This window comes from Macrotis lagotis, chromosome X (assembly GCF_037893015.1).
Source record: "Macrotis lagotis isolate mMagLag1 chromosome X, bilby.v1.9.chrom.fasta, whole genome shotgun sequence".
Lineage (NCBI taxonomy): Eukaryota > Metazoa > Chordata > Mammalia > Peramelemorphia > Peramelidae > Macrotis > Macrotis lagotis.
In genome coordinates, this window is record NC_133666.1 from 658,244,931 (window position 1) to 658,389,109 (window position 144,179).

At 42.3% G+C, this 144,179-nt stretch overlaps 2 protein-coding genes across 5 annotated transcripts; both read right to left on the reverse strand.

Moving 5' to 3' along the window:
* Nucleotides 1-3,514: 3,514 nt before the first annotated feature.
* PUS1 (pseudouridine synthase 1) lies at nt 3,515-29,484 on the reverse strand. Its single transcript, XM_074205229.1, has 7 exons — nt 29,432-29,484; nt 25,558-25,707; nt 25,195-25,465; nt 23,526-23,663; nt 15,159-15,261; nt 11,272-11,969; nt 3,515-4,093 (listed from the first exon to the last, which is right to left on the reverse strand). Exons 2-7 carry the CDS (start codon nt 25,656-25,658, stop codon nt 4,043-4,045), a joined length of 1,362 nt encoding a protein of 453 aa, XP_074061330.1. The 5' UTR covers nt 25,659-25,707; nt 29,432-29,484; the 3' UTR covers nt 3,515-4,042.
* A 27,190-nt stretch (nt 29,485-56,674) lies between these two features.
* ULK1 (unc-51 like autophagy activating kinase 1) lies at nt 56,675-111,758 on the reverse strand. Of its 4 annotated transcripts, XM_074205230.1 has the most exons (29): nt 111,631-111,758; nt 111,290-111,382; nt 110,888-110,929; nt 94,575-94,607; nt 94,110-94,146; nt 89,983-90,156; nt 87,036-87,109; nt 82,235-82,336; nt 80,893-80,951; nt 79,684-79,766; nt 76,593-76,643; nt 76,417-76,499; nt 75,775-75,931; nt 74,182-74,242; nt 73,588-73,677; nt 72,722-72,853; nt 71,543-71,688; nt 70,781-70,888; nt 68,741-69,003; nt 68,299-68,489; nt 66,886-66,995; nt 65,982-66,125; nt 64,224-64,268; nt 63,105-63,295; nt 61,536-61,714; nt 61,301-61,419; nt 59,982-60,139; nt 58,834-58,969; nt 56,675-58,080 (listed from the first exon to the last, which is right to left on the reverse strand). In XM_074205230.1, the coding sequence occupies exons 1-29, from the start codon at nt 111,718-111,720 to the stop codon at nt 58,025-58,027; spliced, it is 3,207 nt and encodes a 1,068-aa protein (XP_074061331.1). In that variant the 5' UTR covers nt 111,721-111,758; the 3' UTR covers nt 56,675-58,024. The 4 variants fall into 4 exon arrangements, with proteins under 4 accessions (XP_074061331.1, XP_074061333.1, XP_074061334.1 ...); XM_074205232.1 differs by lacking the exon at nt 73,588-73,677; XM_074205233.1 differs by lacking the exon at nt 70,781-70,888.
* Between the last annotated feature and the right edge of the window lie 32,421 nt (nt 111,759-144,179).

Here is a 144,179-nt window from a genome sequence, read left to right on the forward strand (position 1 = left end):
GAACTTAACCTAAGATTGCACAAGAAGTCAGGATTCAAGTTCAGGTCTCTTAATTCAACCCAATATTCTTTACTCCAGTAAAGATCTTCCCTTATGATTCAGGAATCAGGATAGATAGATGAACTGACAGATGGATGAGTGAGTGAATGAATTAATGAATGAATGAAGATATTTGGGACTATGAGGAGAGTTAGATAAAAGTTGATACCAGAATTCGTTCTATACAGAACTAATCTGAATAGCTTCATGCTGTACACACAGGCTTCAGGTTAAGGAAAGCCATTTCCAGAAACAAGACAGGACTTTGTTTCTAAGCATATGATAATAATGTCAGATGAACTTAACAGTTCTTATTTGCTGAACTGGCCCAACTTTATTTGGAGAAATTGTGATTTTTGTCTGTCACGTAGGACTGTTTAAGCTTTGTTTTTGTTTTGTAGTTTTTATACAGGTATATTCAGACAGGTTTTGTCCTGAAGCAGCTTACATTCGGCTAAATATTAATAATAATGAAGATTTATGTAGTGCGTATATACTTTTATCTCTTCTCATGTGACCCTCACAACAACCCTGCTAGGTATTATTACTGTTATTTATTATTATTACTAATTATTATTATTGTTATTATTACCCCCAGTTTACGCATGAGGAAATCTAGACAAATAGAGATGTAATGATTTTGCCAGGGTCACCCTCCTAATAAGTGTTTGAAGTCAAATTTGAATTCAGATCCTCCTGATTCCAGGCCCATCACTCTATCCACTACCCACCCAGCAGCCTTAATACACACACCACACATATAAGTAGGAAAGAGGGAAGTGGGGAAGTGGTCTTGGTAGAGAAAGATGTCTGAAGAGTCAGAGGTTTTGCTGGCTAAGGAGGGAAGGTGGGTTTAGGCACTTTCTTGGAATGGAGATTCTGGGAAGAATTCACACACCAAGTCTACATTTGAATATGGCACAGGGGTTGGGCCTTTCACTCCCTACTTGACTTCTAAAGATTCCAGCTCCTGGAATGTAGATAATACCCCCTTTTTTTTAGGGTTTTTTTTTGCAAGGCAAATGGAGTTAAGTGGCTTGCCCAAGACCACACAGATAGGTAACTGATAATACCCTTTAAAACTCACCAGGTCAGTCATTCAAATTTTGATCACTTTAAGAATGAGCAATCTGAAGGAAACAAGGAACAGATACCCCTATAAATGACTTACATGTCCCACCTTACCTGGGGAGTCCTTTAGTAACAAAAAACAATAATACATATACTATGTGTCTCTTTCAGAAACAATCTTATCTAACATGAATATAGGTCCAATATAACTAGATGTATGAACTGAGATTTTCCCATAATCTTATGTGACATGATTGACCCCAAATTATTTGAGATAACATTAATAGGAATCTTGAGGAAGGGAAGGATCACAATATGAAAACACAGAGCTTTGAGTTAACATTCCAGAATGAATCAGTAACCAAATTCCATTTCTTTTCTTCTTGGATTACCCCAGGAAAGAAATCCCTTCCTTTTCATTGAATATTTTAGTCCATTCTCAAAGGAAAAGGGATGTGTCCTAAGGACAATCTCTATCCTAAAGTACCATATCTCTGGATCTATTACCTCATCTGCAAATAAAAGGTGGTTAGAATAGACTTAGACTTCTTCCAGTTCTAAAGCTAAGATCTCTAAGGTTCTAAGTTTTAAACTCTAAACATCTTACTACCAAGAGAAACCAGGGAAAGCCCTAGAAGACATACCTAAAAGTAGCTCCACCTAAGCATGTCCACTGAGCTTTTTTTAAGATTTTTCAAGGCAATGGGGTTAAGTGGCTTGCTCAAGGCCACAGGGCTAGGTAATTATTAAGTGTCTGAGGCCGGATTTAAACTCAGATACTCCTGACTCCAAGGCCAGTGCTCTATCCACTGAGTCACCTAGCCCCCCCCCCCCCAGAGCTTTAAGAAAGGGAGCTTCCATCTGAATAGATTATATGATTGTTAAATAAGTCCTTTCCTCTTACATATTGCCAGAACTGATTTTTTTTAAAAAAAATCTTTCTACAGTCCCCAGTACATGAGAAAGGGATGTGCTCAACCAGAAGCAAAAGTGAGATAGGAAGGAAAAAAAGGAAGGTGAGGAAGGGGAAAGGTAGAAGTGGTGAGAAAAATGTCTGAAGAGTCAGAAAAAAAATGTCTGAAGAATCAGAAATAAAATCAGATGATGAATATTGGATTTAGGTACTTCCTTGAAATGGGAGTTTCACCCAAGTTCACATCTGGTGGGACAGGGGCTGGACTGTCAGACCATCCACCCTCTTCTTGGCTGGTAAAGATTCTAGCTTTTAGAATATGATTACCTCCAACTGCCAGAAAAGTGAATAGACTCCACACTAAGTGGTCAGGAATACTACTCTGACACTGACCCTGGACAAGTTCCTTAATATCTGAAGCACTGGAGCAGAAAACAGCTGAGACAGGAAATGAATCATAGTCACCCACACATTAAATCCCATCTTTTCTATAAGCCATTGTACTATTTCTACTATTTAGGGGCAAGGACCATGGACATAGTCCTGGTGCTTTAGACATAAGAGTATAAGATCATAGCAAGAGTCCAACCAGTAGTTTGAGTAGGGGCCACAGGGAAGACAGCTGTGGTAGGGTGGATAGACTAAAGAACTTGGGAGTCCAAAAGACAGATTTGGGTTCAAATGCTGCGGTAAAAACCTGCAGCACAGGCAGCTAGGCAGACTACTGGTCTGGAGTCAGGAAGACCTGAGTTCTAATGTGACCTCACACTTACTAGCCCTTTGACCCTGAGCAAGTCACTTAATCTTGTTTGCCTCAGTTTCCTCATCCTTAAAATGAGCTGGAGAAGGAAATGGAAAACCACTTTAATATTCTTGACAAGACAATCCCAAGTGGAGTCAAAATTGTTGGACACTGAAAAACGACTTAAGTAGGAAGTTACTTTACTTCAGCATCAATTTTCTCATCTGCAAAATGGGGATAATAATACCCACAACACTTAGCTCATAGGGTTGCTGGACCCAGCACACTTAATAAATTCTTGTTATTGGGAGGTTCAGATAAGCTAATACAAAGTGCTTTGTAAATAAAGATTTACCTAATTCTTTTCCCACTAAGGGGAAGGGAACAAGAATTTGTCGAACCTGAGAGGTGGTGTTATACTGTAGGATAAAAGATAAAAATAACATGAAATACTAAGGGTCACAAAGTACTTCAAATACATCCTCCATCATTTGATAACCCTATTAGATAAGTGTTAAGGGCCTTGTTTGCCCCATTTTACTGACGAGAAAATGGAGCCTAAACTCCAATTTGACATTTGAATCCCCAGGGTCTAACCCTCCATCTGACTCATAAGCAGTTAATAAATGTTTGTTGAATTATATTGAATCCTTGAGGACACAAAATCTCTTTTATTTGTCTTTGCCTTTCCTTTAGCACCCAAGAAAAGGTCTTTTCAAGGAGGAGATGCTCAGGAAAAGTGTTAGTCAAAAAGATGAACATTTCATACAATCTACAAATCATAGAGTGACCCAGTGAGGAAGAAATGGACCAAAAAGCGATAATTAGAGAAGCACAATTTAATAAAATCACTTCTTTAAAAACACACACACACACCCACACCCACACACACACACACACACACACACATTTTCCCTTTTCCATTGTTTTAGAACATTAAAAAAATGGACTAACAGCAGACTAGAGGCAATTTATTTTGTAATCCAAACATAGAAGGCTATCGTGCTTTGGGTTCCTGAAGTCAATGAAAGAACAAAATCAGTTCTTTATTTTAAGCATAAAATTTTCAAGTATTTCTGGCCCTGACATCTTTCAAGTCAAGAATCATGATCCAATGATTTCTATCTTCCCATCATCAGCAACTGGTCACACTAAGCAAGCCAATAAGCTGGGGATGTGTGTCTGTGTCTAGAGATGTGTGCAGAGCCATTTGCAAAGGCCCCCTTGGTGAGATACAGAAATGGCACAGCTCTGCTCCCCGGGTGACTTGGGTCCCCTCAGTCAGAGTCATCCCCACCTCCATCGCTGCCTTTATGGCTCCCAGTAGCCTAGGAGAGAAGAAAAAAGTTTTTGATTAGTCAATGAGAGAAAGAAGAACTTGAGTGATGAGAGTTCCTGACCATTCCCTGGTAAACAGAAACTCTGTATTCTGATTTCCAAATTTGAGATAAAACCCCAAATGAGCATCACGTGGGTAAGACAGGTTCAGAAAAGTATGTTATTTCAAATCTGAATGAGACCTAAGAGGTCATCCAGCGTGATCCATCTATACACAAGTAAGAATCTCTTCTACATTTGTCCACAAGTAATCAGCCAGCCTCTGCAAAAAGACATCTAATTAGGGTGAAGTCACCCCCACCCCACCCTAATCCAGGCAGCTCCACTCCACTTCTAACTAGTGCTGCTAACTCTAAGGAAGTCCTGCTCTCTCAAGTCTCTGAAATCTGTCTCTATGGCTCCTATTCTTGCCTTCTGGAGTCATGCAAAGCAATTGTTTTGGTTAAGTTTTTTAAAAAAATTCCAAATTTTACAAACACCAAATAAAATAGAACAGAAAAGAGGTTTGTACATAAAACCATGAGTCTCTATTGCTTTCCTTTCTAAATAGATGAATTCATTTATGTTACTTTCAAAGTTCCCTTCCCTTAAAAAAAAAAGTTGCACCAGCCCTAAAGTCAAGAAGACCTGAGTTCAAATCCTGTCTCAGACACTTAATTTCCTAGCTATGTGACCTTGGGCAAGTCACTTAAGCTCATTACTTTAAATAAATAAATAAAAATTTTAAAGTATACTTCAGTCTATTCAGTTCTGTCTTGGTCTGTATTTTTTATCATAAATCTATCAGAGAAATTGCTTCATATTTTTTCCCACAGTTTCTATTGTTAGCTGTATTTCTCTCTATCTTATACCTCTCCACTCCCATTTTTTCCTATATTCTCTCTCCTTTCGCCCTGTCCCTACTCAAAAGTGTGTTGTATCTGACCATCCTCTCCCACGATTTTCCCTCTCTTCTATCACCTAACCGTCCTTCCCTCCCCCTCTATTTTCCCTTCAACATTTCTTACAGCACAATAATATTCCATTATATTCATATACCACAACTTGTTCAGTCATGCCCCAAATGATGGGCATCCCTCCGATTTCCAATTCTACCACAAAAACAGCAGCTTTAAATATTTTTGTACATATAAGTCTTTTTTCTTTTTTTTTTATTTCTTTGGGATATAGAGCCAGTAGAGGTGTTGTTGGGTCAAAGGGACACAGTTCCAAATTTTCTCCAGGATGGTTGGAGTGGTTCACAACTTCACCAACAATGCATTAGTGTCCTGGTTTTCTTCAGCATTAGTCATTTTTCTTTTCTGTTGTGTTTGACAATCTCATGTTATTTTTCTTTCCCAGAATTTCTTAAGAGAGAATCATCTGATTCCATTGATATTCATATGCCCAGAGGCAAGGTATCTCTTGCAGTCTGCCAGGACAACTCTCTTGTTTTATGAGTCTATCTCTTGCATTTGAATCAGAGAATAGGCATAGATCAAGTGGTAAAATTACTAATCTTGTGTTAGCCAATTGGAAAGAAATGAGGTGGTACCTCAGAGTTGTTTTAATTAACATTTTTCTAATTATTAGAGATTTACAGCATTTTTTTAGGTGATTATTGATAATTTGGATTTTTTTTTCCTCAGAAAAGTCCCCATTTGATGCAGGAGACAGTAAATATTTATGTTGGACTTAAAGGTTAAGAGGTGCATAGATTGTCACCCATGTGCATAGTGTCTTGGCCTCTCCTTGGAGAGTCACCCCTGCAGTGTGTGTATTGAAGAGTACCTGGAGTCAGGTACAAAACCACTCCCCAAGCGCCACCCTTGTCCAGCACACTATGGAGTTGCATTTAAGTAAGCCTAGGCCTCTATGGCCTCTATTTCTCTTATGGCTGTTTTTCCATTCTTCCTTATCCTCAGACAGTCTTGCCTAAAATTTTGTTATCCACCCTGTCCTCAAGTCTGCTGTCTCTGGGGGTGAAGGAGAGAAGTTTTAATCTGTGAAGTTTGCAGGCTTGTAAAATTAAAAAAAATCCTGAGCTATTTCAACTCCAGGGCTAGTGAAACTCTTTCACTTTCACAAGAACTCTCAATCTTTATTGGTGACACCAATTCCTCCTGCAACACATTTATATCATTTGTTATTTCTGCTCAATCTTTTTCAGTCATGTCCAACTCCATGTGATCCCATCTGGAGTATTTTTGGCAGAGATACTAAAGTGGTTTCCCATTTCCTTCTCCAGTTCATTTTACAGACAAGGAAACTGAGACAAAAAGGGAGAAAATGACTTGTCCAGGATCATACAGTAAGTTAAATATCAGAGGTCAGATTTTAATTTAGGAATAGAAATCTTCCAGGCACCCAATACAATGTACTACCTAGCTGCCCCAACATATATTTTGACCATTTATCAACTGGAGAATGGCTCCTACTTTAATAAATTTGGCTCAATTCTCTAGATATTTGAGAAATGAGATCATTACCAGAGAAACCTAATACAAAAATTTTATTATTGATTTCCTATTTTTGTTTTAATTTTGGCTGCATTAGTTTAGCTTCTATAAAACCTTCTTAAATTTAATATAATCAAAATTGTTCATTTTACCTTTTATGAACTTTTCTATCTCTTTCTTGATTAGGAACTCATTCCCTATTCATTGATTTGAGAGGTAATTTCTTCCATGCTCTACTATCTTCACCTTTTTAATGCTGTTTTTTGCTTTTCCCTTCTCATGGTTTTTTCCCCTTCCTCTTCTGATTACTCTTTCACAGTGTGACCAATATGGAAATTTCCCAATAGGGAAGTAGATTCCCTTCCTCTTCTGATTACTCTTTCATGACCAATATCAATGTGGTAACACAATTGTGTGTGTGTGTGTGTGTGTGTGTGTGTGTGTGTAAAAATAAAACCTTTTCTTCAGAAGAGAGGAGGTGAGAGGAAGAAAACTTTACAAAAATAAATGTTAAAATTAACTCTGGGTGGCTAGGTGGTGCAGTGGATAGAGCACCCTGGAGTCAGGAGTACCTGGATTCGAATCCGACCTCAGACACTTAATAACTACCTGGCCATGTGGCCTTGGGCAAGCCACTTAACCCCACTGCCTTGAAAAAAAAAATCTAAAAAATAAAATTAACTCTACATATAATTGGGAAAATAAATAAATGATTTAAAAGAGAATTCTTCCATGCTTTGCTTATATTACCCTTTACATCTAAATCATGTACCCAACTTTAGCCTGTGTTGGCATACAGCGTAAGATGTTGGTCTATCCTTTGTTTCTGCCAGACTACTTTCCAGTGTTCCCACTTTTTTTTTTATCAAACACTAGATTCATTTGTTTCTCTACAGTGCATACCCAATCTCCTTCCTTGGTCTAACACTCCAATTTTTATCCAGTACCAAATTGGTTAGTTGTAATAATGTAATTAGTTTGAGATCTGATCGTACTAGCCTCCCTTCCCATTTTTTCTTTGATATTCTTGATCTTGTGTTCTTCCAGATGAATTGTTTTTATTTTTCCTAGCTTTATAAAGTTTGACTGAAATGGCATTGAATAAAGTTATTTAGGTTGTCTTGTCATTTTTATTATACTGACTCAGCTTTTAGTGTTGTTTCTTGGTGAAGCACACCTTTCCCATGGAACTGCTAAATTATCTTGGACTGGGAAAATATATCACTCAGTCTTTCTGTGGGTTCTGCCCCTCTAAATTTTGGCTAGAGCCATCCTTTGTTTTTTGGGGATTTGGGGGTTCAGAGTTCTCAGGGAATGCTCTGCCCCTCTTAGTGTTGTTTCTTGTCCTTCAATTATCGAAGAAGACCAAAATGGCATCAGTATGTTTGAGACAAATGATAGTGTATCCAACTGTTGCTCATCAGACCAATATGAGCTTGGAATGCTCTACCACCATTTGGACACAAATAGTCCATGTAAATACCTAGGGTAGGTTCTCTAAATTTCTGGATATCACGTTTCCTTTGAGCTGCTTTAATTCTTTCTTCCTCATAGAGTGCAGCACCCTCACTAATGAGGGCAGGCCATAATGGTGATCCTGTGCCAGTGTCTCGCATTCTACATAATCAATTCTAAAGTTTTTCAATGAGAACTTCAGGGTGTCTTGGTATTACTTCTTCTAACCCCCTTGTGAGAGTTCTCCATATAATAGTTTTTTTGACAAGCGTACATCTGGCATGCTAACAACATATTCAATCCATCATAGTTGCATCTCTGTACTAAGGTTGGAATGCTAGGCAGTTTAGCTTGAAAAAGGACTTCAGGATCTGGTATCTTCTGCTAGGTGATCTTCAGAATCTTCCTAAGACAATTTAAATACAAGTGACTCGGTTTCCTGACATGACACTGATAAACTGTATGGGCATATAGCAATGAGGTCAGCAAAAGGCTCCGTAGACCTTCAGTTTGTTGTCAGTCTAATACCTCTTCTGTTTCATACTTTCTTTCAGAGCCCCTCAAATACTGAGCTAGCTCTGGCAATGTGTGTGTCAACCTCATTGTCAATGTGTACCTCCTTGGGAAGGAAATTGCCAAGGTAAGTGAACTTGTTCACAGTCCTCAAAACTTCTCCATTTGCTGTAATCGATGGTTCCACCTATGGATGGTGTGGTGCTGTCTGATGGAGCACCTGGGTTTTATTTGTTTGACCAAAATTAGCACAAATAGCAGCTAATTGATCTATACTTTGTTGCATCTCAGCTTTAGAGGCTGCACTGAGGGCACAATGATCTGTAAACAAATTTAGGGATTTGGAATTAGGAGTTTTGAGTGTGAATCCTGGCTCTCATCCAATCGATTAACCAAAAATGCCAAGAATAGAACAGAGGTCTGTATACAACATTTGTAGATCTGACCAAGGCCTTTGATATTGTCAATCGTGATGGTTTATGGAAAATTATGTCAAAATTTGATTGTCCAAAGAAGTGCATCAGTATTGAACATCACTTCCATGATGGCATGCATGCCCAGGTTCTGGATGGTGGATGACGCTCTCGAGATTTCCCAATCACCAATGGAGTGAAGCAAGGCTACATTCTTGCTCCCTTGCTTTTAAGTATGATGTTTTCAGCCATGTTATGAAACACCCTCACTGAAGATGAGCATGGTCTCAAGGTCAGCTACGGCATTACTAGTAAATTCTTCAACTTGAAAAGGCCACAGGCCAAGACAAGTCTTCTGTTTGCAGATGATTGTGCATTCAAGCAGCCAAGAATCCACTATCCCGCAAAGCTGAGCCTTCTCTTCCAGGGAAAAAGATGGACATTTAACAAGATGGAGGAATTCCAAAAATTTCTGATGAAAAGACCAAAGCTAAACAGAAAATCTGGACATCAAACAGGAGGTTCAAGAGTTCAAGAGATACATGAAAAGATTGTGCATTCAACAAGCAAAATTGAGCCCCCTACTAGAAAGCTGAAGTAAGGCAGAGCAGTGGGTGGAGGGCTGAATCTAGAGTCAGGGAGACCCAAGTTCAACCTAACTTCATACTGTGACCACGGCTGCTGACCATGACAAGTTACTTAACCATTGTCTAATTGAGGTCCCCCCAACTGAAAAATAGGGATAACAGTAGCACCTACCTCAGAGGGTCACTGGAAGGGTCAGAGGAGAGAATATTCGAAAAGTCTAGTGCCTAGTATACAGTAAGTGTTCAATAAATGCTTATTTCATTCCACATGTCAACCATGAGGGCTACAAAGACAAAAGCCCTGGAGGAGTTTACATGGATGGGGTAAAAAGACAATACTATCTATATTTAAGGGGTCATAAGAAAGGACTTCTTAACGTTTCAAGTCATAGAGATAAAAAGGGACAGCGCCCCAGGCATGGGGCACAACCCAGGCAAAGACATGGAGATAAAAGCTAGAAAGTCGTGACTGGAGATAGCAAGTGGGTCACTGCCAGGTCCAGGCCTGAGTTTCATTGTTGCCCAGCATAGCCCCACTGAATATCACTTCCTAAGGACATGAACACTAACAATACACCATCTCACCTTGGTAACCCCCAAACAAAGCACAACTTGGAGACCCCAGTAGGTCCCCATAGAAATCATACCACCCTGCCTCCTATATCCTATCTATACCCTACAAAAAGACTTGCTCTCCCACAACCCACTACAGGAGTCTCCTCAGACCCAGTCCACCAGCCCTTCTTCCAATAAAAGGCTTTGCATTCACTTCCATTTATAGCACCATCTTCCTTTTTATCTTTTGATCTTTCAATCATGTGGTGAAGGGTGTGAGAAATGAAGTTTGTCTTTAATACTTAATTATTTGTTGTTTAATTTTAACATTAATAATTCTAATAAGGGTGGCTAGGTGGAGTAGTGGATAAAAAACCGGCCTTGGAGTTAGGAGTACCTGGGTTCATATCCGGTCTCAGACACTTAATAATTACCTAGCTGTGTGGCCTTGGGCAAGCCACTTAACCCCATTTGCCTTGCAAAAAAAAAAAACCCTAAAAAAAATAATTCTACTAAAACATTTTAAATAATTTATATTTAATAATTAATTACTGTATTAGGATCAAGGTTTTTCCCCTTTTCTATTTCCTCATCCAGGAATTAACTAGTTTGGGAAATCTGATTTGCCTAGGTCAAGATCTTAACAGATGGTAAAAGAAATTCTAAGTTTGGGCTCCTGGCTGTATTCCTGCTTATTGTGTCTGGGGAAATGGTGATTTTCTCTTTTGGATTTAACAAGTGATACGGGGATTATTAACCAAGATGGGGGTAACCCAGGTCACACTCTCCTAGACCATCTCCCATTATCATATTCATTTTCTTACTGACCAATCCAAGTTGATTTTCATCCTCCCCCAGGTGAGCCCCTTTTTAAAAGACTATAAATATGGAAGGTTCAAAGGTTTACTCTCTTTTGGCCACAAAGAGGACCAGGAGCCTGTTTTTGGTGCCTGCTTTCTAGACACAGTCATTAAAACTGATCTTAAGTTACCCAGAAGTTCAGTCTCTCAGAACTTTTTAATTGTCCCAAAAGACTATCACTTGGAAGGACAGGTTGGAGCCAGTAGGTCCAGAGGCCTGCATGCCCAGTGAAGGAATCTATAGGTAACAGAAGCTTCCAGGACAATGAGGGGAAGCTTCAGAGAGTTTTGGGCCAAACTGAGGGGTCACAAACCCTCCAGGCTCCTCTACCTTCAAACCTCCTTACCTGGGCGCCCCCCTCCTCAGGCTGGGCCTCCAGAGAGCCTGCGTCAAAGTCGTGGTTGGGCAGCGTGTTGAGCCAGGTCGTCATGGAGTGCTCCTCCATCTCTGTCTTGATGATGGTGGGGTAAATGTACTGCTCTTTGAACACAGTCATCTTCTCTTCCTCTTCCACCCAGTCCAAGGGCTCATGCAGCCCATCATTCCCAAAACGGCGGTTGTACTGTTCAAAATGGACCCTCTCTAGGACCAGCCCAAGCCCTGGTGCCTTGGGGATGTCCACCTTCTCCTCCCCCCAGCTGCGCTCCATCACAGACTCGGGCACATAGCCTTTCATGACAGCGATCACTAGGCCAATCATCTTCCGGATCTGGTGCATCATAAAACTCTGGCCCTTGACCTTGATGACAGCGAACTCCATGGCTTCCCGTACAAAGGGCGCCTCACAGTGCATTTCCATGATGTAGCGCCTGGCACTTGGCTCCTTGGGGCCCTTCTGAGAGGTGAAGTTGTGGAAGTTATGGGTCCCCTTGTAGCCGGCCAGGAGTCGGTTGACCTTCTCCAGAGTCTCCGGGCTCAGGCGGTATGTCTCATCCTGGACGTCATGGTCTTTGTGGGCGAAGGCAAATGTTGGCAGCATATAGAAATAGGTCCTGGCGTCACATCTGTTCTTTGAATTAAAGCTCCCGGTGACCCTCTTCAGACCTGGAGGAATAACAGGAACAGGGGAAAGAAATGCTGAAATGTTATAAACTGTGAAGAGACCAGGAGTGCAGCCTCAGAGCTGCGCAGGCCTTCACACCAGCCTTGCCTGAGGCTGAGAAGACAAACTGAAAATCTTTCTTTTGGGAGGTGCTTCAGACCAGCCTCTGTGGGAAGCCTCTCCTGGTCCCTCCAACTGTTTGTGCTCCCCAAACTATCCACCTCCCTCCCAGGAGCTCCCTCTGGAGGGACTTCCCCAAACTGCCTTGTATTTAACTACTTTGGTTGTATGGATTTTTTTAAAATTAACTTTGTGCTAACATTATCTGTAGTTTTATAGGTGCTTGTTCTCTCTCCTAATTGGAACATAAGCTCACTGTGAGTAGGGATTGTTTGGAGTTGTTTGTCCAGTTGTCTATCTTGGTAGTATGTCCAGTGCCTGCCACATGGCATATGGCGTAATAAATGCTTATTGACTGACTGTCCTTAGAAATCATCTACTCATAAAGGCAACTGGTAGCGCAGTGGGCAGAGCACTGGGTTTAGGTTCAAATCTAGTCTTGTTGCTGTTGTTATTGTTTTTAGTTCTTCATTCTTTTGCCAATGGGGTTAAGTGATTTGCCCAAGGTCACACAGCTAGTAAGTATCAAGAGTCTTAGGCTGGATTTGAACTCCTGACTTCAGGGCCAGTGCTCTACCCATTGTGCCATCTAGCTGCCTGTGTCCTTCATTCTCAAAGAGGACCACGACATTAGGGAGGTAATGCCATGACAAGCAAGTGAACTTGATTTCAGTGAGTGGGGTGTGCTAAGTCACTCAGAGCCATCTGGGTCTAGTGGCCAGATGCAGATCAGGACTGGAGATGACTTTAGATGCAGTGAAGACCTTGGCCTTTTTAAGCAAGGGGCTTTTCCAGGTCTTAGTTTGGAGGCAGCACCCATTCAAGAGTTAAGACTGGTAAGAAAGAAGGGAGGCAGAGAATGGCCTCTCTGACCATTATTCTATTTGTAATTTTATAGGTGCTTGTGTCTCCCAATTAGGGGGCACAGGATTCAAGCTTGGGTCTCCTGAATTAAAATCAAATGTACTGGACTGACACCCTGCTGCTCTCAACCTAAAGTTTAATGAGAAAATGTATTAAGTGTGCAGCAAAAAGACACTCTTGTGAAAGTGTACACAGGGACTCCTATGAGTTCCCAACATCTTTTCAGAGGCTCCTTGAGATCCAAACTATTTTTATAATAACTATGCTATTTGTCCATGAATAATATGAAAATATATTTGAGATAGTTACACACGTATAACCTAGATTAGATTACTCTCCATAAAGGGAAGGAGAAATTATGTGGAAGTCAAAACCTCACCAAAAAATGATTGCTGAAAACTATCTTTACATGAAGCTGGAAAAAAATCTTTTACTTGTCTATAAAAGACTCCTCCTTTTACCAACTACACACCTGTGTGAGCAGAAACAGACAGGGACATCCAGTTGTCTTCTATAAGGCCAGACATCAGAGATTTGCAAGACAATTGGAATTTGTAAAGTCAAATGTAAATTGTAAAATAATGCTATTCTTTTCACTAAATTTTTTTGTTTTGGAAAATAAAGCTGTTTTTTATTTTAAAAAATTATGTAATGGGATTGTTATTATTATTATTATAATTAAATTGGGCAGCTAGGTGGTGTACTGGATAGAGCACTGGGTCTTGGAGTCAGGACGACAAGAGTTCAAATCCAGCATCAGATAGTTGACTCTTACTAGCTGGATGACCTTGGACAAGTCATTTCATCCTAATTGCCTTGCATCTAGAGCCATCTCCAGTCATCCTGATTCACATCTGGCTACTGGAGAAGAAAGTGAGGCTGGTTGACTTAGCACAGCACCCCCTCACTCAAATCCAACTCATATGCTTGTCTTGGCATCACCTCCTTGATGTTGTGATCTCTTTTGAAAATGGAGAACAAACATTGTTATTATTAAATAAACATATAATTATATTGAACATATATTTTATTTTTTTAAATCAGTTTTAAATGTTTAATTCAGTTATCATTAATAATCCACATAGACAAAAGCTCTTTGAATCCTCAGTAATGTTTAAGAATATAAAGGGATCCTGAGATCAAAATATTTTAAAAACTGCTAGTTGAGAGGAAAGAGGACTGAGCATTCTCACTAGCTGTGTGGCTCAGCTCTCCCCACAGACATCCCTCTCTGAGCCGAAGTTTCCTTGTTTGTAAAAACAAGGTTGGACTGTAAGTTCCCTTCTAAATCCATAATCCCATCAACCTTTGAGCCTCTAAGGGGAAGGGCTCCCCTAAATGGAGAGAGATCCAATGCTGGGAGATTCCCATGGTGATAAAAATCAGTAAGTGATCCATACCTGCAAAATACTGGGAATGGTGGTTGTTGTTTTTATGACATCATATTCCCTGCCTCTACTTAGGGGCAGACACACAGATGATCATTATACAAGAGAAGGCAGAGTCCTCGAGGGAAGAGGGGAAGAGGAAAGGGAATAAACATTTCCAGTGCTGCTTCTCTGAGCAGCTCTCTCCAATTATCAACTTATTGGAGCTTCACAATAACCTCAGGAGGAAGGGCGTCCTCTTATTACACTCATTTTACAGTTGAGGAAACTTAAGGTGAAGTGACTTGTCCAGTGTCACAGATCTGAGATGTGTCTGAGGTTGGATTTGAATTCAGAGCTTCATGACTCCAAGGGCAGCTGGGTGGCTTCATTGAGCAGAGCATGCTGGTCCCTGGACTCACCTTGCTGAGTTCAAATCCAGCCTCAGATGAGAGAGAAAAGACACTAAGAAGTTTAGCAGGCCCACAATTCACTTTTGATCATGATTTAGCTATAATTCAATAATAGTGATGCTAGAAATGTATGATGCTTTATTTACTTCAATCTGTCTGAAAAACACTCTTCTTTTTTACAGGTAAGAACCAGATGCAGACAGCAGGTCTACAATTCTATCAGTCTTTTCAGGGGATCTGAGTAAGGACAATTCACTAATTTCATTTTTAAAATGATGATAGGTCCACTAATCCATCCTCTTCACATATTCAACTCTTTTAGTAAAATAATCCAGTAATTAATGAACACAGTGTATTTAACACTCTAACCCCATAGACCTCTACCTCCAAGAGGTTTGTAAAGACAAATTCTCCCTTTTCATCTTACCTAAGATTCTAATATGAGATGGAAGGTGATTATTAATCTTCTCCAAAATGTTATCAATGAGCCACACCTTCAGTGATACAATCTGGCCAGCAGCAGATACACCCTGGAAAGAAAACACCTATTAGAACTGGGGGTGGAGGGGGGGCCCAGACAAGAACAATGTTGGAATTCCCATGTAAAATTTGGCTTATGTTAAGAAACTCAAGTTCTATGTATTTGGGGGCAAGGATGGGGGAGATAAATAGAAATCTCCAGGAAGGGCACTGACAGGGTAGTTGAGGCAATGCAGCCACAGTCTCAAGCCAAGGGGTTCTTTCCCTCCAAAGTAGAGAAAGAAACAAACAAACAAAAAAAAAAGAATGAAACCTACAGCTCTCTCTTTCTCTCCAGTTTTCCAGACTGCTGAAGTGCCCCTATGTCAGCTACAAGAGCAACACATGTCCACACATAGTTTAGAAATGTGTGATAACTTAATTCAACCTGTCTGAATAACACTCTTCTTTTTTACAGGTAAGAACCAGATGTAGAGGGTGGCTAGGTGGCACAGTGGATAGAGCACTGGCTCTGGAGTCAGGAGTACCTGAGTTCAAATCTGGCCTCAGACACTTAATGATTACCTAGCTGTGTGGCCTTGGGCAAGCCACTTAATCCCATTGCCTTGCAAAAAAAAAAAACCTTTAAAAAAAAAAGAACCAGATGTAGACAGCAGGTCTTTCAGTCTTTTCAGGGGATCTGAGTATGGATAATTCATTAATTTTATCTAATCATCATCCTGACAGTTAAGAAAGGGGATGGATGGGGGCGGCTAGGTTGCATAGTGGATAAAGCACCAGTCAGGAGTACCTGGGTTCAAATCCAATCTCAGACACTTAATAATTACCTAGCTGTGTGGCCTTGGGCAAGCCACTTAACCCCATTTGCCTTACAAAAAAAAAAACTAAAAAAAAAAGGGGGGGTGGTTGAAGGCAATACTCTCTTGGGCATAGTTTGGAAATTAAGTAAACTTCACTGAATTTATGTCCCAGGGTCACTGGCCTAAAGTTTAAGCTTTGGTCATGAGATTACCTCCACCTTTGTAATCCCATTTTCCAGAACCATAATCAACATAAAAGGTCAACTCTCATCAATTTAAACTATTGCAGCAATTCCAGCCTTCAAGTGACTGAAGGCTATTCCCTGTGCCTGGGAACCTTTGTCTTTGGAAATCACAAGTCTTAGCTGTGATTATAGGGGTTTCAGAAGGGGAAATGCAAATGATGTAATTTTAAGTCATGATAGTTCAGAAGAAGACACACTTATGTTGCTCCTGAAAAAAAAAAAAGTCAAGTGAGCAGCTTGGTCTCTGGTGTCCCTCTAGTGTGAGAATTTATTTAGTGCATGCTCTATTTGTGTGACTTCAGTCCTCTCGTATGAGAGCAAAGTGAGGACCCTGTGTGTTGCCTGTGGCTTTTTTAGTGTAATTATTTGCTTAATTAATAGTCTTTTGGTAAGGCAATGGGTTAAGTGACTTGCCCAAGGTCATACAACTAGGTAATTATCAAGTGCCTGAGGTCAGTTTTGAACTCAGGTCCTCCTGACTCTAGGACCAGTATTCTAACCACTACACCACTTAGTTGCCCTATTTGCTTACTTAATAATGGATAAATTACAATTTAGGGTTGAAGACCCAGTAACAGAACAGCAACTTTTCATTGAGCCCTTAGAGACCTCCCTTCAAAATCCTCTGAACCCCCCCCCCAGTTAATTCTCTCTGACATGTAAATTCCTCCATGGGTTGTGATGAGGCCATGTCTCAATTTTTACAATCATTTTAGTGGGGGGTGTTGATGCTAAAACCTGGGATCAAGAAGGAGGTCAGATTAGCAGCCTTCAACCTTCTCTATCGCATTTGTGATAAGAGCTTCCAGCACATCCAAGTTGTAGCAGCCGGAGTAGATGGAGAAGTAAAGGGAATTGAGAGATAAGAAAAACTAGGTCTATACAGTCTATAAGCTAGCTGCTCTGTCCCTGATTCATTGGCCCCCTCATGGAAAAACGCCCAATACTTGCCAGGACAGAGGAAAAGGGAATGCCAGACCCAACTCAGGTGATGCAAAAACAGAACAAAAAGGGACTGAAAAGCTTCCGCCTGTGATGGTCTATGGCTTTGTTTTTGATTGATTTTTTATTAGTCTCCATCTCTTCATTCTCTCTGCCTTGACTAGTCTGGTCAGCTGTCTATAGAGTTTTCTCTCTCCTGTCTGTTCTGTGTTTTAGTTTCCCTTGCCTGCCAGGGAAGTAGCTTCTAGTCACTTGGAATTTTTCTACCTTTTTTTTTTCCAGTTAGAACATGGGAGAAGATTGTAATTCTTTCAAAATTTGCAATTCAGGCCATGGATCAGTTTAATCCAGAAACTGCAATTTAAATGAGGAAAGTCTGTTATTCCTGTTTCTAGTTTCAATTTGAGCATTATTTCAATGGTCAAGTTGTTTCTTAAACTTTGCTCTGATAATGTTCCTGTGCAGTTTCTCTTATCTTCTGTCATGTTGGAGGCAGTTCTCCTCACCCCCTCACCCTCTATCTCTCTAAATCTAAAAGAAGATAGAATTGCAGAGCAGACTAACTGCTGTTTTGAAACTCAAAGTTTGTTTTAAGAAAATGGGCATCAAAATCTAAAAAAACAAAAACAAAAACAAAGAAAGGGGCGGCTAGGTGGTGTAGTGGATAAAGCACAGGCCTTGGAGTCAGGAGTACCTGGGTTCAAATCTGGTCTCAGACACTTAATAATTACCTAGCTGTGTGGCCTTGGGCAAGCCACTTAACCCCATTTGCCTTACAAAAATCTAAAAAAACAAAAAACAAACAAAACAAAAACAAGAAAATGGGCATCAAAATAATAGAGATATAGGGGCAGCTAGGTGGCGTAGTGGATAAAGCACCAGCCTTGGAGTTAGGAGTACTTGGGTTCAAATCCTATCTCAGAATTTGCCTTGTAAAAAAAAAAAAAACCTAAAAAAAATAATAGAGATATATTTGGGTTTTTTGATTTAGTATTTTAAAGGTTATACAAGTTGAATAAATATAAAATGTCCTGCTGAATTGAAAGGTAATATTGTGGAAATTTGGAATTTTTGCTGCAAATTATATATGAGACTTCTATCCATTTTAAATCTTGAAAATGTCTTATTCCTCACCACACAAGACAGGAAATAATTTGTGAGTAATTTATCAGAATCTGATTAATTTAAATAGATTACAAAAGCTTTTGTAATCTGACTTTTAAGGCACATATATGTATATAGGTGAATATGTATATACACACACACCTATAAGAACTGTGTATCAAAAGATAAGTTATAGAATCCTTCTGGGAGTGTAGAACCCATATTTGAAATAATTTAAGTGTATTCATATTTGGGATGAATTAAAATTCTAATATCATAAAAATAAGCATAGCACTAATTTGAGGAAGCTTCAAGGAGTAATCAAACCTCTGATTTCAAGATAAAAGATGGAAATTATCAATTTTACTCTGATATTAACTATTTGAAGTATATTTATGAAAACAAAAAAAAGAAAAAACTGATATCTTGTTGTTTGATCTTGCTATCTCTTATACTTTATGTTTCTTCCTTAAGGATATGATTTCTCTCTCATCACATTCAATTTGGATCAATATATACCATGAAACAATGTAAAGACTGACAAACTGCCTTCTGTGGGGGATGGGGGAGGGAAGATTAGGGGAAAAATTGTAAAACTCAAAATAAATAAAATCTTTAAAAAAATATATGTGTGAATATTATATATATTATATACATACTTTATAATGCTAAATTATTAATCTAAGGCTCTATTTGATAACAATTTAGAAAAAATAAGATCCATAGGTAAATGAGTTCATTTCTAGCCCTAGTCTAAATGAAATGAACATTCTAAAATGTGAATTACTTCTTTTATTTGTTTGGGTTGGAGATTTGTTTAAAAAGATGAATTTAAAAATAAGCAATAACAGATTATCATCTAATTTAGGATTTCATATTTTTAAGATTTCAGGGACTAGCTCCATGCTAAAACATTTTAATAGTATTGTGACTTGGCTTCAATCAGAAACTGCAAAGACAGGCTTTCCCTTTAGAAATTAGCTAGTAAATTGAGTTTAAATTAGGAGAAAGGGTTCAACATAAAATCTAGAGGAAGCTTTTTGAACCTAGCCATATCTTGCTAGCAGCAAAGCAGTTTCCTAGTTCACTACATGCTATCAGACCAGACTTGGTTTGATTTAAACCAAAATTTAACCCTGAAGAGAATAAGGAACAGAGCAATTTGCTAGCTAACATTAATAAATTTATTAAGCTATATGATCTCTTTTCATTAGATAACCAATATATATAGGCAGATCTGCTGTGCAAGGTAGTCTAAAAAGTCTTAATTTAAAAGTTTTAAAAAACACAATTGTGATCATGGTACTTTAAATATCCTAAATGTCCTAATATTAAGAAACATTGGTAAATAATTATATGAGCTCTGAATATTAGTAAAGACAAATTTCTCTTATAAACTAAATACTGGGAGATAGTTCTCATAGAAAAAATTCTAGTTTTCAAGGTGGTAAATGGGGAAATTTCCTATTTACAGTATCGAAACATTTTGCCTTTAGATAAATGCAAATTACTGTCATTAGAAAGAATTTGGCTGTTTTTGATCTGAATTTATTACCAATTCATAGCCTGGGTAAGAACTGTTAATGAGTTGAATTTTTCATAAGTATATAATAATTCAATTTCTGAAGAATCTCATTTTCTATAAAATCTTTATAATTCAAAAAAAAATCTCATTTTCTTTTTTGAGAATGATGTGAGTATATTTGGGTAGAAGTAAATAAACATAAAAATAAAAGATGTAAACAAATCCATTATGTTTATAAGGTTAAGGAAACTTATATTTGTTTTGCTTTTGTTCTAAGAAATAAGATTTCAGTAACTAAATAGAATGTTTAGTGAAATGCAATGATTCAAACGTAACCCTACTTGGGGAAAACTGATTTTTCTAATAAATATTTTATTTCGTTTGGAATTAAAAAACATCTGTTAGACTATATGAAAATTATTTTAAAGTCACCTCAGATGTCTCAATTGTTTAAAAGGATTCTAAAAGCAATGTTTTGTGTTTATGTCAATTTGCATATGGATAAATAACTGAATATATTTACTATAAACACTTTTTAATAAAATCTGGTACTAAATGCAATCTGGATTATGGCACCTTTGCATTCCAAATTTTTGTTTATTACATTTCATTTCTCAACATAGTCTTGATGTGTAACAATTGACGGAATGAGTTATGAGGTTTTTTGGTGATTCTTGGCACTGAAGCTCATAAGCACCAAATGGCATATTCTGATCCTTTAGAGTTGAATTCTCTCTTGATTATGGGAGTATGCTATTAAAGACCTCATGAGATTAAAAACTGGCCTTCTATCAAGGAAATTTATGATGAACTAATGACCCATAAGGCAACCCTATGGGAATGAGATAGTCGGGGTGACAGGCTCATTTGGGAAAGGCTGGGAAAACAGCTTTTTTTTTTTTTTAGCAAAGCTCTAAGGCTGGATTTTCCTAACTCAGTTTCCTAAACAGGACATTTGGAAATGTCTTAAAATTTTTCCTTTCTTATGTCCTTGGTCTTTATAGCAAATGTCTGTAATATTGTTAGGCGATCAGTACAAAAAATAATGTTAATTTATGCAATTTTTGCTAACAATTATCTAAATGCTAATAGTTAGGGCAGTGTATCTGTCGTCAGCTACATGTTGCTGTGGGAATTAAGACCCTTCAGCTTTTTGAAATGCTAAGGGGATATTTAAGCAAATATGATAAATATTTTATGAAATCAGAATATGATTCTCTATCATAGTTATGAAAAAAAAAATATATATATATATTTTAGATTTTTCAAGGCAATGGCTTGCTTAAGGCCACATGGCTAGGTAATTATTAAGTGCCTGAGGTCGGATTTGAACCCAGGTACTCCTGACTCCAAGGCCAGTGCTCTATCCATTGTGCCACCTAGCTGCCCTATAAAAAAAAATATCAATTTATGCAATTTTTGCTAACAACTATCTAAATGCTAATAGCCAATTAGGCTAGTATGTCTGTTGTCAGCTACATGTTTCTGTGAGATTAAGATCCTTTAGCTTTTCAAAATGCTAAGGAGATATTTAAGCAAATATGATAAGTATTTTGTGACATCAGGATATGATTCTCTATCATAACTATCCTAAATTCTTTTTTTAAGGAAAGGAATATTAGTCAGCTAAATATATCCTGTGGACTATTTAAAAAAATTTTTTTCGGCTAAGATTTTTTTTTATTCTTTTTAACCATGGACAAAAATGTTAAAACTTTTGTATTTATAAATCATCTACTAAATACATTCTCTTCTAAAATGATTATCAGAGGTGTATGTTACAAACTTAAGTTGATTAGAAAAAATTTTAATGAATTAACTTTTGCAATAGGATCCTGATTATTTTGGAAATTATATTGCAGGTGGAACAGTATCCTTCAAATGGGAGAAACAAATGAACAATGACAATAAAACTGGTTTGATTTTCAAATTTTCTATTTGTAATTAAGTTCCCTGTGTGACAACTGGCAAATCAAATTGGAATTTCCATGATCTAAGAAATTCCAAATTTCAGGCTTTTAATAATGAAAACATAAGTTTTGATAAAATTTGGATTGGTATATACATATGTTTTTTACCAGAAAGGAAGATATCTACAAGAAACCTGAATGGACTTGGAAAAATTTGGCCCTTGGGGCTACGTGGCCCCAGTGGATAGTGGATAGAGCACAAGCTCTGAAGTCAGGAGTACCTGAGTTCAAATTTGGCCTCAGACACTTAATAATTACCTAGTTGTGTGACCTTGGGCAAGCCACTTATCCCCATTGCCTTGCAAAAAATAAAATAAAATAATTATTGAGCTATGTGACCTTGGGCAAATAACAACCCCATAGCCTTGTAAAGCAAAAAAAAAAATAAAAAAAAAATGTGGCCCTTGATAGAACCTGGAGATATAGAAGTATATCATGTATCTCCAAGAAAAAAAAGAATGGACCTGAATTTTATCCTGCTATTTTCCTTCTCCCTCTTGCACTAATTTGTACGGGTTATTTGATCAAAGGGTACTGCCCCCTTTTGATCTCTGCAACTTGCCCTTTTGACTCTGTAAATGCATCAGCCTTTTTATGCCCCCCTCATAGACTTTACATGGTCTGTCCATTCTTTAAGAACCTATGTCTCCAAGAGATGCTATTTCTCCTTCCATTTTTTTCTACACTTCTCTAGTTGATTTACACTTGATATATGAGATGTCCTCTTTGGTCAAAATGGAGGAAATAAGAAAATTTAATAAGTATTTCAAACCTATATTCCTGATTAAAAAAAAATCTGATTTTCCTTTATGTTAATTATAAACTCAGGAAGACAAATGAGTAGGAAGCTAGAAACCTTGAATTGGTCTCATTATACTTTAATACAGGAAAAGATAATAATGGATCCTCATTTAGACTAGATAGCACTGTATAAAGAAGATACTCTTTGACAAGCAATTGTGACAGTCCTCTGAAGTTGCTTAATGTTTTCCTTATCCTTGTTTATATATAAATATTCCCTTCTCTCTTTGTTCAGCTAGTCATTATTATAATGGCCTCCACCTACAGGTTTTATGACAAATGCTAGAGAATAAATTTCATGTCAAACATATATTTTCTGTCAGTTTATTCTAACCCTAAATTTATTAGAGGTTTACATGGGCCAAGAGCTTAGAAGATCTGAGTTCAAATTTGGCCTCAGATACTTACTAGCTTCAGACACTTACCTGTCTAAATAATACCCTTGTTTTGCAAAGTTAAGAATCAGATGTGAGCTGAAAGTCTGCGATTTCTTTCAATCTTCCCAAGGGACTTGCAGATGGGGCATTTAACCTGTATGCCTCAGTTTCCTCATCTGTAAAATGGGGATAACAACAGCTCTCACCTCCCAAGGGTTGTAATGAGAATCAAATGCCATTAGAATAGTGATTGGGGGCAGCTAAGTGGCATAGTAGATAGAGTACCAGCTAAGGGGTCAGAAGGACCTGAGTTCAAATCTGACCTCAGCCACTTAATAATTGCCTAGCTGTGTGACTTGGCCAAGTCATTTAAACCCATTGCCTAAAGTAAAATAAAAAAAATAGAATAGTGACTAACACACAGTAGTTGCTAGGTAAATGTTAGCTGTTATTATCCATTAAACTTGTTTCAAAGAAATGCTTTGGCTGGCAGGCAGGGAAGTGACATGGATTCTTAAGAACAACAGTTGTTTAAAGGAAAGAAGGATACCTTGTCTGTCCGTGCACACCTTTGAAAGGACATTTTCTTCATATCTTCACCATGGTTCTCCGGAATGCAGCCAGACTGAACCAGAGCAGACACCAAGTCATCCTCAATAGTCTTGAATTGGGAGGACCCCAGGTTTCTCTAAGAAAGGGAGAAATGTGCTTTATTTTTTTTATTGCAGATAAAAATCAATAGAGAGTAATGGTTCTGAGCTAAAAGATGAAATGATCGAAGATTAAATATCAAGTCAAATATGTCGAGGGATCACCCGCATTTTCCTTAAGGCTGGAGCATGAAAAAGTCTGATAGTATTTATTTCCAAAAGGAACACCAAACTCTGATGCCAATTGATATTCCAAATATCCAAAGACAACTCAATCACTTCTGGCAAACCCTGACTGGGACTGGAGCCCGTGAGACCATCCTCAAAGGGAAGGACCTCCCCCCACCCCATTGCTACAGTTCCAGCATCTTTCTCAAATACTCAAAGATCTGTGATTGATTTCATCCATTTGGGGAATCTTCTTAAGGACCAACTCTATTATGACTCTGTAGGTAGGTAGCAGGGAATTGGATGAGGTGCATACAGGTAAAGTGGTGTGTCAAAGGTCACCAGCTATTACGTGTCAAGAGTCAGGATCTGAACCTAGACTTCCCAACTCTAAAGCCCTGCACTTAGAATCATAGAATTTGTGAAATGGAGAGAAAAGGAACAGAAATTATTCACACATACACACAACATTTTATTACAATAATATAACATGCTATATTATGTGTATATTTCTATATATGGACTGATATAGGAGATATCCATATAGATCTAGAGGCGGACAGGTAGCACAGCGAATAGAACACCAGTCCTGGAGTCAGGAAGACCTGAGCTCAAATCTAGTTTCATATACTGACTAGCTCTGTGACCTTGGGAAAGTCACTTAAATGAGCAATTTCCTCATCTGTAAAATGAGTTGGAGAAGGAAATGGCAACTAATTCTAGTATATTTACCAAGAAAACCACAAGTGAGGTCACACAGAGTTGGACAGGACTAAAATAACTCAGCCACAATATGCCTATATAGTTTAAAATTTGTTATTGAATATTTTGAATATTTAATATAATAGAATTGATACTTTTAATATTTATGCTAGGTTAATATATATGTATATATATGGCCTAGTATATGAAATTATCTATCTAGATGTGGCATATATTACATAATAAAATATAAGTATTTCATATATGTTATTGTGATAGAAATGAATAAAGGTAGACTGAAGTTCAAAATTTCTGAACTTTCAGTTTATTCAGTTTATTATCAGTTTATTTCCTGAGGTCAATAGAAATGACTACCTCAACTAGACCAAATGACCAGGAGTGAGGGCAGATCAGATCTTTTAATTCTAGGTGTGTCTTCCTTCAGATTGGCATGCCAGTCCATCATTTGGACCTCTCCTGGCAAAGGAAAACCAATCCTGGTCAGCAGATGTTTTAAAGAGAGTCACCTCAGTTCTTCCCCATTTAGAAAATCTTCCAATAATACAAGTTTACAGTAACTTTGGTTGAAATCACTAGAATTTGGGTTGAGTGGGTGAGGTTTCAAAGACAGGCATTACCAGGGTATTACCAAAAGAACTAAGTCTCAAGTTCCAGGGCAGAGGCAGATTGTTCACATACCTGCATCCCATGGTAACCTTTCCCAGAATAGGCCATCAGCAGCACAATCTTCCTTTTGGGGAGCTTTTTACTGTGTTCCTCCTCTTCCTCACTGTTCTTTAGCCTCTTAGCTTGGGGTTCAGTTTCTTCCCATTTCTTCAGTCCCCGATCCTTGCTTCCCCTCACCTTGTTCCCTGGGTCATCCTTGGCCACAGCCCCAGGCTCGGCCTTCATGGGCACAGCCTCGGCCTTCATGGGCACAGCCTCCAGGTGCTCAGCCATGAGGGTCTGTCTGAAAAGAAACAAGAAAAGGGAGTTAGAAGTGATTGGAGAGAGGTGTCCATGGAAATGGTCAAAGGAGCAAGGGTAACCATCTCAGGCTACCTGAAAAACCTTAGTTCAGACCGCAGCAGAGGCAGCACAGGGTGAGCTCCGCAGGCAGTCTGCCGGGTTACAGCCTCAAACTTCAGGAGGGAAGCTCCCATGGAGAGCAGAGGGCATCACGGTCCCAGCTCTGATGGCCTCTGGCATCAGCTACAAGGGAAGAGGGAGAGGGAAAGGAATCATTACCAAGCACCTACTATATATTAGGTGCTCAGGTACAAAGAAAAACTAAGTCCAGAAGGCAAAGGCAGCCCTGGCTCTTGAGGAGTCTCCAGGCTGTGGTGGGAGACTCAAGGACAACAAGCTCTGTGGGAAGGCTTCTGACAGGAGGGATGTTAGCTGAGATTAAAAGGAAACCAATCAATTAATTAATCAGTCAATATCTGTGAAGCACCTTAAACACTGTGCTCACCACTGGAAGCTAAGAGGCAGATATGAGAGGGGAGAGCATCTAGGTACTGAGGACAGCTAGGGATGGTGGAGCATTGGTGGAACAGTTGGGGTTAGTCATCCAGAGGGAGGACCTGGGAGGGGGTGGACAGAGCATTAGTGATCTAGTGGGCAAGAAGAAGCTAGAAGCAAAGTGTTAAGGAGAGGCTGAGAGGAAAGGAAGCAGGGGCACAGGGACCAGGGACAGCTTCGTCAAGGTCAGCGAGCTGATGACCCTACTCCCAGGTCCTTCATCTCTATAAGCCATCCTCCACCAAACAGCTCAGAGACAGAGAGAAACAGAGAGGGGAAGAGAGAGACCTATATATGTGTGTATGAACAAATTATACACATGAACACATGTTTGTATGCATGTCTATAACACAAATGTATGTACACACATATGTTCAATGTAAATGCTTATTAATAAGATGCATAGAATTGCTTATTATGTATATAAAATTTTATAACCACATTGTGTGTGTATGTGTGTGTATGTGTGCATGTACTCAGGCCTGTGCTTCAAGAGTATACATATGTGTACACACACACACACACACACACAGAGTATCTTTCAAGCACAGACCTGAGTCTATTAGATAGAGAGAACTAGAAAGATGGATGGATGGATAAATAGACAAATAGGTAGGTAGATATCCTTAAAGCAAGGGTCTGAATATATTAGATAAATAGCCAGATTTTAGATGGATGGATGCATAATTGGATAGATGGATGGACAGACAGATAAAAGAGATAGGTGAGTGCATAGATGATAGGTAGATAGATTGATTGAGATGGATGGATGGATGGATGATGGATAGACGTGTAGATAGGTAGACAGAGATATCCTTAAAACACAAGTCTGAGTATATCTCTTCCTCAAATTGTAGGATAAAATACAAGCTCTTCTGGCACTTAAAATTCTTTACTCTCTGGCCCTAACATGTCTTTTCAGACATATTACACATGCTCCCCCAACTGGTCTGCTACTGCTCTAGGCACCACATTCCATTTCCAGTCTCTTGGACTCCCTGGGTCTCCCGATGGAGCAGCTGAAGTGATCATTCTGAACAGGAACTTGTCAGTTTAGCACACTCTCTAGCTCTTGGGCCCGTTCACCAAACTGTTTTGTATGAAGTGTTTAATTATCCTTGTCTAAGTGGTCTCCCACACTAGAAATTAAGCTTCTTCATTTCTGTCCTGATATCCCTGGCACCTATCATGATGACTTATTCTTGAGCAGGTTAACTTCCCTAGGGCCTCAGCTTCCTCATCTCTAAAATGATGAGGTTGAACCAGTCAGTGTAGTTTAATAAATGCTTGCAGAATGTATCTAGTCACATCTTCAACGCCATCCTCTAATGACTTCAGTCTCTGACGTGAATATTGCCATCCCTTACACCTAAGTAAACTGTCCTTTCCTCCAACCCCCTCAACCTTCCCTATCCCTATGAGAAGGAATGTGGTGGAGAGAAAACTGGACTTAAAGACAGGATGATCCAGGTTCAGATCTCAATTCAAAACACCTACTGGTTGTGTGATCCTCAGCAAATTATTTAACCTCCACCAGCCTCAGTTTCCCCATCTGTAAAATGGGAGCAACAGCTCCTACTTCCCCAAATTGTTTCATCAAATTTGTCAGCCTTGAAGCACTTTATAAATGCTAGCTACTGTTACCATTACAATTATTTTTAGACTCTTTTAGGATATCCTGTACCTTTCTGGAAATGGTTAAAAAAAAAAAAAACAAGGGACTACCCAAGGCAACTAATGAGGCCAAGATGCAATCATATGTATATGTGTCAATAAACCTCAGATCAAAAAGAAATATTTCCTCCTGAAGGAAGTAGTTATAATTAGCTTAATATTAATTAAAACTAAAATAAACATTATTAATACTTTAATATCAATTAAACTAAAATATTATTAATATTCTAATATTATTTAAGCTAAATATGATTAATGTTTTAATACCAATTAAACTAAAATAAATATTATTAGCATTCTAATGTTATTTAAACTAAAGTATGTTTAATACTTTAATATTAAATAAACAAAGATGATTAATACTTTAATATTAATTAAAATAAAATTAAGATATCATTACTTTGATATTAATTAATCTAAAATAAATATTAATATCTTGATATCAATTAAACTAAATTAAATATTATCAATGCTTTAATATTAATTAAATTAAAATAAATATTATTAATATCAATGAAACTAAAACACATATTAATGCTTTGATATTAACTAAACTAAAATAAATCTGACAAATACTTTAATATTAACTAAACTAAATATTATTAATGCTTTCATAGTAACTAAACTAAAGTAAATATTACTTTAATGTCAATTAAACTAAAATATTAATGCTTTGATATTAACTAAACTAAAATAAATCTGATGAATACTTTAGCATTGACTAAAATATTTTTAATATTAACTAAATATTATTAGTGCTTTCATATTACCTAAACTAAAATATTATTAGTTTAATATCAATTAAAGTAAAATAAATATTAATGCTTTGATATTAACTAAACTAAACTAAATGTGATGAATACTTTAATATTAACTAAACTAAAATAAATATTTTTAATATTAGGTAAACTAAATATTATTAATGCTTTCATATTAACTAAACTAAATATCATTAGTGCTTTAATAGTAATTAAACTAAGATGAATATTAATGCTTTCATAGTAATTAAACTAAGATAAATATTAATGCTTTCATAGTAATTAAACTAAGATAAATATGAATGCTTTGATAGTAATTAAACTAAGATAAATATGAATGCTTTAATAGTAACAAAACTAAGATAAATGCTATTACTCCTTTAATATTAAATATTAAGACTTCAGTATCCATCAGACTAAAACAGACAAGACGAATACTTTAGTAAGTAAGTAACTAAAGTAAGCCTGAGGCGCGCCTTCACAGCAGCCCAACTGGGCTCGGCCTGCGCGGTGCTGGAGCACCGGCCCGCGGGGCGCTCGGGCCCGGCAGCGGAGGCGGACACGCCGGCCGGTAGCCCTGGAGCCGCGGCCGGCTCTCCGCAGCGCCGCCTAGCGGCGCCTGCCGGGCACGGGCGGGGCGCGTGCGCGCGGGCCGGCCGGGGGGCGCCTGCCGGGGCCCGGGGCCCGGGGCCCGGGGGTCACGAGGGGGCCGCCCCGCGCTCGCCCCCAGCTCGGCAGAGCCGCCCCCGACCGGCTCATTTTCATGCGGCAGCCCGGCCGGCGGCGGGACTCGAACCCGGGTCCTCGGCCCCGGGCGGCGGCGGGGGGCAGCCCCCCCCCCCCCGCCCGCTCTCCCGCCCTCGCGCCTCCGGCTCCGCGCGCGGCCTCCCCCCCCCCCCCCCCCCGCCCCGGCCGGCGCGGCCACGTGCGCCCCTCCGCGGCCCCCACCGCCCCGGGCCCCCCGCCCCCGCCCCACTTACGGAGCTGCGCGCGCGCCGAGCGGCTCGGAACCACGTGGGCGCCGGGCGTCCCGGGAGGGCGCCTGCGGGGGGCGGGGCCTCGCACGGAGGGACGGCGGCCGGCTCGGGACCAGACCGGCCAAACGCGCAGCCGCCCGGAGGAGACCCCCCACGGCGCGAGGGCGCGCGCAGTCCCGGAGCGGGAAGCCGGTTCTCCCATAGTCACCACGGCGGTGGCGCCAGACAATAGCCGCGCCCGCTTCCGTGGCGTCTCCCCTGGCTGAGAGCCGGCCATTACCGTGAGATGGGGAAACTGAGTCCCAGAGCGGCGGGAAGCCATCTGCAGGTTAAAGGCCGGCGGCAAGCTAAAGGCAGGCGAGGCCCCGGCTTCAGGCCCGCGGGCTGACCGAAGTTGGGCGCCGGGCCGCCAGGGGGCGCCGTGGCGAGCCCCGCGCCCACAGGGGAGCGCACCGACACCTTGGACAGCTCCCGGGCCTGCAAGGCTCCGGACTACGCAGCCCGGCCCCGGCCCCGGCCCCGGCCCCGGCCCTCACGGAGCTCGCGGCCATCTCGTCCTCCGTGCTCCCCTTCTTCTGCCTTCAGTCTTCCTCATCATCAAGCTGCCATCTTCTCATCTTGTGGCCAAAGTACAAAGAGCCCCGGCCCTGGAGGCAGGAGGACCTGGGCTCAAATGCGACCTCAGACGTTTAATAATGACCTAGCTGTGTGGCCTTGGGCAAGCCACTTAACCCCACTGCCTTGCAAAAAAAAAAAGCAAGTGTCTATCTGGTTGCTACAGAATAGATGACTCGGAATAATGCAATGATCCTTTGTTCAAGGGATAAGTGATGAAAGATAGTAACTGTATAGCAAGATGAATACAACAGAAGAAGCTTCTATTGCCAAATGGAAACAATATATTAGAAATCGTGCTTTCCCCGATTCTTTCTGGATAGTGTATCACAAACAGAGAGTGACTATATCAGACCCTGGAAGCCTTACTTCTCCACTGGCTCCAAGGTGCCATTTTATTATGGTTCTATCAACTATGATTCCATCCACTACAAGAGAGGCACATGCAGAAAAACTGGGACACTAATGTATTGTTAGTGGAGTTGTGAACTGATCCAACCTTTCTGGAGAGCAATTTGGTATTATACCCGAAGGGAAATAAAAATGTCCAGCAAAACCACTGTTGATCTGTATCCTGAAAGGTCATGAATAGGGGTAAAAATCCCACATGTACAAAAATATTCATAGCTGCTTTTGGTAGTACAAAAGAATAGAAATTGAGGGAATTGGAAATTCCCCATCAATTAGGGAATGATTGAACAAATTGTGATATATGTATGTGATAAAATACTATTGTTCTATAAGAAATCATAAAGGGATGGGATCTCAGAAAAACCTGTAAAGATGCTGAGTGAAATAAGCACAACCAGAAGAACATTATACACATTAACAACATGGGGTAATGATCAACCATGATGGATTCGTTCATTTTTGTCAGTACAAAAATCAAAGACAATTTCAAAACACTTGTGGTAGAAAATACCATTCACATCCAGAGAAGGAAATGTGGAGTTTAAATGAAGACCAAAGCTTTATTCTCTTCAATTTTTAAAAGTTATCTTATGTATTGTCATTTTTTCTCTTTAATATTTTCTTTCTGCCATTTGTATCTGATTCTTTTCACAACATGATCAAAATTTATCTTTATTTAGCATAGTTATTAATGTAGAGCCTGGGGCAGCTAGTGATGCAGTGGGTAGAACAATGGTTTTGGAGTCAGGAGGACCTGAGTTCAAATCAGACCTCAGACACTTAATAATTACCTAGCTGTGTGACCTTGGTCAAGTCACTTAGCCCCACTGCCTTGCAAAAAAACAAACAAAAAAGATAAATGTGGAGCCTCTATCAGACAGGGGTAGGGGGAAGGGAAGGGAAGGAGGGCGAAAAATTGTAAAACTCAAAACCTTGCAAAAAAAAATGATTGGTTAAAAACTACCATTGCATGTGGTTGGAAAAACAAATAAAGAAAATATTTAAAGAAAAAAAAGAAGCACATGCATCTAGACTATAGCAGCCACTAATCCGGTAACAGGAAATGCACTAGTGATTATGGTACTGTCATGTTCTTCCTAACTAGTTGAGTTTCAGGTTTAATGACTGGCATGTTAGTCTTTTTTTTTTGCAAGGCAATGGGGTTAAATGACTTGCCCAAGATGACACAGCTAGGTAATTATTAAGAGTCTGAGATCAGATGTGAACTAAGTTCCTCGTGACTCCAGGGCCAGTGCTCTATCCACTGTGCAACCTAACTGTCCCCTTTGTAAGAGAATCTTGAAGAATGGGGCAGAGATCTACATCTGTACAAGTTCTTGGGCAAAGGCCATGGTTCTGGATAAGAAATCTAAAACCTGGAGAGTACAAGACTGGACAATCAAAGGCACTTTGAGGTCAGGACCAGTGGAGGAATTTTATTGATACAGTTATTTGTGGAGCATGCCAGTATCCATCAGATACATATGCCAAAAGAAAACCAGAACAACCAGCTCAGAGCTGTTACCAACAAAGCAGAGGTTGAGGAATAGATTCAGTGTCATTTGGGGAACAAGACCATATGATTCCTTGTGGTTGTTGTCCTTCATTTCTCAAGGGGACCAAAATGATATCATTAAGTGCAGTGTGTCAATGACTCTGGTTGATCGGAACAATAGAAGCTCATAATGCTCTGCTACAGGTTGGGCACAAATAGTCCATGTGAACACCTGGGGTGGGTACTATAAACTTACATATCTCATGTTTCCTTTGAGCTACTTCAATTCTGCTTTGCTCATAGAGTACAGTGACCTCTCTAATGAGGGCACACCATGCTGGCACACCAGTGTCTCTCATGCTGCACAATCAATTACAAAGTCCTTAAGAGAGACCTTCAGAGTGACCCTGTACCACTTTTTCTTACTCCCACCTCACCCTGTGAGTGCTTTCCCTGAGTGAGTTCTCCATAGAATAGTTTTTTTTTTGGAAAGCATATGTCTGGCATTCTAACAATGCCCATTGTAGTTGCCTTCTCTGTAGTAATGTTGGAATGATAAGCAGTTTAGTTTGAGAAAGAATCTCAGTATCTGGTATCTTCTCCTGTCAGGTGATCCTCAGAATTTTCCTAAGACAATTTAAATGGAAACAATTCAATTTCCTGACATGAGACTAATAGACTGTCCTGGTTTCACAAGCATATAGCAAAGAGGTCAGCAAACAGCTTTGTAGACCTTCAGTTTGGTGTCAGTCTAATACCACTTTCTCCCTCACATTTTCTTTCAGTGCCTCCCAAATACTGAGCTAGCTCTGGCAAAGTATGTGTCAACCTCATTGTCAACATGTACTTCCTTGGAAAGGACACAGCCAAGGTAAGGGAACTTGTCCACAGTACTCAAAACTTCTCCCTTTGCTGTAATCAATGGTTCCATATGAATGATATGATGCTGGCAGATGGAACACCTGGGTTTTCTTGCTGCTAATTGTTAGACCAAAATGAGGACAAATAGCAGAGAATTTATCCATACTTTCTTGTATCTCAGCTTCAGAATCTGCACTGAAGGCACAATCATCTGCAAACAGAAGCTCATGCACCAGCACTCCCTCTACTTTGGTCTTGGCTTGTAACCTTTTCAAGTTGAAGAATTTACTATCAGGATAGTCACTTTACTATAGATAACTGTGGCAAGATGAAGAATTGTTGATTTTGTCAGAAAGCCTGGGTCCTGGTATTCCTAGAACTTGTCCTGATCATTATCACTATCTCACATAAAGAGAAGAAATCTTTGACAATTCTGCAGCGGTATCATGATCTGTGCTGTGGTTCTGACATTTTTTTTTTAGGTTTTTGCAAGGCAAATGGGGTTAAGTGGCTTGCCCAAGGCCACAGCTAGGTAATTATTAAGTGTCTGGATTTGAACCCAGGTACTCCTGACTCCAGGGCCCGTGCCTTATCCACTACACCACCTAGCTGCCCCGGTTCTGACATTCTTGGTGCTGTTCTAGTTTGGCAACACCCCTTAGCAAAAACCCACTATGAACTACAAAGGTGACATCACAGCTCACAGGGACCAGACTGGGAGTCTTTGAGACTCAGACTACCTGAAGAAGGAAGGAAAGGCTTAAGGATTTCACATTTCCTCTCTAAGTTATTTAAATGATGGAAAGTCCTCTAGAAAATTATTAGAGCCTTGCCACCAAGAGGTTGTATGTGGTAGAAAGCAGTTTCTTAACATAGATTTCCTTACTCTGACAGTTTCTTTTCCATACCATCTATAGACACACACACACACACACACACACACACACACACACACACACACACAAGCACAAACACATAGACACATGCATAGATACACACACAACTTCCTTTGACCCCACATTCCCTAGCAACTTCCATATTGAAGCTTATACCACTAAACCCCCACCCTGGTGAAACCTGATTGGCTCCAAGTTTTTTGACTCAGCAAAGGCCTCTTGTATATCTCAACCTGGATATTCGGATTGTATCTCAAATCTTTCTGACTTCAAAATTTGCCGCTTTATTCACTGTACATTTTCTCTTTGATTCATATCATACTTAATGAGTTGAGTTTTAATTTTTTTTCCCTTATGAAGAAAGATTCCTTTGTGATTGAGTATTCAGTAAGTGAAGAAAGAAAGAGAGGGAAAGAGAAAGAAAGAGAGAGAGAGAGAGGAAGGAAGAGAGAGAGAGAAAGGAAGGAAGGAAGGAATAGAGAAAGGAGAGAGAGAGAGAAAGAAAAGAGAAAGAAAATAAGAGAGAAAGAAAAAAGAGAGAATGAGAGAAAGAAAGAGAAAGAAAGAAAGAAAGGAGAGAGAGAGATAGTACCTTAATGAAATATGCTATCTGTGATTATAGAGTTGGCAAAAATCAGCAATCTATTACAAATATAACTTTGAATTGAATGGGGAAAATGTTATAGGGGATGACAGAGAAACTGTGTATTCAAATCCTGGTTCTTGAGTAAATCACTTCACAATTCTTGGCCTCAATTTCTTCTTCTGTAAAATTAAGGAGTAATCTCCATGTGTAACCTCCTCTAGCATTTAGTCTGTGATCCTAATAAATCCCTCATTTTGACAAGGAGAAAACCAAGAGAAAAGTGAAGAGACTTGCCCAGGTTAACACAGTTTATAATCTACAGGCAGGATTTGAATTCTGGCCTTCTCTCACTCCAGTGTTCTTCTAATGTTATGGTTTTCCATTTAACAAAAGAATCCTTTAGAGAGAGGATTCATTTACAAACCTTTCATTAACCAAATGTGAGGCTTTAGTTAGCTAACCCACTTAAATTCAATTGAGGCTTAGACTTTTCCCTTTCTCTAAAAGGGGAATTTCTTCTAAATCTTCTCTGGTTATGGGTATCTCATGGAATTCTTCAGTTAGAACAGAAGGGCATTCCATGACCATTTCTGCCATCCCTGTCTAGCCCCAGCTACCATCGCCGATTCCAAGGGCAAGGGAGGGAACATTTTTCTGCTAAGGGCCATTTGGATATAACATCATTTGTGGACCATATAAAATTATTGACTTAAAATAATCCTGCTTTATTTGGTCAAACATTTAATTAATTCACCCCCAAAAGCTCTTAGATTTATTGACTTTCAAGTCTCGCCTGTGGTTGCCTAGAGCAAATGATTATATTGGCCTTATAAGTTCATGGGCCGGATATTCCCCACCTCCTGTCCTAGGGGAACTAATCTGTTCCCATTTCCTTCTGACAGGATCAAGGGATGTATAGGGTGACATGTCACCATATCAGTACTGCCCTTTAGGCCCTCATGGAAATAGTCCAGAACTCAATGACTATAGATACCAAGAAAAGCAGCAGCTGTCAGACTGCCAGTTCTGTGTCCAATCTTACCTTTGCAGACATTCATTACATAAAGAAGCAATCTGGAGTGCAAATGCAACCTGGGAAATGCCCCTGAAAACACTAGCCCACCCATGGGCATGATGATTTAAGACCCAGAAAAGAAGCCTCTTGACATCATAACCCTTGATTCTATCAAATGGATTAGCACAAGAAATAGATATGGTTTTATAAGTGGAAATGACAGAAGAGAAATTGCCAGATCATTAGCCTTGATCCTGGAGGATCTGTCTTACATAGGACCTCTCCTTCTGACTTACAGGTAAAAATCTTCCATGGGTGATGTCTCCCCCACTCTGAGCTCCTTGAGATCAGAGACTGTCTGATTTTTTCTATTTGTTGCTATTGTCCTTCTAATCCTACCTTTCCAGTCTTTTTACACCACACAAGCCCCGCTGAGATCTTCGGGCAGCTAGGTGGCCCTAAACCGCACAGATTACTCAGAAAAACTCATCTTTCTGAGTTCAAATTCTACCTTAAACTCTTCTTAACTGTGTGACCCTGGCCAAGTCACTTCACTTGTTTACCTTAGTTTCCTTATCTGTAAAATGAATTGGAGAAGGGAAATGGAACACCACTTCAGTATCTTTGCCAAGAAAACTACAAATGAGGTCTCTAAGAATCAGTCCCAACAAAAAAAAATGAGAAGAAGGTTCTTTAATAATCCTCAACAAAACTGAGGATAATAATAAAAAATAAAAAATGAAGATAACTTTGTTGTTTGGTCATTTTAAGTCATGTCATCTCTCTGCAATCTTCTTTCCCTTCTTACCTCCCTCATCTCTTTTTTCTTTCTTCTTTTCTTTTTCTTTTAAATTATTTTTTATTACTTCATTAAAAATTTCTCAATTACATGCAAACAAAATTTTAATAATCACTTAAAAAATTTGCTTTTCAAATTCTCTTCCTCCTCCTACTTCTCTCCCCTCCTCAAGAAGGCAAACAATTTGATATCAATTATACATGTGGAAAAACTTCTGACTTTTTTGTTTTTGTTTTTGCAAGGCAATAGGATTAAGTGACTTGCCCAAGGTCACACAGCTATTAAGTGTCTGAGGTCAAATTTGAATTCAGGTCCTTCCTCCCGACTTCCTTTAAAAATAGATAATTTAGGATTTTTCACTAAATCAGATATGCCATTCATCATAATTAGTAATGTTTCATATGCCTTTTGAAAAATTCTGACCCATTTGATCAATAGACATCTTTTTGTTTGTTTTTGCAAGGCAATGGGGTTAAGTGACTTGCCCAAGGTCACATAGCTAGGTAATTATTAAATGTCTGAGGTCACATTTGAACTCAGGTTCTCCTGACTCCAAGGGCTGGCGCTCTATCCACTGTGCCACTTAAATGCCCTGATCAATAGATATAGGAAGGAAGGAAGGAAGGAAGGAAGGAAGGAAGGAAGGAAGGAAGGAAGGAAGGAAGGAAGGAAGGAAGGAAGGAAAAAATTTTAAATGAGTAAAGTAATAGGCTATATAACCTTGAGTAAGTTACCTAACCTCCAGGCAGTTTTCTAAGAATATATATTACTGGGGTGGCTAGGTGGCACAGTGGATAAAGCACCGGCCCTGGAGTCAGGAGTACCTGGGTTCAAATCCGGTCTCAGACACTTAATAATTACCTAACTGTGTGGCCTTGGGCAAGCCACTTAACCCCATTTGCCTAGCAACCCCCCCCCCAAAAAAAAGAATATATATTACAGAGCAAGTAGCATCTGCCTCAGGAGAGAATTTCCACATCAGGAATTCCTGATAATTGATATTTTTTAAAGCTTATGCCTTTACTATCTAATTTTTAAATAATTATTTTTCCCCGATTATACATTAAAATAATATTTAATATTTGGGTTTTTTAAAGTTTTGAGTTCCAAATTCTATCCCTCCTTTTTCATCCTGCCCTCCTCCCTTCCTGAGATGGCAAGCAATCAGATATGTTATATATAAGCAATTATGTAAAACTTTTCCATATTAGTTATTTGTGTAAGAAGCCTCAAATAAAAAAGAAAGAAAATAAAAAGTAGTATGCTTTGGTCTTGTATAAGAAATTAAGATTCTTATATGAGTAAGTTCACTCGAGCCTGTATGAGAACGTGTCCTCCCCCCCTGGAACATGTCCTATGTGATTTGACCACGTTCTTAGAGTCCCAGGAACTAGCCATTCCTTGGAACATAAACAATACTGAAAAGAACTGGCTATTCTCACAGTACTGACCTTAATTATGTTGTGTCTTGCGACCCCATATGACATCTTCCTAACATCATAATACTTACTGACTTCCTACGTTCATGATAAGAATTCTGGGATTCTTTCCAATTGAATTTGGCAACAAACTTTTGTTCTTCTCTAATAAATATCCTAAGACTCCAATCATTCATTATTATGAAGATGAAGATGAAGAAGAAGGAGAAGCAGAAGAAAGGGAACCTACCCATGGAGAAGACATTCTGCCTTTGACTCTCCCACTCCGGACTCGTGGCTGTTGAACTGGAATTATCCAGCCAAACTGATTAAGAGTTGGTGCTCCTCCGAATTGGTGATGTTTTCTTTCTCTTTCTCTTTTACTTTTGTTATAGTATTAATAATCCTTTCTCATATATATATATATATATATATATATATATATACATTATTTGCTATATATAATATTATTGTAAGCAATCTATTCCTTGCATTATTAAAATACTTTTCATTTTCAACTGCCTGAGAGTGTCATTTACAGGAATGAATCCAAACCTCATTAAAATCACAATACAGGTCTGTATTCAGTTAATATCAGTTCTTTCTCTGAAGATGGATAATATATTTCATCATAAGTCTCTTTGCATTGTCTCAGTATTGCTGAGAATAGTCTTTCACCATTGACCATCATTTAGTATTGCTGTTACTGAGTACAATGTTCTCCTGGTTCTGTTCACTTCACTTTGCATCAGTTCATGTAAGTCAAGTTTTTTCTGAAATCATCCTGCTTGACATTTGTTATAGCACAATAATATTCCAATACATTCATATACCATAGCTTGTTTAGCCATTCCCCAATTGATAATCATCCCCTAAATTCCCAATTCTTAACCACTACAAAAGAGCTGCTGTAAATATTTTTCTACAAATAGTACTTTTCCATTTCTTTTTGATCTTCCTGTGATATAGACCCAGCAGTAGTATTGCTGGGTTACAGGGTCTACACAGTTTTATAACCCTTTGGACATATTTCCGAATTGTTCTCCAGATTGGTTGGATCAGTTCATAATTCCATTAACAATGCATTAGTTTGTCCCAGTTATCCCACATCCCCTCCAACATTTATAATTTCCCCCCCTTTTTTTTGCAAGGTAATGGGATCCAGTCACACAGTCAATTAATTTTCAAATGTCTGAGGTCCATTTTAACTCAGGTCCTCTTGACTCCAATGCTCTATCTACTACACTACCTATCTGCCCCTACAATTTTCCTTTTTTGCCATATTAGTCAATCTAGCTATACCATTCAAATCACTTCATAAACCACTCCTTTCTACCTAAACAATCTTACACCTTGCTTCCTTCCATGTTATTTGGAATCCACCAACATTCAACTCTGGACATTTTCTCTGATTACACCTTATATATTGGATGCTCTTCTTCTTCATCTCCATCTGTTGGCTTTTCTAGAGAAATATTCCCTTTCTTCAAGAAGCCTTTTTTAAGATCTCCTTAATTTTAGTGCTTTCTCTCTGAGATTATCTCCAATTTATTGTTTATACATCTTGTCTGGACATAATATTATTTGCATTTTGTCTTCTCCATTAGAATGTGAGCTCCTAATAAAAGGAGACTATTTTTTTTTAGATTTTTGCAACGTAAATGGGGTTAAGTGGCTTGCCCAAGGTCACACAGCTAGATAATTATTAAGTGTCTGAGGTCACATTTGAACTCAGGTACTCCTGACTCCAGGGCTCTATCTACTTCGCCACCTAGCTGCACTAGAGACTATTTTTAACCTTTGTTTTGTATCTATGGCACTTAGCACATTATCTGTATTATACTTGGTAATTTGACATGACAGAATTGGTTTTAAAAAAATATTAAATTTCCCTAGTAATACCTTACTAAGGTCCTTTAGAAAAGATGTATCAAATTCCCAAAGCTATTTGAAATGAGATTAAAATAGAATTGAGAAATATTGAACAAAATTAACAAAAATATAATACAACATTGTTTGGTAATTTCAGTTGTGTCTGACTCATCATGATCCCATGTACAATTTTCTTGGCAAGAATTGGAGTGGTTTGCCATTTCTTTCTCTAGCTCATTTGCAGATGAGGAAATTGAGGCAAACAGGCTTACAGGGTCTTAGGCAAACTGAAGCAAACAGGGTCACACAGCTAGTAAGTGCCTAAACCTAGATTTGAACTCATAAAGATGAGTCTTCATGATTCCATATCCAATACTCTACCTACCATGTCACCACAGATGATTGTATAATAGAATATAGATAATGTTTATTTGTGCTTTTCTAAGTTGCTAAGTAGCCAGTATTTCATTATAACACCATTGCTTTGGAAAAGCTACTATACTGAATAGCTAAGGGTAACTTGTAATTATTACATCTTTTAAAACACTACTTGATTCTATTATGGAAGTTTTGGGTAGTTTTCAGTGTTTTGATAGGTAATCTTTCTCATTTAATCTCTTACCAAGGCTGGGAGCTTGACAGGACCCATATTCTCATTTTATTGATGAGATTCAGGTTAAAGGACATGTCCACAGTCTCTCAACCAAAAAAAAAATTCAACCAGGAGCTCACATTCTAGCAAGGAAGATAAAATGCAAATAATTTTGTGTATCAACAAGATGTCTAAATGATAAATTGGAGAAAACCTCAGAGGGCAAAAGAAACAGAGCCAGAAATGGATGAAACCCTAGCTCTAAGACCAGTGTACTTTCTCTTACATCATCCTGATACTTGGGTTGTTAAAATGCTATCTAACTTATATGAATATAATTGAATATTATGGAACCATAAAAAATGATGAGAAAGAAAAGTTTTCAAAGGAACTTGAAAGAACTTGCATCAGATGATATAGAATGAAGTGAGGAAGTTGGGGAGGAAGGGAAGTGAAAAGCATTTCTATCACATCTATTATGTGTCAGCTACAAGCCAGGGCTAATTCTGGGAAGTAGGGGCTATCAGAATTATCTCCACTTTACAGATGAGGAAACTGAAGAAAGGAGATATGAAATGACTTGTCCAGGATCACAGAGCTGAGACTGGACCTGAACTTTTCCTGACTCCAGACCCAATGCTCTATCCACAAAAGATCTACAGAAAAATGGATTGAAAGAGGAATTCTGATCTATGTGACGACCAGTCAAGATTACAAGGGACCAGCAAGTGGGAATGTTCCTCACAGGTATAGAATGAGACATACATTTTCAGACAGTCAACATAGGAATTTTGTTGGGTGCCAGGGTCTCTAAGCTGTTTGACACAGTCACGGCAAGAAGACTCAAGGCAGTCACACTGCCTGATGGAACAACATTTCCTTCTTCAATATATATAGGGATTCCATGTATACCCATATCTATAGGTCTATTATTGATTGCAAAATTTACTCATCCTAATAGTGGAATGACTATAAAGGAAGCATTTCAGAGAAATTCCTTGAATAAAACAGATTGTGAACTAACTCTGTCCAAATTTAACAGGACTGCCTCTCCCTGAGGCATACAAAAGGCTTCAACATTATGAAATCTTTGGAAAACCCAGCACTGGGAGTTCCAGGGAGATGTCAGAATATATACAGGGAAACCAGATACAAGATAGGTCAGATAGAATTCCAGGGAAATTAACAGTTTTGCCCTCCTTATCATACACAGGAATATATGATAAAGATGGTGAGAAAATAGTTAGTACAGGTAACCAATATGTGAACTCTTAACAGCCTTAGTTTATTGGGAAATAATAAAAAGTCATAGAAACCGTAGTGTCTACCAACAAGGGCTGAAAGGAAAATTGGTTATTGAAGGAGTCAACGGACAGGTGGACAAACATAACTACCCTCACTATAGGTTGTCAAGGGAGCATATCGAAAAACATTACATATGCGGCACAAAAACATAAAAGCATTCCATTAAACAAATTATATCAAAGATTATTATAGGGAAAGTTCTGTTTAATTAAAACTTTACTATGCAGCAACAAACTAGGCAACAGGCAGGTTGAGGTCATCATGGTCTGAGCAGGGACAAGAAAATTAACTACATGATTGATAATCACACTTGTAACCACTACATGATCAAACTTGTAACCATATGTACTATATGATTAATGATGAAAATTGTATACTTTTGTAACCAAGGAAATGATTTTAGTTTGCTTGTTTCATATGATTCTAAGACTATAGAAATAAATCTAAGTAGCTGACAGTCAGTCAACCTGCTCCTGCCTTTACCCCCTTGTTGACTCAACTCATTTCGCCAACTCTATCCCCCCTGTCAGGTTCCAAGGACCCCTCCTGGGCTGGACCCCCGAAGAATTTGTTTTGTTTGAATATGTAAATTTTTAGAAGGGTTCTGTTTTTATTCTTTCCAAGTGAGTAGATGAGGATTAGGGTTATCAAAAAGATAAAAAAAAGATAGAAAAGAGTCATAGAAGTATTTTTTAAATGCATAGAAAAAATAGAAGGCAGGGCATGAAGGAATCACAGACACATAGGGCTGCTTTCAAAGTTACATGCTGAATTTATATATATATATATTTTAAAAACCTAGTCATATAATAGAGACTCAGGATTTCATGTACAATCTTTGTTGTCTATTCTGTATATGTACAAAAATACTCATTTTATTGATCTTTGCTAAATTTCTTTCTTTCTTTTTTTTTTTTAGGTTTTTGCAAGGCAATGGGGTTAAGTGGCTTGCCCAAGGTCACACAGCTAGGTCATTATTAAGGTCTGAGACCAGATTTGAACCCAGGTACTCCTGACTCCAGGGCCGGTGCTTTATCCACTGCACCACCTAGCCGCCCCGATCTTTGCTAAATTTCAATTAAAATTTTTAAATGCAAAAATAAGGGGTTTAGGTTACATTAAATGTCTCTAAAATGTTTCTTCCAACTCTAAATACTTCTAAGGCCTGCTTTATTTGGAGCCCTGAAATTGGTACCCAAACATTCTCTGGCCACCAGGGGGCAGTGTCCTACAACCCTATTGTCACCAATCAAGCGTTTTAAGGTGATTGGGTTCACATCCTAGGGCTCCACCAGCTAAAAACCATCCTGTCCCTGGCTGCAGAGTCGCATCATGGGGTCACAGACTTAGAACAGGAAAGGACCTCAGAGTCCCTTTAAAACCCTCATTTTACACATGAGGAAACTAAGGCTCAGAGTGTTAAAGTCATTGTTTCAGTTTGCATGAATAGCAACTGGAAAAGGCAGGATGTGAACCCACAGCCTTCTTCTAATGCAACATTCTAGAATTCAGGTCATGGTTTCCTAACCTTCTTTGTGTCTTATTCCCCTCTGGCAGTCTGGAGAAGCTTATGGATCCCCTGCTTAGAATCATGTTTTTCAATGCATAAAATAATAGAGGTATACAAAAGAAGCCAATTATGTTAAACTATAAAGTGGAGGGAATCTTTAATCCCAGGTCACACCAAGAAAAAAAGATAAACGTGAAGTGAAGCTGGAAGAAGAAGAGATGGAATACATATCTGCCACATCCTCTCTCCTTTTAGTCACCCCTCACCTTGATGTGTATGGAGGTGTTATGATGTCCTCCTTGTTCTGTTTCCCCTTTGTCCTTGGTTTGAGGTACCAGCTACAATAACCTGCCCTGGTTTGAAGCTCATCATGGTCTCAACACTCAATTCAATCACCTGAGTAAAGACACAAGATAAGGGATTCAGGGAAAAAGAATACCTTCATTCTGAACCATCCAAATATATAAGCTCCAAGGTTCCATTACACACTCCCCCCCCCCCCCAACACTTCAAAGTTGGGACCTCCCATAAATACACGTCTGTGCAGTTTTTGATTAGAGCATTTTGATTAGAGTCCTTTCTTACAAATTCAGAAATTGTGGTCTCTGGGGAGGCAGAATTTCTATTCATTTACTTCTTTCAATGGCATATACTGAAGTCTACAAAAGACCATGTTATACAATTTAAATATCCATGTACAAGCAGAAATTACATGTATAAGAGGAAATAATGATTAATGCCAAACACTGATTTTGCAGATTCACAAAACAACTCATATTTCACAAAGTTTTCCAAATTTTCTCCTTGCTGGGCTTGGCTTGGGACAGCCTTTCTCAACCTATATGGGAAAGAAAGATCAAAAAAAAGGCAAAGAAAATGGACTTCCCATCTCTCAGGGAAACTTGGTCTGTCCCAAACTTTCCAGAATATTTGGAGTTCTCTACTGAGAGATCTAGAAATCTTACCCCTTTCTCTGATGAGAACATCATTCTGAGTGGAAACTCTTCCATGAACAAGGTCATCCAATTTGAATCTGGACAAAGTGTCTCTTCCTATGCAGGATGCACTCAGAAACTCACTCTGCCATAGGAAGTTCCTGAACTATCTAGAGAGAGGTTCAGCCCATGACCCTCTGAGTCCTTATTCCACTAGATCCATTGTATCACTGAAAGTGAGACTAACTTTTACAAAGAAATTTTGACTTCCTAGGGATAAGAGATAGATAAATATCTTAAGTAGTTTCCTATAGAGAATCCTCTCAGTTCCAAATTCAAAACATGCTCAGGTCTCAAGTCCCCAGTTTTTCAAGGTTTTCCCTGCCCATATGCAATCTTGGATCCAGGGTCCCCAAAGCTCCAACCCCAGGTAAGGTGAGGCTGACCTCAGGTACCTGAAACTGAAAAGAGCAAAGGAAAATAATACACACACACACACACACACACACACACACACACACACACACCATCCAGACTCACCAAGCTGTGTAGGGGAGTCTAAAAGAAGAGAGGACATGGTAGAGATGTGTCCCATCTCTTCCCTTCTCCAGCTTTACTTCATGTCTATTTTTTTTTCTTAGTGTGACCTCGGTCAACCAGGTTACACTAAGAAAAAGAGATTGATATCTGTATTTCAACATAATTGGTTTTCTTTGTTAACCTCTATAATCTTATGCACTGAAAAACATGATTCTGAGAAAAGGATCCACAAGCTTTGCCAGACTGCCTCAGTTTCCTCAAGTGTAAAATGAATTTAGAAGGGCTCTGAGGTCCTTTCCAAATCCAAATCTGTAATCCCATGATGTAACTCTGCAACCAGGATGATTGTTAATTGGTGGGGCCCAGGGATGTAAGCCTAGACACAATTGGTGACCCAATTGGGTTGCAGGACGCTGCCCTCCTGTGACCAGAGAACATTTGGATACCAGTTTCAGGGATCCAAATAAATCAATTTCCTCCTTTGTAAAATGGGAGAGTTGGATTAAATCTAGGATCCTACAAATTTAGCCTGTAGGAGACACTAGGCTAGACACTAGAGATGCACAGTCCACTTAAGCGGAACATCTCCCCAGAGCCATACCAAGCAATTCTGCTACCCAGCATCAATACTAGCAGATGCATTTGAGGCAAACAGCATAAAAATCGCCCTCAAATCAACTTTATAAAGACAAAAATCAGTTGAGGAGGGAGGGGAAAAGAGAGGGGTTTGGCCTTGGGACAGAAGGTGCAGGGGATGAGATACCCTGGGTAATTGGGAAGTTATTTCTGGGCAGGCCACTGCCAGTGGGGGGATGAGACCATAGAGGAGTTCCCACAGCTTGTTGAAAGAGGCCATCTGGCAACTTCCCCTTTGAACTAATTTTTTTTGGCTTAATAGATTCTCACTGCATTTGCCTCTACATGTTGATGGAGGGTATGTACTGACAACACCCTCGACATTTTGGCTCCTTTTCCCTCACCCCACCCTGGTTAGAGTTTAGCATTCTCCTCCCTACCTCTTCTCCCCAAACCTCATCAGAAATAAACACCAGGAATTGGTCAGTCATTCAATAAACATTTCTTATGAACTTACTATGTTTGATTAGTAAAACCCACTATAGCATGGAGTTGGAAAAACAAATGAATGAAATGAATAAACTATTAAGAAAAAAGAAGCTACCAAACAAAGGAGATACTAAGACAAACGACACCCTCAAGGAGCTCCTAGTCTAATGAGGTCAAAGATACTGACTTACTTAAGATCTTCTCTAATCCTGAACATAATGGGATTCAAATGGATACCAGGGTACCAAAGCAGGCAGTGTAATCAGTCCAGTGGAAAGAACACTTGACTCTGGAATCAGAGTTTGAGTTCAAATCTTGACACTACTTTATGTGGGACCCTATGACTGACTCTTTGGGTCTCAGTTTCCCTATCTAGAAAATGAGAGGGATTAGATTGAACAACCATTGAGACTCATTCCTTTAAACTTGGGATCTATGATCCTAAGAGTGGCTATATCCTGTCTCAGTAGCTCTCAGCAGTCTCTGGGAGATGGAGGGGCATCATTTTCAATTTGGAAGAGGCATATCATTCATCTCACCCTCTGCCCATTTTATCACAGTGCTTGCAAGGTTGGCACTTAAGGGATGCTTTATGAATACTTCTTCATTCATTCTTACAGATGAGGAACTCAAGTCCCTAAGAGGTTAAGAGATTTCCCTAGGGTCACAGAGCTAGTGACTGATCTGGAATGGGACACTTTGTGACTTTGTCTGCTAGAAGGAGAGTAGAGCTATGAAGATTTGTTTCCAGGGAATCTTTGGAGAAGGGAAAATAAGCCAAAAAACCCCAACAACAACCAAAAAAAAATCAAACAAAAATCCTTCCCCTATTTAGCTTGGTCAGCCTCAGACTGGAAGGTCTTGTAAAGTTGAATGCGTCTGGGGTGGGGTTATGTACAATCCAAATGGTTCTCCTCTTTTTTTTTTTTGCTGTTTATGTTTTTTGATTTCCTGTTTCAAGGGAAACAAACTTTCATGTGTTTGAGAAAGGCTAAATCTGGAAGCTCTTCCTCCTGGGACTGAACCTTTCAAAGTCCCCAACCTCTCACTTCCTCAATGGCGCCAGGTTTCTTTGAAGTCTGCAGGCTGAACTCTCTACTCCTTTGGGACAGAAGCCTGTCCTACAACCCACTTACTGTCCACTTGGGAGTCCCAGGACTCCAGATTTGAATTTTAAACACAATCTGGGGAACCCCAGAGTAAGCAGAGCTATTGTCTAAGGGAGTCTTAGGGCTAGAACTGCAGCATTTTAGGAAATTGTATTTGCTTTCTGAATCTCCAGGGAGGTTCTGGGGGGGAAGGGAAGGGAAGGGAGTAGTTAACCTTCCTTTTGGTGGGCAAAAAGAGCCTAGATGGCATTATTCAAATGTGAAGAGCTTCTAGGACTCCTGGAATATAAAGGCTGAATTCTAGAGAACTTCTTGTGTGGGAGAAAGAATGGAGACCCAAAGACAGAGCAGTAACTAGGGTGAAGTGACTGAGGCTTTGTCCCAGGAACTCAGAAATTTAGAGGATACCAACTGCTACATCCCTGCCTCCAATGGAGGCCTACCTCCCCACCGCCAATGACACCCTTGATGGACTTTACCACTGGCAGTGCCATCCCTGGAATATGATTGTTCCATAGCTACATACCTTCCCTCTTCCACCTTCAAATCCCTCCAGCATCAAGTTAACACTGTAGAAACTTCTAGCTGTCACCACAGGGAAGCTCTTCTTCAGCTGCTTATCACCCATCACCCCCTTTCTCTGGTTCTAAATGCAAAAATGCCAAAGAAAGAAAAGAATTTGCTCAAGGTCAAAGTGGCAGAGATGGAGGTGAATCCCAAGTCAGTGTACTTTCCAATCTTCTCCATATATGAGAAATTATTATTATTAATAGCTAATAACTTGGGGGTAGATCCAGAAGTCCCTTCCCTCACCACTTCTTTTAAGTTTTTTTTTCCTTTAAAAGCTAATGTTTGGGGGCGGCTAGGTGGTGTAGTGGATAAAGCACTGGCCTTGGAATCAGGAGTATCTGGGTTCAAATCCGGTCTCAGACTCACTTAATAATTACCTAGCTGTGTGGCCTTGGGCAAGCCACTTAACCCCATTTGCCTTGAAAAAAAAAGCTAAAAAAAAAAGATAATGTTTGCCCTCCATTCTTGAAGAAGACCACAATATCAGGGAGGCCATGCCATGACAAGCACATGAATTGGATTTGAGTGAGGGCATGCTATACTAAGTCTTCTCCAGAGTCATCTGGGTCCAGCAGCCAGATATGAATCAGGATGACTGGAGATGGTCCTGGATGTGAGGCAATCAGGGTTAAGTGACTTGCCCATGGTCACATAGCTAAGAACTGTCAGAGGTTGGATTCAAACTCCTGTCTTCCTGATTCCAAGGCCAGTGCTTTATCTACTATGCCATCTAGCTGCCCCCCTTCTTTAGAAGAATATTAGACATTATGGATAAAGAGATTGCATTGATTCTCTGTGATATGAGTCAGTCCCTACCAAAACTTACAAGGATTTTAATCTTCAATGGAAAAGCCTATTGTGTACTACTCAAGCTAAGATGGAGACATATCCTTTTGTCTAGCTAGGGTAAGGTTGTGAAGGTCTGCAATAGCTTGAGGAGAGTGATCTGGGATAGAGATATTTTTCTCTGTGCAGGAGTGATGTGATGATGATGTTTGCCCTTCATTCTTTTTAATTTTTTTAATTCTCTTTATTTTTGCAAGGCAATGGGGTTAAGTGGCCTACCCAAGGTCACTCAGCTAGGTCATTATTAAGTGTCTGAGGTCATTTTTGAAACCCAAGACCTCCTGACTCCAGGGCTAGTGCTCTATCCATTGTACCACCTAGCTGCCTTTGTCCTTTATTCTTGAAGACCATGACATCAGGTGAGGTGATGCCATGACAAGCACATGAATTGGATGTGAGTGAGGAGGGTTGTGCTGAGTCATCAGAATTGAAATGACTGAAGATGGCCCTGGATATGAGGTCATCAGGGTTAAGAGACTTGCCCAAGATCACACAGATAATAATAGTCAAATTTCTGAGGCAGGATTCAAATTCCTATCCTCCTGACTCCCAGCACTCTATCCACTGTGCCACCTAGATGGAGTGACATCAGCCTATATTGGAAGTATATAAACTGTGAGCCAGCCACCATGATGGTTTTTGGTTTAGGAGAAATAGTCAAATAATCAGCCATTTATTAATAACCAGCTGGGTTATTAATAAAATAATAAAATTATCCAGAAATTCTATCTTTTGAATCTTCTTAAATGTCACATATAATTGCATAATGTGCTGTAGATAAGGTCAATGTTGACTGAGTAGGACATACAGTAGTAGCTTTAGGGTACCCTTAGTGTCACCCTAAATAGTGATTAAGTATAGACCTGATCCCAAAGAAATGGAGGATGCCCATAATGAGAACATGGGAGGGATGAGAAATCATTCTTAGCATGGTTTGTTCATAGCCCTGATCATACATGCCTTGCACATAACAGGTGAGTAACAAATAATGATTGACTGAATGAATGAAGAATTCCCTGATAGATATGAGAACATTCAAAATGGTTCAACTGGGTCAGTTGCTATGGAGGGAGGAGAGGGCAGCTGATAGCATTTCCTTTCCAGCCCTCAAGCCCTAGACTTTGCCTTCATGTTCCACTTAGCAGCCCATAAGGGGTTAAACTAGTGACCAGCACATTCATATAGGCCATGCCTGAATGACCCAAGCAGAGAGGTATAAACCACTGATAGAGCTTCCCATTAAATCAAAACCTGGCCCTTTTTTTCTTACATATCCCATTTCCAGTAAGAGGTTCCCTCCTCACCTTCATCTCACTGCACATTTCTCCTAGGCTTGCTTCTTTAAGCTGATCCAAGTCTCAACTTAGTACTAGAACTTCCCCTGGACCCTGACACTATCCTTGACCTTGGTTAGATAGATTTAGACTCAGATACTGACCTCAATTTTGATCTGCATCCTTAGAACTTTGTCTAGATCCTAATCTTATCCTTGACGTAGGCTAGATAAATCTAGACCTAGGTTCTGAGCTTAACCATGATCTATATCCTGACTTAGAATTTTTGTTTGGAGGGCTGGCTAGGTGGCGCAGTGGATAGAGCACCAGCCCTGGAGTCAGGAGTCCCTGGGTTCAAATCTGACCTCAGACACTTAACAATGACCTAGCTGTGTGACCTTGGGCAAGCCACTTAACCCCATTGCCTTGCAAAAACTAAAAAAAAAGAATTTTGTTTAGATCCTGAAACTATCCTTGACCTATTCTAGATAAATCTAGACCTAGATCCTGAACTCGACCATGATCTAGATTCTGACTTAGAATTTTGTCTAGAATCTTGCTTGACCACTGCTAAAAAATGCAAATTAAAACAAATCTGAGGTACCACCTCACACCTATCAGATTGGCTGATATGACAGAAAAAGGAATTGATCAATGTTGGAGGGGATGTGGGAAACCTGGGACACTAATGCACTGTTGGTGGAGCTGTGAATCAATCCAATCATTCAGGAAGGCAATCTGGAACTACGCCCAAAGAGCAATTAAACTGATCAGACCCCTTGACCCAGCAATAGCACTATCAGATCTGTTCATGAAAAGAGAAAAGATCCACATGTACAAAAAATATTTATAGCAGCTCTTTTTGTGGTAGCAAAGAATTGGAAATTGGGAGTTCCCATCAATTTGGGAATGACTGAGCAAGTTGTGGCATATGACTATAATGGAATGTTACTGCTCTATAGGAAACAATAAGCAGGCAGATTTCAGGAAAAACCTGAAAAGACTTAAATGAACCAATGCTGAGGAAAGCAGAACCAGAACATTCTACTCCTTAACAGTAACATTGGGTGATGATCAACCATGGCCCTCCACATCCAGAGAAAGAACTATGGAATCTGAAGGCAGATCAAAGCACGCTATCTTTACCTTTTTTAATTTTGGTTTTTGCTCTTCCCTTCTCGTGGTTTTCCCCTTTTTGTTCTAATTCTTCTTTCAGAGCATGACCAATATGTAAATATGTATAACAAGATTGTGCATGTATAATCTCTCTCAGATTACTTGCTTTCTTGGGGTGAGGAGATGGAAGGATGAGAGGGAGAAAACTTTACAAAAAATGAATGTTGAAAATTATCTCTACATATTATTGAAAAAATAAATAGAAAAATAGAAAAAGGGGGATCAAGCTTAGAGTTTGATTACATATCAAATATAAACAAGGAATTCTCAAGGGATGGACTCAAGGGTTCAATAGAATGCTATCTATTATTATCATCATTGATATATATATATATATATATCTCATTATAACAACTTGATTTTTTTTTATTTTTTTAGGATTTTGCAAGGCAAACGGGGTTAAGTGGCTTGCTCAAGGCCACACAGCTAGGTCATTATTAAGTGTCTGAGGCCAGATTTGAACTCAGGTACTACTGACTCCAGGTCCAGTGCTCTATCCACTGTGCCACCTAGCCTCCCCGATATTTAATTTAAACATCATTCATTTTTGGTAAGATTTTAAGATCCACATTTTCTCCCTCCCTCTTTTCCCTTCCCCTCCCCAAGATGGCAAGTAATCTGATATAGATTATACATATGCAATCATGTTCCATATTAATCATGATGTGAAAGAAGAAAGAACAAAAGATCCTGACTATTCTTTTCTTAGACTAAATGGACTTAGACCTAGATCCCAACTCAAGTCAGAACTTGACCTTGGACTTTTAACCCTGAATCAGGTTCTGAGTCTGAGATTGATCAGAGAGTGAACAGACTATCATATGAGGGCTCACACTATTTAGTCGGGACAACATAAAACTGGGGGACCCAAGTGGAGGATATCATCATTATTTTCAAATATTTTAAGGGTATGTATTAGACTTATTTTGGCTCCAGAAGGCAGAACCAGAAGCAATGAGTGGAATCCACAAATAAACTGGTTTAGATTTTAACCCAGGAATGGATGCAAATCCAGACCCAGCTTTCTCTCTGACTCAGTTTACCATGAGCAGGAGGAGGAGTCCCTGAGGGAGACTCTCTGGCTCTCCTACCTGTAATCCCCTTTTGAGAGTCACAGTCATTTTCAGGTACTGTACATTCTATGCTCAAGGTTTAGTACCACTCACAGACACCTATAATCCTAGAGCCTTCCTTCCTGTTTAGTGCCAACCTTCATTTGGGATAGAAGTTTGATATGTGCCAGCTTTCTAAGGCTACTCAGACAGGAGAGGGCACTCTGCTCCCAGGATAAAGCTGCTACCAGAAAAATCCTGGGTCAATGGTCTTGGGGAGGGGGGAGTCACCTGACTTCAGGTTTTAACATTTGACATGGGAGGTGAGGGCACAGACTGAGCAGACTGACAAGAATTCCCACAAAGCAAATAGTCAAGAATGAATGACCTGCTATTCTGAATCATTTAATTCAAGACAAACTTCAGGCTTGTGGAATCATCCAGGTCAGCATTTTGTAACAAACACTTTGGAATGATGGGGAGGGCGGGCTAGGGGTTCAGAGTGCAGAATAAGAAGAAAATATAAACAAGGAATTCTTCTCTTCTCAAGGGACACACTCAAGGGTTCAAAGCAGATTTCTTGAAGGCGAGGCAGGGTAAAACGCCTACATGTTTATTCTTTTTGATTCTCCAAATAAAGCAATTTCAGAACCAGCCTTTGAGACTCAGCCAGAGGAATTGGGGGATAGGGAGAGCTACAAGAGGAGAGGGGGTTAGAGAAACTAGGACTCAGAAAACAGCCTCGACTTTAGAAGGGTTAAGAACAAGGTGAGGACTAGATAAAATTTTTTTTTTTGATCACAGGAAAGAAAAATACCATCTAGGGTCATAGAACTTAAAAAACAAGTGATTATTTTAATAATAACTCATTTATATAGTCCTGACAAGTCTGCAAAGAGCTTTACATGTTAACTCATGTGAGTCTCATAACCACTGTGGGAAGTGGGAGCTAATATCATCCACATTTTACAGATGAGGAAAGTGAGGCTGAGATTAAGCTGACATACAACTAGAAAGTGTCTGAGACAGGATTCTTAACTGGATGTTCCCCATGTCCTGAAATGTTTTCCTTCCTCGTCTCCATCTCCAGTCTTCCTCCAAGTCCCAGGTGGGGTATATGGGGTGTTTGGGGAGGAGTGGCACCTCTGGTGCTAGGGCTTACTGAGACCTCTTGGGGGCTGCTCACCTTTGGTGTCCAACTGGTACTCAATTCTCACTGGGCTAAACCGGGTTGTGGGTAACTGTTGGTGAGTTTGGGTGATGTCTACCCCCAAGCAGGTAAAGATTTCTGGGAGTGGTGGGGAATGGACATATGAGAACAATTTATTTTTTATTTTTATTCATTTATTTATTTATTTTTTTAGGATTTTGCAAGGCAATGGGGTTAAGTGGCTTGCCCAAGGCCACACAGCTAGGTCATTATTAAGTGTCTGAGCTCAGATTTGAACCCAGGCACTCCTGACTCCAGGTGTTTTATCCACTGCGCCACCTAGCCACCCCAAGAACAATTTATTCTTTAATGGCCCTGAAGCAGCCGCTGTGGAATGCTTAGAGCTTGAGCACTCATCAAAGACACTGAGACCATTGCCAGTTGTCCTGACTTTTGTCTTGTCACTAGGAAAAGGTATGAGTGATGTCTTTGGCCTGGCCTATTAATGAAAGTGAGGCAGAGTTGCGGGAAGTCATTGGCTTCACTCTCTCTTCCAGAGTCATCAGAGTCCAGCGTCAAGACAAAGTCAAGATGACTGGTGATGGTCCATACGAGTGGATGACCTTGTTGTTTTCAATGCTTGACTAAGCCCTAAGAACTACATCAACCGCTTCAGTCGCCTTCATGACCACCGTTGGAACAAATTGTTCTCATCTGCCCATTCCTCGGGGGGGGGGGGTCTTCATTGACACCCCCTCCTAACTCATTAATGGGTTTGAGGTCCCATTAGTTAACTTCAACCTTAGTCTTTCTGTTGAGATGGTTTTACTGGGGTGTGGTTGCTGTGCATCCTAGAGGGGAGGATCGAGTCACTTAACCCTGCCTGAGATCAATCAATGAACAAATATTTATTAACCCTTCCTAGGTGCCAGACACCAGAAACACAAAGACAAAACAGGGAGCTTACTTACATTCTATTTAGAATAATCCACAAGCATTTGTGCCAAGGAGCTTATAGTCTAATTAATAGATGTAACACGTAGATAAAAAGATGTACAGGTGTGTCTTCTATAGAAGGAAAGACCCTAGCAGATGGGGGTGAGACGGGCAGTAATTCTCAGTGAGTTGTCCTGAAGGTAGGTGGAGATGGGGAAGTGGAGCTGCCAGAGACAGTCAAAACAAAGATGGGAGATAGGGCATTAAAGAAGCAAGCAGCCAATATGACTGGACCTGAGAGTGCCTGGAAGGGAGTCCTATGTAAGAAGACTGAAAGAGAAAGGTCATGAAGGGCTCTAAATGTAAACCAAAAAAGTTTTATACCAAAGGAAATAGGAAACTATTGAAGTTTATTGAGTATATGATTCAATGAATAGAAGCTTTAGAAACATTAATTTGTTGAGGCAGCTAGGAGGTACCAGTCCTGGAGTCAGGGATTTGAGTTCAAATCAGACCTTAGATACTTAACTGTATGACCCTGGCTGAGTTGTTTAACCCTGATTGCCTCAAAAATCACTTTGGTGGTCTTATGGAGGATAGATAGGAAAGGGGAGAGATTTGAGGAAGAGAGATCAAGGCTGCTTCAGTAGTTCAGGGAGAGAGGCCATGCAGGGCCATAGGATGGTGGGCTCCAATATATTCACTGATAAGTGAATAAAGGACAATTCAAAATCAATATTGTTGGGGGGTAAGGAATTGGGGTGGGTGCACTAACATCTGAGGGAAATGAGGAGTCTTTTGAAAGTTGTTTAGTCACTGACACTTCTTAGCTATGTAACCCTGAGTATGTCACATAACTTCTCTGCCTCAATTTCCTCCTTTGTAAAATGAAGATAACAGAATTTTTTTTTAAGTATTTTTTTTTTTTGCAAGGCAATGTGGTTAAGCGGCTTGCCCAAGGCCACACAACTAGGTAATTATTAAGTGCTGACGCCAGATTTGAAGTCAGGTACTACTGACTCCAAGGCTGGTGCTTTATCCACTGTGCCACCTAGGCGCCCCAACAGAACCTTTCTTGAAGATAAAGTGTTTTACATACTTCAAAAAGCAGGATAGTCAGGAAGGAACTAATAAAGGTGTGAAATAACAGGGAGTGGTTTGGAAGGAATGCAAAGGGACTGAAGCTGAGTAGAGGGAGAAGGAAGAATTCCTAACTGAACTGATTGGCTATGTATGCATGGTGAAGGAGAGTCAAGGTTAAAAAGTTGAGTGCCTGGAAGTTTTCTCCACCTTGAAGGAACTAAACTGAGGATGGAGGATTGGAGTTCAGGAAGTTGTTTTGTTTTTCAAATACCTACTATATGCCATAGTTCCTATCAGACACGCACCCTTTTTACAGCTAAGGAAAGGGAGGCAGATAGAGCTTAAGTGACTTGCCCAGGATCACAAAGATAGCATGTGACCAAGGTTGGGTTTGGATCCTCCTGGGCCAGTGCTCTATTCACCAAGCTCAGTAGAGATGAAGTTATTTCAATGGTGTCTGACTTCACAACCCTACTTGGGGTTTCCTTGGAAGATACTGGAGTGGCTTTGTCATTTCCTTCTCCAGCTTTTTACAGATGAGAAAACTGAAGCAAGTAAACAGGATTGTGACTTGTGCACAGGTTAACATAAGATAGGAGACTTGAGGTCAAATTTGAACGCAGGTCTGCCTTTCTACAGGGATGCCACTCTATGCTGCCAATATAGATGGAAGGCTGGATAGGTAGTATTTGACATAATATAATCTCAAAAAACCACAAATCTCCAACAATTTCAAATCAGTTTATTTACTTAAATTGATATTACACAATTTAAAGAAAAAAGGGGGGAGGGGAGTCACACAAACAGAACCTTAAAAAAAAACACATATCAGGCATTAATTACCGTGGAGAATACCAGGATGTTCTTTCCCACTCAATTCTGAAGCTAAGCATTCATCATGAGGTTGAGGGCTCTCGAAACCTATTAAGACACTAGTAACACACAAATGTGGCCACAGACACAACTCTGGAACATGGAGGATGCCAACAACAATCCCCGTGTTGCGTTTCCCTGTTGAGATTTGTTTGCATTCCATAACGGACTACAAAGCAAGAAATCACTAATCTGCAGGGAAAATGAACAAACACACTACATGCAGTGTGGTGAAAATGTTGCCAAGATTCTGGCAAAGGAAATAGCGCCCCACCCCCATCTTAATTTGAAGCAGTGGTAATTTCAAGTATTGAGAAAAAGGTATGCATGTGAACATACATATATGTGTATGAACACACACCCCTATATGAATCTAATATATACATATATGTATGTGACTAGATATAAAATCTGTAAACCACTTGTGGGGGAAGGCAATGAGTCTATATATAGATTGAATGGGGACTCTTGCAATACATTCAAGTAACTTGAAGCACAGGTGGAAAAATGGGTTCCATGTTGTCCAACTCACATGGCTCTTATCTTCTCACACAACAGGGCCCTATACCTGAGTTGGGGACTTCCGGGGGGGGGCACGCACATTAACCCACTGCATTTCAAATTTGTGGGAAAGTCCACACACTGTCCTAGATATGGGTTCTCCAAGAAACTGGATTCTTGGGTTGGGGAAGGCAGGAGATCCAGGCCATAAGCAGTGGACCCCTTTTAACTGACTGCCAAAGACCTCTGGAAGTTGATGAGTCCCATTCAATGGTGTTAATGAATTCATTCCCAGGAAGAAGGAAGGTCCCCTCATTGAACGTTAGGGCCAAACATAGAGTTTTAGGGAAGTTTCTTGCATATATTGTTTAATGGCACAGAATGTGCAAACTAAAATTCACATTCTGTCACATCTGGAGAGTCACTAGTCACTCAAGGGCTTACTTAGGAAAAGTGGTCTTAAAAGCCATTCCTCCACATATACACCTCTGAAGTGTGTCACTCCCTCGGGGGGCTCACACAATACTGCTGCCGGGACCCTGTGTTCAGAGAAGACCAGCTTTCCATCCATGCACCACAGCCAATGAGGCCCCAGCGCCAATCACACAAAGTGAAGCACAACATGCAACCAACCAGTCATTCACCCACGGCATCCTTTTGGCTCCAAAGTCTCACCAGAAAAGAAACATTGAGCTTTCCCTCACACAATCACACAAGCACCCACGCACACCCAGCCCCCACCCAAAACCCACCCACCCTTCCAAACAACAAAAAGAAAACCAAAATTCTATATAAAGTTTTTTTTCTTTAAAAAGAAAAACACTTTTTTTAGGTCTGAAGTGTGTGAGATTTTTCAACGTCTGTTCTGAAATTAGAAAGCCTGGAGGCTTTATATTCATACTGTCTGTCCTTAAAAGAACATTAAATTAAAAGGACTGTATCTCTTCTCTTGGAACGGCAGGTCCCAAGCTGGCACAGTGCGGTGCTGCATCTGTTGTTTCCATCACAAATACAGGATACAGTTCTGTTAAATACACACAACATACACACACTCACACACACATATTTATATATATATGTACACGCTTGTAGTGCAATATAGTAACTGGGGCTGTGAGGGGAGGAAGGGGAGAAGAGGACTATTTTTTCTAGCAGTCTATGGTTGTGGGGAACCTGGGAGGTGTGATCAAGGGTCCTCCACTCCAACCATGGTGTGTAAAGTGCTCCTTCCAAGTCACAAAGCTAGTGTGGGTTGGCTTAGGGGCTTTTTTTTAAACATATTTTAATTTTTAATCCCCCTTCAAAGTCAGATTAAAAGCAAAAGATGACGTGCATTCTCATTGGGGCTCCTTTGAACATGTTGAGGATGAGGCCACTGAGAATAAGCACATTTTGGCGATAAGAGATCCAGCACACAAAAATCATCCGAGTTCTTGAGGCGAGAAGTCGGTCTTTCTTGTTTTGGTTCCTGGCCCACCCTGGGTGGCTCCAGCCCTGGGCAGCTGCAGGTTGCTCCCTTTGAGGCAGGAGCGCCAGGTAAGGGCAGAGCCATCTTGGAAAGGTGATTGACTGGCAGAAAAGCATGAGGGTTTGTGTGGGGGGAACGGGTAGGGGGTGGGGGAAGTAACTGGCCTGGTGTCAGGGTTTCATGCTTGGGGTCCCCTCCTTGTGTCCTTGTGTCCACTGCCAGCAACGGACACAGCGTGAGAGGGGCCCGACCCCTGGAAATGGTAAAAGTTCATTATGTAGCAGCTTGACTCTCTTCAAAGGACAAGGGACAATGGGGATGGAAGTTCTGTGGTCTCCCCCAGGGAGAGAAAGACCCCTCCCCCCAATTTCTGGGTGTCTGAGCCAGTTGTGACTGTGGAGTCACTTCTAATCTCCTTTGCTCTATTCTTGCGAGAGAGGCAGAGGTCATGGGGCTCCAAAACCGGGGTTCTTGGAGACGGATCTGACAGCCTTTGTCCGGACAAGTCTATCTGGCCGTGACTGCAGACATGATGCTGCCCACAGTGCTGCCAGGAACTGACCCACAGTTGGTGAGTGGGTGGACGGCCATCCCGTGAAGCATAAAAGGCTGGTAGGTGGGCAAGAGGAGCTGCACGGGGGGCTTAGGCACAAATGCCAGAGAGCAGAGCAGAGAGTCTCCGTTCAATGCACATCTTACCTGTGGTGGGAAGCAGGAAGGGAAGAAAGGAGAGTGAAGACTCTACAATGGGGGGGGGGGGTGGGGGTGGAGGGGAGAGGAAGAGAGTATAGGGGATGAGAAACTGAATAAACCACAGGACCTGGAGGAGAACTCGAAGTCCCAGGGTCAGTTCTGGATAGTCCCAAAAGGGAGATCATAGACTCCCTGCTTAGAATGGGTACCAAGATATGATCAAGGCTGTTAGATGGCAGCCACCTGCTACTTTGGGATCTCAGTCTCATGGTCAGAGAGGTTTTCTTCGTTTGAAAATGGGAAGTAAATAGGAATAGATGACCTCAGAAATCCCTTCCAGATTTAATATCATCTGTTCCTAGAAAACAGGCAAGGGAAGCTTGGTGGTGCAGTGGGTAGAGCACCAGCCCTGGAGTCAGGACCCCAAACACTTAATAATTGCCTAGTTGTGTGACCTTGAGCACAGCACTTAACTCCATTGTCTTGCAAAAACCAAATAGATAAAAAAGAAAACTGGGCAAGACTTGCCTGACTCTCTCTCCTTTTACCTCTGGTCCTAGCCTTTCCTTCACCTCAGGGATTACCCTGGGAAGACAGTATGGCATAGTGAACTTGGAGATGAGAAGACTTGGTTCAAATATTGCTTCAGTAAGTTTCTCTTAGTATAAGTGGGGCTGGTGGGATCCCAGGCTCTCAGGGTTTATTCCATGTCCTGCTCAGGGAAGCCTTGGTGGCCACCATGGTGGCAAGTCAACTCACATTTGTTGATGTTCTCGATGTCTGCCTGCTCTGAGAGGATCTGTTGGAGGCCCTCCATGAGCAGCAGGGCCTTGTGGTACCGCTGCACGCAGTCCTCGCGGTGGTGGAACATCTCATCCAGGGCTGCAGAGCGCACCTGCACAAGTGGACAGGGAAGCAGTGAGGAACCAGGTCCCCACATCTGCCCTCCACCATCCTCTGCAGGTTGCTTTTCCAAACTTCTTAAAATCTGAGGGTCTTTCCCTAGACTCTCAACTCAGAATTAAAGCCAAGGCTTCTACTTTCATCTCATTTTCCCTGAAGTCCAGTTAACCAGCCAGTAATGAGGCTGGGTTCAAATCATATATACACTGGAATAGGCCACTGGAAAGAGTGGAAAGCTTTCCATCACCAGGAAGCCTTCAAGAAGAAGCTGGATGACCAGGATAGTGACTGATCCTCTACCAGGACAGGTGGAAGAGGATCATCTTTGCATCCTAAGAGTCTCCCAGCTGCCTCTCACATAGGAGTATGGTGGTTTTGTTTTTTGTTTTTTTTTTTTTTGGTATCTAGGTATTATATTAGCACCAGGAATTCCTGGATGAGGAAATTCCCTCCACCAATGCATGTTGGCAACACTTAAGAGAACTGGCCAGAGCCCTAAGAGTTGCATGTCTTATCCAGGGTCCCTGTGACAGTATATGTCAGAGGAGACTCTGGAAGCCAGCTCTTCCTGACTTTTGAGGGCAGCTGTCCTGTTCAAGATGACCACAAGCTCAAAGTGATCCAAAAGGATTTTATGAATATAATTTTAGGTTCTGGAGAAGGATCCTTAGGTCCAGTTCAACACAGGGGGAGAAAAGTAACTCAGTGGGCACCAATGGAGAGTGCCATTCTTGGGAGCTGGGCAGAAGTGGGTTCAAAAGCCAGACTTCATGACTTTTGGAACTATTTGTTTTGTTTACAGGGAGGCAACAGAGTGTGATGGCTTGGGTCAGTCAGAGGACCTGGATACAAATCTGATGCCCTTGAACAAGCCTCCCAGGGTCTCAGTTTCCATCTCTAGATCTGGGGCTCCATAATTACTTGAATCCCCCTCCCCCCATCCCTACTGAAAGCCCAGATGGCAGAAGTCTGGATTTGGGGGGTAGGGGGGAGTGCCCCCGTACCATCTGCACAGCATAGTTGAAGATCAACTTCTCAGCAGTGATGCTGTTGATTCGGTCCATGAGTCTCTGCTTATCCAGGAAGAATTTCTGCAGCTGCAGGTTTAGGCAATGGCAGGAAGACACACTCGACTTGTAAAGCTCATTCAGTTTCCGCACGACTGAGCCAAGTAAGAGGAGGACAGAGAGAGGGGGAGGTCAGTCTAAGCCTGGATGGAGCACTCCCCCCTCCCCCTGCCCAGGGACCACCCACTCAGGTGGGCTGGAGTCTCTTCTGCCCTGACTGATGGCCCCAATCCCTTTGCCAGATGCCTACCCTAGCTGCAGGAGGGAAAAAAACACGGGCACAGGTAAGTGGACCAATGATTATAAAGAGTGTGTATATAGAAAAAAGTGTGTGTGCATGTGGGGGGGGAGAATGTGTGCGTGCGTGGGCAAGGTTTTGACTCAGCATGCCCCGCCCTGCCAGGGTGCTGAGAGTGGATTGGCAGGGAACGGGATGGTGTGATGGAGACAGAGGAAACTCAGCCCAGGCCCTGGAGGCTGTGCCAGAAATAACTAGAGCAGCATCACCGTCAGAGGGATCCAGGACTGGACAGAGAGGACAGTGCAATGCGCCAGCAGCCCCTGACTCTCTCTTGCTCTCAGGGCTGAGCAGATGGGCTCATCTTCAGGCTGAACATTTGCACCAGAAATGTACCTCCATTCACTCTTTGTTGGACAGTTTTGCTGAACTATCCTTTTTCCCTTTCTTTTTTACTTGTTGCTATAAGGAATGGGTGAGAGGAGGAGGGCAGGATTTATTGGGAAACCCTCTGAATCTAAGATTCCTGAATGATTAACCAGGGCTGCCAGTCTGCTGATGGAGGAACACGCAGGACAACACCCAGCACCCCCAACTGTTAGTGCTGAGGGAGCCCCTCCTCCTCCAAAGCAGAGGGGGCTCCTGGGTACACACTTCTGGATAATAAGGTCCTAGTTCACATCCAACCTCAGACACTTACCAACTAAATGCAATCTTAGAACTTAGTTTCCACATTTGAGATGTGAAAGGCTTGGATTTAAGACTCCCTCTGAGGACATTTCCAACTCTAGGTATGATCTTAAGGGCCAGTATCGCCCCATGACTCAGTTTCCCCATCTGTAATGAGGGGGTTGACCTGGATTGGCCTCTGAGGCCTCTTCTGACTTTGGACCTAAAGTCCTAGAATCTTATGAAAGAATGTGCTCATCTGCGTGTCTCATCAGTTCCTGTCCCTGCATGTAGTCAGTTCACCCTAAAACATTCTCCAAGGGGGGGATGGGAGAGGGCACGGCCTTACTCTGCTTCACGGTGGAAGACAGGCAGAGTTTCCCAGCTTTGATCTGTTCAATTGCTGTCTGCAGACCGGAGGAGAGCAGCTCAGCCACCTTCAGATATAACACCAACTGTTCTGCGTAACTGAGGGCAAAGAACGAGAGGGTCAAGTAAACCCAAGTCATGGCTGTACGAGCAGCCAGGTCACTTGTGTGGTCCTCCACCGAACCTCCCTCTGTGCATACAAAAGACCCCCTGACCTCCACTCTCGACTCAGCAGGCTGATCTGGTCAGCCACGATGCTCTCCTGCAGTTGGTACTCGGAGGCCATGGAGCCGCCCATCTCACTGGGGCTGCCTTTGGCAGCGGCCATCTCCATGACACAGTGGACAAAGGCCAGAGTGAACCGGAGGCTGCGGAGGATGTCTGTGTGCTCTTGCTGCAGAGAAAGAAGAGGAAAAGAGCTCAGGAGTGCAGAGGGAGGACGATTAGGTGCCCAACAGCCCCATATCCTAGAAATACTTCCATTCAGCGTCTGCCTTGCCTCTCTCAAACACCATCCTATGTGATACAGGTTGTATCAAACTAGATTGTATGGATGTTTCACTCCCCATCCCATGGAAACCAAAAAGAGGGAGGCCCAAGTACTAGCCCAGTGAGCACCCCATCGGGGGAATGTTCCTTCTGCTCCCCTTGTCTTCTGAAACTCCCTGCTTCCTTCAAGTCTTAGGCTGGAGCATCACTCTGCATGAAATCTTCCTCAGTTCTCCTCTCCCAAACTGAGTGTGTCTATGTGTGACTGTGTATATGTATGTTTTCTCATTCACTGTCCCCTCACCCCACAAAATCAATTCTTTGAAGACAGGGTTCACAATGACCTAGCACAGAGTAGGCACTTTACACTAGAACAGTTCCTACTGAGGTGGGCTGGAACTAGCCCCTCTCTCTGGTTTAGCCAGAGGTCAATCAGACCACTGAAGATTAGTCAGGTTCCTCCCAAATCTGGGAGATGGGAGTTAACACCATCTTTACACCCATTTTTATAGCCCTTAAAGGATAAAGTCCTTCTCAACAGTCCTAAAAGTCAGAGTGTATTATCTTCTGCTTTACCCAAAGAGGAAACTGAGGTCAGGTTTTGGGGACAGGGGAAAAACTGGGCTTTAGGGTTGAAAGAATATAGGCTGGAGATGTCAAAAGAAACCAGAGGCCAGACAAAGGATAGGAATCTAACACTCACTTGGCAGGGATTGGCCTTCCAGGTCTATGTGGTTTATTCTTAGGGAACCTGATTGCAACTGGGAAAGGATGAATTTGGGGAAGTCACTTGATCAGGGTTACAAAGGATATAAGTGGGCTGGTCTCAAATAATGAGGGAAGGAAGCTTGGGGGCATAAAGCCCCCCTTTCCTTCAGTCCTAGAAGTCATGTTGAATGTACCCGATTCTATTACTAACCCTCCTCTCACTTGTTAATGAAATAAACAAGGTTTGGGGGAGCAAATTTGGGTTCTTGGGTCTGGACAGATTTCAGATGTGTCCCAGACAAGCCCAGGAAGGCAGGTTTCGCCGCCTTCTTTGCACTGGGAATTGCCCTTGGGCCCCTTCTCTCCCTCCCCACCCCCAAATACAGGATTAAACAGATCGGGCAGGATGGATAAAAATACTCTCTCCCTCCCAGGGAGAAAACTGCTGGTCAGGGAAGATCTAGCCAGAGCAGCTTGTTCTAAATTAAGCATTTTCTCCCCCTCCCCCTCTTTCTTTCTTCAAGGTGACTCATCCCCCCCACCCACATAAGCTCGAAGGGCTATTAACCCATGGGCTCCCGCCTCACCTCCATGAGCGTCTCCTCAGGCAGGTCAGGGGCCTCGAAGGTCACAGCCCCCTCTAGGTTGGCAGTGATGGGATCGGTGAAGCCATAGCAACGCAGATTGGCTGAAGCTTCTGCTGTCTCTCCTCCCATGCCAGGGATCAGGTGGCGACCACTGAAGGAGCCACCTGAGCTCTGGGAACTGGAGGAGCCCACTGGAGGAGAGAAAAGGGAGTCCTGGGTGAGGGTCCCAGAAATTTCCACTGGGACTAAGCCCACCCTGCCCAGCCCAGAGAAACCAGGTCATGGGATTGTCCTCCTAAAGCAAGTTCTGGGAACAGGGGAGTTTGATGGAAATCAGATGCTAGACAAATAAACTCACACACCTGCAGGGTCTGAATTGCTTTCTTGGAGTAACCTGAGGAGTTGGGAAAGGATGGGGGCCACAAATCTTGCTGGCAAAATCTTTGGAGATGTCTCTCTATACCTGCCCTCTTCCCTCTACCCCACTCTACAATGCCAAGCTGTTCCCCTGTCCAGTTATTCTATTAGCACCTGAAGAGGCCTTGGGGAATTAGGGCCTAGAAGAGGATAATCTTGGGGGACACAAGCCTTTAATGGCCCCTGCTCTGCTTCTTCCTATTTATCTGACCTAGTGAATATTCCAGGTTCCCTCAAGTTTCCCTTGAGAACTCCCCTCATATGTCTCACAGCTCTCCCACCCCAACTCCAGGCCATCCTACCAGGGTACACGTGGGAATGCCCAAAAAGATAGGGCAGAGATCTCAAAGTTCTCTGGGAACAAGCCCCAACCCCTTCCCTTTTCATATTCCTAGCCAAATACTCTCATCTTTTCTTTCCTGTTCTCCTTTCTTTCTCCCGTTTCCTTCCTTCCCTTCATCCACAGGGAGCTTGGGACATATTCTATACTCCCCAAACCATAGCCCCCCTTTTCATGGGATCAGGCGGAGGTTGATAGGGGTGAGGAGGAGACGAAACTATAGGTGCCAGCCTTCAGGGAGAGAACTCTGCCACTGCGTCAGGTATAGACTCGTGCCTCGAGACAGGTAGGGGCACAGGCGCCTGGCATGTTTGGGCATCAGCAGGGCAGGTAAAGAGACGCTACTTATTCTGTGGACTCACGGAGGGTATCTGCATGTGTGTGAAGGAGAGGCAGCCAGCTGGGACCTAGGAGAACAATACATTCCCAGAGGGGATATGGAAGTTAACCCATGGCTCTCAAAGGGCATGCAAGAGAGGTAAGAGGTGGAGAAGCCCCTTCTCCCAAAGGCAAAGATCAAGATCTGGAGCCTGCTGGCAGAAACGCCAACCAAGAAAACACTGGGGCTACCAGCCCTTGTCCCAGAGAGGAAGCAAGAACTCTTAAATGTGGACTGGGCCCTGCTAGAAAAGCTCAGACCTACTCTGACCCCAGCCCAAACTCAATCCAGACCATGGCTAGGGTTCTATTTAAGCAATAATGTGCCAGTCATTCTGTATCTTTCAGGTCCCTTTCATAAGGATCAATGATAATGTTAATGATAAAAGTCCAGTGGAGAGAGCAGACTTTCCAGTCAGAAAGACCATCTGGATTAAAGTCCATTCTTTTCTTCTTTCTCTCTTTTAAAAAGTTCTTTTCTGATCTCCCTTTCCCTCTCTTCCCACCAAGTGTTTGAGATATGTGAATGTACTGATTCCTCATAACACCAGCGGAGGTAGGGTCTATTATCTATTTCCAATTTACAGATCAGGAAACTGAGACAGACAGCAGTCCCATTGGTAGTATCAAACCAAATGATCATAAATCCAGAGCTGAAAGAGACCTAAGAGACTTTTTAGTTCAAACCCCTCATTTTACACATAAGGAAATGAGGCTATTTGATACAAGTGAATAATCGGGGTTATTAACACAGGGCGGTCCCTAACCCAAGATCCAAGACACTGAATTAGTTTCAAATGGGGAAAATGAGTGATTAGACAAATGTCTGAGTCAGCACCTCCCCACACCAATGAAACCCCAAGTTCAGCAACAATCTACTAGAACCTTTAATAGGGACTTTTTCAAGGTTTCAAGGACTTTCCTTCTATCCATTATATCAAATTGTAGGCTCCTCATTTTCAAACTTAAATTTCAATAGGCAAGTGTAGACTCTGTAACTAGAAATGATAAGGGAGAAGTAAAGGAATCTTCACTCCAACTCCCGTCTTTGTATCTCTTGAATTTAGAGTCATACTTAGCATACAGTAAGCATTTAATAAATGCTTATAGGTTAGTTTTCTCAAAGAAGCTGGCATTGGGCTGGATGTCTACAGACCTGACCTCTCTCTTTGGAAATTTGATTTACTCTCTCAGGAAATGAAGACAACAATTCTTGTCTAACCTCCTAGAACTGGGGTGACCAACCAATATATCACCTTATGGTCTGAAAAATTCAGCTGGCCCCATTCTCAAGACTCCCCTTTTTGTTTTCAGGATGAATCCATAATTCCACACCACATATTCTACAGTCAACCCATGTGATGTGGGTCAAATTCAGGGCTCCATCTGCCACCCCTCCAGCTCTGCTTCTAGCTATGAAATGGATATTTATAAAGGGATTAGCATCTGCACATAGTAGGAGCACAATAAATATTTATTTCTTCCCTTCTGGATTCTGGTTCCCTTCAAAACTGAGCTTAGGCTACTCCAGGAACACTTGAAGAAATCCTTATTTTTACAGATGAGGGCCCTTGATGAGGGCCCACAAGCCACAGAGATGGGAAACAGGGCCACACCAGCTTGGAGCAAGGGGGGAGGGGGTGCTCAGTTTGGGGGTACAAGAGATAACAGAGGTTACAGCAGTCCCAGCAGAACCCAAAGCAGGAGAGATCAGAGAGGTGTGTTGCAGAGAGTGCCCTTACCTGAGAACATCCGGGTCCGAGAGATTTGGGGTGGAGTGGTGCCACTGGGAGGGGAGCCCACCGTGAATATGACAGGAGAGGGGCTGGAAGAGCCCCCAGCCCTTGCCCCTGGGAGCAGATTCCCTCCATATCCAGCAGAAGGAGCTGAAGGAGAGAAAAGTACAGGTAGGTAAAAAGCCCAAGTCCCCAAATACTGTCAGCCACAGACAGGGCTGAGGGTCTTCTTGACTAAGACTCTTCTCTAATTGATCCTCCTCTTTTCTAAACCACTTGGGACTCACTTGCTCTTAAAAGTATCCACTCCACTAGAGACATCTCTCTGACATGTGAGGCTTCATGACATGAGTTTGCCTCAGTTTCCCCTCTCCCCAACATTCAGATTTAAGAAGAAAGAAATCTTCCCAAGGTCATGACAGTGTTGGAACAAAAGGCCATAGACATGGAGCTGAATGGGACCCAAGGGTTTTTCCCCCCAGTAGAAATCCCTCATTTTACAGATGAGGAAACTAAGGCAGACAAGAGACTTGGTCCAGGCCCAGGTTCCTTAGGTAACGTCAGACCAGAGGATCAGAAATTTTGATCTGAGAGAGAACCCAAGAAGCTTCCTAGTTTAGAGGACAAGCCACTGGCCAGGTCATACTCATAATTCTGGACCTCTCCCTCTTCCCATCAAACTCTGCTACCTTTGAGAGCTTCCCCATTACACCTCTCCACTTTCCATACAAAGTATTTTGTTTTTTTTTGCAAGGCAATGGGGTTAAGTGACTTGCCCGAGGTCACACAGCTAGATAATTAAGTGTCTGAGGCTAGATTTGAACTCAGGTCCTCCTGACTCCAAGGTCAGTGCTCTATCCACTGTGCCACCCAGCTGCCCACCATACACAATCTTGGCAGCCCTCCTTACCGATCTCCATAGGCTTCTCCTGAAGACTTTCGCTGCTGCCTGTGTCAGGAGCTTGGGATCCAAACGCAGCTTTGAGGAGTAGGTCTGTGAGACGGCCAGTACTAAGGGACCTATGGGGAGGATGACCCAGAGGTTAGAGCTTGGCAGGGATAGAAACCCAGGGGTGGGAGAATCGGGGATTATGCCAGGGGAAGATCAAGTCTTTTCACTCCCTAGCTAATCCTGATGATGCAGGCTAGCCTCGGTGCTGGGTGGGGACCCCAGCAGGGCCTGAGATCCACAACAAGCTGGACTTCTCCACTGTCTCTTCTACCCTCTCGACAGCATCCCAGTCTAATCCCTGGCCCAGTCTGTGACCTTTCTCTCCCAACTCAGAAATCTGTTGTGTTTAAATGACTACTCTGGTTCACAGAAACTACTTCCAAAGAATACCTCCTCTGCTCTCCCTCCTCTAACCTCATCCCCCCCACCTCTTAATTTCTTTTTTACTTTAGTTTTTTTTTTCTTCTTAGGTTTTTGCAAGGCAAATGGGGTTAAGTGGCTTGCCCAAGGCCACACAGCTAGGTAATTATTAAGTGTCTGAGGCTGGATTTGAACCCAGGTACTCCTGACTCCAGGGCTGGTGCTTTATCCACTGCGCCACCTAGCCACCCCTCTTTTACTTTAAAAATAATTTTATAATTTTTAAAATTTATTTTCAACCTCAGTTGCTAATTAACCTACAGCAAATACTGAGTGTCTGACCATATACTGTCCTTTATTGGTTCAATTAGTTCCCTCAGCAGCTAGAACAAGGACAGGTACCTAGTACAAGCCTATGACCCGCTCTGGGTTCTCCATCAATAAATTATACTGAGTTCAAGCTAGAAGATACCTTACAACCTCAAGTCTAATCTTGTTTTACAGATGGGAGAAACTTCCCTTGAGAGAAACAGAGGGGTCATTGATTTAGAACTGAATAGAACCTTAAAATCCCTCTAATGCAAGTTTTGTCTCATTTTTTTTTAGATTTTTGCAAGGCAATGGAGTTAAGTGACTTGCCCAAAGCTAGGCAATTATTAAGTGCCTGAGGTCGGATTTGAACTCAGGTCCTCCTGACTCCAGGGTCGGTGCTCTATTCACTGTGCCACCTAGCCACCCCAAGTTTTGTCTCATTTTATAAGGAATAAAAAAAAATCACATGTAGACTCTGATATACCAAGGCTAAGCACCCCAAAAAATGGAACAGTCTATAGGAAATAGTTAGATAAAGGAGAAGTTAAATACCTTATATATGGCTAGATCTATGTGCAATGGGGAGAAGAGAAGAGCTGAACCCAGCCCCCTGGCCCTAGCTCAACTACAGGGCCTTCCCCAGTCAAGGTCTGGTTGAGGGGGGTGGGCTCTATTTTCTCCCTTTCTTGGCTCTCACACCTGCCAAAGTGTCCCTTGATCTCTTCCACGGGTCTCAAGCCAAGGTTGGGTGGGCTCTGGAAGTGCCCCATCTCTCGGAGGTCAGGCAGAGTCCTGTTACGGGTGGGGGTCATCACTACCCCTTGATGGGCCAGGAGAGTGAGTAGGTTCTGGGAACTTGGTGTCTTGGGAAACTCAAAAGCAGGTATAGCCTAGAAGGGAACACGGTAACATTTAGGTTGGGGGGCTCTTCCCATCCCTGTCTTCCAATTTCTCTTCCCAACCACTGCTGCTGAAACCCCAGTCTTCACTTTGTCCTCTCCCCTCTACCAAAAGTGGCTTCCAGATCTTGTCACCTCTAAGATGGCAAACACTCAATTATGTCCTGCCTCATTTACACCCCAAGTCCAAGATCTAGCCTTCCTGGCTCTTAACCTCATATTGCCCCTAAACATCCAGTTACCTTAGTGGGAGAGCCCAAGATAGGGGGCAAGGGGTTCCGCTGCATGAAGTCAGGCAACTTGGGGGATGCCCTGAGGGTCCGGCATGGTTGCAGCCCATAGTGCTGTTGGGGAGGACTGGCCTGGGGATAAGCAAAAGGGGCCACCAGAGGGTCTGTGGGAGGCTTGGGCAATTTGGGCCTCACCACATGCAGATCAGAGAGGTTGGGAGCACTGTGTAGACGGTAGCCCAGCCCCTTGGGAGAATGTTCTGGAAGAGAGGTGCCTGAGGGAGAGATAAGCACAGATTCAACCATGCTTTTGCAAGAAACCTTCCCTGGCTAAAATTACTTTAATTCCCAGCTCTTTCATTCCTTGGTATGACTGGGGAAGAACCCCCACCCTCCACTACAAAAGAATCCACAATTCAAAGACTCAAACTTGAGCACTTCTAGCTCTGAGACCTGGGGCCTCAGTTTCCTCATCTGCAAAAGTGAGAAGGGAAGTTAATAGCAACAGATGGTCACAATACAGTATGTGTATTGTGCCAGGTCAGAAATCTAAGAGTCTACTTTACAAAGTACACAAAGAGGTAGGTAGGGCCAGGGGGCAAGGAACTTGAAAACAGTTTGAGGGAAGCAAGAAAGCTGATGCAACCTAAGATTGCAGCATCTGATAAGTGATGACGAAAGAGCCAATAATAAAATATTTTCAAACTTTTATCTGGGCAAATGCACATTAAACTCAAATAATGCCAATGTTTGTTGCTAATATTGTAATTTTTACCCTGAAATAAAGGTCTTCATCTTATTATAAGGGAGGCAATCTTTGAGGCATCCTTAAATCCCAGGTCTTTTAGGGTTAAGTCCAAGACTAGGATAGTGACAGTCCCATTGTACTCGGCCTTGGTCAGAACACCACTGGAGTGGCTTGGACCCAGAACTCAGGAGGGAACCCAGAACTTGAAGATCAATTGAACAAATTAGAAATATTTTAGCCTGGAAGTGTTTCAGGGGGATATGGTAAGAGCTTTCTATGTTATGGGAGAACCTCATCCCTTCCAACCCAATTTGTGAAGATGTAATGAAACAGGGAGTGATGGGGAAAAAAGCCCAGGATTGGGAGCAAGAGGACAGGGTTGGCTCAAATCCCACTACTAATACTCATCACCACCAGTGGGATCTTGGGTTGCTTGACCTCTTGGGTCTCAAATGTGAAACAAGGGGATTCCTTCCAAATCAAAATCAGTGGTCCTATTACATATAAAGAACTTTGTAAAATATCGGTTCTTAGACTGGGGGGGTTCTTTCTTAATCTGGCATCCCTGAACACTTAAAAACTATTTGGATGAAGAAATGGCAAGCAGGATAATTTCAAACTGATGCAGAACCAGGAGAACATTGGACACATGGACAGAAATATGGTGTAATGATCAACCATAAATAATCTGCCTCCAGAGAAAGAACCAATGTCTGATTACAAACCAAAGCACACTATTTTTTCACCTCTTTTTTTTAGTTTTCTTATACAAAATGACTAATATGGAAATGTTTTACATGATTGCACAAGCATAACCCTTATCGTATTGCTTATTGTCTCAGGAGGGAAGGAGCAAAGATAGAATGCAGCACTCAAAACTTTAAAAACAAAATAACATTAAACAGTGGTTTGATATATAATTAAGGAGAAAAAATGATTATATAATAATAATAATAATAATAATAAATCATTAAACATGCTTTTAAAGACAAGTAACAGGGTATCTGATCCTATTATTTTACATATTTAAAACATGATTCTGAGAAGGGTAGGGTTCAGAGGCTTAAGCAGACTGCCCCAGGAATCCAGGACGCAAAAAAGGTTAAGAGCCCCTAGAATCCATACTTTTCTTGGAATTTTAACACTTTGCTTTCCCCAAGAATGTTTAAATTCCCCTCTAGGGCTAATGAGGTTTTATAGTCACTCCTTCCCAAATAAACTGGCTGCTTCTTGGATGAGGGGCACCCCACAGGGCAATGGTCCTTATCTCCTCACCCCAGGGGCAGGGGCTTCATGAAACATACCGGGCCTGGAGACCCTGCCACCGCTGCCACTGCTGCCAACAACACACATTTCAGTGCCTTGTGGAGAGGGGACCCTGCTCTGCCCCGGACGCTCTGGGATGGTTCCAGCTGTGACAGTAATAAAAGAGTCAGGGTCCTTGCAGGAGGAAACACCCCCAGCCCAACAGTCTCCCAGCCCTGAAATAAACCTCTCCACTTTTTTTAGGTTTTTTTTTTTTTTACAAGGCAAATGGGGTTAAGTGGCTTGCCCAAGGCCACAAGGCCACACAGCTAGGTAATCATTAAGTGTCTGAGACTGGATTTGAACTCAGGTACTCCTGACTCCAGGGCCAGTGCTCCATCCGCTGTACCACCTAGCCACCCCAACTTCTCAACTTCTAATGAGGTCTTTTAAAATACACACACAGGAGGTCTCAGAACCTTGGGACTTTTAACTCAGACAGCTTCTATCTATTCTTGAGCATATGATTCTCCTCTTTATCTCCACCAAAACAGGTGTCTCATATATGGTCCTGTGCTCCCCTCCTTGCAAGGGAATCCTTCTGGACGAAGCCCCCTCCACCCTTCCATCTTCAATCATGCATCAGTATATTGTCCACTAGGCTCTAAGGTCCCAGAGAGGCAGGGACTGGGGGGTCAGTGTGTTAGAATGTCTAATACAGGACAGGACAAGACACCCAGTCAAGTGGAGACACCTTGGACAGGGCTGGGAGCATTGAATCTAAGGGGTTGAGCAGGTGCTAAAGTTGCAGAAGGACCCACCTTGGGGTGATGGGTTATACGGCTTGGCACCTCCCAAAGAAGACTTCCTAGGAAAAGTGGCTCCGTGTTCAGGGAAGAATGGGGGAGAGACACCAGACTTAAAGCCCAGGGGGCTGGTACTGCTGGACCTCCGAACCATGCCAGACCTGAGGAGACAGAGAGGCAAGTGAGGCCCTGACCCTGCCATGACCCTTGTTCATGCAACCTTGCCCCCATCCAAGAGACCCAGCCCCCAGGGGAAGGAGGTCTTGAGAGCCCAGGCTATAGAAAATCAAGGGAGCACAGAATGAACCACAGAATCCCAAATTTTATATTTTTTCTGGGAAGAAGTCCCATGACACCCTGACCCTGAACCTTACCCATGTTAAGTCTCTTGAGGTCTCCCAAGACTGAGGGCTTAGCTCCAGTTCCCCATATAGGATAATGTCCTCCCTAACCAAAATTATGGTTTGTTTGCTGTAACTTGGGTAACTTGGTCTCAATTTCCCCATCTGTAAAATGGGGGGGGATGGGAGCAAACAAGATGTCCCTTTTCACTTGATTTTCACATTGGTAAAGAAGAGATTCATTCTGTCTCTAAATGTATGATTTTAAATCTCTTTGGTATTTTCTCCCCAAGGAAGCTGCCCTTCAGACTAAGGAGAAAGGCAACTCAGAGAGGAAGTAGGGCACTGGATCCAGGGGCCCTGCCACTCACCTATGACCAAGTTCCCTACTTCATAATCATAACCCTTTCACCTCAGTTAAGGACTGACAGATATTTCAACTCTAGCCCAGTTGATTGATGCTACTTGTCTTCTCAACCTCACCTGAGCTCCGGGGGGACCCCAAAGTTTCCTTAGCATGATGCCAAGAAATGCTTTTTTCCCCTTCCCTTCCTTCTACCAGCTTGGGATAGTGCAGTAGGACCTAGTCTCAAAATCATGGCTCTGACCCTTTCTCTGCTTTGAGTCTCTGTTCTCTTATCTATAAAATGGCCATAAGAAGCCTATTGGGACAGGCTTCTTCCACTCTTTGGGTATTCATTTTTTGAATTTAACGTTCTATGGATAATCATTACTATTATTCCAGGAATAGATCTAGCAATGGTAATAGATAGTAATGCTCTTCTGCCTGAGATTCAGAGCTGGGAAAGGTCACAGGGATTTCAGCCCTGAACTGTGCACGAAACCAACTCACCGTGGCTGCGGCGGAGTGTACTGGTTGGGGGACTGGAGGTTCTGTTCAATTCTCCTGTAGTTCTGGATCTGAGTGGGGACAGGTATGGGGACGGATGGGCCGTACCTGCTACTGGAGGAAGCACTGGGTCGGCTGAGGTGGCAGAGAAGGGCAAGAGTAGACAAAAATGGTGTCAGGTCCATAGGCTGGGATGGGGTCACTCCTCCTACCCCACCCAGTCCTTTCCATGGTCAGAGGTTGGGCTCCTTTGGAAACATCGACTGAGGAGATCAATTCTCCTCTTTAGATAGAGACACTCCCTCAGAAGGACCCTAGATCTTGAGAGAACAGTAGGCAGAGCCTCCTTCCTCCTAAGGAAATTTGATTGGTCCTACCCCAGCCCAGCTTAGTAGTCATAGTTGGATCTCATTCTGATCACATCTGGGGTTCTCCATGGCCCAAGTCAAGGGGACTTTCCCCATTAATGGACCCCCATGTTGGGCTTGGGGAATTCCAACAGTGTCTGGAATGAATGAATCTCAGCCCCCAACAGGGGCAGAGACCCCAAGGAGAGGCACAAAGCCAAAGTTCAGAGCTAGGAGCTTCCTGAGTTTCAGCCACGGCTATTCTGGGGCAAGGTTAGTTGAATGCACACTGGGGAGGGGGGCTCTGGCTGAGCAATAGGAAGACAAGACAGCAGGACATCCAGGGTGTGTCCCCAAAGGAAATCTGTAAAGGCAGGGCCATCCCTGAGGGCAGGAGGCTTTGTCTTCCCATAAAGCAGGGGGGCTGCTACAGGAATTGGGTCTTATCATACCCTCCACCCCGCCCAGCCCCAGTCATGGACAACCCCCTGATCCCCTAATGCATCACCAAGTCCTGCTTACCCAGAGGGGCTGGGGGAACCACTGTAGGGGGGTGAGGGAGACGGCGTCTGTCCCTGGCTCTCCAGCCCAGCTGAAGTTACCAGGGAGCTCCTAGAAAGACAATGAGCCTTCAGTGGAGACACAGCTGACTGTCAGACCCTCTCCTCTCAGTTTCCCAAGGACAGGGCACACCTTGGGCAAGTGAACTAAGACAGAAAGTACACTGGCCTATCTGGGAGTGGGGAGACCTGAGTTCTAGTCTTGCCATTTTGTTCTCCTCTCCTCTCTGGACCTCATTTAAAAGCCTGTCTTATCATGAAGTACAAATAAGGATAAAATGAAGGAGTGTTCAAGATGGAATAAGAATCACATATGGTCTGCCTGGTCCCAGAGGAGCAGTGGGGTGGGAGGTAGGTAGGCAGACTCAGATTTCCCAAAGAGGAAAGTGTTAGCGGGGGTTTCCCTCACAAAAGGGCTTCAAGCAGGGGTTAGACCCCTTGTAGATGGGGATGCTTGTGGAAGGTTGGTAGGATTGATGATCTGTGAGATGCAGCTAGTGGGAAGGACAAGGGTGGGGCCAGAGAAAACTGGGCCAGGAGTGGGGAGGGGGCTTACCCACTGTACATCAGACTGTCCTGAGGGGCCTTGGCTCCAGCGGCTTCCCCTGTCAAGTCAGCTAGGATTAGGGACAAAGAGAACAGTTCATTTGGTGATACAGGGACCCAGGTGGACCTCTAGTCTCCAGCATCCTTCTCCACCTGCATCCCCAATTTATCCTACCATAGTAGCCTAAAACAGAACTGGATTGACTCCTAATGGCCACCCAGACCCCTTATTGTATATCTGCTCAAGAGTCCTCTAAGCATCCCCCCCACCTCTAGAAGTCTAAACTCCTTAGTGGGGCTCAGCATGGCCCCCACATTTACTAGTAGGTCATTCATGGGGGACTAGGAATCTACAAACATGGGTTGCTATCTCACTTCTGCCACTGCCCACATTAATTTCAGTGTGAAATGGGGAGGGGATGTCAGAATGGATGATGCTTGGGATCCCCTCTAGCTCAAGCTAGATAGCTAGGACCTTCAACCAACACTATGAGAGTTCAGGGGGGTAGAACCTCCTCTCCCAGGGTTGCTGGAAGGATCTAAAGGACGTGATATTTATAAAGCACCACAGAACTGACATTGTTATGATTATTCGGTGACTCAGTAAAAGTCCCAGATGACACAATCGGGCTTCTTGGATTTTGGGGTCAAAAACATTGACTTGGAGTCTGGGATGGGACCAAGTGACCTCTGAGGTCATTCCCCAGTTAATAATAACATGATGCCAGGATCTAGGTTTGGGTGCACATGGCCCCTTGTTGCCAATCACATCTCCAGCCTGCCTGGCATACAGGTCTGGTGTTGGGGGTTGGTGGTGTCTTTTTTACAGAGGGGCCCACCAGTGAGTCCAAAGACTGTCCAAATAAAAAAAAAAAAAAGGCCAGGTTGGCCCGGGTTCTCTACCAGAACCTTGTCTCCCATGCAGCCTTCAGTCCACTCCAAGATCCCAGGAGGGGCCGGCCGGATTTACAGTAAGTGGGTGACTCATCCCTGCTGCCCAGTGGCCAGATCTCTGCCCTGTGGAGCCTGGGGCTTGGACCAGCTCCATCCAAGCCCGTTTTACTGTCCATGGTTTCCAGGCTACTCAGTGGGGACTTCCCAGAGGAGATGGGGAAGAATGAACATCCTTCAGCCCAACCAAGGGCCAGACAGGCAGGAGGAAACATGAAAATAATGATGAGCCCCCTGGGGCAAAGCTAGGGTCAAGAAAGCATCAGGTTTCTGTGCAAGAAACGAGATAAAAACCCAGCCCCCAAAGAGGGGTTTAGAAAGAAATTGAAGTGATTTCACCAAAATTGTGGGGTCAAGATCTTTTCAGTCCCAAAGGCCTGAAGTACACACTACCCATGTGACACAGGGCAAGTCACATCCCCCTCAATGGGTCTCAGATTTCTCATCTGTTCAATGGAGAAGATTCTATTCTGTGTTCCTATGTATCAGGAACCCTGCGCTGGCAAATCCAGAGGCAGGGGCAGGGCTTCAAAGAAATACCAATGCCCAGATGCTTCCCATGACCTGGGAAATGGTATCTGGGGGCAGCTCCTGGAAGCTTCTATCTGTGGCCACACTTTCCCCACACACACACTTTCCCAGAGGGTCTTACTTGGAAACTGAGCAGGGACCATAACAAAGTCATCCGTATCACAGGAAGAGTTCTTGCTGCTGCCGCCCGAATCCTTGGAGCCCTGGAGGAAGCCTCCTGGATCTGGGGTTGGGGAGGTCAGCGTTTTCTGCAGCTGCTGCTGCATCTCCCCGAGAGACTGCTCCAAGCATAGGGAGGAAAAGAGACTGGTGAGGAGGGGATGGGGTGCACAAGGAGGGCCACCACAGACCACTTCTCCCCTTGCCTTTCCAGGCTTTCTGAAGCAGAGAATTTCTCTGCTCTCATCAGGAGGAACAGAAGCAGATGGATGACCCAGATGACCTCATGAAGGTCACAACCAGCTCTGTCTAATAATTAATTTTGTCTGAGCATGAGGACAAGGGTTAGGAGACTTGGGTCCCAGCTCTTCTATAAATTCACTGTATCTCCTTTCTGGTCCTTGCTTTCCCATCTGCACAGCAAAGGGCTCTGGTTGTATTCCCCCAAACCCTGCCCTCCTCTGGAGGTTGGAGGGGCAGAAGAGAATGGAAGCCCCTTCACCTTGGACATCCATATTCCCACAGTCTCTCCCAGCCCAGCACATGGACAGGTCTATTAATATCTGCTTGTGGATCAATTGATCCTGTCTGGGATGGTACTCACAGGGGGCGAGGCCAGGTGGGAGGTAGAGCTGCTACTGGAAGAACTGCCCGAACTGGGGTATGAGGGCATGGGGACTGGGGGAGCTGTGGAGAGAGAAAGCACCCCTGATGATCTCACCTCCCAGGGACCTTGGCCCCAAGATCCTGGGATGGTGAGGGGGGGATCCCTTTACTCACATTTCTTAATGGAGGAACTTGCATCCAAGAAAGGATGATGGAAAAATTCATCTACATGAAAAAAAGAAGGCAATGTTCAGGAAACTAGAAGGCCAAGGAAAGCCAGGCTCAGGTTGGCCCCACTGCACCCCTGTACCCCAAGTACAATATTTGGAGGATAGAGCTCTGTACTTGAAGTCAGGAAGACCTGGTTCAAGTCCTGCCTCAGTTAAGCTCTCTCAACTGAAAAATAAGGGAGGGCTGGACTCCATGATCTTATGACTTCTCTCAGACCTTAAGGTAATCTTAATGGAGCAATGGGTGTAGGTGGGTGTCTCACCCACAGGAGGTCAGAGAGACAAAGAAAATTCTCACAGACAATATTTATAGCAACACTTGTTGCCGAGGCTGGAACTAGGGACAAAAGCAGATGGCCAGTGATGTCTCAATGCTCGAGAATGAGAGTATTACTGAACCAGGAGTAATGAGGGTGAGCAAGTCTGTAGGGAGTTGGGACAGCAAGATGATACAGCAGATAGAGCATCAGCCCTGGAGTCAGGAGGACGTGAGTTCAAATCCAATCTCAGACACTTGACACTGTGACCCTGGACAAGTCACTTAAACCCCAATTGCCTCACCAAAACAAAAACAACAACAAATCAAAGTAGGGAGTTACAGGGAGAAGAAATGATGCAAAGAGAAGGAACCATAACCAGGAAAACAATGACCCATAACCTAAAGGGAAGGGGAGCAGGGAGTCTATTCTAGGTGCCTGGCTGCCTGACTTATCTAATTCTAATAACCAACCTTAAATGAAAATGGATGAGAATGCACCTTCCCCTCCTTATGTACAGTGGGGCCCTGTGGATATGGAGTATTACATAAACTATGGGACTTGGCTGACATGTGTTTGAGTCTTGCTGAAGCAGCCTCCTTCTACTCTTCCCCAGTCTTCCATCTTTATTTTTATGCTTTATTACAAGGGATGGCTCTTGGGGGAAAAAAAAAAGTATTAACAAACCAATTTCAATGGAATGGGGAGGGAATCAGCCTTCTTGAGGAACCAAGGACCTTTTTCTAAAACTGAGACTTGAGTCCCTACTTATTTCAGGATCAAAGATCTTCAGGATAGGAGAATACCCCTGATGCTCACACTTTTCTAAGTTTTTAAGGATCTTTTAAATAAATGTATTATTTATCTTAGTTTTTTTTAAAAAAAATTTTTGAGTTCTGAATTCTTCCCCTCTGACCCATTTATCCCTCCCTCACATATTGAGAGAAGGCAAGAAATATATCAATTATTCATTTGAAATCAGGCAAAACCTATTTCCCTATTAGTCATGTTGTAAAGACACACAAAGCAAGAAAAATAAAGATAAAAAAAACCCTCTACCTCAATCTCCATTCAATTGTTCATCAACAATTGTCAATCAATAAAGAATAAAAACAACAAAAATCCTTCAAATGAACACAAAGCTTCCTGCTAAGAGAAAGGCTCTCCTCTGAAGCCAATGCACAATCTACCCTCTCCCTGCTTCTGCCTCCAAATCAGCTGGGTGGCACAATATACTCAGCTTGGAATCGGAAAACCAGTAGGTATGACCTGGGCAAGTCAGTTCACTAATGTCTAGCTCAGTTTCCTCATCTGTAAAATGGGAAATAATGACAGCACCTCTCTCTCCCACAGTCTTGTTTTGAGGATAAAATAAACTATTTGTGAATATATGGAGATGTTAGGCAGCACCCTAGTGATCAGAATGCTGGGCCTGGAGTCCAAAGACCTGAGTTCAAATCCAGCCCCAGGCAAGTTAATAGCTGAGTGATCCTGGACAAGTTACTTCACCTGTTTGCCTCGAATAAACAAACAAACCTCCCAGGGGTAAGTGTGAGGATCAAATGAGTTAACTGTAAAGTGCTCAGCACCAAACAGGTGTGACATAAATGTCAGCTAAGATGACAATGATGATAAAGTGCTTTGGTAACCTCAAAGTACCATGTAAAATTAGCTATCATCATTGTCACTATTTCGTTTTTGTCTTAGGGCTCCTATGGCATTTTATAAGGTGAATAGTCTTTCTTTTTTTATTTATATAAATATTTTGATTTCCAATTATATAAAATAATTTCTACCTATCATTTTTTGTAATATTTTGAATTTTACAATTCCCAACACCCCCACACACAGAAGTCAGTCAGATAATCTTTACATTGATGAATTCTTTTTTTTAGTTTTTTTTATTTTTTAAATTCTTTTAAAAGGGTTTTTTTTTGAAAGGCAATGGGGTGGGGCGGCTAGGTGGCATAGTGGATAGAGCACTGGCCCTGGAGTCAGGAGTACCTGAGTTCAAATCTGACCTCAGACACTTGATAATTGCCTAGCCGTGTGGCCTTGGGCAAGCCACTTAACCCAGTTTGCCTTGCAAAAAACCTAAAAAAATAAAAAATAAAAAAAAGAAAGGCAATGGGGTTAAATGGCTTGCCCAAGGCCACATGGCTAGGTAATTATCAAGTGTCTGAGGTCAGATTTGAACCCAGGTACTCCTGACTCCAGGGCCAGTGCTCTATCCTCTGTACCACCTAGCTGCCCCCCATTGATGAATATTCTTTCTAATTGAATGGACTTCTAGTTCTCAATCTACAGCCCTCTCTAGGAAATAAAGTCTAGTACAAAACTCTCAATAAAAGACTGGACCAAGGGTTGAGTTTACCTAGGACAGCGCCACACTCCATATACTGGAAATCAAGATCTCCCTTCCTCATTTGGTGACCCATCTCACTTACAAACACAAAAAGGACAAAGTCCTGGGGAATACATCATCTACTTGCCCCATGAGCCAGTGACAAAAAAGGTGTGCTGGGGTCATGAAGCTGGTCGTGTCATGTGTGTGTGTGTGTGTAGAGGTATCTTTGGGGTAGTGGTCAAGGTCAAGGTCTGGAAGCTTTCAAAAACCTGTACAGAGCATCCTCATTGTTCTAGCCCATAAATAGGTAATTGGAAGCATTTCCACTGCAACTTCCCATCAATTGGGAAATTATGTGTAAGAGAAGGGGAATAAACAGACTGAATTCCTGTTAGCCTCCTTTCCCAAAACCTAGGACTATTTCCACTTACCAAAGTCCATCCGATCTTTATGGTTCCGCTGAAGAAGGCCCAAAAGCAGCTGTCTCAGGGGGCTGGATGTCTCCCTGGGGATACTGGATATACAGAGAAACAGAAATTTGTCAACTAAAAATAAAAATATGTGTGCGTTTGTGTGTGTGTATGAAGGCAGTCGTTTATGACCCCTTTTTTTCTGGCAAAAATATTTCAGTGATTTGCCATTTCATTTGCCTTACAAATGAGGAAATGGAGGCAAGCAGAGTGAAATGACTTAACCAAGGTTACATAACTAAGTAAGCATCTGAGACTAGCTCTGAAGTTCAGTATTCTATTCACTGGGCCACCTCTCTGCCCCATAGAGCAAACTATAGACACATATGTGTGTCTGTCTCTGTCTCTATCTCTCTCTCTCTCACACACACACACACACACACACACACACACACTTTTTCAATATAGGTTAAATGCTTAATAACAAGCCCAAGGAATAGGGGATATTATGATCACCCCCATTTTATAGAAAGAGGAACTGAGTGAAGAACAGACAAGTCACACAACTTGTCCACAATCACAGTGTAATATCTGAACCCAGATCCTTCAGACTCACAAACTGAGTCCTCTATGAGGCCAATAGTGTCAAACTCTTAAAGGAAACAGGGGCTATGAAACCACACCCAAGGATCCCTGGCAGCTGCATACTGCTTTAGAAAACCATATATGATTGTTAACATCTATGTATTTTCATTTGTTCTGTTAAACATTCACCAGTTTCATTTTAATCGGGCTGAGGCTACACAGGGTCACGTGTAGGATGCCTCTGTCCTGAACCACGTTGGTCAACCATGATGCCAGGGAACACAAAGTACCAACACTGGAAACTTGGCTCTGCCCTGGATGTTTACAGAGCACTGGGTGTGGAGTAAGAGGGATTTGAGTTCAAATCCTATAGTGGATACTTCATACACAAAGAATCTCAGAGAAGTCAAAATACCAAGTCTCCATTTAAAATAAAGAGCAGGAAACTAAAGGGTCCTTAAGCCAAGATCTCCATGACCTAGGGCAAGTCAACCTCTTTAGACTCAGTACCCCTCCCCCACTTTGTAAAATTAGGAAACTGGACTGGCTCTAAAGACAATAATCTAGGTCTGGGTGATCCTAGGAATTGGGGGGGGGATGGAAAAGGGGATATAAAAAAGGGGGCTACACAAGGAAAATGCTCACCTGGGCAACAGTGTTTTGTTCTTCTCATAGAACAGTCGTAGATCTTGTGGACTGCTGGCCTAGGAGAGAGAAAAGCACTAAATAATAATATGAATAATAATTGACACATCTGGAAGATTTCTAAAGGACTGCTTCTGAGGTCATCTTCATTTGCACCAGACTGTAGCTCTGTAGCTATCTCCACCTACACCCCTCCTGGACCTTCACACTCAAATGGAATGAGCTGACGAAGGATGTAGGAGGTTCCCTATTGGAGAATGTTAGATGATTCCTTGGGGAAGGGGGTCAAGAAGGTTAAAGCAGTCTCTGCTAAGGATTCAACAGCTGGCTCAAGTCTGAGTGCCCCCTCATGTCTGTTAACAGGGTCTATTTAGATCCTTTCTCTCCACCACAACAGAGATGAAGTGCCTAGAAAGTGAGGGTAGCCTTCAGCACCCCAAGATTTTCTTGTCCGATGGGATCTAGAAAGCTGACCAAAAAAATGAAAAATGACATGCTGGAGGGCTATGGGAAAATGGGCATGCTGTTGGTGTGGGGTTGGATGCTTAGGCATGAGACTATATCATAAAAGTGTAAATGTAATAGATCATAAATCTAATATATCTTTTCAAATTATAGAATACACATTTAACAAGGCTATAAAATAAGAACTGAATTCCCATTAACAAAACAAAAAAACAGTGCTAAAGTAGAGCACTATAATTTGGAAATCGTGATATGCAAACTTAATTTCCAACAATGTGCATACCCTCTGCCCCAGCTCCACCCCCATTAGATCCCAAAGACATGAAAAAAGAAAAGGACGTTCATGTATTAAAAAAATATTGATAGCACTATTTGTGGTGGCAAAGAACTAGAAACTGAGAGGATGTTCATCAAATAAAATATGGCTAAATTGACATATGTGAAGACAACTGAATATTCTTCTACAAGAAGAAATGATAAAGAGAGAGACTATGTTCAAAGAAAAGATAAGAGGAGTGGTTCAAGAGAAGACTTGTATGGAACTGATCTGGTGTGAAATAAGTAGATCTAGGAGAAAAACATTGTAAAGACAAAAAACTATCCAAGACTTGACTGTGATCAACAGAAATGACTGACCACAATGTCAGAGTCCTAAGGATTTCACATGATAACCTCCTCCTGGCAGGAGCTCAGAAGTGACATGGGACTTTTGGACATGAGTCTGTTGTTTCTCTCTGCATATTTGTTTATTTGGAGAGGAGGGGGTAAAATGGAGGACAAGAAAAAAATCAGATTTTTATTTATTAAAAACTAAAAAAGGGAAGACCAAATCAAGGGGTTTCCCCTTTCCTACTCAGAGCTTCCCCTAAGAACTCACCTGAAAGGGAGCCTTGCCTGTCAGACACTGGTAAATGATTGTCCCTATACTCCACAGATCAGCTTTGGCATCGTAGTGTTGGGACATGATGACTTCGGGGGCCTGTGGGAAGACAAGATTTTTTTTAGTGAGTCAACAAGCCTTCTAAGTGCAACTTGCTATTTGCTGCTAATGGAAAGTAAAAAACTATAGTAACTTACTCTCAAGGTACCTACATTCTAATGAATAGGAGGTGGGGAGCAACATGAAAACAAGTAGTGACCTAAGATACCCTCAGTGAATAGCTCCTCCAAGTTCTTTAATTGACAGGACAGCTTCTTCCCAGAAGACAAATCCATGACCCTACAGAATTTGGCCACCAGAAAGATGATCAGGGTGGGTCCCTCCTGGGTAGGTCCCTCCCTGTTTTCCTGTACTTGGATTTGCAAGAGCATAAAAAGATGAAGGTGGGGCCATATCATTGTTAGGGACATTCCTAGAGTCTTACCCAAAAAGTATATAGGTGTGAGGACATGTGATCTTTGTAACTTTCCCTGGGAGATCTCCTGCCACCAAATCAAGTCCTAGCTCAGAGACCCCAGAATCACAGACTGAGAGTTGTGAGGGACCTCAGGTCATCTTGTCAAAGTCCCTTCATTTTACAAATGATAAGGGAATGGCTTTTTTAAGGTCACACAGGTAGTGTCTAGAATAAAAAGAATGGTGTTCAAGACATGTATGAGCTATGTGACCCTGAGCAAATCACTTGACCTCTGCCTACCTTAGTTTCCACATCTGTAAAGTAGGAATAATGAGGTAATAATTGTGATTGTGCCTGATACATTAAAGATATCATATACATGTTAGCTATTATTACTTTTGGGGTTATCGATGTTGTTGTTGTTATCACTACCATGATGCCATTGATGATAGCAAAACCACCATGATGATATTGATGACAGTATCACCACCACCATAATGATGCTGAAGATGCAGCCAGGTTCTGACCCTGGTCCTCAATTCTAAATCTTGTGGTCTTACTATCACTGCACCATACAGTCACCTGTGTGAACTGAGTGGTTTGTTCTAACATGGGGTCAGTTCCAGAAGACCTGGACTCTCCGCCCTGAAAGAGGTAATGATCATTACGATGAGTGGACAGTCAAGAACTTAAATCATCTTGAGTATTTCTATTATTTTTCTAGATTAAAGGAATCTTTCAGATAAAAGAAGCCAAGAGAAAAAAAATTCACATAAAAGAAGCAAAGAGAATGGCAGCCCTTGCCAGGGAGAAATGGAAAGAAGCTTCTTCAGTCTGTGAGTTGGCCCAGAGATGTCTTCTATAGTGGAGGAGGAGGGGAAAGGAAAGGCTGAGAAATGTTATCAAGTGGAGACTTTCCAGACAAGGGGACTGAAAGCAGGCACAACATACATCCTAAACTCAAACTGAAACTCTAGTGACTTGTTCTACCCAAGAACACCACAAAATCAGCCAGAAGTCAGAAGCTGGTAGACTTTGGTGGCAAAGGGGTCTCTGATGACAAACACAGCACCCACACCCAGGCTAAAAAGTTAGCAGGCTTTCAAAGCCTTCAGGAAATCTGAAGAAAGAGCTGAGGGTTCCCTGAGAAAACCCCTGGGTGGGTGGAAAACCACAGCATTGGCTCTGGAAACCGCCCCCCCCCCCAAGAGGGGCAGCAAGCAGCTCTCTGCACAACAAAGAACCAGATGTTGGAGGCTGTGTGTGTGTGTGTATATGGGGAGTGTGGGGGAGGAGGCTCAGAACAGGTAATGATAATCAAATCTGACCAACCTCAAAACACAGCAGGAGATGAAGCCTGACCCTAGCACAATGCCCCAGGTTCAAGAACTAAGGGCTGGAGAGATATGTGAACCAAAGATCCCTGACCATTATTGTCCAGAAACCTCAAAATCCAACCTGGAGAGACAACCATAAGCAGAAACTCATAGAAAAATATGGATTTTTCACAAGAACTACGTGACTGGGGGCAGCTAGGTGGCCCAGTGGATAGAGCACCGACCCTGGAGTCAGAAGTACCTGAGTTCAAATCTGGCCTCAATCACTTAATAATTACCTAAGCTGTGTGGCCTTGGGCAAGCCAGTTAACCCCACAGCCTTGCAAAAACCTAAAAAACAAACAAACAACAAAAAAAAGAAAACAAAAGAACTACATGACTACAAAGAAATGAAGTAGGGAAAAGACAACAAAACAAAAATACTGGAGGAAAGAAATGGAAAGAGAATTAAGTAGTAAACACCACCCAAAATTGGAATCCCTGAAAACTAGACAAATCAGTAGTCAAGAACTCCATAAGACACAGCAAGAAGTCTTAGACAAAATTGAAAAAAATGTAGGATATCAGGCAGCTATCAAGAACAAATGAACTAAAAAAACAGGTCAAGGAGAAATTTTATCATTGTCCCTGAAAATAATGAATAAAAAAAACCTCACTCTATTTCAAGAAATCATCAATTAAAACTGTCCAAATGTATTAGAACCAGAGAACAAAGATAGGAAAAAGAATCTATCATCACCTGCTGAAATACCAAAAGGCTAAGTCTCAGGAATGTCATAGCCAAAATTCAGAATTTCCAAAATACTATAATCAAACAGAAAGAAGCTCAAGAACCATAGTCAAGATCATACAAGACCAGGCAGCTTCTACTATAAGTGAGGAGAGCTAGAAAGAAGCCAAGAGCTAAGTAGACCTCAAGAAGTAGAAACACAAATCTAAACTGAAACAAACACATCTGAGCGATACAGGAAGGGGTTGTTTGATGACAGTGTTAATATTCTATGGGTGAAAGTACCCAAGTGTACCTTCATAACCTTAATGTTTCAAGGGTATTAAGGGAATTAAATGATTAAGAAGAAAAACTTCTCAACCAAGAGGAGATAAAAAAGAAAAAACAAAAACTGGAAATCAAAGGGGTGACCATCAATCACAGATGTCCAGAACAAACTTTGGCATGTGAATTCAATGAAATAGTTAAGTCAATAAGAAATGAACAAAGGGAAGGTCTCAGAGAATCCTAGAAAATGAGAACAAGTACAAAATGAATTGAGAAGAACATGGAGAACAATACAGTAACAACAATGTAAAGAAAACAAGCTGGGAAGATCTATGATCTCTGATCAAAACCATGACCAAACCACATCACCATAAGACCTATGATGAAGCTTGTTACTTCCTCACAGAAAGAACAGAGCACCTGAATGAGACAGCTTTTCCTCCATAGCCTACTAAACGAATTGGTTTCACTTGACTATGATTATGTTACAAACTCCCCCCCTACTCCTTTTAATGGTGTGAGTGGGGAGAAGGCAATAGCTCTAAAATTATGACACATTTTTAAAAAATTACAGACAAACTGCCTAAAGATTATTAAGCTTCTATCCCCATGGAAGAACAGATCTGAACTTCTGCTGGGGTGAGCTTTGTTCCTGGTGGGGAAGTTATCTCAGCAAGAGTTGGTGGTTGCCAAGAACAATGGATTTCATAAAGAAAAGACAACCATGAAGAATCCTAAGAAAAAGAACTATTTACATAACTGACATGATGCCAAGAGCAACTGTGACTTCACAAGACTTCAGCTCTGCCTCATGGCAGATAAGTGCAAGGAGTGGGACATCCATAAGAAGATGGGTATCGGGCGGCTAGGTGGTGCAGTGGATAAAGCACCGGCCCTGGGGTGGCAGGCCACTTAACCCCATTTGCCTTGCAAAAGCCTAAAAAACAAAAAAAACCCAAAACAAAACAAGAAGATGTGTGTGTGTGTGTGTGTGTGTGTGTGTGTGTGTGTGAGAGAGAGAGAGAGAGAGAGAGAGAGACAAGAGTCTGTCTAGAACTGCTCAATTTAAGGTCCATCTAATACAGAGACCTTCTTAAGTCCCTCACAGCTGCTAGTTCCTCATCATCAAAATCACCTTGTATGTCTCTTACATGTGGACACATTCTACTGTGTCCCTTGTCACTCCTCTTTCCCCCACCCACCAAGAGAATGTAAAGTTCTTGAGGAGAAATTTAAGAATCCACACATTAAAGACAAAGCCAATTAGCTTGTGGGTGTGTCTGCTAACTGATAATGGACTCTACCTAATTTAATTCTTGCTGATTGAAGGAAGGATTGTATTAGGGTAACGGGGAGTCATTGGAAAAAAGAATCATCTTCTAAAAAAAAAATAAGTAATACATTAAAGGAGGGAGAAAACATTTAAAAGAATTAGAAAGACAAAAGGGTATCTCCTGCCATGGCCATGACACTAGAATAAGAAGTAAAGGGGGGGGTGGGGGTGGTATCAGAAACTTTCCATTAGATGAGACAAAAGTCCTCCTTATGCCCCCCCCCAGATCTCTCTCCTAAATCAGAGGGGAAAAAAGTGTCACAATGAAAGGAGTATGGAGTCTGGTCAACAGAATGTAGAATTGGCAATTCTTACAGAGGGGTGATCGTGGACGGATAGAAGAGCAAGAAAAAGGCTCACAAGAGGACCCCAGGGTGCTATACATGGGCCAAGCAAGGACAGGAGAAGTATTATTATTCAATAATTAATTATTAAAATAATGTGTCCACAAGGTCATATACATGCAAGCACATATAAAAGGATAGTGTTTCTGTATGTACACATATCTTTATTATGTAAGTTGACAGGTGAGTGTGCATGTATGTGCATGAGGTCGGTGTTCATCATTAACAGGGGTGAATCTCTACAAATTGCTTCCTTCCTGCCCATATATATATATATATATGTAGGTATATATGTAGATGGCAGGGCAAGAGGGTAGGGACTGTGCTCACCATGTACATAGGAGAACCGCAGAGCGTGGCCGCCATCATGTTGTTCTGGAGGTAACGGGCAAATCCAAAATCAGCTATGATAAAGAGAGAAAAATGAAATAAGAGTGGATCCTAAACTTGGTCCAAAGACACTGAAAATTATAATATAGACTGTCATACCTCTGCCCAGGTCCTGCCTAGACCACCCTCTCTCTCCCTCTCTCTCTCTGCCCTCCAGGAGGGAATCCTGGGTGTAACTTGGATCTGGAGGATTGTCATTCATAATTAAATGTGGTCAGGGTCAGTTAGTCAGTCTTCAAACTGGGAATGGATATACAAATGCTGCTTTGCACTGACTCATTCCCAATAGAACACAAGCTTCTGGAGGGCAGGGACTGTTTCCTTTTGGTTCCAGTAGCCCCCAGTGTCTGACACATTGTCAGATATAGCAACTTACATAAGATGCTGAAAATTCTCCTCTCCCATTTTACAGATGGGTGAACTCAGCTCTAAGGGAATTGCTCCAGGTAAGATGCAGACAGAGCTGGGTCTTGAAGCCAGATGCTGCCACCTTCTAAAACCTTCCCAAACTCCCCCAGCTAGGCTGCACAGTGGATAGAGTGCTAGGCCTGCTATCAGGAAAGACCTGGGTTCAAATCCATCCTCAAGACATTTACTAACTCTGTGACCCTGGGAAGTCACTTAACTCCTGTCTCAGTTTCCTCAATTATTAAAGAGGGACAAGAGCTTCACCTGAGAGAATAATTGCAATGTGCCTGGCACATAGTAGGCACTTCCTAGGGACTTATTTCCTTCCTTTCCTTTCACCAATGCTCTAGCTTTTCCACAATGTAAAGTAAATTAACTTCAACAGCAAGAAACTCTCTTAATTTGAACCCAGGAGGGCTGCTGACTCAGGAGAGTTACTTGGATGCTTGCCCAGGAAATCTCAATTGGATCCCCCTCCCTTTTTTGGGTCCCAGTTTCCTCCTATGGAAAGAAAATTGGAGATCATTTTCTAGGGACCCCTCCAGTTTAAATTCTAAGAGGACTAGGCCAGGTAATTCCGGAACAGCAGGGGCCCCACATCCCCTGAAGGGCCTTGAGTATAATCTCTGTACTCAAGAGCCCCCATATCTCCATACTGATCACAAAAGCCTGGATCACACCTAAGTAAGGCCTCAGATGACCCCTGCAGTCATTAATCTGCATTCATTAATCAAGCTAACTCATTAAACACAAACTAGTGTGGAGACAGCATCGGAAGTCAACTCTGTTCCTGGCTCAGTTACCCATTAACCTGTGATATTCCAGAGAGGGAAACTGAGATTTTGGGGCCCTGGCCTCCACGCTGCCTAGCCTTAGCTCCATGCAAAAGCTGAAAAAAGTCATAGCTTAGTGGTCTCCCTCACTGAGGCCCCATCTTTGGAGTGTCCTCCAGAGAGTACATATGGTATCCCTTGGAGTTACAGGACCTGGGTTGGTTCCAAAATTGCCTCAGATACATTCTGGAAGACAAGTCATGTAACTTCCTAAACCTCAGTTCCTTTTCTCTAAAATGAGAAGGCTGAACTAAGAGACTTCTCAGATCTAGTTATAATCCCAGGAAAATGAGGCATTGGGATCAGAGACCATAAATCTTGGATTCCATTTTTACAGATGAGGAAACTGAGATCCAGATCCCCCAATTCCAAATTCAGCCTTCCTGGTCAGGTTAAGGCTTGCACAAAACTCCATGTTAATTGTTATATGGACCTTATTACCCCAGTATCGGGACTCTTCCATCCTCTCCCTGCCATACCTTGGAAGACATGTCCCCAAAGTCAATATCCATGATAACAATACCATAATTTTAATAATGTTTTGTCAAGAGAGCTAGATATAATTAGAGGTTTTGCTTTTGTGTTCATTCTACTCATTTGTATCTGACTCTCCATAATACCATTTTGAGTATTCTTGGCTATTTTTGTAGCAGTTTTCCATTTTCTTCTCCAGCTCATTTTACAGATGAGGAAACTGAGGCAGAGGGCCACAGGTATCTGAGGTCACATTTGAACTTGTGACCTAACTACACCACCCAGTTCCCCATCTGAAACTGAAACTAAAGAGATTAAATGATATGCTCAGGAACACATTCAGATGAAATGGTCCTGAGGTAGGATTTGAACCTGGATCTTCCCAATTTCAAGATAAAATTCAAAGTTGTAGGCTGCCGATAACTTATAAATATCAGCCCAGATTTGGGGTAGAGAGGAAGAGAATCCCCTCAAGGGACCAATCCCTCGAGGGAGACTGATAAGTCAAATATGCTTTTAGCAGCTGCTTTAAATGTAAATGGAAACAACAGCCACAGAACAAATCGAAAATGGACTTTGTGAAACTGGCCTCAAAAAATAAACAGCTAAGAGAGAAATCCCACCCTCCCCCCATCCTTTGCTATGAAGGATGAGCTATGAAGCATGCTACTCTACATAGAACAGAGATTTTTTCAATGTATTTTCTTTTTGTTAAAAAAAAAATCTTCCAACAATTATAGTAATACTTGTATATCATACATACAACTTTGCAAAGTGTTTTACAAATATGATCATTTTATCATTACAATTCTGAGAGGCAGGTACTACTCTTATCTCCATTTGATAACTGAGGAAACTCTGGCAGACAGGGGTGAAATGAATTGCCCAGGGTCACCCAGCTAGTTATTGTCTAAGGTTGGATTTGAACTCAGGTCTCCTCAACTACAGACCCAGCACTTTTATCCCCTGTGCCACTCAGAGAAGTTTAATAAATGCTTGTTGAATGACAAGAGATAATTTTAAGCAATGGAAAAACCAAAAGATGAAAATTAGAATCTTTTTTTTTAATTAGTCTGCCATAGGAACAGTGAGTTTACAGGTGGTCTCCAGGTGTCCTAGGGCACAGCCCAGCCCCTCTAAGTCAGATCTCACTTGAACTTCTGAGTACTCACCAATCTTCACTCGGATGTTGTTGGGGTTGGACTTTCGGCCCCCAGAGTAGGACAAGAGGATATTCTGAGGTTTCAGGTCCCGGTGGATGATTCCCTTGCTGTGCAGCATCTTCATTGCACCTGCGATCTGTTGAAGGAAGAGCCGGATGGTGTCCTCACTCAGGGTCCGCATGGCTAGGAGAGAGGAGAAAGAAAAAAAATTCAATTAATTCACAAATGGTTAGGAAGACCTACTCTGGTCCCCCATTTGTTTCTGGGGCTCATCTCTCATGACAAAATTCCTGTGCCCCAAAAGGAGGAAGCCCTGAAAGAATCCCCAATTCCTGAAAGCACACAATTCTCCAGCTCACCTCCCCCAGTTAGTGTTTTATACTATATTCCCCCCCATCCATTATCACTATCCCCATTTTAGAGGAGACAATTCCAAAGAAAGGCAAATCACTAGTTGTGGTTAAATAAAAAAACTAAGGATAAATTCATACAAAACCCTAGGTCACCTATGGGTTTCCTCCTACACTAGGAACTGGGGTAGGAAGAGTCCTTAGGGGATGGGAGATAAAAACCTACCTCTTTTACATGCCCTAGGATTAGGATCATCTGGGGCCCCCTCCAGGGGGTTTCAGAGAAACATCCTCAAAAATCCCCATTTTAGCCCTCATTAAACTGACCACTACAATAAGGGTTCCTCTCTTTCCTGTCCCTGGCCATACACTCTGCCATTGATCTTTAGCAGATCATCTGGAAAAACCAAATATTTGCATCAAGAACAGAACCTGAGCACTCCTAAGCAAATCATCCCAAGGGGATATAAAGAAGGGCCAGAGGATCTGTTTTCAAAGAACTATCTCTGGTTATGGCAGCTGCTCTCTTCTGGAGGATGGGTAAAAAAAAAGGGGAGGGTTAGAAGTTCATTTAACAACAACAACAAAATATATATATGTGTGTGTGTGTGTGTGAACATAAACATATATGTATGTGTGCACATAAATATACCTAAAATATATGTGCACATATATGCATATAATACATATGTGTGTATATTTATATGTATACAATTATGTATAATACAAATTTGGATACATATAAATGCATACTTTCTAAAGAAAATTTCATAGTTCCATATACAATTCTCTTTAGTTTTCTGGATACTGAAATGTTTCATGATTAACTTCATAATAAAAAAATAAAATCAATACACAAGACTATAAGAATTAAGAAATTTGGTTAAAAACATCCTCCCTGAATACAAGACACCTTCCCCCTTCTACACCTCCCATTCTCAAGGTGGGGTTCCCATTGGTGCAAGAACATAGCCAATAATATCAGATTTTTTTTTTTACTGATGTAAAAATTGGTTTTGGTTAATTTTCAATTTCTCTTCCTCTTCTCTGGGAATGTGGATAGAGGGATACAGACAATGTACAAACAAAAGTGACCAATGAACAATTTTTATTTCAAAATTACCTAATTTAAAAAAAATACAAAGTGGTAGAAATCACACTGAAGTCATAGAGTAAAGAGGAAACTCCTACAATTCCTCCTTTCTCCAGAGAAAGGTAGGAAACTCTTGGGACTAAGGAGTAAAAAAAGGAAATTTGAAGGGGAAGGGCAGAGCGGGGAAGAGAGAGAAAGTGTGTCTGTTTCTCCATGGTACTTCCTTCTCCATCCTCCATAGTCACCGCCTTGTTTCACTATGGAAAAGCTCCTGACATCACAGGACCCACATCACTTCACCAGGTTGGGTCTCAATTTCCTCATATGTAAAATAAGGGATTTGGCACTAGATGACCCCAAGGTCTCTTCAGCTTTCAATCTCTGCTGGTGACAACTCAAGGGCACAGGAACAATACGGACTAGCTACTAGGTGATCTGCCCTTCCCACCACCCTGCCAAAGCTGGGCTGCCTACAATTAGTCTTATCTACTTAGTCATGGTCCCCATCATCAAGGAGGGCGGGGGGGGGGGGGGGGGGGGGGGGGGGGGGGGGGGGGGGGGGGCGCGCGCGCGCAACACCAATGTATTTCTCCACCTGCCTCCCTTATAACCAGAACAGAAACAGGGGCTTAGAATGGAGTTTGGAAATGTGCAAAAACTAAGTGGATTATTGAAGAATTGAAGTTCAACCATTTCAGGAGTGCCCTACACCACCCAGGCAACCCAGACACTAAACTGGACTCTTGGCTCCCTTCAAGGAGAACTCTCCAACCCTTTCTTTCTTGCCAACCTGGCTCCAGGGAGGGACTCCTATCCCCTTTTAGAGTTGAGAACACCCAAGGCTGGAGAAGAGGAAGTGATCTGCCCATGGGGGTGGCAGGGTGGCTAATGGAAGAGACATGCAGATAGATGCACACATGGACACGCTCAGCTGAGCCGTACACAAGCTCACATCACCAGACCACAAGCACAGAGTTGTTAGAGTCCTTCCATCACACCCCACAAAAAGCAAACAACAGCTCTGAGACTGAGGGATCAGAAGGGGTCCCCAGAGAAAAGGGGGAGAGGCTCCCAAGGAATAGTCATCTGTCTTGAAGGGGCCTCCTGGGGACGTGGCTAGACAGTCCACTCTGTGAGGCCAGCCCCAGCCAGGGAGTGGACCCTGAGGGCTTAAGCTTAGTGGCACATCAAAGGTCATAACAGCTGTCAAAGAGGAACATAAACAGACCAGGGGGATAGGTCTAGCCCCACCTTCAATCAACCAAAATATTCACAGACTATCCACTGCTATGCTGTGTCCAAGGGTGGGGGCTGAGCCCCAGTGATCCATCTGAGGGCTGTAGTTAATACCTTGGTCTAGGATTGAGAAGCCCTGCCTAGCCAATACCTGGGGGGATGTTAGACCTTGTCCCTTCCTTGCCTCCCCAATCTGGAAAATGGGAAAAGGCCTCAGATGGTTCCCTTTCCAGTCAACTCAAGTTTCCACAGCATCCTAATCTAAGATAAAAGATTTTGTCATATTCTTCCAACAAGTGTTTTCATTCCCCCTCTATAGGATAAGAAACAAGGTTGGACACCGTGACCTGCTCTGACCCAAGAATAGGCAGAACTGAGATGTAAATCTCCAGTCTCCAGGCCCAGCACTCTCTTTCCCAAACCTCTGATTTTCCAAATTCTTTGAATCTCAGTCTAGGGGTCCCTCCTCCTCTCCTGGTATTAAAATCCACCTTTATGTTCAGCAACCAGAGAACACAAGCCCCATTCTCTCCAACCAGGATTGTAAAGGTAAGAGAAATCCAAGCACCTAGTCTTCTAAGGAGCCCCCCAATCTTGGGAGATATACCTCCCTGCTTTATTTAGCTTCTCCCCCAAAGAACATGTGGCAGGGTAGGCAGCAAACATCAAGGCCACTAGAAGCAACCTTGGACCTATTCATGTCCTAACTCTGGGTTGGTCTATCCCTTGTTCCTTCCCTACTCATCCCAAGACCTCAATGTACTCCCTTCCCCATCTCACCATGGCCAAAACATCTGCTCTGGTCAGAAATTAGCTAATTAATAATGATGATGATGATAATAGTAATAATAATAATAATGCTAGTGGTTGGCCAGATTGGCTGATAATAAAAAGCAGAGAGAGAAGCCGATCTAGCAAAAGTCACTGGCATTCCTCTCATACTTTAAGGTTTGCTAAGCACTTTACCAATAATAATAATTGAAGCTATTTATTTAATGCTTACTGTATACTAGGAACTATTATCCCAACTGATCCTTGCAACCAATCTGAGGAGGTGCTGTTATTATCACCATTTTACAGATGGGGAAACTGAGGCAGATGAAAGTTAAAGGACTTTTCCACTGAAGACAGATTTGAATTCAGATCTTCCTGACTACCTACTGTTATCTCACTGATACCCACAACAATGCTGAGGCTGTCACTTTTTATTCCCATTTCATAAAGAAGAAAATTGAGTCCAGAGTATTTTAAATAACTCATCCACAGTGATAGTCAGCATGTAACTGAGGAGGGATCTGAACTCAGCTCTTTCTGGCTTCCAGTCCGTCACTAAACCAAACCAGTGGCTGAGTGAGTAAGCCACACTCCTGATACCTCCCTACCATATGGGTACGCTTCCTCACCCCCACAAACCTCTCCTGTTTCCTCATCATGGAGTGGGGTTATGAATTACTCACAGTGCAGGTAATCAGCAAGGTCGCCCCCATTGCAGTACTGAAAGAGAAGAGCAAAGGTAACATTAGGCAGCTGCGGCAGATTCCCATTTGTAAAACCTCCAAAGGTCCTCCCAGCTCTGACATTCCATGTTCTACGGACACCCCCCCCCCCCCGACCCTCAGGCTCTGACATTCTGTGCTCTAAGGACCCTTCCAGCTTTGACTTTCTATGTTCTAAGGGCCCACCCATTTCTGACATTCTGTGTTCTAAGGACCCCTTTAAATTCTAAAGTTTCTGTGTGCTGAGAATCCTTTCAGTTCTGACATTCTGGGATCTAAAGGTCCTCCCAGAGCATTTCCAGATCTGAGTTAATGCCCTTGTGACAGCTCCTCCTAATCTCAATATGAAGGGAAGGAGAAAAGAGGCCCAGCCTCAATGAGTCCTCTTTTCTCCCACTGTAATTACACCAGGAGCAAAGAACTCACCTCCATAACCAAGTACACAGAACTGGCCACCTCCTAAAAGGTACAAAACAAAATAATTGGTGGTCAGTGAAGGAGGATTTTGAAAACACCCTCCCCCTCCAGGGTTACAGAGAGAAAACATGCTCTAAGTCCTAAAGCCAGAGAGAGAGGGAGACCCTCCAAAGGAAGGAAGGAGCCCAGCCTAAGACTGCTAGCTGCAGCTGCTCCCTAGTCAATGGAAGGAAGAGGACCAGCCTCTCTGGAGGCTTAGGCAGCCTCCCTGGGTTTGTGGGAACAGTTCATTTCAATGCTTCCTTAATGTAAGACGCCAGGAAAATTACAGGTCAGTGCCACAGCAAGGGTGAGTCAGGTCCCTGGGCCCATGGCAGCAATGGGCGGGCTCTGTGCCCATACCAGTCAAAGAGGCCAGGCGGGCATTCTACCGGGCATCTCTGCCCCACCTCCTTTTATGTAAATGATCACTCCCAGGCCTTAGGTGATGGGAGGCTCCATCTCCAGAAGGACTTGGGCCTCCCTCCCCTTCATTAAGCTCTCAGCATCCTTCCCCAGCCCAAACATAAAAATACCCAGACGCTACGTGCATCCAGTCATGTGCTGATAGAGGCCAGAAAAGATGGCACTCGGTTCCTGTAGAAAGGGCAATGAATTTGGATCTGGGCTGGGATCCCATTTCTGACTCTTACTAGCAATGTGACCATGAGCCAGGGTCCTTGAATAGTTTGTCCTCAGTCTCCCCATATGTCCAATGAAGCAGCTGGACTCAAATGACTTTTAAATTCATCTCTAAGCAGCCTACTTTGATTTCAGGGAACTAATGATAAAGACAGCTAACTATCTCCTGACCACAAGTGAGGGACCTGAGGGGCAGAATGAGACATACATTTTAGGACATAGCTAATGTGGCTATTTGGATTGTTGGACTCTGCATTTGTTACAAGGGATTGGCTTTTTTTTTGGGGGGGGGGGGGTTGTCATTTGGGGGGGGAAGTGGAGGGAAGCAAAAGAAAAATGATTCTTAATTTTTTTTAATCTCATGATTAAGGTGTAGTTCTGCATTTCAGACAAGTGGAACAAAAAAACAAACTTCATTATTTTGTTTATAATATAAATACTACTAGGGCGGCTAGGTGGCGCAGTGGATAAAGCACTGGCCTTGGAGTCAGGAGTACCTGGGTTCAAATCCGGCCTCAGACACTTATCAATAATGACCTAGCTGTGTGGCCTTGGGCAAGCCACTTAACTCCATTTGCCTTGCAAAAAAAAAAAAACAACTGAAAAAAAATTCTTGAAATATAAATACTACCATCCTAGAAGGTAAGACCATGCAGATATATGCTACTAGGCTCATATACAAAATAATCCACTAAACTAAGCCTTAAGCATTTTTTTTCTGCTAAATAATGTCAGACCTCAGGCAATTATGAATGTTTTGGGGAAAGAGGACTGAACACTGGTTGGTAACGGGAAACCCACACCATCTTACCTGACTCAGGGGTAGGGTTCCTGGGAGCTCCCCTAGCCCAAATCACATTCCTCCAGTAAGGAATGGATGATGCTGCAAGCATCTGGGGTCTAGTCTGACTGGGACAAGGTGGCTGGGCTACAGCAGGTTAGGAATTGAGAGATTGAGGATGATCCTTTGGCTCTAAGAATATTTACAGGATCAGCTGTGCCAAAAGATGGGACTGGGAATATACAATGGAGAATCTGGGATGAGGATGCCAATGATCAAGTAAGTCTTCACCATCTTGTTAAAGGGCCAGGTTGTTGCCCTGAGGTCTTCCTAGTATTCTCTGCATCTTTGTTTTTCCCATTTGTTTGTTTGTTTTGCAAGGCAATGGGGTTAAGTGATTTGCCTAAGATCACACAGCTAAGTAAGTATTGAGTGTCTGAGGCTGAATTTGAACTCAGGTCCCCCCTGACTCCAAGGCCAGTGCTCTATCCACTATTCTATCTAGCTTCCTCTGTCCCTTGGTTCTTAATGATAAAAGAATCAGCTCCCTGAGGACTGGAACTGTTTCATTCATCTTTGAATCCTTAACTCAATAGGTATTTAGTAAATGTAGACAGTAAGTATTTAATGTTGTTTGATTGAATAGAGACCCTTAGCCTCAGGTAGAGCACCCTCTGGGCTGCTCCAGCACAGCAACACCCCTGCCAATCAAAACCCACTCAAATAGCCTTTCCTTGAATCCACCCATGCTATTGTTTAATCCCAATTCAAGAGTCATTTATATTAGGTGCCTATGATGTGTCAGGTGCAAGGGATCACTGGCCCATAGATCTAGGGCTAGAAGGGACCACACCCCTTTCTGACAAATGAGGAAACAGGAGCTCAGATTTGGTTAAATGACTTGGCCATGCTCATAAAGACAATAAATGTCAGTCAGGATATGAATCCTGACCATCAGCTCCAGACTGAGGATTTACTCTACCACTTTGAGTACCCTAGAAAGACCCCCTCCCAAAAAAAAGAAAAAAGTATTTGCCTACCAAAAGCTTTTATTTTATTGGACACAGATCCAATATCATTCACAAGACTTTTGATCTCCTTTACTACAGACCAGAAACCTTGAAGAAATATGCTGGGGGAGGAGTGCCTTAAGAACTGGGGTCACTGTTCTGGATCAGCACCCCTAAATCTGCCCCACCTAAAACGACCAAGAATGCAGCTGGCCCAATATAGGATGAATTCTGACACTGGTTCCAGAAATATCTTCCTTCTTCAGCACTTAGCTGTCCATGACCATACTACTCTTCCCCAGACTAACAGAGAGGTAGGGTTATTAATCAGGTCATCCAAATCACTCCTCCCTTTCCCCCAGAACAAATCACTCATTCAGCAGGAGACAGAACCCAGGGATATCTGTGGGGCTAAGGAGGAAACCCGGTCCTGACCACAGCTCCATCCCCACCCATGGAAATGATGAAATGGGTAATCTTTCTTTCTTCCTTCCTCCCCAATAGAAACCAAGCCCTGCTGACTGCCCTTATATCCTCAACAAGCTGCTAAAGCCCAGGAAGACTAGAAGTTTCCTGGGGGCAGGCAATGCTTGTCTTTTTTGGGGTACAACTCCCAAGTTCTCAACTGGCTGGATGAATCACAGAATCTCTGAGCTAAGAGAAACTCAGATCACTGAACCCAAATCATACCTAATAAGACAACTGATAAGGGGGCATCCAGCCTTTGATCTTGGAGGTAGGGTGGGTGAGGTGGGGCTAGGAATAAAACTAATCCTCAAGAAAGATTTGATTTTTTTTTCTTTAGTCAAAATACTCCAGAAAGTTAATGGGTGGTAAAGGAAAGTACTGGGAGGAAGGGAAAGGAGAGGAAGAAGGAGCTAAGATATTTCACAAAAGAGTCAAGAAAAAGCTTTTTCAATGGAGTAGAAAGGGGGAAGGCAAAGGAGAATGAGTGAGCCTTCATTCTTATCAGAAATGGCTAAGAGAGCAAATAACATACACAGTTAATAGGGTGAGGAAATCTATCTTACCCTAGAGAAAAATTCGAAGAAAGGTATGGATGGGATAAGGGGGAATGGGAGATAGAAGGTAGGGATGTTTGAGGGAGAGGGTACTCAGATTCAACACACTTTTGGACAGGGCCAGGATGAAAGGAGAGAGAACAGAATAAAAGAGTGGGGAGGAATAGAGTACAGCTAGTAATAGCAACTGTGGGAAAAATATTGAAGCTACTTCTCTGGGGGACTTATGATAAGGCAACTCACCCCATAGACAGAGCCATTGGAATCTGAACACAGACTGAAGTACATTTTTTTCTCTCTCTCACTATTCTTAAGGTTTCTCATCTTCTTGGGGGGGAGGAGGGGGTTTATGTTTACTCTTATATTCAATTTCGATCAATGTGTAGCATGGAAATAATGTAAAACTATCAGACTCTGCCTTCCGTGGGGGGGGGGGAGTTGTAAAATTCAAAACCTTACAAAAAATGATAGGTAGATACTACCATTTTAAATAATTGTTAAAGAAATAAAATGTTAATCAAAATACTCCTGAAAGAGGACCCTTATCCCGTCAGTTGGGGGCAGGTAGGAGGAATGTCTAGATTAATCAAGGAATTAGCAAGGTTTTACTATTATAAAAAATAATAATACTATTATTTTATTATAATGTATATTTTGAAACCAGGTCTTATGACTGGGAATGACGCTTCCCTGTCGCTAGTCCCTCACTCCTCCATCTGTTCCAATACTCTTTTTGTGAAAAATGTATCCAACAACCCTCACTGCTTGTTCTCTTTCTACTCCTACAAGATGGGTAGCTGGATGACTTATTGGCTAGAGCACAGGGAAGCCTGGAGTTAGGAAGACCTGAGTTCAAATCTAACTTCAGACATGCACTAGCTATGTGACCCTGTGCAAGTCACTTCACCCTGTTTGCCTCTGTTTCCTCATCTGCAAAATGAGCCAGAAAGGAAATAGCAAACCACTCTATTTGTGCCAAGAAAAATCCCAAAAGGAATCACAAAAAATAAGACAGAACAACAATCGAAATCCCATCTACTTGGAATTCCTTTCACAGACTCAGCAACCCATACATGCCATTTTTATGTGACTCTTGTCCAAGGCTACTGAGAATGCCCCCCAATAGACTAAAAGGTTTCCCCTTTCTTTTGAAATGCTGAGGATTCTAGGGGAGAACTTGGTCTGTCAACCTGTCATTTTGTTCCTGCTACATGACCAACTCATCTTCTCTTCCTACATGTAATTCAAATTAGAACAGCATCATTGAGTTCCTCCTAGGTTCCACATTGAAGATTGTTCATTCCTATCCTGGGTCTCACCACTATGCTTGGGTTTGAGATCCAATTTCAGCTCCTTGGAGGCAGATTTTCCTGGTATATGGAACCCCTCACTCATTATTAATTCCTTCTCATACTTGAACTCAGGGTTCCCTTCCTCCATTCTTTTCTCCTTCCAGTTAAACTCTCTCATCCTCATGGATTCAAGGTCCTTGAGCATCCCAGTGGCCCTGCATGTTATTAATAGCCTTCCTAAACTGTGGCGCCCAGCACTGAATAAATGTGGTTGGATGAGGACAGAATGTTCAAGGATTACCATATCTTTATTCTTCCCTCAATGGATTCCAGTTTGGAGGTTTTCCCAATATCACATTATTGATTCAATAATTCCTAGCACCTTATTTATTGATGAGTCAAACCCTGGTCCTGCCCCCTTCCCCCAACCAAGAAACCATCCTTCATTCTGGATCTTCTGGCTCCTAGTAGATGATGTGCCTCCTAACCCCTTGTAGAAAATCTGAATTCACACACCAGGTTATTGGGGGTGGCAAAGAAAATGGGGTAAATTCCTTCTCCTTTAATAGAACAAAAATAACGGGGCGGCTAGGTGGCGTAGTGGATAAAGCACCAGCCCAGGAGTCAGAGTACCTGGGTTTAAATCTGGTCTCAGACACTTAATAATTACCTAGCTGTGTGGCCTTGGGCAAACCACTTAACTCCATTGCCTTGCAAAAACCTAAAAAAAAAAAAATAGAACAAAAATACTGCGATAGTAGTTCCTATTTCTATCACTGACAATTTACAGCAGTCTAAAGTTAGATTTTAACCCTATTTCACTTAGAGGATCACAGGATAGGAACATGAAAGGAATCTTAGCGATCTCTACTTCAACCCAATCATTTTACAGATAAGTAAACTGAGGCTTAGAAAGCAAAGAAAACCAAATTCTAGACAATTTAAGTAAATTGTTCAGCAGGCAAGATCATCAGTCATCTTAAGGTAGGACTCAGCCATCTCTGTAAACTTTGTATCAGTTGCTCCCAAATATTAATGAAATTTTGAAAAGGCATTAGTTCCCTGAAATTCAATTTACACAACTTTTCAGAAATATCTTTTAGTCAAACCTCCACAATCCTCCAAAGCTGCCCTATTTCCATCACCGTATCATTTTCAAGATATATGAGGAACTGATTCAAATTTACAAGAATAAAAGTCACTCCCAGATTTGACAGATGATCAAAGGACATGAAATGTGTACTTTTCAAAGAAGAATTACAACCATATTAAAAAATGCTACAAATCACTAACTAGAGAAATGCAAATTAAAGCAACTCTGAGATTCCACTTCTCACCCACTAGATAGAGCAAAAAGAGTTGGAGGGGGAGAGGGGGAAGTGACAAAACTCTTATACGGAGCCTTTCTTGATCTCATTCCCAAACTACCTCTAGTTATTCTGTGTGTACATATCATTCTTCACTCTCACACCCCCATTAGAATGTAAGCTACTTGAGGATAGGAACAATTTACTCTTGTCTTAGTATCTTTACCATCTAGTACACACAGTAGGCACTTAATAAATGCTTATTTGGACAGCCTCCTAATTGATCTCTCTGCTTCCAGTTCCCTTCCCTTCTCCAATCCATCATCTATAAGGTTGTTCACCAGTGAACTCAGGCTTCTATCACAAACTCAATTACATCACTACTCTCCTGCTCAAAAACCTTTTGCAGCTACTGCTGCTCTCACTAGGATAAAACGTAAAACTTCTGAGCCTGAAAGATGTCCCTCCATAAGCTGGATCCAGTCCACTCTTCCAGTTTACTTCACATGCCACTTCCTTTCAAACACTCAATGTCCAGTTCTGATAAACTATACTACCAGCTGTCCCCTCCCTCTCTCCTGGACCTTGCAGTCCTGGACCTCAGGTCAGGAACTTGAACAACTTGGGTTGTTCTTCAGTCATGATCAAATCTTTGTGACCCCAACTTGGGGGTTTTCATAGCAAAGATATTGGAGTGGTTTGCCATTTCCTTGTCTAATTTTTGCCATTTTCTTCTCCACTATGATAATACAAGTTGTCCCAAATCTGGATCGAGTTAACATATGTCTGGGTGCCCCAACATCATCCCTTTGTGCTGCCCCCCCCCCAAAAAGTCATGACTGCCTCTCCTAGATATGCCTCCAATTCCTAGGCTTCTTTACATATCCTTGAGACCTTCAGCCAGGCTGAGTATGACAATATAAGCAGAGAGTTCACCTTGCTCTAGGATGATTCCCTATCCTTGGGCCTGGGGGAAAATAAAGCCTTTTTTAGTACTTCCTTCAGAACCTTGAGGGCTTATCTATCTGGGTTGCAGGGGAAGGAGCTCCCCTCTGCTCAACTTCCCTGAAGAATAAGACCCTTCAAAGATCTGAACACAGAAAAATGACTAGGTCTTCCTAGACCTCAGAACCATCTCTGAGAAGCTTCCCAAACTGAAACCTGAGCTGGAAAGGGGCAGACACGAAGAAGAAGAGAAGAAGCATCCTAAATGGGCTGGGTAACCTTTGATCTAAAACTTACTAGGCTAGAGATGGTCTGTAAAATAAGGGGAGGGGGGGCTAGTTGACCCCTGGGGTTGCTTCCCACTGAAAATGCTGGGATTCTAAAGCCCTATGACTTGACATCAGATATCATAGGTCCTTGTTCTCAGGTCCCTGGCAGACCCAGTCAGCCTCTCTCCCTCTCCCTAGCAACAACAAAGGCCCTCCCTTCTGCGGCCCAGCCTGCAGAGGCCAGCTGCTGCTGAGAGATAGCAGAGAGGTAGATACCAACCATCTGCTCTCCCCGGGAGGGTCCCCAAACACATGAGGCCCATCAATTACCCAGCTACAGCTCTGCTCCCTGTTGCTCAGAGAGGAAGAGCAGATCTGTCTGTATCTCTGTTGGAGGCAGAGGGGTCAAAGTTGTAGGGGTCAGGGTTTGGGGAAGATGGGAACCTTTTTTTTTTTTTAGTTTTTGCAAGGCAATGGGGTTAAATGGCTTGCCCAAGGCCACACAGCTAGGTAATTATTAAGTGTCTGAGGTCAAATTTGAACTCAGGTCCTCCCGACTCCAGGACCAGTGCTCTATCTACTGCATCACCTAGCCACCCCTATCCCAAACTTTTAATCCAGTGACACTGGCTTTCTATGGAGGGTCTCAGCCTAGATTCCTGGAGAGAAATAAAACACTGTTTCTTGGCTTTGGATGTTTTCACAGGCCTCTTCCTCCTCATCTCTGCCTCCTGGCTTGCTTGTTTTGTTTTCTTCAAATATAAAATTTCACCTTCTACAGGAGGTCTTTCTCCCCCCCTTTAGAATTAGTGCCTTCTCTCTAGTGATGATCTCCAGTTATATCCTGCCTATATATAGTTTGTACATAATTGTTTACCTGTTGTCTTCCCCAATAGACTGACTTCCTTGAGAAGATGGACTGGCCTTTCCTTTTTTTTTTTTTTTTTTTTTTTAGGCTTTTGCAAGGCTGTGGGGTTAAGTGGCTTGCCCACGGCCACACAGCTAGGTAATTATTAAGTGTCTGAGACCAGATTTGAACTCAGGTACTCCTGACTCCAGGGCTGGTGCTTTATCCACTGCACAACCTAGCCACCCCAAGATGGGAACCTTTACTCCCTCTCAGCCAGCCTGGGATACTAGAGCCAGGTCTAGCTCCCACCTCCCACCCCCTTAGCAATCCTGTTGGCTTTCCCCTTTCCCATCCCCCAAAGGGGAGGCCCAGGTACAGATCTGGGACATACAGCAGGTGCTTAATAAATGCCTGCTGATTAAATCCTAACTAGGAAACCCCTCCCTTGGCCCCACAAGCACTACTACAGTCTCAACATAGAACTTCTGACAAGACAGTCTCCACAGGTTTGGTTTGAACCCTGCCTCTACTCACAGGATCTAATTCAATTAAACTTCTGGACTCCTTCCAGACCCAAGGCTGGCCCACATCCCCAGCTGTCTAAGCATCATTCTGAAAGGCTACTCATGGGGCCAGGCCCTACTTTATCTGAAGGGTACCCCGAGTTGGGTAAGGGACCAAATCCTAACCACCACCTTCCTCTCTGCCACTCACTATGAGGAAGTGTGGCCCTAACCACATCAGCCACTGGCCCCAAGCCCCCACCCAAAAATTCATCATGATCCATGAGGGGAGTGGGGAGGTGTCTGGAGCCATCTGGAAGCCAGGACAGGGCCAAGAGAGACATGACCACCAAGAGGCAGGAGGAATGAGCCCGCAGGACCAGATGTCAGGCAGACAGCAGACTCTTGGCTAGGGAACCTGTAGACCTAAGCCTCCCTGCCTCCCCTCAGGACCCAGGCTTCATTAGCAACCTTCCTTCTATCCTACGTTTCACACCTGGCTCTGATGATAAGAAACCCTTCTATTCTCCTAATTCTTTAGAGCTTTATCCACCCTCCCTCCTCCACCAGAGGCATCCCAGCAGCATGGGGGACCAGCAGCTCCTCCCTTCCTGTCTCTTGCCCAGCTCTCAAGCTAAAAGGGGTCATGGGGCAGGGAAGAGCTCAGTGGTCTGAGTTGGCCTGCCCAGGGCGGGGGAGCATCAAGTTCCATCACATCCTGCTAAATTTGGTTTTAACAACCTCCCCCAGGGAGGCAACAGGTGTTCCCCTTGGCCTCAGCCGTGGGCAGCACTTGGACCACCAGAATCTTCAGGCTTGCCACTTAAAAGAACCAATCTCTCCTCCTTATTTTCTCAAGGTCTAAATGTAGGCTAGGACCCCTGGGAATTTTAAAAACAAGTACAGCAAAAATTCCAAGTTCCTGACCTTCTCAATTAGACTACATTCTAGTCTGACCTAACATTCCCAAGCCCAGGCACCGGGGGTCTCCAGTCAGGAAAACTCCTTTCCTCACCTCTTATACAGCTAACTTGACACATGAGTTCTGCCCCTCACCCCTACCCCCCCCCACAACAAAATTATTTAGTCATTTTATTTATATATAACTGAGATTATGGAGAAGATAAATGTCCTCAGGGCAGCCCTTTGATAAGAGAGAAATGAATGAAATCAGCATAGCCAGGAGACCCCAGTTTAATTTGGAAGCTTTAGAGATAGTGCTGGAAGGGATTGCCAAAGACCATCTAGACCCAAACTCCTCATTTTACAGAAAAGAAAACAGGCCCAACATCACACAAGTGGCAAGCATTATAGGCATGAAAGGGGAGATTCGAATAAAGAGGATTTGGAAATCAAGGGAAATATGGAATTATGCTGAAATAGAAAGAACCAACCATTAAAACTACCCCCACCCTGGGCAGCTAGGTGGTGGGTGCAGTGGATAGAGTACCAGCCCTGGAGTCAGGAGTACCTGGGTTCAAATCTGGCCTCAGATACTTAATAATTACTCAGCTGTGTGGCCTTGGGCAAGCCACTTAACCCCATTGCCTAGCAAAAAATAAGAAATAAAAAAATAAATAAAACTTCCCCCCAAACCCAACTCTTCATTTCCATAGAATATATGTGCTTGTGTGAGTGTACATACATAAGCACATACATATCACACACAAAGATATAGATGTATAAGAAATACACACACACACACACACACACACACACACACAATTTATATAGGGAAAAAAATTGCTTCCAAGGACTGGATCACTGAAGGGACCTTTTTGGACATAGAGTTCCACCCTTTTGTTTTAGGATAAAGTGAGTAAGGCATAAACTAGTGGGATTTGAAACTAGGTCCTGGTGACTCAAAGCCCCTAACCACCACACCACACTAGTGTTTCCATGACAATCCCAGAGGTAGATAACCCCCAAGAATTCTGATCTCCATATTAACAGCTAAGGGAAACTAAAAGAATCAGAGAAACAATTGGCCCCTGGGTAATCTGACCTCCCTGGACAAAAGAGGCATTACATAAGGTCAAATAGGGTCTAATTCCACAATCCCTTATAGCTGACTTTCCTAAACTTTTCCATAGATTATATTACTCATGGGGGTGGAAGTTAAACTATCTGTGAGTTCCCCTGGAGATTCCATAAATGCAAATGGCCTGGGACCAAACCTACATTATTGAGAGGAGGTTCTTTTTAAGGAGGGCTCCAGCCCCTCTAAACACACACACACACACACACACACACACACACACACACACACACTGCCAACCCCACCCCAGCCCCTCTAAACACACACACACACACACAACCTGCCAACCCCACCCCCTTTTTCTTTCTGGGAGACTTAAGTATCTTTGCCTAATTGGATCTGCCCTAGACTAGCAGCCAAGTCCAGGTCTGGTGATCACAGGTCTGAGAGTGTCTGACCTAGTTAACTCTTTCCTTACCAGCCCCTGACTCCCCTCAGAGAAACCCCAGACTGCAGTGCTCAGGACCCCAAACTATGGCACTCAGGCCCCACTCTAGTCATCCCTCAGACAAGGATTTGGGGCCATTTCTCCTTAGAAAGGAGTCTAGGTCCCAAGTCCAGCCCTAATTCAGTTGTTTTTTAAAAGGACTCCATCCCCACACCCCCAATTTCAAGAACCCCTGCCAACATCTCTCCCCATACCAAAAATAACAAGACTTAGTCTCTACTCAGAGAGTTCACACTGGCTTCAAGTGGTTGCAATGTCAGCCTAGAACTTGTATATTGACCATAACTCATGTTAAAAATGCACCTTCCATCATGGGAACAGTAAGTAGTCTATATTACCATCATGAACTCTGGTTTGCAATTTAAAGGAGCAGCTAAGTGATGAAGTGAATAGAGCACCGGTCCTGGTGTCAGGAGGACCTGAGTTCAAATTGGACCTCAGACACTTAATAACTGCCTAGCTGTGTGACCTTGGGCAAATCACTTAACCTCATGGCCTTAAATAAATAAAAATTTTTAAAAAAGAAATTTAAGGGCAGCTAGGTGGCTCAGTAGAACACAGGACCTGTAATCAGGAAGAACCAAGTTCAAATTCAGTCTTGGACACTTACATAGCTGAGCCATCCAGAACAAGTTATTTCATCCTGTTTGCCTCAGTTTCCTCATCTGTTAAAAGAGCTAGAGAAGGAAATGGCAAAGCACTCCAGAATCTCTGCCAAGAAAACCCCCAAACAGGGTTAACCAAGAGTCAGACAATTGAAAAGCAACTGACCAGCCACAAGGAGTGATCTATGGAGAGTTGACAATCTGGAATTTAAAAACCTTTCATAGCCAAGCACTGACCTTTTCAGTCTTATTGTGTATCAGTTCTCTGCCCACAGGACTGTGAACTGTGATGATGACGATAATAATAATAATAATGGCAATTCATATTTGTAAAGCTAAAAAGGTTTTCCACAGGACTTATTTTTGCTCCTCACAAGGGTCCTTTAAGGTAGATTTTCTTATCTCCATTTCACAAGTGAGAAGATGAAGTCTCATGGAGGTTAAGTAACTTGCCCAGGGTCACAAAAATAGTGTCTGAACTCAGGTCTCCCTGACTCTCAGGTACTCTTCCATGTCTCTCAAAAATAAGAATCACTGATCTAGAGCTGGAAAGGGGCCCTCTGGAAGAACATCTGATCTAAATGGCTCACCATAGCTGAGGAAACCAAAACCCAGAGAAACTGTAACCTGCCCCAAGGTCACAAAAATGGGAAGGGGGATTTGAACCCAGTCTTCTGAATCTTTGTTCCATACTTGGGGGAGAATGGGGAAGCCAGGGTAGAGAGTGTTGGTAGAGACAATGGGGAGGGAAGGATTAATTTCAACCCCTCCTCCCTAGGAGAGAGGACAGACAAAAGCTGTAACCCCAAGACTTCACCTGACTCTACCTGTCAAGAACCTACAGGCCCCTGAGTTATATCTCTCATCACTCTCAGGGCTACCAACTGCCCTCAGGAACAACCCTCCAGCAGTCCTGAGGCTATTTAAACACTGCAAACCTAACTCAAAATTGGATGAAAAGGCTCTTAGACCCTTATCCACACCCACAATCTTCTAGCTCTGACATCAGTCTTTTTTTTTCTTTTAAACACAGGAAGAGGAAAATGGGGTTAGGAGGAGCTCACACTCATTCCCCTCCAGTCTTCAAAAGAAAAACAAAAAATGAAAACCCCCAAGTCAGTTCTATATATATATACACCCATGCAGCAAACAACTCACTTCTTGGCTGCCAAAGCCGGCAGTGTTTGGTCTCCTGTCTATGCAAGGAAAGGCTTGTGAGTCATTGTGATCGTGAGGAATTCCCAGGCTGCTGGGAGAACAGGTTAGGCAGGCATGGTGTCCTTGTGGAGGGGTTAACCCCCCTTGGAAGTCTAACCCCCCCCCCCCAACTCCACCCTGTCCTACCTGGGGGTGGAGATAACAAACCTTCAAGGTGTCAGAGCTGGGGATCTCCCTGATCCTGGGACCTCTGGTTCCACAGACAGCTGTCCTTAAGGATGGAGAGAGCCAGGCCACACCACATCCACTGTATACCCACTCATGGCCAGGGTACCATCTCTCTTCTATACTGCCCTGGCAAAGGGTACTAATGGACCTCACCTCCCTCAAACAGCTTCTTTTTTTTGTTGTTGTTAAATTGAGAAGCAAAAGGGAGAGGGAGAAAAATGTTCAATTCAAAACCTTACCAAAAAATGATGAAAATCATCTTTGCATGTAGTTGGAAAAATAAATGAATTTATTCAAAATAAATAAATTTATTTAAAATAAACAAATAAATTGAGCAATAAACAACAAATAATAGAGAACTTATTTGGGAGTCAGAAAGTTCAAAACCCAACAACACATCCCGTAGGTGGCTAGCTCTCTGTAACTCTAGGCCAAGTCATCTTAATCTCTTAGCCTAATAAACAAAGTCATAATCACCTGCCTCTCAGAGTGGTTTTTGGGGTGGCTTGGCGGGGTGGGGGTGGGGGGGTGAAGGATGAAAGCACTTTGTTAAAACCTTAAAGAGCCATCTAAATGACATCTATTATAATAGATCAACTTAATTCCCAGAACTACTGGGGCACAATGTTGATTGGGGAGGAGGCCCAGAAATGGGGGCAGGCACCTGGGCTATTAAAGAAAGTCAACCCTCACTGTGGGTGTTTGGGGAGTGGAGGGGAGTCAATTTGGGTTACCTAGAAACAGGAGGGGAGGGGGCTAGCTTCCCCTTGCTTCCAGAGAGACAAGCAGGAGCAGTCTGGTCTGTGTTTCTCTAAGGACTTCCCCACTCTCAGAAGGAAGCTAGGACTGGATATCTTTTAGACAGGTGTAGAGGTCACAAGGCTGGAGGTGGACAGGACCGGATTTAAAGCCCAAACACTACCTCCCTGACCTTGAGTCAAGGTTCTTCCTTTCCTTAAAGCCTCAATTTCCTTTTGTGTAAAAAGGAACTGTGAATGAAGCCCTCTCTGGAGCAGCTAGGAGGTAGCAGCTAGGTGGACCAGGTGTTGAGAAGACCTCCCCTCAAAAGGGGAGGCTAGGTGGCGTAGTGGGTAAAGCACCGGCCTTGGAGTCAGGAGTACCTGGGTTCAAATCAGGTCTCATACACTTAATAATTATCTAGCTGTGTGGCCTTGGGCAAGCCGCTTAACCCCATTTGCCTTGCAAAAACCTAAAAAAAAAAAAAAAAAAAAAAAAAAAAAGCAAACAAACCTCAAAAGGGAGGCAGGAAGAATCAGACCTGACTGAAACTGAACAAAAAATCTTCTCTAAAATTCCTTCAGCTCATAATCTATGAAAGTCATCAAATTGACCCAGAGAGAAGATTCTTGATTCCCCCCTCCATGCTACTGCCAAGGGAGTGGGAGGGTTTGGAGAAAGGAGAAAAAATAAATAATGGACACATCATTTGAGCCTTATACTAACCCATAGAGCTAGGTGTTTAAAGGTAATCTCCCCATTTTACAGATGGGGAAATTGAGTTCAGTGGGAAAATGACTCTCGTAGTTAAATTCGGTGTCTGAGATGGAAATTTGAACCCACACCTTCTTAACTCCAAGCCCAGCTAAGTGATGGAAATACAGACATTTAGTTTTTATTTTTGTCTAATATTCCAATCACCTCAAAAGTAACTGGAGTCAGTGATTTCACTTACAAGGGAGTCATTTTCCCCCAAACCCAATCATCCTGAGCTTCCCAAAGCCAGAGAGGGGGAAGAATGTCACATGCTACTTGTATGACCTTGGCCAAAAATATTTGATCTCTGGGTCTCAGTTTCCCCATCAATAAAATAAGCAGGTGGAAGTACATATCCTCTAAAGTCCCTTCTAGGTCTAAATCTATGAGATTCTACTGAGTGACCCAGGTGTAATTAATACAAACTCTTCCTTCTACCTCAAAGGAAAAAAGAAGCCAGGGAAGAAAAGGTTAATGTAGAACCTTCCTCCCTCTCATCTGACTTGTGTAGCTAGGCACCTGTTAGAAGATGAGATGCCTGCACCACCCCAGCCCCCTCCCCAAGAGCCAACAGGGAGGAAGGAGGGGGTGAGAGCAGGAAGTCCCTCCCCATCTCTAAGGCTGCCTGGGACATGGTGTCTTCTTGTCCCCACTTTTCCAGGTATCGGTAGGCCCGTGACCCTGGCCCTTCTCTTAAACTCCACCCAGTCATCTCCAACAGAGGTCCTCACCAGGGCTGTCCCTATCTGCCAAGCAGCACAAAGGGAGGCCTCCTACTCCCATCCCCCCCCCCCCCACAGGCCAGTCCAACCTGGGGCACCGGAAACTTCCCGTCCAGGGTAAACATGTTTCAAAATCATTAGTCAGCAAGACCAGCTGCCACTGACACAAACACCAAAGCCTCCGATCCCTTGTCTGGGATTGCCTGGGTACCGACTCTGACAACAGGATCCGACCGCTCCCCCCCCACCCCAGATTCCCCCCAAGCATGTCCTAGGTTCCAGAGCCGCCAAGCACAAGGAAAAAAACTTGGGGTGGGTCCCTCCTTCTACATCCCCCCAGGCCCTTGGGTGAGGGGTACCATGGGAAAAACAGTCTGGCCTTTGAGAGAGAGCTGTGGAGAGGACACAGAGGAGGGAGAAGAGCCCCTCATCCCGGGCCATAAAGGAATCTCGCTTTAGACTCTGACGCAAAGAGGCAGCTGGACCCGGGCCAAGCCTCCAGGAGCAATGTCAACAAACAGCAGAGAGAGCCCAGCTGAAGCTCTCTCTTAAAGCCCTCCTCCCCAAGGCGAGGCCCCTCATTCCTCAAAGAAGCAGAAGAAACAGTCCAGGTGGGCCTATAGAAGCTCCTCTCAGCACCCCCCTCCCCCACAAGGCTCCAGAGAAAAGCCCCATTCATGGCCTTCCCTATTTGAGGGCCCCTGCCAGTCCCCTGACCAGCTCCAGGAGAGGGGGTTAGACATGCACTCAGGAAGTTTGAGGTCACTCTCTGCAAGCCCTCAAGAGTTCACAGGCCAGAGAGCAGCTGCCCATAGCAGCTGGAGGCCTGAAGAAGGCCTAGTGGGCACCTAAAGTGGGCACCAAAACATCTTGCAGAGTCAGCAAGAGATCAATCAGCTCTGGTCTGGACCCCTCCCATCCCCCAATTCCCAAATAACAAAGGATTAGCCAGAGAATCAAAATAAGTACCTGGAAATCATACAAGGCCACGATATTTTCATGTTTCAATTCCTAGAAAACAAGAGAAGAGGTTAAAAATAGAGATTAAATGACGATAATAAATGGATGTCACTAGTGGAGAGCCATCTGAGGGCCCGGATAACCCACGGTCAGTCAATGGAGGAGAACTTTTAAGTGGTTTATTGTCAGCCTCAATAACCCTGTAAAGAAAGCTCTGGGCACAGTCCCCCCTAGTTACACATGAAGGTTCAAAAGTTAAGTGACTTTGGCTTGGACAAACAGGGAGGCGAGTGGTGGGGCTTTTTAAACCCAGGTGTTCCTTCTTTCAGGTCAGAGTGGAGAGCAGACTTGGCACCGGGGTCCCAACCAGCCCTCCCCCCGCCCCAGGCTCTCCCCGGCCCCTCCATTCACCTTTAGGATTTTGATTTCCTTCCCCAACAGGGTCTGAGACTTGGCCAGGTTTTTCTTGTTAATGCACTTGACCGCCACCTCCAGATCATGTTTCTGAAACCCAAAGACCCGAGTTCTCAGAGCGCCCGGGGCTCGGGAGGGCCCACCCCATTCCTGGAAAACCAGGCCCCGGGCGCCACAAGTCCCCTGGCCCAGCTGGGCCGGGGCCCGCCCTGCCCCCTCGGGGCCAGTGTCCGGACTGGCCGGGGCACGCGCCGGCAGCGCCCCCCCACGCCAGGCCGGGCAGTGCCCGCGCTGAGGGCCGGGGGGCAGGCGGCGCCGGGCCCACGGGCGCCCCTCACCTCCTTATGCCTCCCTTTGAAGACCACGGCGAAGGCCCCGTGGCCGATCAGGTCCTTCCTGCTGAACTCAAACTTTCCCACCGTCTCCATGCCCTCGGGCGGGCGGCGGGGCCGCGGCGGGGGGCGCGGGCCGGGCGGGGCCGCGCTCAGGAGCGGGGCCGGGGCCGCCCGGGCCCCCGGAGGGCTGCCGCCGGCGCGGGCTGCCTGGGCCCGCGGCTCCGCTCCCCCACCCCCCGGCGCAGGGGCTGCTCTCCCCTGAGGTCCCGGCGGGCGGGGGGCATCGTGGGCGGCGGCAGGGGGTGGGGCTGGGGGGCGGGGGTCCGTCCTCCGGCTCGCGACCCGCTCCGGGGGGGCCTCACGCCCCGCAGGGGGGAGGGGCAGCCGCGACAGGGGGCGCCGGGGGGGGGCGGCGGGGCCGGGGCCGGGGCCGGGGCCGGGGCCGAGCCGCCGCCGCGCCGCCGAGGCCGGGCCTGGGCCGGGGCCGCGCCGCCGAGGCCGGGCCTGCGCCGCCGCCGCTCCGGGGGCCCCGGGGGCCGCGGCCGCCGCGGGGCGGGGCGGGGCGGGTCCAGATGTGCAGCCGCTGGGCCGGGCCGGCCGCGCTCGGGGAGGCCGCGCTGCGGGAGGCCGCGCTCGGGGAGGCCGCGCTCCGCGTCCGCCGCCGCCGCCGCCGCTCTGAGACAAAGAGTCACGGCCCGCCCGGGCCTCCGAGCCTGGGCAGCCCCGGCGCAGCCGCACTGCCGACGGACGGCGGCCAGCCACGGCCCAGACGGACGGACGGGCCCGCGGCGGGGCGGGGCGGGCCGGGGCGGGGCGGGGAGGCTCCACCCCCTCCGGCCGGCCTGCCCCCCCCCCCGGCCGCCTGCCCCCCCCCCCGGCCGGCCTGCCCCCCCCCCCGGGCCGGCCCGCCCCCCCCCCCCGGCTGCCTGCGCCCCCCCCCCGGCTGCCTGCCCCCCCCCCCGGCCGGCCCCCCCCCCCCGGGCTGCCCGCCCCCCCCCCGGCTGCCCCCCCCCCGGCCGGCCCGCCTCCCCCCCCCCCGCTGCCCTCCCCCCCCGGCTGCCTCCCCCCAGGACCAGCCTCAGCCCCTCGGGACACAAAGGCACGTCCCTGGAGGAATGCCTCGGTGGTCAGTTCTAAAACTGTGCCATGGGTGCTCACAGAGACACGAGAGAGCCTGGGCTGGGGCAGGGCAGGGGAGCGGGCAGGGAGGCTTGCGGCCGTGAGGAGGCAGAAACTTTGTCAGGAGAGGTAGAAACAGTAAGAAAGTAACTGAGGCCCAGCGTGCTTCCACCGGGCACAACGCCTGACTGTAACCTAGACCTAGGAAGAGGGACAAAGTAGCCGTGGAGAGATCCTAGATAACGCCAAGGAGCAATAGTCCTTATACAACTGTATGATTTAGCATGATAGGAAGCCACAAATAACAGCGTAAAACCCAATATGGTGAGATACTCAGGAAGGTATGGACTCTTAGACTGCGTAAAAAATGCACAACTTTATTATAGTAGAAGACATGATGAGAATCTATAACACATTGTATGTGAACTGTACAAATAGACATTTCTGAAAATATAGATATAATGAATAATTGCATTAGAAACATAACTATAATAACAAAGTAATATGAATCTATAGGAGAGTAATGTAAAATACATAAATATATAATTCTCAGAATCTGAACATAATTTAATTGTATAAATAAATAAATAAATACATTATGTATAAATACATAAATAACTTAAAAACTAACATCAACTGGATTCAGGAGGACCTGAGTTCAAATTCAACCTCAGACACTTAATACTTACTTAGGCACCACTTGGGCAAGTCACTTAACCCTGTTGTCTTGCCAAAAAAAAAAAAAAGGAAAAAACTATCATCAGCATATAATATTTAATTTTGAAATATTCAAGCATTCAATTCTTAGAAGACTTCTATAATATATAATTTGATCTTACCATAAACATATAAATATAACAATAAAGTAACCAATAGTGTGAATCTATAACTGATGAATGTGAAATATACAAATATACAATTCATAGATATAGATATAATGTATAATTGTATTATAACCATATACATATAATTAAGTCATCATGTGAATCAAAGGTAGATTAATGTGAAATACATATACAATTCATAGAATATGAATATCATACAATTGTATTATTTGTGATCAAATAAATGCATAAATAACAAAAACTATTATCAATATATTTCATTTTGATGTATTCAAGCATGCATTTCTTAAAATACCTATATAATGTATAATTTAATTATACCATAAACATAAATATAACAATAAAGTAAATGTGAATCTGTAACAAATGAATGTAATATATACAAATATACAAGTCTTAGCATATATGCAATAATTCTAAATTATAGTATACATATATAAAAATAATACAATTTATATTAGAAATATACACAATTTTGAGACACTCAAGTATACTTTTCTTAGCATACATGTACAATAAATAATTTTGTTATAATGCAAATATGTAAATACAATAAAACAAATATTGCACAATTAATATGTAACATAATATTTTAGAAATTCATAAGTATACAATTCTTAGAATGTACATAATATATGCTATATTTTACAGTGTGAATGTAATATTAACAAAGTAAATATATGACATTGAAATAGAGCAGCACATAGTTCTTAAAATAATATATTACAAATATAACATAAATAATCTTTAATTAAATATTAAATAAGTTAAAATAAAGATATAAAAATTTGATAATACTAATATATTATAATTTTGCACAATTGTATGCATAAGCATATGCTTCTTAAAACACATATACTCTTATATAATAAAATTAATAATATTTAGTTTTGAAACAAATATAGGTTTAGCTTACACAGATTAATGATTTTAAGAATAATAATAATAGGGCAGTTAGGAAGCACAGTGGATAGACCACTGGCCCTGGAGTCAGGAGGACCTGAGTTCAAATTTGATCTCAGACACTCAATAATTCCCTAGCTGTATGGCCTTAGGCAAGCCACTTAAACCCATTTGCCTTGCAAAAATTAAAAAAAAGAAGAAGAAGAAGAATAGCTAGCATTTATTTAATGCTTACCATGTGCCAGTCACTATGCCAACCACTTTACAAATATTACTTCTTTTGACGCTTAGGACAACCCTTAGAGGTAGATGCTATTGTTATCCCCATTCTACAGATTAGGAAACAGGTAGACAAAAATCAGATGACCTGTCCAGGGTCACACAGTAAGTGTCTGAAGCTGGATTTGAAGTCTCAGGTGTTCTATCCACTATAACACCTAGTTGGCCCACAAATATATAAATATATAATCTTAAAATACATAATTTTGATAATAAAATTTCCTTATTAATCTCGCTTCCACTATCCTTCTATTAATCAAATGTTAAAACACCTCAAAATAAAGCCCTCAATCAAGCAGTGAACCATCAATAAACATTTATTAAGTGCCTACTATTAAAGGGATCTTTAGCAATTCCTTAACTCTATTGGGGATGCAAAGAAGAGGCAAATGACAATCCCTGTCCTTAGGAGGCTTATAAATATACTAGGAGACACAGTATACAAAAAATACATTCAAACAAAATAAAGAGATGTGAAGATAATTTTGATATCCATACTCTGTTCATTATGATTTAATGGGTACCAGTGATTGTGTTAGATGGGGTAGAATTGTTTAATTTGGTTAACACTATTAGTATAAGAATTATGTGGTTTAGAATTAATTAACCCACTACATATTGATGACTATATTACTTATATTTGCGTTAGGGGATATCCTTTTACTTATAGATTTATACTGTGTTAGTAGGTCTATACTAACTTTTATTAGAACTAGGGACAGAGATCTACTGTATAGCTTCAAGTCTCCCTCCCCATATTCTATGAAAGCTGCACTTGGAAAAACCACAGAAAATAGGCTCTTGACATAAAAGAGCATTTGAAGCCTTTGCCCTAGAATACTGATGACAAGAGGAAGACCCAAGGCCTTGCTGACTGAGTCTTATGACCTTTGGGAAGCCCCTGAATATTGCTGACATATGGTCTGTAGTATTTGGTAGTGGATGCTCTGTAAAAGCTGGTCTGGGGCGGCTAGGTGGCATAGTGGATAAAGCACCGGCCTTGGAATCAGGAGTACCTGGGTTCAAATCTGACCTCAGACACTTAATAATTACCTGGCTGTGTGGCCTTGGGCAAGCCACTTAACCCCATTTGCCTTGCAAAAACCTAAAAAAAAAAAAAAAAAAAAAGCTGGTCTGTATTTGATAGCCTGTGGAAGACAGCTGAAAAAGGGTTGCTAGATGGTGCAGTGGAGTCAAGAAGACCTGAGTTCAAATACAGCCTCAGACACTTAATAATTACCAAGCTGTGTGACCTTGGGCAAGTCACTTAAACCCATTGCTTTGCAAAAAAAAGAGGAAGTTAGTTGAAAAAGGTGTAGGGGTTGGTGAACACTGCCTTTAGCCAATCATCAATTTCCAGTTCCCCCATTATCCAATCATAGATTTTCACAGATTCTGGAGAGACCATCCTATGACTTGGGACCCTCCTGGAACTTCCCAGTATCTATAAAAACCTTTAGCTCCTGAGCAGAGGGATCCTTGGCCATGAGAAATATCTTAAACCCAGTTATTCAGGACTAATAAATTCATACCTGCCTCAGTTGTCTTTTATTACTGATTGGATTGTGGGGGCCTACATAGAAAATAGTTTGTAGAAGGAAGGCTCTAGAAATAAGAGGGGTTGGGGAAGGCTTCCTGAAGAAAATGGGATTTTAGTTTCATCTTTAAAGGAAGCCAAGTAGGTCAGCAGACAGCATGGGACAGTCAGAGAAAATATATGAAGGGTCCTCTTATTGAACAGGGACCAAGTAAGGAGTAAAGTAAAGAAGACTGGAAAGGGAAGGGGGGGGGGGGGATAGGTTATGAAGGACTCTACCAAACAGAGCATTTTTTATTTGATCCTGGGGGTGGTAGAGAGCTAATGGAGTTTATTGAGTTCGAGGTGGCATGATGAAACCTGGGTTTTAGGAAGATGATTTTAGTGGCTAAATGGAGAATGAGTTGGAGTGAGGAGAGGCTTGAGGCAGCCAGACCCATCAGCAGGCTATCGCAATAATCCAGACATGAGATGAGGAGCTGCACTAGAGAGGAGGCAATGTCAGGTCCAGATGGGGTTGTATTTGAGAAATGGCAGCAAAGGTGAAACATACAGGCCTTGGCAACAGCTTGGATAAAGAGGTGAGAGATAGTGAGGAGTACAGGAGAACTCTTAGGTTCTGAGGGACTGGGAGGACCCTTACTATATTGCTGAATGGTCCACAATGAAATAAATAAGTAAAATGCTAGTATTTATATAGGTCCTACTATTTACTAGCATTTTATAAAGTGCTTTATAAATATCTCATTTAATTTGCACAACAACCTTGGGAGATAGGTGCTATTGCTGTTCAGTCATTTTTCAGTTCTATCTGATTCTTGGAAGTTTTTTTTGGGGGGGGGTTCTAGGAAGAGATGTTGGAGGGGTTGCCATTTCCATCTCCAACTCGTTTTACAGATGAGGAAACTGAGGTATATAAGGTAAAATGACTTGTCCAGGATCTCACATAGCTAGTAAATGTCTGAAGTCAGATTTGAACTTAGGAAGATGATTCTTGCTGATTCCAGGCCTGGGACTCTATCCACCATATCACTTAAAGTAGTTTTTTGTTAATTGGAAAAAAATTAAATAACATTTTTAAAAAAGGCTATTGCAATAATACAATTATGAGATGAGGAGGGCCACTGTGGTGGCTATGTGAGTAGATGAAAGAAAGAGACTTGGGAGAGATGTTGGGGAGGTTGAAATGACAAAACTAGACAATAGGTTTTTTTATGTAGGGTAAGTGTGACTGAGGAATCCAGAATGATTCCAAAGTCATTAGCCTGGGGGCAGCTAGGTGGTGTAGTAGATAAAGCATCTGCTTTGGAGTCAGGAGTACCTGTGTTCAAATCCGGTCTCAGACACTTAATAATTACCTAGCTGTGTGGCCTTGGGCAAGCCACTTAATCCCATTTGCCTTGCAAAAAAACCTAAAAAAAAAAAGTCATTTGCCTGGGCAACTGGGAGGATGGTGGGGCCATAAAGTATAATAGGAGAAGAATGGAAAGATTTGGGGGGGGGGGAGAAGAAGGAAGGAAAATAGGCAGGCAGAAAGGAAGAGAGGAAGCAAGGAGGCAAAGAAGGAAAGCATTCAGGGAGGATAAAAAAAAGGAGGAAGGAAGGAAATAGAAACATGATTTCATTGATACAGTTTACTTACAGATGAGGCTCATCTTAGTGAGTTTCCTAGGCAGTAATGTCAAACTTAAAAAGGTTGCCAATCCTTATATAAGGATCCCTGTGGGCAGCATCTTGACTTCCTTTTAAAATGTAAATTGATCTACATTTTTATTATATTTCTGTTTATTTTGACCAATAGTTCTCAATGACTTTTGAATCTGGTTCAGGCTGTATTGCTGTGTTGTGGGACCTGATATTTAACATATCTGGGCTAGAGAACTGCAGAAGATCAATGATATGGCTAGAGACAGTCAATAAGTGTCAAAGGAAAATTCAGGTCAATTTGCTCAATCATCCCTTTTTCTACTTTTCTGGTGTATCCTTCTCCAAGTGAGGGCTCCTGGGCAGAGTATCCCACTGGCCTTCAGTTACAAAAGTAATTTATTGTTATCTCTTACAGGTAGAAAGTAAACTCCCTGAGGTCAAGGACCTTGTTTTTGTCTTTCTTTCTGCCCTAATCAGTGTTTAATAATGCAGTAAGCAATTAAATCCTAGAGGTTGCTACCATCTGCCACAGTGATAGGAAGATGAAGTTTGTCCTTCATTCTTTTTTGTTTTGTTTTGTTTTGTTTTTTGCAAGGCAATGGGGTTAAGTGACTTGCCCAAGGCCACACAGCTAGGCAGTTACTAAGTGTCTGAGGTCAGATTTGAACTCTGGTGCTCCTGACTCTAGGGACAGTCCTCTATCTACTGTTCCACCTAGCTGCCCCTTGTCTTTCATTCTTGAAGAAGACCATGACATCAGGGAGATAATGCCAGGACAAGTATATGAATTGGATTTGAATAAGGAGTTGTTACTGTGCTAAGTCACCAACTTCATTTTCACCTCTGAAGCCATCAGGGTACAGGGACCAGATATGAATCAGAATGACTGGAGATAACCCTGGATGTGAGGCAATCAGGGTCAAGTGACTTGCCTGAGGTCAGGAAGCTGGTATCAGTTGTAAAGCATTGGGCCTAGAAACAGGAATCCTGAAAATCTGAGTTCTAATTCAACCTCAGACACTTAATTAGGTATGTGATTCTGGGTAAGTTGCTTAACCTCCATTTGCTTCAGTTCCCTGAACTCTAAAATGGGGATCATGGGGCAGTTAGCTGGTGCAGTGGATAGAGCACTGACCCTGGAGTCAGGAGGACCAGAGTTCAAATAATAGTTACCTAACTGTGTGACCTTGGGCAAGTCACTTAACCCATTGCCTTGCCCAAAAAAATGGGGATCATATGGGCATCTGTCTTTGGGTTTATTGTGAGGTTCCAATGAGATACTATTGCAAAGTTCTGATTCCAACCCCAGGACTATATCTATTGAGCCAATTGGCTGCCTCCTTTTGTCTGATTTAAACCCTCAAAATACCATCATCAAGCCATTAACAGCCCAATTAATTATTCAGTAAATGCCTGCTTTATGCCAGCTATAAGCAGCTAAATGGTATAATGGATAGAGTGTGGAGTCAGGAAGACCTGAGTTCAAATTCAGTCTCAGATACTTACTAGTTGGGTGACCCTGGGCAAGTCACCTAACCCTTGTATCCCCCCCCCCAATCACAACAATCCAATGGGGGGAGGCAAAAAAGCAAGAAAATATGTATAAACAAGCTGTATTTAATATATAATTAACACAGGGAAGGCTCTAGAATTAAAAGAAATTGAGGTTTATCCTCCTAATCACTTAGGCTTTTTAACTTTCATTCTCTTATCTCCCATATCCAGTCTGTAGCCTAAGACTGACCACATAAGCTAGTGCATAGGACCTTTTTTGATGGGTCTAACCTGTATTACAATGTGTAGAAATGTAGTAGGAGCCTAATAAATGTTTATGAAATGGTTGACTCAGTCTACTTCTTATGTGAGGTAAGGAGGCTAGTGTCCCTGATGAAAGGTCTGAGAAGACTGGAAAGGGATGGGGAGGGAAGGGAAGAGGGACTAAGTTTGGAAGGGATTTGCATATCTGAGGATATGGCATTTAAACCTGGGCATAATACAGATTCTTTGGAGCTCATTGAGTGAGAAATAGGCTAGTAGGGTGGGTGAGGAGGTGACCTCTGTTTTAAGAAAAGTCATTTTGTCAGATGGAGTATAGGCTTGAAAGTATGCAGACTTAAGGGATGTGAGATGAAGAGGGCCCACACCTAAGTGGTGGTAGGATTAAAGGACAGAAGGTTCTTTCCAAGGACTCTTGGTTTACAGGTGGAGACAAGATGTAAATAACTGTGTACAAAGAAAGATAACCCGGGGATAATTTAGACTTTTGTCTCTCTTGAAAAGAGATTATTTGAAGCAAATAAGAAAAGCAGGTCTCCCTTTCACCAGTGGAGCACAGGTGTGGCTGAGGAGTAAACTAAGAGAAGGGCAGGGAGCCTTTGTCACCTCCCATCTGGAACCTTTCCTTAACCTGACCCCAGGGGATGGGAGAGGATCTGGCCTTCTCTGGGAAAGTTAGATTTAGCTGTAGAAAGAAGTCATTATAATTGCAAAGATGGATGGCCTAAAGGAGTGAAGAAGGTGGAAGGGTTCTTTAGCCACCAAACTCCTGTGTGTTGTGTGTGTGTGTATGTGTGCATTAGAGAACTGAGACAGAGAGAGAGAGAGAGAGAGAGAGAGAGAGAGAGAGAGAGAGAGAGAGAGAGACTCACAGTTGGGTAGTGGTAGGATTAGAAGAGAGAAGAAAGAGTTAGAGTTAGTGAGACAGACAGACAGAGGCAGAGAGCTGCCCAGAGTCAGGACTTTGTTTGGGTGCAGGGTCAGGGATAAGGGCTCCTTCTTGGTCCAAGGTCAGGGTCAGATCTTACCTTTGGGCCTACTATCAGGGCTCTTTTATGGGGTTCTAGCAGGACACTGAGCCTTGAAGAACTGTCTAGAGGAGAGAGATAAACCGTCTCCCTCTTCTATTATCATGTCTAAATGCCTTTGTTTCCCATTTAAAGCTTTGCACATCCTAGCTTTCCATTCTTTTTGTTTCCCCCCATCCATGGACTTTAGCATCCAGCCAAACTGGCTTACTTTTCACATTCTTCATCTCTCTTCTCTGGGTCCTTAACCCGGCTGTTAAGCAAGTCTGGCATGCTTTCCTCTGTCTCTTAGGACCCTGGATTTTTCTAAAATTGGCTCAAATGCTTTGGTCTAAGAGGCCCTTTCAAGTCCTCTCAGCTGTCAATGTTTTCCCTTTCAAGGTTTCCTGGTATATTTGATACATATACATGCCATCATCCTTGTGAGAAAGTAAGATCTCTGATGGCTGGAAATATTAATATTAATATTATTATTTTAGAACTGATATCATTAAATATGCCAGACCCTAAACCAAGCAATGGGAGATACAGAAAGATGCAAAAGACAGTTCCTGTCCTCGAGGAGCTTTCTATCTAATGGAGGAACTGCCAGCTGAAATTATTTTTGTTTTTTCCTTTGTAATTCTAGTTTACTACAGGGCCTGGCAATCTTATAAATGTTCATTGACTGACTGGGCCTAGGCTCAGCCCTTGTTATTATATGTGCAATAGTGATCAAATTAAAATAGACTGGGTAACCATTAACCATGCAGAAGAATCCCTGTGGGTAGCATATTGACCATCTAGATCAATGTTAATCATATTAATAGTATCTATTTTATTGTATTTTTATTCATTTTATTAAATATTTTCCAATTATATTTTAATCTGGTTTCAATATCACTAAGACTTGTTGGGTCATGCTTTGATACCTCTGTGGTAGAGACTGTGAACTTTATTTTTCACTTAGATGCTAAGTGTTACGGATATAAATAAGAACAAGAAAGATAGGAGTTTATAATCTTAGGGAAAACACAACACTAGAAAACTGAAAAGAGGACAGGATATAATGGAAAAGACAGGAATGAAGTTGATTAGGAAAAGAAATGGCTTGCCTCCAGGTTTTAGAAGGAGCTCTCTAGGTCTCTACACTGAGGGACAGCTAAGGTGTTGCAATGGATAGAGTCCTGGGTCTGGAATCTAGAAGACCTGAGTTCAAATTTGATCTCAGATACTTACTGGCTCTGTGACTCTGGGCAAGTTACCTCACCATGTTTGCCTCAGTTTCCTCATGTGTAAAATGAGTTGGAGAAGGAAATGAAAAAATCACTCCAGTATCTTCCAAATGGTTGTCAGGAAGAATTGAACATGACTGAAATTATTGAACAAGTAGATTGAAGAGATTGAAGCAATGTGTTCTGGTGGAAAGAAAATTGAATTTGGAGGTGGAAAAGACTTTGAATAATAACTCTGCACTGCAGAGAGAAGTCAGGGGCAGAGGGTATTGAGGAAGTCTGAAAACCAAGGTTTTTGTGATTTTTTTTTTAGAGTCAATCAGGGTTAAGTGACTTGTCCAGGGTCACAAAGCTAGCAAATATCTAAGACTGAATTTGAACTCAGGTCCTCCTGATTCTATTGTGCCACCTTACTACCCCATCTTGCAGGATGATGTAGTTCCTGGCAACATGATGGAGTCATCCAAAGGAATATAGCCAAGGAGGTTATAAAGGACATTTAATTCTCACCTTCATGTCTTTGCACTGGGTCTCCCTCAAGGCCTGTAAGCCCTCTCCCCTTCCTCATCTCTGCCCTCCTGAAATCCCTGGATCCCTTTGACTCTCAGCTCAAATCCCACCTACTTCAAAAGGCCTTTTCTAGATTTTTCATAGTGATTAGAGACTCCCCTTTACTGTGTATATTTTTGAACATAACCTGTATTATTAATGAGACAGTTCTTGCCCTCAAGGAGTTTATATTCTACAAGGCATACCTTATCATGTGCCAGGAACTAGGGATATAAATATACTAGTTGGTCAACTATCCAGCTACCATCTGCCTAGATACTGCAATGGAGTCTAGGGTGTCTTATGCCAGCCTGGATTGTCAGCACCAAGAAATCTCTCCTGAACTCCTCAGAGAGTCTAGCCAGTTTAACAAAAGTGGGGTGAAGGAGAAAGTGAGAAGTAAAAATATTAACTTTAGTTCTTGATAGGGATGGGAAGGGAAGGGCTCTCTGCCCTTTAAAAGGTCTAGATTAAATGCTCATTGATTCTTTGCTTATTATCTCCAAGGACACTGAGTACTAAATTGCTGTTGTTTGTCCTTCCTTTTGGAAGAGGACCAATGACATCAGGAGGGTGATGTCTTGGCTTGCTTATGAATTGTATTTAAGTGTGGGCAGATCAGTGTAAGGCCCTCAGCCTCACACTCTCTTCTCCAGAGTCATCAAAGTCCAGTGGCAAGGCAAAGCAAGGCAAGATGACTGGTGGTGACCTAGGATTCATCGGGTAACCTTGACCTTTCTAAATTAAGGACTTTCCCAGGTCTTAGTGTGACTGAGGCCCTGCCCATCCAATGACTAAGGACTTAGGTAAGAATTGAGACAAAAGATGGCCTAATTTACTACCACAAAATTATCAGTCTGGGAGCAGAAGATCTATGAAGTTTCAGAACATCTAACAACTGCTATTTACCTTCATTCTCAGCAGTCAAAACCTAAACAATGAGTCACAAAGACTTGGTCTGGGGGTTATTACTGGTCATTCAGTGAAAGCGAGACTGAAGTGGAAGTAAGATCATTAGAGTGGTCTGAGGAAGGCCTACCAGAGTATAAATGTCCTAGAACATAAGAATATCACCTTCACCACTAGAACCACCACAATAATAATAACCATCTATGGTTTGCTACATACTTCACAATTTCACTTGTACTGCAAGAGAGAAGTATAGTTACCAGGAATTAGGTGAGAAGGTAAAGAGTCCAGAACCTTTTGTCCTTGTCAGCTCACATCTAAAGTGCTCTATGTAGTTCTGGACTGCAGAGATTAGCAAAAACATTGATAGGATGAAGGAAGCTGAAGGGAGGGCAATTAGGGTGGCCAAGGGCCTTGGATTCATGTTACATAAAGGTTGGTTGGAGGAAGTGGGGAGGTGAAGGCAGAAGAAAAGAGAGTTGGTCCATAATTTCTAAGATCCATTCTTGGTCTGGGCAAATCACAATCTGGCCTTAGTTTCCTAATCTGTCAAATGAGCAGTTTGGATCAATGATCTCTAACTTCTCTTCTAGTTCTTTTTTCTCCCCTCTCTCCCAATTTTTAGACATTTTTACTTAAAATTTTGAGTTTTAAATTCTATCCCTCCTTCCCTACCCTACCTCCTCCCTTCCTGAGACAGTAAATAATCAGTTATAGGTTATCCATGTGTAATTATATAAAACATTTCCATATTAATAAATATGTACAAGAAGACTCAAGTAAGAGGACAAAATTGAAAGAAGATATAAAATAGCATATTTCAGTCTCCAATCAATATTAGTTCTTTCTCTGGAGGTAAATGATAATATGTTAATTTTTAGTCATCTGGGATTGTCTTGGATCATTGTACTGCTGGGAATAGCTAAATCATTCACAATTCTTCATTGAACAATATTGCTGTTATGTTGTGGCTCTCCTGGTTCTGTTCACTTCACAAAGCATAAATTCCTATAAGTCTTTCCAGGCTTTTCTGAAATCATCTTGCTTGCTATTTCATATAGCACAATAATTTTAGTTTTCTTTTTTTTTTGTTGTTTTATTGCAAGGCAATGGGGTTAAAGTGACTTGCCCAAGGTCACACAGCCAGGTAATTATTAAGTGTCTGAGGCCAGATTTGAACTCAGGTACTCCTGACTCCAGGGCCAGTGCTCTATCCACTGTGTCACCTAGCTGCCCCAGCACAATCATTTTATTTTTTTATTTTTGAAAGATTTTATTTATTTTGAGTTTTACAATTTTTCCCCTAATCTTACTTCCCTCCCCCCCCACCCCCCACAGAAGGCAATTTGTCAGTCTTTACATTGTTTCCATGGTATACTTCGATCCAAACTGAGTTCAGCACATAATTTTAAAGGAGAAATGTTTATCTAGTTTTTTAATATTAAGAAGATATTACTTTGTATTTTCTGAAGCCCTTGAGATGCAAGCCTCTTCAATTGTTCAGTGTAACTTATGGTTAAATGTAAATTCCTCAAGTGAAGAGCAGCCTCAGCCCATCCCCCTACCCTTCCTCCAGCTTCCTGCCTCTCAGTCTTCCAAAGTGAGGACTTGATCCCAGTCACATAGAGGGAAGGATTCCTCTTTAACCTGCTTTCCCGTGACTCTTCCCTGTGATGATGGGGAATTGGTGGTCCTGCCACCACAAAGATTAGGGTTCTTGGAAGTGAAAAACTCACTACTAGCCCTGAAGGCAGGAAAGCTCCTTATTTTTTTACTTTACAAGCCATCAAAGTTCAAAAATTAAACCTTTTCCAGAACAGATAATAAATTACAGGAGGACAGACTGAAAACATCTGTGAGAAGTGACCAGGCCTAGACTCCGGTGAGTGAGTCTGGCCTTGAGGGGAGTGTAGGCCAAACTTGTTTAGCCTTGCCCACTTCCTTGCCAGGAAGAGTCAGGAAAAGTACTCTTTTTGGAAGACTGAGAGGCAGGAAGCTGGAGAAGGGGTAGAAGGATGGGCTGAGGTTGCTCTTATCTTGGTGGATTTACATTTAACCATGAAGTTACATCAAACAATTGAAAAGGATTTGTATCTGATAGACCTCAGAAAATACAGAGTAATATTTTCTTAATATTAAGAAACTAGACAGATCTCCTTCAATAATAATATTCCATTACAATCATATATCACAGTTTGTTTAGCCATTCCCCAATTGATGAACATTCCTTTGATTTTCACTTCTTAGTTACCACAAAAAGAGTATATTTTTGTATAGTTTCCCCTTTTTCTGATGTATTTGGTATTCAGAACTAGCAGTGGGATTGTTAGATTAAAGGGCATGTACAGTTTTTATAACCTTTGGGCATAGTTCCAAATTGCTGTCCAGAATAGTTGCATCAGTTTACAAGGCCACCAATAGTGCATTAGTGGCCTAGTTTTCTGACATTCAACATTTTTCTTTTTTGTCATATTAGTCACTCTGATAGCTATGAGGTGGTACCTCAGAATTTTTTAAAATTGCATTCCTCTGATCAACAGTGATTTAGAACATTTTAAAATACCTATGAATAGCTTTGTTTCTTAGTCTAAAAACTGCTTGATCATATCCTTTGACCATTTATCAATTAGGTAATGACTTATATTTTTATAAATTTCACTCAGTTCTCTATATATTTGAGAAATGAAGTCTTTATCAGAGATTTTTTTTTTAAGTTTTTGCAAGGCAATGAGGTTAAGTGGCTTGCCCAAGGCCACACAGCTAGGTAATTATTAAGTGTCTGAGGTCAAATTTGAACTCAGGTACTCCTGACTCCAGGGTCTGTGCTCTATCCACTACACCACCTAGCCGCCCCATCAGAGATATTGTTGCAAAATTTTCTCCAGCTTTCTGCTTTCCTTATAACTTTGGTTGCATTGGTTTTATTTGTGCAAAAAACTTCATAATTTTACTTTAAATTATCTGTTTTATATATTGTAATGTTCTCCATATCTTCTTTGGTCCTAAATTCTTCCATTAACCATAAATGTGACATAAACTATTCCATACTCTCTTAATTTACTTGTGATATCACCCCTTTGTATAAATCATGTACTCATTTTGATCTTATCCTGGTATATAGTGTAAGTTGTTGGTCTATACTTAGTTTCTGCTATACTGTTTTCCTGTTTTCCCAGCAGTTTTTCTCAGTGAGTTTTTGTTCTAACAATTTGACTCTTTGGATTTGGCATACACTAGATTACTATGGTTATTTATCCTTCCAGTTCTAAATCTCCATGAAGATGGAGGCAAGATTATTTATCTTCTTGGGGCTTTGAAAGGTCATCAGGAAGAAGAGAAGGAGGAGGAAGAGATTCTTCTTTTGGTGCCACAGGGCACAACATAGAACAATGGGTGAAAGTGTACAAAGAGGCAGTTTTAAGTTTGATTTTTAACAAAGATTTCCTAATAGAATAGTCCCAAAGTGTAGTTGACTGCCTGGGAGAAATCAGTATAGGTTTATAGGTCTTTAAGTGAAGATCTGGGCGAGTTACCACTTAACAGGTCAGTCAAAACAGGGACTCCTTTTAGGTTTTGTGATTTTATTGTGGTAGATAAAAGGGAAGGAAGGAGGGAGGGAGGGAGGGAGAGAGAAACAGGGAGAGAGACAGACAGAGAGACAGACAGAGAGAGAGAGAGAGAGAGAGAGAGAGAGAGAGAGAGAGAGAGAGAGAGAAACGAGAACTTATGATACCTGGGTGTAGGGGCAGGATGTAAATGAGGAGATATTCAGGGACTAGAGGGTAAGTGGGGAAGAGTTAGGGACAACCTGGTACCTCTCTTTTCCCCCTCATCATTCCCCCAAACAGAGATCTCCAGAATTACCAGGAAGGGGGCTGATTTCCTTGTTTCTAAGTCCTTTCCTCCTCACAGTTAGGTTGAAGAAGTTCTTACTCCAGGTAAAATATCTTCCATTTCACCAGAAGCTAGGTGAACTTTGGGTAGCAGGTGTGTGTTGGTGAGGGATGAAGAGAGGTCCAGGGAGCATATAAATAATCTTTCCTAAAATCATCAGATTTAAGGCTAAAAAGACACTTTAGAGATCATTATCCAACACTCTTACTGTAGAAAGATGAGAAGGGATAGGAGTCATCCAAGATCACAGTTTATGGCAGAGCCAGGTTTCAATCCATGTCTTGGATATTCTTTTTCTTTGGTTGGGCAATGGGGTTGAGACTTGCCCGAGGTCATATAGCTGGTATTTATCAAGTGTCAGCCCTGCGATTTGAACTCAGATCCTCTTGACTTTAGAGCCTATGCTCTATCCACCTTGCCCTTGTCTTGCATATTCTTTCTATGTATAGGTGATATATATATATATATATATATATATATATATATATATATGTATATGTGTATTTACATGCAAACACACATACATATACCCACTACACAAACACACACACATATATACCCTGTAGACAGTTTAGTTCTGGAAACTGGGCAGACCAACCTTATTTGACCTGCCCCTCCCTAATTCTGAAGTTTCTGATAAAAATGAGCCCTGAATGGAAGAGTCAGAATTAGAGGCAAGAGGGACCTCAGATAATCCAATCCAAAGAGGGAAAGCAAGGCAACAGTCACACACAAGAAGCTCAAACCCAAATCTTTTGATTCCATTTGAAGTTATGTGACTTGTCCAGGATCTCACGGCTAGTCAGCATCTGAGGTTGAATTTGGACCCAGGTCTTCTTGACTCAGGAACAGTGCTCTCCATCCACTCAGCTACCTACCTTGCTGTCCCCTGGGAAATCTAGGAATTTCTCCAGGGTCATGCAGGGGTCTCCTGATTGACCATGAGACAATATACAGGGCTGCTCATGTAGCAATAGTCTCCAAGATTGGGAGGCCACTTCCATGCTTTGAGGGTGGGGTCCAGGGACTGTCCTCTCTTTGGTGCACAGATACACCTCCAACTACTTCCTGGATATTTCCAGTTGGATGTCCCAAATACATTTCAAATTTAGGATGTTCATAATGGAGCTGAGCATCCTTCCTGTGGAGCATTTAAAGGAAAAGAAAAGAAACAAGTTTTTATTTATGGACGCTCTATGTGTAAAATGTTTTGTTGTTCTGTCTTGTTTCACTCTTCCAGATCCCTCATGAGATTTTCTTGGCATGAGTACTGGAGTGGTTTGCTATTTCCTTCTCCAGGGCTGTTGTTCTTGTCCTTCATAATTGAAGAAGACCATGATAACCAACAAATGATAGCGTGACAAGCACATTATGTTGATTATAGGGAGGGGAATGTTATGCAAAGATATCCTTCTCACTGACTTTTCCAGAATCTTTATCACCCCATTCCTGATTTAATTGGGACAGGACTTCTGGGGATGGCCTGGATGCTGTGGGAGTCCTTGGCTTTATGGATGGGACTCTTCCCATATCAGTGAGGCATCATGGTGCTTCAGCAGTGCCGGGCAGGACTCCAGTATGATGATTTCTTGGCCATGACTTTTGTGACCACACAATATAGTTAACTTGTCTCTTGATGGCTTAGTTGTCAACATCGTACATTTGCAGTTTTTTGACAATGCAGTATAGCTAACCAGTCTTTCTGAGATTTCTGATTTCTCTAGTGTGCTAACTGACTTGTCCAAGGTCTTACAGTCAGTGAATGTCTGAGGCTGACTTTGAACTCAATCTTCCTGACTCCAACTCTATCTTCCTATCCACTGGGTCATTGAGCTGCCTTTCACTGTTAGGTTCCAAGTTATTATTCCAAACTCATTACACTTTATTATCCTCACTAATTTTACATTCCAGTCAAACTGCCCTTCAGAGCTGTTCCTCAGCATTCTATCTTCAGCCTCATGCCTTTGTACAAACTTGTCCTCAATGCTCAGAGTTCCGTCTCCCCTCAGTCTCTAAGAACCTGTATCCTCTTTCAAAACTTCAAATGGCAGTTCCTTTGATGTCCCACTTCTTAGTCAGTCACTCAACAACCAATTCTTTCTTTTCTTTTTTAATTAAAATTTCATTTTTTCCCAATTACATGCAAAGGTAGTTTTCAACATTCATTCATTTGCAAACTATTGTTTCACATTTTTCTATCACACTTCCTTCCCTTCACCATCCCCAAAGGGGTGAACAATCTGAAAAAAGTTGTACTTGTCCAATTGGGTTTAATATATTTCCATATTAATCATATTGTGAAGGGAGAATTAGAACTATGAGGGAAAAACATGAGAAATAAAGAAAAAATATAAAATAAATTTTTAAAAAAGTGAACATAGTATCTTTTGTTCACATTCAGAATCCATAGTTTTTTCTCTCTGGATGTGGATGGCACTGTCCACAGCAGGTGTCTCAGGATTGTTTTTGATCACTGAGCTGAGAGGAGCTGCAGCCATCATAATTGATCATTTCACAATGTTCTTATTAATGTGTGTAATGTGCTCCTGGTTCTGCTCAATTCATTCAGCAACAGTTCATGCAAGTCTTTCTGGGCTTTTCTGAAATCAATCCAATCATAATTTCTTACAGAACAATAGTACTCCATAACATTCACATACCATAACTTGCTCAACCATTCTCCAATTGATGGACTTTCCTCAAATTTCTAATTCTTTGCCACTACAAAAAAACCCCTGCCATAAATATTTTTGTAATTTTTGGTCTTTGCCCTGTTTTTATGATTTATTTGGGATATGATCTAATAGTGGTATTATTGCTGCTGATTCAAAGGATCCAAACTTTTATTTCTTAAAACTCCTACAATATATGAGCCACTATGTTAAGTGCTGCAGATATAAAGGAAGGCAAAAATATGGTCCTGGTCACTGAAGAGCCTATATTCTATTGGGGAGATAACACAAACATCCCATGACAGATAGGCCCATTCTACAGACTATATGATCAATCAGACAACCAACCTCCTCTGTACTGGGCATACAAATAGAAAGAATAAAACAAAAACCCCTTCTCAAGAAATTTATCTTCTAATCAGAGAGACAAAAAACATACACATAAATATATGAATATAGTATGTGCAAAAAATAACAAATTTTTTAAAAAGAAGAATATAGTATATGTTCTGGGATTATTATGCCAAATTCCATTCTCATTGCTAGTCTGGGTCCCTAAAATTCAGCTAGATATTTTTCTCTTTAGAATCAGAAGAGTAATTTAGAAGGGGTTTGGTTTTTATCTAGCAGCAGCTAGATATTGCAGTGGACCTGAAGTTAGGAAGATCTGAGTTCAAATTCAGTCTCAGACTCTTATTCAATGTATGGCCTTAGGCAAATCACTTAACTTCTGTCAGCCTCAGTTTCCTCAACTGTAAATTGGGGATGATAACAGCCTCCAGAGATGTTGTGAGGATCAAATGAGATACTAATTATAAATTAGAACTTAGAATGGTATCAGGTCCTCAGTAGGTGTTTTTTCCCCCTTCCCTGTGCTTTTGCTCACAAGTTCCTACTTGTGAGTTTTCCCCATTTATATACTTCTAAGATATTTCTACAGTATAGAAAGCGATTTCAGAGGAAAGACCCTGAAGGGATGCTTTGGGGAGATTGATGTGGAAAGGACTCTTAAAGATGGTAGGTTTTGAATGAAGTCTTGAAGAAAGTCAATGAAATTAGAATATGGAGATAATGAGGGAGAGAGTTCCAATCAATGGAAAGGGCTAAAGCAGGGACCAAGTAGACCAGAGTCACCAGATCATGAACATTGGGAAGTACCCACCTTAGACATTTTATATATATAGGTTTTATTTACTTTCAAAATGTGAACATTTTATTTGGAAGGTCTTTGAGCTCTGGGATTCTGTGATTGATTGAATGGATGAATGAATGAATGAACTAACGAATGAAAAGCCATTTATTAAGCCCTTTATGTATACCAACCACCATGGGTGGTTGGGTGAAGGGTTAAGTTGAGATCTTCCCTATCCATCGTCATGGTCCAAGGAGAAGGAACTTCCCAAGCACATTGAACTGAAGCATGATTGACCAAGGTGTGTTCTAGGGCAAAGAGTGCTGGGAAACATTCCTAGTAAACATGTTTTTGGGATCCATACCAGGGGACTTGACCCATCCCTGGGTGTTTACTTCAAGACACCTGGAGAAAGTGATTATACTCAGGATCTGAGGGTGTTTTGACTGAAACTCCCCAGATCACTAAATTCAGACTTGTAAACCCTTGGATCTGGGCCACTTTTGTGTGAGCACTATAAAGGTCTTTCTTGGGCAAGTGGGCTTTAGAAGCCACCCCACTCGGAGAGGATGCTCTGCTGAAGGGACTTTCCCAATTGAGACCCTGGAGGCTATGTTCTTACTCGACTTCCCCAGCAGCCAGATTTCCAGCCTCCTTGGTTAGGTTAATTCTTTCTCTTTTATCTCTAATCTTTCCTTTTTCCTTTATCTATACTGATGTTTTACATGTGTGTGTATATGTCTTGAGTTATCAGTAGATTAATCTTGGGTTATAAGTATATTATATATTATTATAAGTATATTAATCATAAAATTCACATTTAAAGACTGAAGACAGGGTGAGTGTGTCATTGTGGGGACAGATTCAAGCTGACCAAATGAAAAATCTACACAGTCCATAACTTTTTGTTATGTATACTAATTACTCAGGTTACTAAAGCAAGAAGGCCCTGGCCCTCATGCCCTCATGGAGTGGTTGATGCTTGTCCTTAAAAAAGCTTAAGATCTAATGTGCATTTGCTTTTGTGGGTCCAAACCCCATCTCTGGCAGCTCTTTTGCTTTTCCAGACTCCAAAGAACTAAAATCTAATGGAAGAAGGAAGACAAATGCATAAAGGGGAATCGTCTGTGGAGGTATGAGCTCAGACAAGACACAAAAAAATGGCTGAGTTCGAGTTTCTGGGGAAAGGCGATGAGGAGGAGGAGATGGAGTTAGTTGGTTGATCTCAGATTCCATTTTCAATTGAATTCAATGTAATTCAACAAGCATTTATTAATTTATTTTGTTCAGTCAGGCCTCGTTATTTGTGATCTCTTTTGGGGTTTTCTTGGAGTGGTTTGCCAATTCCTTCTCCAGTTCATTTTGCAAAGGAGGAAACTGAGTCAAATAAGATTAAATGACTTGACCAGGGTCACACAACTAGTAAGTATTTGAGTTGGATTTGAACTCAGTTCTTCCTGATTCCTGGTCCATTGTTCTGGCCTCTTCATGACTTAGCTGTCCATATTAATTTCTTAGGTATGTTTTAATCCCAACACTTCTGTACTACGAGTACAAACCTAAAATGAGTAACTCCTTGTGTTTAGGGAGGTTATATTCCACTGAGTAGAAACTATATAAACCCAGATAAATGCAAAATACATACAAACTAAATACCAAGGAATCTGTCTCCCCACAAATTATTAATTATCCAATATTAAATGCCTAGGAAGCAGCATTGTGGTTAGTGGATAGAAAGTAGTTGGCTCATAAATCTATATAATCTGGATTCAAATCTTGCCTCAGCCAAATTTTCCTGGCTTGGTGACCCTGGACAAGTCATTTAACTCCCATAAGGTCCCTGAAATTATCTAAGATCTTTATTGGGGAGGATGGTTTTCACTTTGGGAATTTCATAAGATTAAACTTAAGGTATAAGTATTAAAAAAAACCCCAACAAAGCCCTAAAATGGTTCTGAAACTGAAACTGGAGGTTTCGGGAAAAGGGTTCAGAATAAGTGGTAATAAAAAAGTCTTTCTTCGGTTCTTCCCCAGCCAAAGGCCTGACCTTAGGGCTGTTCTCAGACCTGTAGTCTGATAATTTTATATTCCCAGGAAAACCCTTCCCCCTTCCCCTTTTCCTTTCCTGTCTTCTTTCCCTCCAGGCCTCTGGTCTAAAGCAGTGCCCCTACTCTCCATCTTGGCTACAAACTTTAACACCTTGTCCCAAGTTTGGCATGATTCCCATAGCTGGTCCAACTGGTTATTCTGAATTCATCAGCATAACCCGAATCTGAGCCATCCTCCTCAGGGCCTGAACCTTCCCTTCTATTCCTGGGTGACTCAGCACAAGGCTGACAAGACATTGGCCTCCAACTGATGAGGCTGTCTAGTTACTGTCATGAGGCTGGCTGGGCATCCAAATGGCATTCAGAACTGACAGGGGACTCAGAGCCCTCACCACTTGAGAATGCCAGAGTTGCTTAGGCCCTGAGTCATGGCCAGGGACCAGTCCTAGGGGATGTCCCTCCTGGATTCTCAGCATCCTAGAAGAGTTGACTGTCTTCTCTCATTAAGGTCTTGGCTTTCATGGTTTAGGGCCACCCTTGCAAAGCCTTGTCTCTGATACCATGTGGAACTGAGAAACTGCTCTCAGAGCAAGTCTGATACTTCTTGGAAAAGAGGTCAGCAATCCATGTTCCCACTTGGAGCATGTTCTTCCCTCTTCTGTCTCCCTCCCTCCCTCACCCAGCAGTACCACGTGGGCTCAGGTCACAGGTGTGCCATGTCCCTCTTCTCACCTGTACAGAGAGCAGGAAATTAGAGATGAACACATACAATGTTTCAAGACAACTTTATCCTCTGATCCCTCCTTCCTCCGTTTTCATCCTCTTGATGACTCTCCTCACGTTCTCTCTGCCTCCTCCCCCATATAGATTCTTATTCTTAGCTAGCTGACTACTAATCTTGGCTACTAAACACGTAGATAATGACCATGGGAAGCCTCACCAGCTCCAAGAGATGTTTGTATTTTAATAGGGGAATTGACACCATCCCAAAGCCTTCAAGGCAGGATGTTCCATTTGGAGCTGGTGTTAGAAGGTGAAGATGTTGATTCATGATGCAGAATGGTAGAGAAGTGGTCTTGACTATGAAAATATCTTATATCCAGTGCTTGGGCATCAAGTTCTGCCCCTTACTTGATTTCTTTTTTTTTGGGGGGGGGGGGTTTGTTGGGCAATGGGGTTAAGCGACTTGGTCCAAGGTCACACACTAGTAGGTATCAAGTGTTTGAGGCTGGATTTGAACTCAGTCCTTTCCTGATTATCCCTCTCTCCTAGCTTCACTCTTAAATCTCTCCAGGCATCTCCACTTCCTTAGTATCTATCTCCTTACCACTGAGATGCCACTATCTTTGCAGAGTCTGTATTTCTAAATAGTGAGTTCCCTGCCATTCAGGCTCCCTATCCTGACTCCACTTCCAATGTGGTCCAGATTTTTCTATCTTCCCCTCCCCCTTCCAGAGTTTCCCTTTATATGACTTAGCAAACTAGAATGTAAGCATCTTGAGGGTAGCACTATCTTTTTTTGCTTATAAGTTTATCCTTTTTTTCTATTCCCTCCTCCCTTCTTTCTCTTCTCTCTCCTTATCTCTGTGTCTCTCTCTTTCCCTCTATCTGTCTCTGTCTCTCTCTATATATCTTTGTCTTTTTCCCATCTCTCTGTCCCTCTCTTTGACTCTGTCTCTCATTAATAGTACCCCTCCCCTGACAGTATTTCTTTTATATATTACCAGCATTTACTTATTTATGAAAATATTTCAGTAAAATATCATCCACTATTTGGCACAGTGACTGGCTAATACACATTTAATAAATGTTTATTGATTGACTGATCAGAATGTCAGTTCTTTGAAGAGGTCTGGGACCATTTTACTTTGGTCTTTGGGAGAAACTGCTTATTGATTGATTGAGGGCAACACCAGCAGCCCCAGCGGCTTCTCTGACCCTCCTTGGATGGCACTCTCCTGAGCTAACTGCTCCAGTTCTGTTCCCTCTCCCCTGTCCCTGAAAAATATTAATTCCCCTTTACATTTGCCTAATTTTTGAAGAAGACCATGATGGATGCTGTGCAAAGTCAGCAGCCTCATTTTCTCCACCAGAGCCATCTGGGTCCACTGGAGATGCTCCTGGATGTGAAACAATCAGGTTTAAGTGACTTGCCCAAAGTCACACAACTGGTAAGAGTAACATCACAGATTTGAGCCTCCCATCCTCCTGAATTCAAGGCCAGTACTCTATCCACTGCATCATCTAGCTGCCCTAACATAAGTAAAATTCACCTACATTATAGGATTTTATCCCACCTATAGCCCAGCAGGTAGGTTACAAAAGTCTTGTCTGTTTTGGAGATGAGCAAAGAGAGATTCAGAAGGGGACAATAATTTACCCAACATCACTAGGCCAATAAGTGGTGGAGTCAGAACCCAACTGAAGGTCTCTAGACTCTTACTTTCTTTCCACTAGATTGTAAACCCCAGGTAAACATGGAGTGCATGGGGTAATCAGGGAAGACCAGCACCTTTGGCATAAGAGTTCTCCAAGCCCTTTTTAGGTATCTAATTCTCACCTGTGGCTCCAAGAAACTGTAGCATAGGCAGCAGCCACACCCCAGGAAATCATTTTGATAGATGGCTAAACCAAGTTTATGAGGATAAACTGAAACAAAACCTGTTGATTAATTAGGAGGGTGTCTACCCCAAGCATGGGAAGATTTTCCTGGTAGAATAGGTGGATGTGAACAGTTTGTTTCAATGGACCTGGAAGGGGGTGGAAGCAGGTGCTGTGGTTTGTCAAACATCAAAGAATCCAAGGTCATCCACTGAGTCCTCAGCCATGGCCACTCCCTACCTCCTGGCTTCTTTCAAGTCCCAGACTGAATGGAAGTCTTTCCCTAATCCTTAATGCTGGAGCTTTTCCCTCAGTTAATAACCTTCCATTTTACAACTCTATATCTTGCTTATACAAACTTTACTGGTTGCATGTTATCTCCTTCATTAGACTCTGAGTTCCTTGAAAGTAAGGCTGCCTTTTGTCTCTGTTTGCACCCCCATCACTTAATATGTGTCTGGTACTTAGTAAGTGCTTCAGCAATGCTCATTGACTGACCCATTGATAGGGTGTGGGTCCTTTGGGGAAGAGGGACTGTTGTGGAAAGTGATCTTGCCCAAACCAGATTATTTCTCTGATTGTTGCTCAAATGGACTTAATAATAACAAACTTCTCTAGGGTCACAGATGGCTGGATCAAAAGAATCTGACATAAATCAAGGACCTCATGTCAGTCATAACTAAAAAACTTGACTTCATGGGGCGGCTAGGTGGTACAGTGGATGGAGCACTGGCCCTGGAGTCAGGAGGATCTGAGTTCAAATTGGGCCTCCGACACTTAATAATTGCCTAGCTGTATGACCTTGGGCAAGTGACTTAACCCCACACTGCCTTGAAAAAAAATGAAAAAAACTATAAAAAAAACTTGACTCCTTGGACAAGTGTTATGAAAATACCATCAAATGAACATTTTTTTTAAGTTAAAAAAAGTGATATTTTCTTAACTATCACAGAAGAAAGATATTTAATAAAGATAAGCTTTGAGGACAGTTCTACTAAGAATTCACTTGAAGGGATGGAAGACATTTTGGAGATCAATGACTCTGCTTTGAAACCCTTGCAAGTGACTGGACTGAGGCCTCACCATGATTGTGGTCCTTGGGGACAAGGAGTTGACCAACCAGGGGCTTGCTATTGGAGTTGTTCTTGCTAATTAGGTACTAAAGTTAGTTGTTTCTATGCTGTGGAAGGACTACCAATGCTGTCATATGGTCTTCGTCCTTTAAATTTTAGTGGCCTGGGACAAAACCCAGTTCACCTGCTTTAGTTTCAGCTCTTTTTTTTTTGCAAGGCAGTGTGGGGTTAAGTGACTTGCCCAAGGTCATACAGCTAGGCAATTATTAAGTGTCGGAGGTCAAATTTGAACTCAGATCCTCATGACTCCAGGGCCAGTGCTCTATCTACTGCATTACTTAGCTGCTCCTAACACTTCTGTTTCTCCCTTCATTGATCGTTTTTTTTTTTTTACTTTTTTTGCAAGGCAATGGGGTTAAATGATTTACCCAAGGTCACACAGCTAGGTAAGTATTAAGTGTCTGAGGTCAAATTTGAACTCAGGTCCTCCTAACTCCAGGAGGTGCTCTATCCCATTTAGCTGCTCCTAGTTCCAGCTCTGATCCTATATTAGATCCCACCCCAGTAGGACTAGTCAGTAATAACCTGAAGACTAAGATGAGTGTATCTGACTGTGAAGGACTGAGTCCCATTTCTTTTGCTGGACAATCTTTTTAAACTTAATTTCCTTCTACCTTTTGGAAAGCTTAACTATTTAGTCTCCTCTAAGGGGACACTTAGGTGGGAGGAGCTGAAATGCTGAAGTTGGCAGGATAGGGTTGAGAAGAGAACCATTTCTCCCTCCATCGCTGGTTTGGGGGGGATAGTATCTTCTTATCAGGTAGGAAATACTCACTTCCCTTTCTCCCAGTCCAGAATTTGAGTCTGATGTTTAGGGGTCACTGCAAACTGTTGGGTTTCTAAGGTCCCTTCTCCCCCTACCCATCCAGCCTTATTGATTAAAAAAAAAAGCACCTTAAGAGTTGGATATTCTCTGGCCAATCCTAATGAACTATTTAAATCACTCTTCAAGGAGATGACATTCTTAGCCCTAACACTTTCAGGGCTGGCTGTTCTTGTCCTCTCATCTCCACCAGACTTGGGCTCTGACACTTGATAGATGATATCTGATCACAGGTATAGGGTCATATTGACCTGTGGGAGACGGGTAGAGTGTGTGTGTGTGTGTGTGTGTGTGTGTGTGTGTGTGTGTGTGTGAGAGAGAGAGAGAGAGAGAGAGAGAGAGAGAGAGAGAGGAAAAAACCTAGGAAGATTCTAACTGGATCCCAGTTGCTGGGAGCTTAGGGGGTGACAGAAGAGTGATGGTTTGATTACTTAGTCCCACTTCCCAGGAAAACAGGCTGGTAGTGTGCCCAGACTCAGCTGTGGGCATCCTGCCTGGGGCCCTGAAGGTCAGATGGCATATTTGCCTAGATCTCAGATTTCACTGGAGCTGCTACTGATGTCAGGCAAAGGGAGTCTGTTGAGGTTATTGGGAGGTCAGAAACTCTCAGGGGACTGATTGGTCAGAGTTTGGGAGCTTGGGAGGAGTTAGTCATGCTTAGGGCACCCTAACACTGCCCAAGGATGTCCAAAGGGTGAGTGTAGGAGATGCCACCTGGGAAGAGGGAGACATTCCTGAACTAGTTGAAAGGGACTGACTGAGTGTCCCTATGACGCGAATACCATTCCTCTGAAATGAGCTGCAGAATGTACTCAAATGTGTCATCCCATAAATATGGTATTTCTGATTAAGCATACTTTACCCTATCACTTTCCATCTCTTTCTCTTAGCTTCTGGAGTCTACAATGTCTGCTTCCAGCTTCCCTCTTTTCAGGGGGAGTCGGTATCTAAATGATATTCCTCAAGTCTGACTGTTACTCCCCTGCTCAAGAAGCTGCTGTTGCTCCCTATTTAAGATACTATTTAAGATAAACTACAAATTCCTCTGTTTGTTATATAAAGCCCTTGAGAATCCTTCTCTTCACACATTCTGTTTTCCAGTCAAAATAGCCTATTTCCTGTTTATTTTTTTGGAGTCTCTACTTTCATTCATGGCTCACCTAAAGGGAGGCCTCTGCTGATCCTTCCAGGTATTCTCATTGCCACTCTAGTCCCTCAATGCCCTCCGTTACCTTGTGTATGTGCATGTCTGTATTATATATATGTAAAATACATGTGAATATATAGATAGGGATTACTTTGCATATATATTTTTTTAAAATTGATTTTTGTTCCTATGTTGTTAATCAGTGAATATAAGTTCCTTGAGGGCAGGATTTTCATTTTTGTCCTTCTAGTCTCAGCACACTGTTAGCATATAGTAGTCATTTAACAAATTTTTATAAGATCATAGACAGGGCGGCTAGGTGGTGCAGTGAATAGAGCACCGGCCTTGAAGTCAGGAGTACCTGGGTTCAAATCTGACCTCAGACAGTTAATAATTACCTAGCTGTGTGGCCTTGGGCAAGCCACTTAAACCCATTGCCTTGAAAAAAAATCTAAAAAAAAATAAGATCATAGACTTTGAGCTAGAAGAAACCTTAGAGTTAGACCTCATTTTATAGATAATGTCACTGAATCCTAGTGAAGTTAAATGACTTTCCCAGAGTCATATAACTAGAGTTTTTAAGGGAGGATTCAAACCCACATCTTCTGATGAAACTAGCTAATGGTACCTCAATAATTGTTGACTAGAACGTAATTAAATTATTGTGACCTCAGATGTTGTAGGACCAATAAGTCCCTGAAGGTTGAGAAGATTTCCCTAACTCCTTCAATCCTCTCTGATCCCCTAAGCCTGTAAGATGAACATAGCATCTTTTGGACCAGTTTGAGAATCACATGGAATACTATAGTTCCTATTCAGGAGATTTTGTGATGTTCTCTCTCTCTCTCTCTCTCTCTCTCTCTCTCTCTCTCTCTCTCTCCCTCCCTCCCTCATCTTAACTGTATTTTTTCCAATTATATGTAGAAAGTTTTTTTTCAATTTCAATGATATTTTTATTTTGTAATTACATATAACAATTCATTTTTATAAAATTTTCTCCCTTTCTCCCTTCCATACTCTCTCCCTAAGACAGCAAACAATCTTATATAGGTTATCAATGCACAGTCTTGTTAAACACATTTCCATATTGTTTGTTGTTTGTCCTTCTTTCTTGAAGAAGACTATAACACTAGGGAGGTAATGCCTTGACATGCTTGCAAATTGGATTTGAGTAAGTGGGTACTTGGGCTAAGTTACCAGGCTCCCTTTCTTCTCTAAAGCCATCTGGGTCCAGTGACCAGATATGAATCAGGACAATTGGAGATAGCCCTGGATGTGAGGCAATCAGAGTTAAGTGACTTACCCAAGGTAATAAGTGTCTGAGGCTAGATTTGAGCTCAGGTCCTCTTGACTCCAGCAGCAGGTACAGTGGGAAGAACACCAATCAGGAGGACCTGAGTTCAAAACCTGTCTCATTCAATTACTAACTCTGTGACCCTGGGCAAGACACTTAACCCTGATTACCTTTAAAAAAATAAAATGAGAAGTTTGGGTAACATGGCCTCTGAAGTTCCTTCCTGTTCCTAACCTTTGATATATGATTTGTGGGACTTGGGTTCCATTTCTGACTCTGTTCCTTACTACTTGTACGATCTTGAGGAAGTTTCTTGGGCTCTTTAGGCCTCAATGTCTTCATCTATAAAATAATGTACTTGGACTTTATCATAAAATCATTGGATGCCCCTCTCAGCTTTAGATCTAGGATCCTTTAAGTAGGATCATACTATAAAGGGTAAACTTTACCCTTTTCAAATGTTTCTGTAGATTGTTCCCCTCCCCCTACTCAAGTTCCCAGCAAGTGAATCACAGTTTGCTTTTAAAGAGCTCTAATTGTTCTGAAGTCTAAATTTATCTTTCTATTCCTTCCAGAACAGGGAGTAGATAAAGAACTACATCTGGACTCAGGAAGACCTCGGTTCAAATTCCAACTCAACAGCTTGGATAACATTAGGCAGGTTCCTGTGGTCTTCAGTTTGTCATTTTTAAAACAGAGGTTGGACTAGATGGTCTCTCAGGCTTCTGCTAAGTTTAAATTTATTTTATTTTATTTTTTTTAGGGTTTTTTTGCAAGGCAAACAGGGTTAAGTGGCTTGCCCATGGCCACACGGCTAGGTAATTATTAAGTGTCTGAGGCTGGATTTGAACCCAGGTACTCCTGACTTCAGGGCCAGTGCTTGATCCACTATGCCCCCCCAGCCACCCCCCACTAAGTTTAAATTTATGATATTGTAGCCCTTAGTTTTTTCCTTCCTCCCTATCCCCTTAGGATATGCTCAGCCAGGATTCTCAACAAAAGCATGGAAATATGGAATGGGATTCCCTCCTACCAATTGTGGGAGAAGAACCCTTCCCCTCCATTTCAGAGAATGTATAATATTTCTCTTTTAGTTTCAACCTGGTACATGGGGTTGGTAAGCCTTGAGTGACTTTGTCACTTTGGCCATGAATGACTCAAGGGGTGGTGCTGTAATGAAGTATCTTCTTGTTGGCTGAAGAACTGGACGGACTGATAGATAGTCCAAGGGAGTCAGCTGGAACTAAGTGTACTTACAAAAAATTTGAGCAGATGATCTTAAGTCTAATTTTCTTTTCCCTGATGACTTTTAAAGGAAGAAGGCAGCTCTGAGCTACTGGGTGGTGGAGGGGTAGTGGCAAACTGAATTCCTCTAATCTGGCTACCATGTATTTATGAAATCATGGCATCTCCCATCAGCATATGGGGTTAAAGCATTAGATTGAATTTAGTGGGCACTCTATGAAGAGAAAAGGATGCCCAGGCCAAGGAGTCACTAAATATGTCTTAGCTTCATATGTGAATGCTCTTCACATATGTACCTTGCTACTTTTGTATTTTAAGTATGTATTCACTTTCCCCAGGCACTGTGTGGATGTGTGGGCATCAGAGGAAGCTTTTTGGAAGAGGTGGCACCATTTCACTCTGTGTGTGTTTGTGTGTGTGTGTGTGTGTGTGTGTGTGTGTGTAGCAGGGATGGGGAACATTCAGTCCTGAGGGCCATTTGGTCTGGCACTGCCATAGCAACCACAGGCAGGACTTGAAATTCAATAAATTTGGAGCTTTTTAGGAATAAATTAATTAAATGTTTGACCAAATATAGCAAGAAAATGATTTTATAAATATCTAAATGGCTCTTGACAGAAAAAAGGTTTCCTACCCCTGGTGCAGAATATGCTATTTTTTTGAGGGATGATTTGTAACTTCTGTGTTTGCAATACTTTCTCAGTAAATTCCTTTTTTGAATTGATGTCACCTGTTTGATCAGTATTGGAGAGTATACTGGATGGGGGTTTATGAGACATCGTATTAAAAATTTCAGTCCCTCAGTATTATCTACCAGAGTCCTTGGAAGAGAAATAGAATAGTTTTTAAGACTTAAAGAAGTCCTCTAAGAACCCAAGCTACCTGATAAGAGAAATGCAAATTAAAACAACTCTGAGATACTGCCTCATACTTTTTAGAAAGATTAACTTGCCAGAAAAGGAAATTGATAAATGTTGAGGGGATGTGGAAAAATCAGAATTCTAATGCTTTCTTGGTGGAGAGCAATTCGGGAGTATACATAATGGGCTATAAAACTGTGCATGACCCAAACCTAGTACTGATATTGTTAGTTCAAAGGTCATGCACAGTTTTATAGCCCTGGAGTCAGGAGGACCTAAGTTCAAATGTGAACTCAGACACTTAATAATTACCTAGCTGTGTGACTTTGGGCAAGTCACTTGACCCCACTGACTTGTAAAAATAAAAAAGTCACTATTAGGTTTTATCCCAAACTATTCAAAGGAAAGGGAAAAGGATCTATTTGTTCAAAAATTTATAAAAACTCTTAAAATAAACCTCTTTATAGTGGTGGCAAACAGTTGGAAATGAAGGGGATGCCCATAAATTAGAGAATGACTGAGCAAGCTGTGGTATATGATTGTGGCAGAATACTATTGTACTTTAAGATATGACAAGCATGGGGCGGCTAGGTGGCACAGTGGATAGAGCACTGGCTCTGGAGTCAGGAGGACCTGAGTTCAAATCTGACCTCAGACACTTAATAATTATCGAACTGTGTGGCCTTGGGCAAGCCACTTAACCCCATTGCCATGCACAAACCTAAAAAAAAAAAGAAAAAGAAATGATGAGCAGGATGCTTTCAGAAAAACCTGGGAAGACATATGAATTCATTTAAAGTGAAGCATACCCAGAAAATGTTGTACATATCATTGCTATAGTTGTTCATTCTTCTTTCTCTGAGAGGACTAATGGCACCATGAGAGTGATATCTTGATTTGTGTGTGAATTGGATTTAAATGAGGCAGAGCTGTACAAAGTCATCAACCTTACTTTTTGTCTAGTCTTTGAAGTCTAGTGGCAAGACAAAAGTCAAGACCACTGGTAGTAGTCCAAGATCTGTACATAGTAACTAATATTGTAAGGATGATTAACTGTGAAAGACTTAGCTTAAGATAATGATACCAGACAATTCCAAAAGACTTATTAAAATATGCCATACCTCTCAAGGGAGTACAATCCTGATTCTATTTGTTCCTCTTTCTGTCAAACTGAATAAGTCTAATCCCTCTTCAGCATGGCAGCCTCTCAAAATCCTGAAGCATACCCATCTTCCTTCAAGTCTTTTCCAGGTTAAGTATAACACATTTTTTTCTTTCTGTTTTATGCTTTGGTTTCTAGTCCTGATAGGAAGCAGACTGCAGACAGTACTCAGGGAAATGGATCAAGAAAGTTCAATTTGGTAATCAGAGGGAGAAATCACTTCCAGCTGGGGGCATCAAAGGACGCTTTTAGGAAGAAGTAGGCCACTCACTAAATCTTCCTCATAGTTCACTGCTGGACATAGTGAAGAAGGTCCCTCTCTCTCAAACCCCCAATCCTTGCTAATTAATCCACTTATTGATGGACATCTGAAGTAACTATTTGTCAGTCAACCAAGTCTGGAGAATAGAAACCCTAATATCTGACATTTAATTAATACTTTAAGATGGATGGAACACTTTCTAGCTCTTTTCAGTCTGGTTCCAATCTGCCTTTCCAGTATCCTTCCAGTATTTTGTGATTTGCCAATCTGGATTTGTGTCTGTTTCTCCTTCTGGATAGTCCATCTTCCAGCCCCATGACTTTGCACTGACTGAACCCCATGCTTAAAATGACCCCCCTCCTCACCTCTGCCTCCAGAATGACTTTTTTAAAAAGATTTTTGCAAGGCGATGAGATTATGACTTGCCCAAGGTCACACAGATAATTATCAAGTGTCTGAGATCAAATTTGAAC

Bases quoted from the DNA above. Each gene is read 5' to 3' on its own strand.
- ULK1 (XM_074205230.1), bottom strand. From the start codon at position 111,720: ATGGAGACGGTGGGAAAGTTTGAGTTCAGCAGGAAGGACCTGATCGGC. The intron at 69,004-70,780 runs GTATGTTTCATG...TCTCTCCCTCAG, and splicing joins TGGCAGGGTCTCCAGGCCCG to GCACCTCTCTTCCAGAACAT. The intron at 58,081-58,833 runs GTGAGTTGACTT...TTCCCACCACAG, and splicing joins CATCGAGAACATCAACAAAT to GTAAGATGTGCATTGAACGG.
- PUS1 (XM_074205229.1), bottom strand. From the start codon at position 25,658: ATGGGAGCTTCCCTCCTGAAGTTTGAGGCTGTAACCCGGCAGACTGCC. The intron at 23,664-25,194 runs GTATGTGAACAA...TCCCTTTCTTAG, and splicing joins AAGGTTACCATGGGATGCAG to AGAAACCTGGGGTCCTCCCA. The intron at 4,094-11,271 runs GTAAGGAGGTTT...CTTCTCTCCTAG, and splicing joins CTGAGGAGGGGGGCGCCCAG to GCTACTGGGAGCCATAAAGG.